General features: G+C 42.8%; 2 protein-coding genes across 5 annotated transcripts; one reads left to right on the forward strand and one right to left on the reverse strand.

The window, feature by feature from the left end:
• Nucleotides 1-30,363: 30,363 nt before the first annotated feature.
• On the reverse strand, nt 30,364-86,985 carry LOC106571455 (protein cornichon homolog 3). 3 transcript variants are annotated; one of them, XM_014144586.2, is made up of 7 exons: nt 86,447-86,985; nt 80,399-80,467; nt 72,320-72,367; nt 43,633-43,745; nt 34,780-34,923; nt 34,182-34,210; nt 30,364-31,815 (listed from the first exon to the last, which is right to left on the reverse strand). In XM_014144586.2, exons 1-7 carry the CDS (start codon nt 86,522-86,524, stop codon nt 31,796-31,798), a joined length of 501 nt encoding a protein of 166 aa, XP_014000061.1. In that variant the 5' UTR covers nt 86,525-86,985; the 3' UTR covers nt 30,364-31,795. The 3 variants fall into 3 exon arrangements, with proteins under 3 accessions (XP_014000061.1, XP_014000062.1, XP_045551703.1); XM_014144587.2 differs by lacking the exon at nt 34,182-34,210; XM_045695747.1 differs by having other exon boundaries at nt 30,364-34,210.
• A 1,724-nt stretch (nt 86,986-88,709) lies between these two features.
• Nucleotides 88,710-93,674, forward strand: spats1 (spermatogenesis associated serine rich 1). Of its 2 annotated transcripts, XR_001320942.2 has the most exons (7): nt 88,710-89,038; nt 89,222-89,307; nt 89,804-89,928; nt 91,932-92,099; nt 92,530-92,635; nt 93,120-93,179; nt 93,378-93,674. XR_001320942.2 is itself a non-coding variant. In XM_014144705.2 (6 exons), the coding sequence occupies exons 1-6, from the start codon at nt 88,920-88,922 to the stop codon at nt 93,493-93,495; spliced, it is 696 nt and encodes a 231-aa protein (XP_014000180.1). In that variant the 5' UTR covers nt 88,710-88,919; the 3' UTR covers nt 93,496-93,674. The 2 variants fall into 2 exon arrangements, 1 of the variants encoding a protein (XP_014000180.1); XM_014144705.2 differs by lacking the exon at nt 89,222-89,307.
• Nucleotides 93,675-144,179: the final 50,505 nt, after the last annotated feature.

Consider the following 144,179-nt stretch of genomic DNA (forward strand, 5'->3'; position numbering starts at 1 on the left):
GTTGTATCATTTGATGTACACAACATGCCTACCACTTTGAAGATGCAAAATATTTTTTCTTGTGAAACAAACAAGAAATAAGACAAAAAAACTGACATCTTGAGAGTGCATAACTATAACTATTCACCTTCCACAGTCAATACTTTGTAGAGCCACATTTTGCAGCAATAAAGGCTGTAAGTCTCTTGGGGTATGTCTCTATAAGCTTGGCACATCTAGCCACTGGGATTTTTGCCCATTCTTCAAGGCAAAACTGCTCTAGCTCCTTCAAGTTGGATGAGTTCCGCTCGTGACCAGCAATCTTTTGGATTGAGATCTGGGCTTTGACTAGGCCATTCCAAGACATTTAAATGTTTCCCCTTAAACCACTCAACTGTTGCTTTAGCAATATGTATGGGTCATTGTCCTGCTGGAAGGTGAACCTCTGTCCCAGTCTCAAATCTCTGGAAGACTGAAACAGGTTTCCCTCAAGAATTTCCCTGTATTTAGCGCCATCCATCATTCCTTAAATTCTGACCAGTTTCCCAGTCCCTGCCGATGAAAAACATCCCGACAGCATGATGCTGCCACCACCATGCTTCACTGTGGGGATGGTGTTCTCAGGGTATTGAGAGGTGTTGGGTTTGTGCCAGACATGTTTTCCTTGATGGCCAAAAAGCTACATTTGAGACTCATCTGACCAGAGTACCTTCTTCCATATGTTTGGGGAGTCTCCCACATGACTTTTGGCGAACACCAAACGTGTTTGCTTATTCTTTTCTTTGAGCAATGGCTTTTTTTTCTGGCCACTCTTCCATAAAGCCCAGTCTTGTGGAGTGTACCACACGGCTTAAAGTGGTCCTATAGACAGATACTCCAATCTTCGCTGTGGAGCGTTGCAGCTCCTTCAGGGTTATCTTTGGTCTCTTTGTTGCCTCTCTGATTAATGCCCTCCCTGCCTGGTCTGTGAGTTTTGGTGGGCGGCCCTCTCTTGGCAGGTTTGTTGTGGTGCCATATTCTTTCCATTTTTTAATAATGGATTTAATGGTGCTCTGTGGGATGTTCAAAGTTTCTGATATTTTTTTATAACCCAACCCTGATCTGTACTTCTCCACAACTTTGTCCCTGACCTGTTTGGTGAGCTCCTTGGTCTTCATGGTGCCACTTGCTTGGTGGTACCCCTTTTTGCAGACTCTGGGGCATTTCAGAACAGGTGTATATATACTGAGATCATGTGACAGATCATGTGACACTTAGATTGCACACATGTGGACTTTATTTAACTAATTATGTGACTTCTGAAGGTAATTGGTTGCACCAGATCTTATTTAGGGGCTCCGTATGCACGCACCACTTTTCCGTTTTTTATTTCACCAATTTGGACTATTTTGTGTATGTCCATTACATGAAATCCAAATAAAAATCAATTTAATTTACAGGCTGTAATGCAACAAAATAGGAAAAACGCCAAGGGGGATGAATACTTTTGCAAGGCACTGTACATATACATTGAGTGTACTAAACATTAAGAACACCTTCCTAATATTGAGTTGCACCCCACCTCCTCTCCTTTTTTTCCCTCAGAACAGCCTCATTTTGTCGGGGCATGGACTCTACAAAGTGTCGAAAGCATTACACAGCGATTCTGGCCCATGTTGACGCAACGCTTCCCACAGTTGTGTTAAGTTGGTTGGATGTGCTTTGGGTGGTGGACCATTCTTGACACAAAGGAAACTGTTGAGCATGAAAAACCCAGCAGCGTTGCAGTTCTTGACACAACCGGTGTATCTGGCACATACTACCATACCCCATTCAAAGGCACTTACATTTTTTGTCTTGCCCATTCACCCTCAGGTACGCAGACTCATGATGAGTTCAGATTTGTGGCCCCTTCCCCCATCAAAGTTGACCATCCCTGTCTTAGACCCTCTCACACATTCCTATACACAGCCCTCCCAAAAAAGTATTGAATAAGCATCATTCCACATGCAGTACGTACGTGTTTACTTTCAGTGTAGAAGGAAAATGATCAAATAATTCAGATAATTTTACAGACTGTTTTTAAAGGTATCTGTATTCATGAAGTAGTCAGTCACAACCTTGTGCGGAGTGCTGAGTCACTGGCAATGCCTGATCATTAATATTGAATGGTTGGCTCCTGAAGTTTTGGCTTCAAGGCAATGATAAGGTCATGAACCCTACATGAAGTACACCCCTCTGAGAGCTCTGATGGTGGGGACTCTCCAGGAGACATACATACACGCACATATACAAACACTGATTCATGCACACGCACACACGCGCACGTGAACATGCACACACAGGAAGCAGGGAGAGGGCGTAGATGTGTTCCGTGTGGTGTTATTTGTATGGCAGACCTTCCATTTACAGTAAATCACTTTGATATGTGAATTTTCTAAACTCCAAACTGATAACACTTGTAACACAGCCATTCAAAACCTTTCATTTTGCTTGTAGACATCATTCACCATACAAGCATTGGTCCAAAATATATGTTTACTGTGAAATACAATGAGTAATGTATAAGCAGGGAGTCAGGAAGCAGGTGCAGAAGGTGAGTTTAATAATGAAACGATACAAAAGAACAAACATGAGAAGCGTACTGAACGTGAGAGAAAACAATACTGCCTGATTACTGAGGCTACTGAGGGCTATATGAAGGGAGCGTAATTAGGGTGGTGATGAAGTTCAGGTGTGCTTAACGATGGGAAGCAGGTGTGTGCAATGAGTTTTGCCAGGTGTGTACATTGTGGGTTGACAGGACCGGTGGTTAATAGACCGCCGGCATCGAGGGAACAGGAATAGGTGTGACATGAGTAATCTTTTATCCTGAAAAACTCCCCAGTCCTTAACGAATACAAGCATACCCATAACATGATCCAGCCACCACTATGCTTGAAAATATGGAGAGTGGTACACATTGGAGAGTGTGCTGTATTGGATTTTCCCCGAACGTAACACTTTTATTCAGGACAAAAAGTTAATTGCTTTGTCACATTACTTTAGTGCCTTGTTGCAAACAGGATGTATGTTTTGGAACATTTGTATTCTGTACAGGGTTCTCTCTTTTCACTCTGCCAATTAGGTTAGTATTGTGGAGTAACTAAAGTCAGCAAAAAAAAGAAACTTCCCTTTTTCAGGACCCTGTCTTTCAAAGATAATTCGTAAAAATCAAAATAACTTCCAGATCTTCATTGTAAAGGGTTTAAATACTGTTTCTCATGATTGTTCAATGAACCATAAACAACTAATGAACAAGCACCTGTGGAACGGTCGTTAAGACACTAACAGCTTACAGGCGGTAGGCAACTAAGGTCACAGTTATGAAAATTTGGACGCTAAAGAGGGCTTTCTACTGACTCTGAAAAACACAGAAAGAAAGATGCCCAGGGTCCCTGCTCATCTGGTTGAACGTGCCTTAGGCAAGCTGCAAGGAGGCATGAGGACTGCAGATGTGGCCAGGGAAATAAATTGCAATGTCCGTACTGTAAGACGCCTAAGACAGCGCTACAGGGAGACAGGATGGACAGCTGATGGTCCTCGCAGTGGCAGACCATGTGTAACAACACCTGCACAGGATCGGTAAATCCGAACATCACACCTGCGGGACAGGTACAGGATGGCAACAACAACTGCCCGAGTTACACCAGATGGAGGGTCAGTCATGGTCTGGGGCGGTGTGTCACAGCATCATCGGACTGAGCTTGTTGTCATTGCATGCAATCTCAACGCTGTGCGTTACAGGGAAGGCATCCTCCTCCCTCATGTGCTACCCTTCCTGCAGGCTTATCCTGACATGACCCTCCTGCATGACAATGCCACCAGCCATACTGCTCGTTCTGTGCATGATTTACTGCAAGACAGGAATGTCAGTGTTCTGCCATGGCCAGCGAATAACCCGGATCTCAATCCCATTGAGCACATCTGGGACTTGTTGGATTGGAGAGTGAGGGCTAAGGCCATTCCCCCCAGAAATGTTGGGATCTTGCAGGTGCCTTGGTGGAAGAGTGGGGTAACATTTCACAGCAAGAACTGGAAAATGTGGTGCAGTCCATGAGGAGGAGATGCACTGCAGTACTTAATGCAGCTGGTGGTCACACCAGATACTGACAGAAACTTTAGATTTTGACCCCCTCTTTGTTCAGGGACACATTATTCAATTTCTGCTAGTCACATGTCTGTGGAACTTGTTCAGTTTATTTTTCAGTTGTTGAATCTTGTCATGTTCATACAAATATTTACACATGTTAAGTTTGCTGAAAATAAACGCAGTTGACAGCGAGAGGACGTTTCTTTTTTTGCTGAGTTTACAATGTTGGTTATCCGTCCTCAGTTTTCTCCTATCAAAGCCATTAATCGCTGTAACTGTTTGAAAGTCACCATTGGCCTCATGGTGAAATCCCTGAGCGGTTTCCTTTCTCTGCGGCAACTGAGTTAGGGAGGACGCATGTATCTTTGTAGTTACATGTAGTTACTTGGTGTATTGATACACCATCCAAAGTTTAATAACTTTAATTAATAACTTCACCATGCTCAAATGTCTGCTTTAAAAAAAATATCTACCAATAGATGCCCTTCTTTGCGAGGCCTTGGAAAACCTCCCTGGTCTTTGTGGTTGAATCCGTGTTTAAAATTAACTGCTCGACTGAGGGACCTTATAGATCATTTTATGTGTGGGGTACAGAGATGAGGTAGTCATTAAAAATCATGTTAAACGCTATTATTGCACACAGAGTGAGTCCATGCAACGTATTAGAAGGGCATATATTTATTAATCACAGTTGTTATTATGTATATAAAGGAAAGGGAAGGGAAAGGGGCATACCTAGTCAGTTGTACAACTGAATGCATTCAACTAAAATGTGTCTTCCGCATTTAACACCATTTCTATTTCTGTTGTTGTCTTTATAACGTTTTCTTATTTTTTTTTCACTTAGTCCTGCGTGTTGGAGCTCGAAGCCTAAGATGTCCACTGTACCCTGCAATCACACCTGCAACCCTGTACTTGTGAGTGTTAAACAGTAACAGTAGTAAAGCATACCCCAGCAACTTTATTTTGGATACATGTTTACTGTATAGGGGATGCATTTCATTCTTGTTTTGGACTTTCTCGAAAATTTGCATATTGGTATTGTATTGATATTGTATTACTGCACTGTATGAGTTAGAAACACAAGCATTTCATTGCACCTGCTGTAACATTTTCTAATCTGTGTATGCAACCAGTAAACATTGATTTGATTTGTTACATACAGTACATCCCTGATCTTGTCAATATCATCATCACCGTAGTACATTTGACGATATATATCATACTTTTTATGTTTCTAATTTACAGACATACATTTTTGTTATGTAGTTCTCAGAATCTGTAATAGACAAGCCAGTTTACATGTAAAATCTTTAGGTTCACCAAACGTTTCAGCGACAATCAATGAAGATCATTCGGATTATGTAATAGTAAAATCTCTTATAAAATAAATAAATAAGAGCATCGTATCAAAAGTAATGTGAGAATTGCATTGTGAATGGCAATTACTTCATATGAACATGTATTGCAATATGAAACATGTATTTCTAGATGAAACACTCCGTGGTGTTGTGGTGCCTGCAGAAGTGGAGGTATAAGGCACCCTGTCTGACAAATTATATGAGAAACAGTGACATACTGTTGGCCTAAATGGCCTAAAATTATGAATCCCACATTGGTCTTTCAACGTCAGGCCAACCCAAGCTGTACTGTGCAAGTAGGCTAATAGTAGGCTTACTATTGAAACAGACAAATGAGGATGTCAACTGAAAATGGTAAGGAGCCCCATGATAGTCACACAGCTGAAACGCAGCATGACAATCTTACCATAACGATTCCCATAGCTGACTGTACAGTATGTGTTATCTCCTGATGGCACACAAAGATAGGTATTATTATTCAATATTCAAATATTGAGTACTTGTATAAATGTTCCCACAAATGATGGTGTTGGCAAGATATTCTTGCTAAAGGTACAAAAATACACGGCAACACTTTATTTGGATGATCCATCTGTAGATGCTCTACAGACTATTGTGAGGGGAAAATGATGGATTCACCTCATTTGTTTGAGATTATTAGTTAGTTATTATTGACTTAACTAATACTGTAGAAAGACATGTCTTTCCTTCATTCTGAGTGAACTAAGAGGAGTTTTTTTAAGCTGGGGCTCGCAACTGATTAAGTGATGGCTAGGTAAAAACCTACAGCTGGCATTCCATAGATAAGATGTTGTAGGTGTCACCGAGATAAAGATAGCCTGGAGGAACAGAACAAAGGCCTCAGTATTCCTAATCTTCCTGGCATCTGGGAGACAGCACCCGAGGCAGATGACCAGAGGATGAACCCAAAGTGATTTATGGTGCCCCTAATCTATATGGGGGGAGGGGGAATGACCAAGTCTCTCTCAGTACTGAATTTCCACGACACTGTCTACAAACTATCAGTAACATTTCAACGAACTTTCTACTAACCCTAACCCTAACCCTAACCTTAAGTCTTATCCTCTAAGGGATATTGTACCAGTGGACGCAAATGCAAATAGGCATTTCAACACAAAAAACATATTGCTACAACAATTTCTACCTACGAACGAGCGATAATAAATTGTTTGGTTAAAGTTCCTCTCACTTTATGTGTGTCAGCATTACATTCTATTAGCAGGATATCAGCCAGAGAAGGGGGCTACAATAGCTTAATCTCCATCTCTTAACTGGATTATATCTCTCCTAGTCATCCCCACAGCTCATAACGCAGATCATGCAAAAAAAAATTTAATAACAGGGATACGACAGAAATAAGTCTACCATTGCATAAGTTGTTTGTCTGTTTCTAAATCTATTCGTTTTTATCACAGTTCATTTCAATTATGTAATAGTGGATATTTCTTCCATAAGATCATTTTTACTTTAATAGCCACTGGAGTGCATGCAATTATTAAGCTGAAATGCCTGCAATAATATTGTATTGGAAACCCTCATTTCATTGTACAGACACAGACTGTGTGCGTAGACTCTCGGTTGGTCAAACTAAATCTTCCACAAACGCAACAACATTTTAATGATAACATGGAAGATGGCTTAATAATGATGATTTGGGGTGAGTGATGAATAATACATTTCTCATGCAGTGTCTCTCAATTGTGTCTCAAATTACACCCTGTTCCCATTATAGTGCACTACTTTGACCAGACCCACATTGGGAATAGGGTGTAATTTGTGTTTTGTCCATTTCTACCATTAATTGGCAAACTCCTTGCAACCCAGACTCTAAGCACATTAGCCCATCTGAGGGACTAGTCAGCAACATCCCAGGGACCAGTGCCAGTTCTCGAACCGGGAGTTGAAAAACACTCAAGCTGGTGAATCTAAGTTCTATTTTCTTTTACTAGCAATATGGATCTTTGTACTCATTCTCATTGTGTGCATAGTGCTTCTACAGTATATGAAGTCACTGAATCTGCCTGCAACCAACTCTCCTGTAGGACGCACAGCATGTGACACACGACAAGAGGATCAATAGAGCCACCACAGCGCTATACATATTTAACTTCTGTATGATGGATGAATGTGACAAAATAGGTCTATGTTTGAACTGCATGACAGCCCAGTATTCTCCATTCCGCAATCAGCAACTGCAGTGCAGAAAAACAGACGGACATCATGACCAGTATGAGCAGGAATGGAGTTATTGACACTGTTAGACTGTCTCAGCTCAGAAAACCCAACGCTGGGTGTTTCAACCGGATACATAGGTCTTCTGTGAGTCATTAACAGTCTGAAGTGAGCTATGAGTAATTTATTAAACGAGTTAGAGAGATTTTTTCATGTGTAGAGTTGAAAACAGATTTTCCAGCAAGCAGCTCTGAGGAGAGTTGAAGCCTGTTTTCAGCTCGAGAAGGGCCTTAGAAACTCCTCCATATCATCTGACAAGCTACGTGTGTGAACCCCTTTGAAGCTCGCTGGGAGCTCTGGAACAGAAGGAGCACACTTATGTTACTGAATCATTGTGTTGTTAGTGTTATCTTTACTCAGCTGACTGCAATTTCTCTGATGCATTTCTGCTACTTCGTAAATGCAAATTTGATTCACAGATCCTATCCACTTGTGATATTTGGCTTTGTAAACAAAGAACCTTCATGATTGTGTCCATACTGAAAGACTAATGAAATGACACATTTTGTGAATAACAGAATAACACATTAGGGTGGATAAGAGTACTTCCATTTAAACAGCTTCACAGTCCAAGAGTCAGCTTAATCTGAGTGTGTGCAAGACCCCCATTATTATTGTGATGTATAAAATGTGAACATCCCATATGAAAATATACTACAGTTTACTATAGAATATTAGAGAACTTCTTATCAAATTCTGTAGTAAACTATAGTATACAGTGGAATACTATAATGCACACTGTCGTATCCCTTGATTGTGTAGTGCTTACTATATACAGTGCATTTGGAAAGTATTCAGACCCCTTCCCTTTTTCACATTTTGTTACGTTACAGCCTTATTCTAAAATGTATTAAATAAAAAATGTTCTTCATCCATTTACACATAATACCCCACAATGGCAAAGCGAAAAAAGGGAAAAGCAAAAAAAGGCACACACCTGTCTATATAAGGTCCCACAGGTGACAGTGCATGTCAGACCAAAAACCAAGCCATGAGGTTGAAGGAATTGTCCGTAGGGCTCTGAGACAGGATTGTGTCGAGGCACAGATCTGAAGGTCACGAAGAACAAAGTGGCCTCCATCATTCTTAAATAGAAGAAGTTTGGAACCACCAAGACTCTTTCTAGAGCTGGCCATCGGGGGGAAATGGCTTTGGTCAGGGAGGTGACCAAGAACCCGATGGTAACTCTGACAGAGCTCCACAGTTACTCTGTGGAGTTGGGAGAACCTTCCAGAAGAACAACCATCTCTGCAGGACTCCACCAATTAGGTCTTTATGGTAGTGGCTAGACGGAAGCCACTCCTCAGTAAAAGGCACATGACAGTTCGCTTGGAGTATGCCAAAAGGCACCAAAAAGACTCTCAGACCATGAGAAACAAGATTCTCTGGTCTGATGAAACCAATATAGAACTCTTTGGCCTGAATGCCAAGCGTCACGTCTGGAGGAAACCTGGTACCATCCCTACGGTGAAGCATGGTGGTGGCAGCATCATGCTTTAGGGTTGTTTTTCAGCTGCAGGGACTGGGAGACTAGTCAGGATTGAGGGAAAGATGAACAGAGCAAAGTACAGAGAGATCCTTGATGAAAACCTGCTCCAGAGCGCTCAGGACCTCAGACTGGGGTGAATGTTCACCTTCCAACAGGACAAGGACCCTAAGCACACAGCCAAGACAATGCAGGAGTGGCTTCGGGACAAGTCTCTGAATGTCCTTGAGAGGCCAAGCCAGAGCCCGGACTTGCACCCGATCGAATATCTCTGGACAGACCTGAAAATAGCTGTGCAGCAACGCTCCCCATCCAACCTGACAGAGCTTGAGAGGATGTGCAGATAACAATGGGAGAAACTGCCCAAATATCGGTGTGCCAAGCTTGTAGCACATGCCCAAGAAGACTCAAGGCTGTAATCACTGCCAAAGGTGCTTCAACAAAGTACTGAGTAAAGGGTCTGAATACTTTTGTAAATGTGATATTTTCAGATATTTCAATTAAAACCTGTTTTTGCTTTGTCATTACGGGGTATTGTGTGTAGATTGACGAGGGGGGAAAAACTATTTAATCAATTTTAGAATAAAGCTGTAACATAACAAAATGTGGAAAAGGTCAAGGGGTCTTTTACTACAGTATTTATACTATAGTTAACTGTAAATACTACAGTGAATACATATCATAGTATACTGTAGTATTTTTTCATGTGTAATGTCTGTAGTGTTAGGTCGAAAGAGGATGCTAAAGATTGCTGTTGACATGATACCCTTTCAACCCTGACTGGGAGAAGATGGCTCCCTCACAGTGAGGCATTAGTCTAACACAAAGACACCATTCAATTACACATGCCCGAATTTCATCCAGAACATTCTTTGACGTGACATTGTTACTGGCTCCCTTGTATTAGCAGCCCAAGAAAACAAGAGGGGAGAAGAGCGGGAGAAGTGAAGGAGAAAAAAACTCTGTTGCCACATGCTCCATTCTCCCTGCTGCTGCCTGATAATTGAAGTGAAGCAGCAGACAGTGAGCATATGTGAGACAGCCAGGCAGAGAGAGAGATGGAGAAAAAGAGAGAAAACGAGAGAGAGAACCTTTGCACAAGTGTGCGTGCTCTGCCAGTTTCAGCATGCAAAGGTCCCATGCTGCACAATAGAGCTGAAGGAATGTGGTGACTCTGGTTTAGGCACCATTTGAAATAGGTATACTTTAGTAGCAGCTGCTTTAGCTCTACAATACCCAGTTTGAGGGCATGTAGATATAAGCCTTGTGGATACAAGCAGACATGCAAAGTTTGAGGAAGGAAAGAGTTTTAGGAAAACCAACCAACTCCATATCCACTGCTTCCAAAAATCACCTGTGGTGAGTCCGTTATCTGAAGTGCTCGCTGTACATCCTCTTCCAAACTAACTTTGGATTTGGTGTGTGTGTGTGTACTCTCTGTGGATTAACAGTGTACACTGTGCTTCAGGAAACAGGTGTTGTTAGGTCAGTGGTACAGTACAGTAGTTTGTCTCTGGGCACAGTAGCAGGTTGGCCCAGTGTGTGTGTCTCAGTGACCATGGTTGGTAAACTGCCCACTAGGCCAGGGTGTACTTCAGACAGCCACTCACCTGTAAAATCTGGGGAATGGATGTTCACAACACAAAAAAGCAACTCTGGGAAGTCAAATAGACAGTGTAAACTGTAAAGGAAGCTCTGAGGACAAGTCCTCTGGATATTGGCAGATTCAAACAGATTATCATATTTAGCAGAAAACACTTCTTGAGGGCTTGAACAAAAAAAGCTGTTTGCAATTTTGTTCATACTAGTGAAACAGCATTTGATTTGTGTGGCTGCAATATCATTAGACCCTTATCTCTGGTATATCTTGGAATGAATCATTCAAGGCTACGTTTAAATTGTGTGCAGTGCGATGGACATACAGTATAATTCGCAATGTCTGGGTTGGCAATACTCAGTATAGAAAACAGTTGGACCCGAAACTTGGACCTACATGCAGTGATGAAAACATTTGCACACAAAAAAGCAGGACTTCAAGACACCAGGGGAGTCTCTCAAGTTGGGCTTAATTTTATTTTATTTAATTTACCTTGAATATTGCAGCCCATTTGTGTAGGCTATTAACCAGACAAAACCCGTTGAGTTCAACAATAAATAGCTATTTGATGTGTAATTTTTATAGAATGTTTATAAATAGCAGCTAAATATGTTATATAGCTATAGATAGTACACTGCATAATGAAACAATCCTTAGTAATCTAATATTTTGAGGGTGGACTGACTGTATTACTTGGCATTAATAGACTGGTTTTAAGCACAACTTTCTACCCAAGCTGGGAGAGAGCACAAGGACGGCTCATGTCATGCAGGTTCAGGTAGCATACACAGGATAGTTGTACTGTATATACAGTACCAGTTAAAAGTTTGGACACACCTACTCATTCCAGGGATTTTCTTTATTTTTACAATTTTCTACATTGTAGTGAAGACATCAAAACTATGAAATAACACATATGGAATAATGTAGTAACCAAAAAAAGAGTTAAACAAATCCAAATAGATTTTACATTTGAGATTCTTCAAAGTAGCCACCCTTCGCCTTGATGACAGCTTTGCACACTCTTGGCATTCGCTCAACCAGCTTCATGAGGTAGTCACCTGGAATGCATATCAATTAACAGGTGTCCCTTGTTAAAAGTTAATTTGTGGAATTTCTTTCCTTCTTAATGCGTTTGAGCCAATCAGTTGCGTTGTGACAAGGTAGGGTTGTTATACAGAAGATAGCCCTATTTGGTAAAATACCAAGTCCATAACATGGTAATACAATGCACCTACTGCTGTAATAGAGATCGCCAGCTTGTAGTCCTAAAAAATTGAAATTAGTTGTCATTTTCTACCTCTGGTTTGTTGGGCATTCCTATGGAGGCCGGGCAAGAAGGGAGTTTAGGGATATGCTGAAAATAAGGTCTGAGGTTAACACAGGTTTAGGAGATTTTATACGTTTTGTTCTGTGAGATAATATCAGTCAGTTAACATAACCTTTATGAATTATGAAGCCTTTATGTGTTCAAAATATGTCAGTTGCTAACCAGTCGCTAACTGTCAGAGAAATGGAACGACAACATCAGTTGCAAAAATGTTTGTCACTATGCCAACTACGCAAACTAGTCTAGGCTACAGTCCGCCAAAAAGCTAGTTATTATAGTTAGCTTTCTGCATACCAGCTCGAACGAAAAGGCTGCAACCATATCTCTCCTGCTGGTAGGTGCTTGTTTTGTCGGTTCCCGAACTAAGCTAAGCATGTTAGATGACGTAAAGGTATGCAAACTGAGCTGTAGTTGTATTTTTTTTTTAAGTTAGCACATAGTAAACTTTTTACTTGATTTGATCACATAAATGCTTCAAAATTCACAAAAACTGATGTTAGCTGATGAGATTATATTTTATTATACAACAAAATGTATAATATCTCCTAAGCCTGTATTTACCACAGACCCCTTAAAAAAACATTCATTTCCCCATAGGCTTTGGCAAACGAGCCATTAGTGCCTACGAAAAGACGCCATTACTGTTGCTCTCTATGGTAATCCTAACCATTACTCTGATCTTGGCATAACCCTAGCTTCCTGTCCACACCCCGGCTCAACCTAACCATAGCCATAACCCTAACCCTAATCTTGGCATAACTCTCACCTTAGCCCTAGTTCAACCCTGGCTTAACTCTCACCTTAACCCATCCAAATAGGGCTCAGCCACCTCTGAATTCCCAATTTAACCCCTAATGACACCTAAAGAACCCAACATATTTAAAGCATTTGGAAGTTTTACCATAAAGATTTCACATAATTCAGAGAGTAAAACCAGATTATGAGAACGGACACCGTCCATACAGACAGATATGTTAAAACTTTCTATTTGATATCTAATGAGACAGAACCTGTGGTGGGAATCAAAAGGTTCTGTGTGCTTTGACATCTGGATTCTCTTTCTACTGAGCCCTGACAGCTTTATACTTTCACTACAGTGGGTGTCACAGGTAATAACAGGACTACAGAGCACTCTCATTATACGCTCAACAGGAGAGTCAAACATCACATCAGCAATGCTGTTTGGTGCATACATGAATGAGAAAGCACGGTGAGCGAGGATGAAGGGAAGATGGAGGGAAGAAGGATGGAGGGAGGATAGAAGGAAGGAGGAGAGAGGGAGGAATGGAGGGAGGATAAACACTCCCATGCATAAGCAGTAAGCATCAGTGCTGAGCTGGCTGCAGAGCCTGTGTTCTCTTCTCACCCAGGCTATTTTAGCCTCCCCAGAGGCAGCATTTTACACTCCAGTCCCGCTGGAGCTCTGTCAGGCGTGAAGTCCAGGACAACACACACACACACACACACACACACACACACACACACACACACACACACACACACACACACACACACACACACACACACACACACACACACACACACACACACACACACACACACACACACACACACACATACACATGCAAGCCCACGACTGCATTAAGACCTTCACAGGTTATTTGAGGAATCTAGGAAAAAGTTTCTCTAGTCGATGGAGTAACACGTAAAACAAAATTGATAAAAAAATCTGAATGTAAACCTACAAAAAACTGACAGTGAGGTGTTCCCCGTAGACTTTGGCCAGCGAGCCATAGCGGAGTTAGCCTCTGTTAGTGCCTACGAAAAGACACCATTACTATTGCTCTCTATGGTAACCTTGGCATAACCCTAACCCTAGCTTCATTTCCACAACCCGACTCAACCCTAATCGTAGCCATAACCCTAACCCTAACCTTACTCTATGTTCAACTCTGGCTTAACCCTAGCCCCTCCAAATAGGGCTCAGCCACATCTGAATTCCCAATTAACCCCTAATGACACCTAAAAACGCCAACATATTAAAAAGCATTTAGAAGTTGCTTCGCTGGAGAGTTGGGAACCTGTCGGGCATTTCTCGCTCAGTGTTTTCTCATCATCGAGCTGCAGCCCTTCTCCTTCCCCCCGGACCGCTTAAAAATGATGTCCGGGAGGGCTCTTGGCTGAGCTACGGCCGTGTCAGAACAATAGTCAGCGAGAGGCTGCCCGGAAGTTACTCCAGCTTCGGCAAGACTCAGTGTGACCGCAGTGTGGCAGACTATGCGGTGAATTTCCGCACGTTGGCAGCTGAGAGTGCCTGGAACCTGGAATCGCTGTTCAACATGTTCCTGCATGGAGTATCGGAGGAGGTAAAGGATGAACTAGCAGCCCGGGAACTACCGACCGATCTCGACTCGCTCATTGCCTTGACCATCCAGATAGATGGGCGGCTAAGGGAATGCAGGAAGGAGAGGGGGTACAATTCCACTTGCCTGCCCAAGGATTCCTACTTGCCTCCGAGGCTTCACCGAGAGTCTCCGAAGTCTGCTGAATGCCCTCTTCCTCAGCCGATGAAATAGGGAGAGCTAGGCTGTCCCCAGCTGAACGTCTACACCGGCTTCACACGAAGAGCTGCCTGTATTGTGGGACTACTGGTCATTTCGTGTCATCCTGTCCACTAAAAGACCAGGCTCAACAGTAGGGGCGGGAACTCTGGTGGTCATACACAGAACTTTTCCTCTCCCCTTACTCGCACCCCTTTCCATGCCATTCTGCTGTGGGGGAACCTGTTGAAATCTCTCCGGGTACTCATCGACTCTGGAGCCGATGAGAGTTTTATCGACACTACCCTGGCGTCTGAGCTGGGCATCCCCACTCAGCCCCTATCCATTCCCATGGACGTTAGAGAGCTGGATGGGCACTCTATAGGCCCGGTCACCCATACTACCACTCCCAACAACCTACCAGTGTCAGGGAACCACAACGAGGCTATCCAATTCATGCTAATTAAGTCTCCTCAGGTTCCCATAGTATTGTGATTCTCTAGGCTCCAGGACTTATTGACTGGACTGCCCTTATTGACTGGACTGCTGGTGCCATCATAGGCTGGAGCCTGTTCTACCAAGCCCATTGCCTGAAGTCAGAGCAGCCTGCCCCGGGATGTCTTCCGGTGGGCTCAGAAGTTGCCCTGGACCTATCCTCCATTCCCGCGGGGTACCAGGACCTCCGGGACATTTTCAGTAAGGCCTGGGCAACTTCACTTCCTACGCACCGACCCAATGACTGCGGGATCGACGTTTTCTCAGGCACCACACCACCCCTGGGACGACTGTACTCTCTGTCGGTCCGGAGCCCAAGGCTATGGAGACCTACATCGAGGACTCCCTAGCTGCAGGGTGAATCAGTCCTTCTGCCTCCCCCGCCGGCACAGGGTTTGTCCTTGTGGAGAAGAAGCACAAAACCCTGCTACCGTGCATCGACTACCGGGGCCTCAATAACATCATGGTGAAGAACCGCTACCCACTACCACTCATCGCCTCAGCCTTCGAGCCGCTCCAGGGGGCCACCGTTTCTCCAAGTTGGACCTGTCAATGACGTTCTCTGTGACATGTTGAACTGGTTCGTCTTCGTCTACCTCGACGACATCCTCGTTTTCTCCCACTCAGCCCAAGAACACGTGCTCCACATCTGACAGGTCCTCCAGCTCCTCCTGAAGAACCAGCTTTTTGTTAAATCGGAGAAATGCGAATTCCATCGCTCCACCATCCCCTTCCTTGGTTACAGCATCGCTGCAGGGAATGTACAGATGGATCCCAGGAAGGTGAGAGTGGTGGTGGATTGGCCCCAGTCTACGTCCAGAGTGCAGCTGCAACGTTTCCTGGGATTTGCCAACTTTTATCTCCGCTTTATCTCGAGATAGAGCACCCTGGCTTCCCCCCGTCTGGACTCACCTCTCCCATGGTTCCGGTCACGTCATCCCCAGCTGCTGACCGGGCTTTCGGAACCTCAAGCATCGCTTCACCACAGCTCCCATATTGGTTCAACCTGACCCGTCCCGTCAGTTCGGGGTGGAGGCTGATGCTTCGGATGTCGGAGTGGGAGCTGTCCTGTCCCAGCGTTCTGCCCTGGACCTCAAGTTACGTCCCTGCACCTTCTTCTCCCAATGCCTCAATGCCACGGAGAGAAATTATGATGTGGGAAATTGTGAGCTTTTCATTGTGAAGATTGCGTGGAGACACTGGTTAGAGGGGGTGGAACATACGTTCATTGTGTGGACGGATCACAATAACCTGGAATATCTCCACACCGCCAAGCGTCTCAATTCCAGGCAAGCTAAGTGGGCCCTGCTTTTCACCCAGTTCAACTTCTCCCTCTCCTGCTGACCGGGGTCCAAGAATGTGCTGTCACACCGCTATAGCCCCACGGCTACACCCTCGGACCCCGAGACCATCCTTCCCACCTCGTAGCTGGTGACGGCACTCAGCTGGGGAATAGGGAAGCAAGTCCGTGAGGCGCAGCATTCCCAGCCAAACCCCGGGGGGGCCGAGATAACCGGATGTTTGTTTCTAACGCTGTCTGCTCCTCGGTCCTGAAGTGGGCCCAAACCTCCAGGCTTGCCTGCTACCCGGGCTCCCATCGGACCGTGGCCTTTGTGTGGCAGCGCTTTTGGTGTCCGGCCATGGTACCGGACGTCTCCACGTTCGTTGCCACCTGCACGGTCTGTGCGCAAAACAAGATGCCTTGGCAAGCTCCGGCTGGTCTCCTTCAACCACTGCCTGTCCCTCACCGTTCCTGGTTTCACATATCCCTGGACTTCGTCACGGGTCTTCCCCCGTCTGATGGCAACACTGCCATCCTGACAGCAGTGGACCAGTTTTCCAAAGCCGCCCACATCATTCACCTCCCCACGCTACCCTCTGCCAAAGAGACGGCCCAGCTCATGGTGCAGCATGTCTTCCAGATCCATGGACTCCCGGTGGGCATGGTCTCCCGACCTGCGTCCTCAGTTCTTGTCCTGGTTCTGGAAGGCATTCTGCCCACTCATTGGGTTGTCGGCCATCCTGTCCTCTGGGTTCCACCCTCAGTCCAACAGCCAGTCAGAACGAGCAAATCAAGACCTGGAGAGGACTCTTCACTGCCTTGTCTCTGCCAACCCCACCACCTGGAGCCAGCAACTCGTGTGGGTTGAATACGCCCGCAACACCCTCCCCTGCTCTGCCACTGGGCTCTCGCCTTTCGAGTGTTCCCTAGGTTATTAGCGCCCGCTCTTCCTGGAGCAAGAGGAAGAGGTCGGCATACCCTCGGCCCAGATGTTTGTCCGCCGCTGTCTCCGTACCTGGAAGAGAGCCCCGGATGGCTCTTCTCAAGACTACCTGCAGGTATTGACGACAAGCGGACCGTCACCGGACCCCGGCTCCCCGGTATCGCCTCGGGCAGAGGGTATGGCTGTCCACTTGAGACCTGCCCCTCTGGGTGGAGTCCCGCAAACTTTCCCCCCGTTTTTATCGACCCTTTCCCTATCCCCAAGATTATTAGCCCCCCTGCTCTTCGCCTTCTGTTGCACCGTACCCTCTGTATACATCCCACTTTCGTGTGTCTAGGATTAAACCTGTCTCACAGCTCTTTGTCTCCTGTTTCTAGGCCCACACCCCTCTTCTCCGTCTCGTCGATGGTCAACCAGCGTACACGGTGAAGCGCCTCCTGAAGGTTCAACCGCAGGGCAGTGTACCTGGTTGACTGGGAGGGTTATAGAGAGGTGCTGGGTCCCCGCTAGAGACATCCTAGACCCAGGCCTCATTGCTGAGTTCCAACGCCAGCACCCCGGTAAACCAGGTATGCGCCCATGTAGGACACCAGGTAGCACCCCTAGAGGGGATACTGTCACACCCTGATCTGTTTCACCTGTCTTTGTGCTTGTCTCCACCCCCCTCCAGGTGTCGCCCATCTTCCTCATTATCCCCAGTGTATTTATACCTGTGTTCTCTGTTTGTCTGTTGCCAGTTCATTTTGTTTCATCAAGCCTACCAGCGTTTTTTTCCATGCTCCTTTGTCTCTAATTCCTGTTTTATAGCTTTCCCGTTTCTTACCATTATGTCTGCCCTGACCCTGAACCTGCCTGTCGTTTTGTACTTTGTCAGACCACCCTGGATTACTGCTCTGGACTACTGACCTCTGCCTGCCCTTGACCTGTCGTTTGCCTTCCCCCTGTTTTTGTAATAAACTTTTGTTACTTCAAAACTATCTGCATCTGCATCTGGGTCTTCTCCTGGGCCTTGACAGAGAGTAAAATCAGACTGTGAGAATGGACACATTCCATACAGACAGATATGCTAACATTTTTGGGATGATATCTAATGAGACAGGAACTGTGATGGGAATCAGAAGGTTCTGTGAGCGTTGACATCTGGATTCTCTTTCTACTGAGCCCTGACAGCTTTTTATTTCCACTACAGTGGGTGTCACAGGTAATAACAGGACTACAGAGCACTCTCATTATACGCTCAACAGGAGAGTCAAACATCACATCAGCAATGCTGTTTGGTGCATACATGAATGAGAAAGCACGGTGAAAATACAGGCTTTGGCTCTCAGAGTGCCGTGGTTCAGAACAATAGGCCATGCAAGGTCAGCAGCTATCATCTGTAAAAACTCCACGCTCAAACCGCCTCTCCCTTTAGGGGACCAAGCAAAGAAAATGGCTCCAGGGTGATCAATTGAGATACTTTTCAAGAACTAGAATCACTACAGTAATGCCTCTCCGCCCTGTCATAACATTTGTGACTCGTTTCAGGAAACTTGCGTATGTCATGTGTCACTACATCACAGGAGAGGCATTTGAACGTACATTTAAAAAAAAAATCTAAATGCTTTTTTTGGCAGAAATGTTTTCTGGAACATTTGCACTTTCATGTACCTCAATAACAAATTTGTATGCCATCTGTAAATATGAATAAAATTGTTAAATTACAAGCCTAGTTGGTTTAAAAAGACAGGAACATTCCCGCTAACCATGATTGGCTGAGATAATGGATGGGTTGGACATGCCAAGAGATGAGTTTGGATTGGTCTGCATGCTTCTGTCTACAACATGAGCTGTTCAGTATGTGTAGGTAATCCTTTCTAACGCGGCTTTTTTGAAAGATATCACTTAGTAGAACTGAAAAAGTGTTGCTCTCCACTTTCTGGAGGACCGAGTTTTGAAATCAGTGTAATGCACCGTGAATTAGATTATGATAGCTAAGGAGATGGAGAAAACTCTGGCGTTTTATTGCAAACATGCAGAGTTGAAAAGAGAACACTGTTGTATAAAACACCTGTCTCCAGATTACATCTTCAAACTAAGGGCAACCATGGCATCGGTGACAGAGAGGGGGAAATGTCCATCCATTTATACGGGTAAGATAGTCCAGCTAGCTACATTTTCAGATATTATAAGTTTCTAATTTTGTCACAAAGTCATTTTCATTTCAAGTTAAAGTGTACTGTTAGCTAGCTAGCTAACGTTAGCTGTCTGTCTCGCTAGCTAACATTACGTGTAGTAATTGCTAGTTGTAGCCTAATGTTAGCAAGCTAGCTAACATTGATCCTGGTTGGTTAGCTACCTGCAGATTCATGCAGGGTAGTAACGTTATGAGTTGGGATTATGGTTCATTGATTATCTAGCTACATGTAAAAAAAAAAAAGACTCCACTATGCAAGTAACCATTTCGCTACACCTTCTGTATCCTGTGCATGTGACAAATAAACTTTGATTTTATTTGATATAGCATGTGTTTACCAGATACGGTAATATGAAGAACGTGACCTGTACCAAAGTCAAATTAGGATATAATGTTAGGCCAACAAGACAGTATCCGAGTTCTAAAATTCTCTGGTAGAATGCACTGCTTTTATTTTGTCACACTCACAACCGTAAGCTATTTTCTGTAATTGGCTCACCATTAACTTGTAAATAATGATCTTGTTGTGAGTCTATTTTCATGTAATAATGAAGACAAATGAGCTAAAGTGAAGATGTTGTCAGCTATATGATATGGTCATTATTTGATCTGGCTAGCCAGCTAACTTAACATTAGCTAGCTAGCTAACAAGCTAGAAACTAACCAAACATTATTTAGAAAGTTGATTTTAGTTGCCTGTTTTGCTAGATTGACATATACTAAATTAATTTTTAAACGGGTGGGTTTATTGGTGATAAAATACACTAGTTATGCTATTTTGGACCACAAGGCTGTAATGCAGCCTGTAGTTTTTTGTGTTTATACTTTTTCATAACGACAATGACAAGTTTGATTTGGACGACAATAGAATGTTGTCACTGATGTCACTGTGACAACCAGCCTTTAGTCTTTAAATCTTTGGCTGTTTAGTACATGGCCTCACATGTGAATCCTTAAAGAGATGGATGGGACTAAGGCTTAAGAGGGTGTGAACGATGCTGAATGAGGGTGGACAAAGAAGAGCTCTCTGGTAGGTGTACAAAAACATTCAAAGCCCATTTTCTCAAAAGTGAGGTTACAAGTTTATCAACATTCAAAGCAGAATTACTTTTCCATTGTTCCTCAACTGTAGTGTATGATAGACTATTTTCGAGCTCTGAGTCTCTACTTTTATCCAATGGAAAAAACAAAATGTCAAATTTTGCTACAGAAAACCGAATCGAGCCGGTAGGTCACATTTGGTCTAAGAAGTCATTTATAGTTCCTGATGTGGGGGTTTGGGAAGTCCTTTTTCCTCCACCGTAGACAGATCTGCTGAGGAAGATGGAACAGACTGAGAAGGATAGAGGATGGAGGGAGGGAGGATGGAGGATAAAGGGAGGATGGAGGAAAGAGGGAAGTTTGGAGGGAGGGAGGATGGAGGGAGGATGAAAGGAGGGCTAGGATGGAGAGAGGATGAAGCGAGGGAGGACAGAGGGAGGATGGGGGAGGGAGGAAGGGGAGAATAAAGAATAAATGAGAATAAACAACCCCATGCATAAGCAGTAAGCATCAGTGGTGAGCTGGCTACAGAGCCTGTGTTCTCTTCTCACCCAGGCTATTTTAGCCTCCCCAGAGGCAGCATTTTACACTCCAGTCCCGCTGGAGCTCTGTCAGGCGTGAAGTCCAGGACAACACACACACACACACACACACACACACACACACACACACACACACACACACACACACACACACACACACACACACACACACACACACACACGCATGCAAGCACACAACTGCATTAAGACCTTCACATATTGAGGCTATTTGAGGAATCTAGGAAAAAGTGACTCTAGTCAATGGAGTAACACGTAAAACAGAATTTATGAAAAATTCTGAATGTAAAAAAGCGACAGTGAAGTGAACATCTTGGTGCATAAGTCTTCCATTGTTTGCATGAAGACCATTTGACCTAATTGAAAGCTAAGCCCTTCCTTCCTGCTGGATGTTGTGCAGCAAACACGCTGGAGAATAAGGAGTGCTTGTGGAAATGTTGTGGTCTGGCAAAGGCTTTAATCCCTTCAGACATAGAAACACCGAAAGGAAAGAGGCAGGAGCCAGTCTCTGACTGCCATTGACTCATTACACACACACAGGCACACACACAGGCACACACACAGGCACACACACACACACACACACACACACACACACACACACACACACACACACACACACACACACACACACACACACACACACACACACACAGACGCACGGACACATTTATTTTGTGTACTGCAGATTGAACACAATTAAGTCCGAAAAGATGACATGCCTTGATTACATCACACGATAACATACAGTGCATTCGGAAAGTTTGGCCGGGAGGCCAGTTCTAGGATCACTCTTGGTGGTTCCAAACTTCTTCCATGTAAGAATGATAGAGGCCACTTTGTTCTTGGGGACCTTCAATGCTGCAGATCTGTGCCTCGACACAATCCTGTCTCGGAGCTCTACGGACAATTCCTTCGACCTCATGGCTTGGTTTCTGCTCTGACATGCACTGTCAACTGTGGGACGTTATATAGACAGGTGTGTGCCTTTCCAAATCATGTCCAATCAATTGAATTTACCACAGATGTACTCCAGTCAAGTTGCAGAAACATCTCAAGGATGATCAATGGAAACAGGATGCACCGAGTCTCATAGCAAAGGGTCTGAATACTACTAAATTATGTATTTCTGTTAGACATTTTGCAAATGTATAACATTTTTCAAAAAACCTGTTTCCACTTTGTCATTATGGGGTATTGTGTGTAGATTGATGAGGGGAAAAAAATATTTAATACATTTTAGAATAAGGCTGTAATGTAACAAACTGGGGAAAAAGTCAAGGGGTCTGAATACTTTCCGAATGCACTGTATGTCTCTTTTCTTATTTGTGGGAATATAATATTTTTTTTGCTGATTCCCGGTTTTGGCCCGTGGGTTGCCTGTTGCCGACTGCTGCTGTAGGGTTTTACAGGCTCCATCCGCTCCATCTCTCTTTGTTTTAGTGGCTTTATCCCTCAGTAAACAGACATGTCCTGCAGAGGTTAACATGGTACGAAACAGCCAATGGGGGGATAATGAGAGAGGAGAATGGGGTGTCATTGTATGTGTTTGAGAGCAATATTAGCACTGTCATAAGCCAAATCATGTTTTTGGGTTCAAACCTAGGGAATGCCCTATTATACCTGCATGACTGCCCTTATGCTTGCATTGAACGACCTGTCGCTGCCTATACCCTTATGTTTACATTATATACCCTGTCACTGCCTACATTAGATACCCTGTCACTGCATATACCCTTATGTTTACATTATATACCCTGTCACCGCCTACATTAGATACCCTGTCACTGCATATACCCTTATGTTTACATTAGATACCCTGTCGCTGCCTATACCCTTATGTTTACATTAGATGCCCTACAGAACTACTGTATATAAATAGCAACAACATTTAAGCAGCTCCTATCTGTAGACATGTAAAAATAAGTCAAACTGCTGCCAGAATGTTAAACCAACAGCCTGTGAGAGAATACCATTCTCCTCTCCTCTCCTCTCCTCTCCTCTCCTCTCCTCTCCTCTCCTCTCCTCTCCTCTCCTCTCCTCTCCTCTCCTCTCCTCTCCTCTCCTCTCCTCTCCTCTCCTCTCCTCTCCTCTCCTCTCCTCTCTCAGGACCACGGCAGGACTCCTGTGAGTATTTGAACACACTCCACTTGCAGACAGTGGGCCGGATGTAGCTAGCTAGCTGTAGCATGCAGAAGGCAGGCAGAAGCTGGAGTCATCCCAGTAGTCACACAGGAGCTCGGCTATTTTAGGAGGTCCTCCGTCTGAAGCAGCCCGCGGCTTCTTTGTTAATAGATTTGTTTATGAGTAAACACAGCCGCCTCGCATTGGCTCCCCCAGTGCACAGTGTGTGGTGTGTTTGAGTTTGTGGCGTGCACAAAGTGTTTGTTAGTTTCTCTGTATGGTGAGTGTATTTGTGTGTGTGTGTGTACATGAGAGACTGAGTATGTGTATACGGTGTCTGAGTGTGTTTGTGTGTGTTTAACAGATAAATGTGTGTGTGTGTGTGTGAGGTTATTATATGGTGAACATCAGGGGGGCCGAGTATGTGTGCAGTATGTGGGTGTGTATGTGGGTGTGTGCCTCTCTACTCTATGTGTGTGTAGCTCCATGGCTGTGCTGGAGCCCTGTGTTGGCCAGCCTTCAGTGGCAGTGGTAGGGTCCAGGCTGTGGGCATGCTGACATACCTGATGTAGAGGGACAGCCATGGGCTACCAGACACAGGCTAGCCCCGTTCCCCAGAAATGCAGCCTGATACACGACAGCTATCACATTCATCATCACTGTGGGAACCCCACCAATAGACCACGTAAAGATACTGAAGGGGAATGCATGTTATGACATAACACAGGAGAGCAGGGGTGCGTGTGGAAAGACCACTAACATACATTTCTGTGTCCATGGACTTGTAGGGCTGAGTAGTACATTGTGTGTGTGAGATAGAGAGCGAGAGATAGAAAGAGAGAGAGGGGGGAGCATGCGTTAGAGCAGGTGGGCGATAAGGACATAGAAAAGCAAGCGAACACAGACATGGTGGGCCATGCCGCAGACAGTGAACAAGTGGTATGATGCTGTAGTTAATCTGAATACAAGCCGAGAACAACAGAGGTCCACAGTTATGAGCCAGTGTCTTATTTTAGAGCTGCTGCTTTTCTTAGAAGTTTTAGTATTTTATTAGGATCCTCAGCAGAACTGGTTATCAGAAAGGTCAGGAACAATGAGAATTGGCATCTTCTGGGAAAGGAGTGGCGTATGACCCACTGTGCTCATGCTGAGAGATGCTCTGCGTGTGTGTGTGTGTGTGTGTGTGTGTGTGTGTGTGTGTGTGTGTGTGTGTGTGTGTGTGTGTGCAAACTCCAGTGTATACAGTAGCACTGATTGAGGGAACAGTGATGAAGGTCATTTCAGTGCCGAGGAGAAACAGATCGGTGCTAATTAGCACTCTGACTGAGAGCCCAGCATCTGTGTCTCAGCAAGCCGCAGGACACACACACACACACTGGCATGCACACACACACACACACACACACACACACACACACACACACACACACACACACACACACACACACACACACTTAATCCGCCTACGTGTCACCGAGATATGCCTCTGCTCTGATGGATGCTAATCTAGACTTCTGCTGGCCATTCAAACATCTCAGTTACCATCACTAATTTCCATTGAAGTCAATAGGCGTAAGGAGCAAGAAAGTGCCTTTCCCACAACTTCTTTCTCAGCATATCCACTCTCAGATCTATATCAAACCTCAGAAGCAATATCACATAGCGTTGATCATCCACGGCCCAAAGCTTGCTATGATAAGGATCAATAGAGGATATCTGCTCTGGTGAAGAGCAGACCATTTAAAAGTAGTTCTGTTAAATGAGTATATCCACTGCCTATGACCGCAATGATTATAGATAGTTCAATACAGCAATCATCAGACAGTCACGAATCTAGTCTTTCCTAAAAACAACCCACCTCTGCGTGTGTGTGTGTGTGTATGTGTGTGGCATAGCTCGCCTGTCTTCTGACCTTTTGTCTAGATCAGGGAAGGGCAACTTTGATGGGAGCCACAAACAATCTGAAATCATCATGAGGGGCCGCAGTGACTGCGTACCCACATCCATGCCCATTCACACAGAGAGAGAGAGAGAGAGCATGCGTTAGGACAGGTGGGAGATAAGGACATAGAAAAGCAAGCAAACACAGACATGGTGGGCAATGCCGCAGACAGTGAACAAGTGGTATGATGCTGTAGTCAATCTGAATACAAGCCGAGAACAACAGAGGTCCACAGTTATGAGCCAGTGTCTTATTTTAGAGCTGCTGCTTTTCTTAGAAGTTTTAGTATTTTATTAGGATCCTCAGCAGAAGTGGTTATCAGGAAAGGTCAGGAACAATGAGAATTGGCATCTTCTGGGAAAGGAGTGGCGTATGACCCACTGTGCTTATGCTGAGAGACGCAGTGAATATGTGTGTGTGAGTGTGAGTGAGTGAGAGAGAGAGAGAGTGAGAGAGAGAGAGAGAGAGAGAGAGAGAGAGAGAGAGAGAGAGAGAGAGAGAGAGAGAGAGAGAGAGAGAGAGAGAGAGAGAGAGAGAGAGAGAGAGAGAGAGAGAGAGAGAGAGAGAGAGATACACCAGTGGTGTGCTTTTTGCGAGCAACATATTTGAACGGGCCCTCTCTCGACAGCGGAGAGCCATATGGGCATAGAGAAAATGTTGCAGTTTTAAAGCAAGTTTTCTGCCATTCTACACATTTGCCACGGGGCAGAGAGATGACTTTGCAATTATATAACTCATTTCATGCAATTTTACAAATTTTGCCATGGGGTGGAGAGAAAAATGTTCTGTTTTTAATATAAATATCTGAGTGAGGCCCCCCGGTCGGTAATTCAACCATGATTACTATAAGTTTACATAGACTAACTTACCCCAAAAACTATATGTTAACTGACATGGGCTAATTGAGTGACTGTCAGGGACTGACATAACAAGAGAAAAACTGCTGATGCACTATGAAATTTAGAAATTGCACCTTCTGTATTCTACTAGTCTAACTCTCAACAATAAATTGAGACTACGATTTTCTTTTTTGGGGGGGATTGATCTGCGGGCCTACAAAAGGGAGTGGGTCACCTATTCTAGTTAGGTTAGAGTAGCATCCAATAACTGAGCACACTGAGCACAATGGGAAAGGCAGTGGGATATTCTAGACAGCAGTTTGCTCTATGTAGGTGGTGGGAAGTAAATGGGGAGATATTTGGTGCAGACAGAGTCATAGGCTGTGTTTTTAATCTGATGCCATCGTGTTTGTCTCTCAGCGACATAGAATTACATATTCATTTAATAGGATCTCTGCTCTCAGCACTGTGCGTTTACTGGGCCTAGTGGGCTGTGGACTGGATTTTATTCACACCAGCCGATCCACAGTGGAAGGAAACAAAACTCACTGCCCTCTTATCCTGGTTTCAGATTTGTCTGGATGGGCTTTAGCGAACTGTCTAACTGTCTGACTATGACTCTGATACAGGTCTAGTCTAGCGCATGAGAACAATCATTATTCTAGAGGTGTCTCCTTTTTGGGTTCATGAAATGCTCAACCTACATACATTAAAGGCACTAATGTGGTTCAACATACAGTATATTAATGACCTCTGTGTTTGTATCTCAGACAAACCAAAAGTGAAAGGCTGGAGCAGTCAGGTACCTTCAAGTAGTATTTTTCAGTCTGCTTGCTTCACCACTGACTAATGAGCCGTACATCACTGTGTGTTTGAGGAAACCCCTTAGCGACAGGCCTGGAGGGTGTCACGGGCAGACACTCACTGTGCTAATTACTGAAGAGAAAGACTGTACTTTAACTTGACCCAGTTGACTTCATCATTATTGCTGGCAGAAACGACTGTATAAAGAGAGATCTCAGTCAAGGAGCGAAAAACATCTTGGCCATTTATCTAATCCTGAACACTGAGCCAGATAGTGTTGTAAAGTGATTAATGATAAGTCTCTCATTATTTCTTAATTAATCCAGCTTTTTTGTCTCCGCATCCCAACTCTGTAGGCTATTTTACCAGAAGGCAATAAGATGTTACTAGAACGCTAACTCTCAGAACATTCAGAGGTTGATTTGAAGCATCAGGAGTCTTAGCTGGATATTAATATAATCTTTGGTGTGATGATGATAATTTAAACAGGCAACGAAACAATTACTTGTTATTATGGGATGATTCTGTAATCTGACAGGTTTTATTTGTGATTTTTACAGCCTTCCCTAAAACTAAATGACTATTACTGTATAACCTCTGACAAGACGATTTCTGAAACTTTCTTGAATATGTCAAGTTTATCCAAATAGCAAATACTGTACACTGTATGTCTGGTTACTGCTGATTTACAGTGCATTAGGAAAGTATTCAGACCCCTTCACTTTTTCCACATTTTGTTACTTTACAGCCATATTCTGAAATGGATTAAATTATTGTTTTTCCTCATCAATCTACACTCAATACCCCATAACGACAAGGCAAAAACAGGTTTTTATACATTTTAGAAAATGTATAAAACATAAAACATAAATACCTTATTTACATAAGTATTCAGCCCCTTTGCTATGAGACTCGAAATTGAGCTCAGGTGCATCCTGTTTCCATTGATCATCCTCGAGATGTTTCTACAACTTGATTATAGTCAACCTGTGGTAAATTCAATTGATTGGACATTGACTTGGAAAGGCACACACCTGTCTATACAAGGTCCCACAGTTGACAGTGCATGTCAGAGCAAAAACCAAGCCATGAGGTCGAAGGAATTGTCCGTAGATCTCCGAGACAGGATTGAGTTGAGGCACAGATCTGGGGAAGGGTTCCAAAAAATGTCTGCAGCATTGAAGGTCCCCAAGAACACATTGACTTTGATCAATCTTGGCCTCAATCATTCTTAAAAATTTGGAACCACCAAGACTCTTCCTAGAGCTGGCCTCCCAGCCAAACTGAGCATACAGGAGAGATGGGCCTCTGACAGAGCTCCTCTGTGGAGATGGAAGAATCTTCCAGAAGGACAACCATCTCTGCAGCACTCCACCAATCAGGCCTTTATGGTAGAGTGGCCAGACGGAAGCCACTCCTCAGTGAAAGGCACATGACAGCCTGCTTGGAGTATGCCAAAAGGCACCTAAAGGACTCTCAGACCATGAAAAACAAGATTCTCTGGTCTGATGAAACCAAGATTGAACTCTTTAGCCTAAATACCAAGCGACACCTCTGGAAGAAACCTGGCACCATCCCTAGGGTGAATCATGGTGGTGGCAGCGTCATGCTGTGGGGATGTTTTTCAGAGGCAGGGACTGGGAGACTAGTCAGGATCGAGGGAAAGATGAACGGAGCAAAGTACAGAGAGATCCTTGATGAAAGTCCTGCTCCAGAGCTCTCAGGACCTCAGACTGGGGCGAAGGTTCACCTTCCAACAGGACAACGACCCTAAGCAAACAACCAACACAACGCAGGAGACCTGAAAATAGCTGTGCAGCGACGCTCCCCATCCAACCTGACAGAGCTTGAGGTGTGCCAAGCTTGTAGTGTCATACCCAAGAAGACTCAAGGCTGTAATAGCTGCCATAGGTGCTTCAAGAAAGTACTGAGTAAAGGGTCTGAATATTTATGTAAATGAAATATTTCTGTTTTTTATTTGTAATAAACCTGGAACATTTAAAAAAATCTGTTTTTGCTTCATCATTATGGGTTATTGTGTGTATATTGATGAGGAAAAAAGGGTCTGTAATGAGGCTGTAATCTAACAAAATGGAAAAAGTCAAGGGTCTGAATACTTTCCGAATGCACTCTATATGCCCTTTTAAATGTCACATTCAGATTTGCGTTTTGATCTACAGCTGAGGCCAAGAGTTATTTTAGCATTTCAATTATTTAATTATTTAAAATCTTTCTGAAAAATACATGGTGTTAGAACTTATAACACTGTTTCAGACTCCCATCTACTATGTCTGGTATCCCATGTAAACCAAAGCCAGTGGAGTGGACAGTACGAGACAGACTCTGATCTGGACCGGGGATGAGTTATGACGGGAGATACAGCACCAGATCCAGGGTTAGAGGGAGTGGAAGGAACAGGCAGGAACAGGCAGGTGGCTTTAGACGTAGGGGGTATTTTCAGGTCAGACTTCAGGTCAGACTAGGTAGAAAACAGAAATTCAGACGTCATAAGGCTTTAGAGAAAAGCTGGGATCTGGAATCTGTCACTCACTACTGAGGGAAGAGGTGAGACGTTACACCGTAGCAAGACATGACATATGAACATCTCAGTCACCTGATCACACTCTAAAATGAAAAGATCAAAAAGAGATGTCCTGTACAGAGCCTCTTAGCACATACAGTACAGCACATCTACTGTACAACACAGGCATCTGTAGTTGGGCAAGGGGCGTCTTTGGAGTGGGAGCACAGAATCAGTCAAGTGAGTTTGAGATTGAGTGCCAGAGGCGTTCGACATGAGCTGAATGCCATTTCACGGCTATAAGTGAGGAGCGTCAGATGCTGCCAAGGGGAGCAGAAAGGGAGTGAGGGGGGAATGCGGGGGGAGGGAGAGGAAAGGAACGTCGAGGATAACGGCAGTCTGAGTGCAGTTTAATTATGAGGCATGTGGTAGTGATCTGGAGAGTGCCCAGGTGCCCAGGTGCATTGTGGGAGGACAGGCTGTCACCGATCTGTCGCCGCCCTCACATCGCATTGGCGACATGGGCACAGCTCTGAAAGCATGCATGAAAGCACACACACACACACACACACACACACACACACACACACAGGGTTGTATAATCACACAGGTAAGGACTGCAAATGACAACAGCAGGAATCACAGCTTCCTTTGCTCTTCACACAAATCAGAAGAACAAAGGATCCTACCTCTCCGTAACCACATTAAGGAAGTGATACAGATGCCAGACAGGTGGACAGGATACAGCAGGAGACAAGAGCTGTGGTAGTAGGGCAAAGTGAGGTAAGAACACATACTGTAGGACTCTGACAGTGTCACTGCATCAAAAATTGTTATCAGGAAACAACTTGTCTCTGGTGATATATTTAGTTCTAGGTGGAGAGATTAGGAAACAACAAATGCATGTGTGCATAAATAGGTTATAGTCCTTTATCCATTTCAAAAACCTACACCATGACAGGAAAAGATAAATAAAAAAATAAACACATTAAATGTCAAAAAGAGAAAGCCTCTGATGTCACATTTTAAAATAGTCATACTTTATTTCATAAACAATTATCTAAATTCATCTTAGGTTGACACATACACAGTAAACATACAAAATGCTCTTAAATCAGAAAACAACAATATGGGCATTCCCGTCTTGTCCTTGAGTAAAGGTTAATGCAAAACTTCTGCGTAAAGATGCATGATTACGAACTATGCAGCAAACCGACAGCATTGGTATAATGAATTCTCTGAAAGACAATAAAATGAAACAGCATTGCCAAAAGCTCTGTAGTCCATAGCTGTTTTCAGACACTGTTTCATTATTGGCAGCATCTGCTAGCTAATGGTAATGACAGAGGGGGTAGTTAGAACATTAACAGTGTCGTTCATTTCATATATTAGTCATCTTACAGTGGAGGCTGATATGCCATTCACTTATATTTGCTGAAAAGTATCTTGGACAAAGTGTGAAGGGAAACAATTCATTTTAAATGACTATGAATAATTTAAGTGAATGAATAAGTACCACATTCGGTCCATTATGGAAAGACTATAGAGTATTGAAACACAACCAAACATCGCAAATATTTGGCAACAAAAATGATATAGGCGTACACTACTGTGCAAAGAATTACTGCTTTTCTAGTTCTAAAAAACAAGCTTTAATTTCTCTACCAAATAACAACACTATAACCACACAATATTCCATTTGTATATGATTCTTCGTAGATCATATTTCCATTAGAAATGATTTTGTTAAGAATACACAAAATGCACACATCACAAAAGCCATTCACATATGTAATGTATATAAACACACAGGCCATGTATTGTATTGCAGCAGGTAAAAATGCAACATTCGCTGACCCGGTTTCCTTGTCCCTGAACAGAAGGTTCACCATGTCTCTGTACAGGATGTGTCATCTCCCCTTCCCACCAGTGAAGAAGAAGCTACTATCGGTGAGACTCTAAGGGCAGATGGGTGTCGAAGAAGACCTGTTTGTCCCGATGACAAACACGACTGTGCTGTGCTGTGTTTCTATGTGCTGTGCCTGAGACAAACTGTGCAAACACTACTGTGTACCCTACTACGGTAGTGGTGATGCTACTGTACTTCTCCAGGACAGGACAGGCTGTAAGTACAGACATTAGCCGGGCAGTGACGGACAAAAGTAGATATGGTGGTCACTGTGACTCATAAAGGACTTTTGACCTGTAGAGAACTGTAAACAGTAATGTCCCTTTACATACATTGAGGCAATGGGGACTGGAGCTGAAATTCTTCCCTTCCCCCCAGACCAGACCCACCGACTGTCCTTCTGATGAAACAGAAAAATTGTGACCCAAAGTGCTATTTTTTGCTGCAAAGTTGGTTTTTGTGCTAGCTAGTTGGAATTCCAGAAAACAGTCTCTGATATCCGGAAGATGGCTCAAATACTGAGAGTTTTACTGTTATGAGGTTACCAAGGAGTAGACCATACTGGAAGACAAGAGAGGAGGAAAAACACAAGATAACAAATCAATGACTGAGACTACAGTACATGATTGGACCAAACAGTAAAAACAACAACAATAACTATCAACAGTGCCAAAAATGATCCCATTATAAACTGATCCACTGGAATGAATAAGCATACAAGAAAGGAGCATTCAAGTGTGTGTTAAAAGTGTTTCAGAAACAACTGATTAATCCATGTGTGGTATAGTAGTGTGTAGTGTCTTTTTTAGGACCCATGCCTGGGTGCCTGCCAGATTCACTGATATTTGTTTGTGTTTCTTTATTTTAAGTTTCAATTAAAAGAGCCCTTTAATGTTGTGCATATAGCCTTCTCAACTACAAAGGATAAACATTTTGCCTATTCAAAACACGAGCAAATAAATAAGCAAGAAATTGATGTGAGGCCGCTGCAGTTATGCTTGATTAAGCTTGTCGATAAACCAAATGTAAATATTTAATATTAATTTGAAGAACTGGGCTCGAACTAAGAGGTATGCCTATGTCTTAGCGTGGACAACACTGTTCATGAAATATACGATTTGATGGTTTAATAAAGTAAGGACAGCCCTAGAGTTTCGTTCTTTACAAACTATTAGTCATGTTAGCCTAATAACATTTTGTGAGCTGCTCAGACAAGCCTAGATCTCCCAGATGCCAATACTTAACATTTGTTCTTAGCCTTAGGGAAATAAACATCTTCTAAAATAATTCAGCTTCCTAGCTAACTGTACCATAATAGCTTATTTACTGCTTTAACTAATCATGACCACTTAGCTACTCCCAAATTCAGAAATGTGGTGTCCTCTGGCCAGTGAGACACTAATCCCTGCTGCTGTGGTGAAGCCTGAGCTCACCTGTCTGTCTGGGTTATCAATATCCATGTTTCCTAATGTAATGGACGCACAATACGTATGGTGGCCTGGAGGTGTCATACGCAGGGGAACCAGAGGCAGCTTAGACAGACCATGCCCTCCATCATGCCCAGGCTCCATCACCCCTCAGAGCTGTAGCTAGATTAATAAGTAGCCTGTATCTACAAATTGTAGCTCATCACATGATCACTGGGCCTATTCTACCGTACAAACATCTTCATTATTACTCAGCTGTTAGCTGAAAAAACACTGGTTTAATCACCTGGTCACTTGATGAAGACTAAGCCTGGTCTTCAACACTGCACCAAACAGTAAGACAACAAGCTGAACAACAGCTGAGGAGATGTGTGGAACAGACACTCTCTAGCTACTGGATCTCCCACTTACTGGTACTGTAAAAAAAACTTCAAGCCCTGTACTTGGAATCTACATTCAGTTTGACAAGAGGTTACTGTTACTGCATTAACATAAAAAAAATCATTACATCACATTACGTCTTTAGACTGCTATTCATGGTAGACAGAGATGCTACATATGTCCTTGCTGTCAGCTTGTCATCTCTCTGTCATTGAGGTTGTTTCAATTCACCCAGTAGCTTGGCTTCCACAGGCGAATATAGCATATTCCTCACTGAGGGCTTGTCATAAACATTTATATGGAGCTCTGCTTCCTTATCACAGCCACGTAATAATTTCTTGTTCCATTACATTTAAACGGCTGTTGGGCTAATGAACCGAAGCAAACCTGGCCATTGTAATTGGGAGGATTAGGCCTCCAGAGTCAATCTTTGATTTCCCATCAATCTGTGAGTGGGAGAGCATTATTCAGCTGATGCTCAATAGCTTCAGACTGTGTGTGTGCGCGTGTGTACAGTAAATGTGCGTGTGTGTGTGTGTGTGTGTGTGCATGCGAGCGAGCGTGAGTCTGTGTGTAAGTGTGTGTGTGCAAGGAAGGGTTAGAGATCATGCCAAAGACAAGTGGAGAAGTGGGTGAGAACAGTTTAGGAGTGGTACTTATTAGACAAAGAGGGAAGCATTCATATACAGTAACGTTACATAACATCCATAGCAGTGGTTAAACATCAGGGGAAAATGCACATCTCATCAAGGTTAAACAATGGAGGTCAGTTGTTATATTGGATTCCATATTATACTCCACCAGAGTGACCACCTCCACTGTGACAAACACCAGTAGGTCAGGGGGGACTGAAGTAATGGAGGTCAGAGGTTAGGGGTTAAAGGTTATCTCTCTGAGGAGGCCCATTCTCCAGAAAAGGCTGTGTCCGTTAGTGTTACAGTATCGCTGAGTAAGGAGAAACAGAGAATGAGAGGGAGAAAGGAGGGGAGAGAGAGAGAAACAAAGAGAGAGAGGGAAAGATTCACAGGTGTGGTATGGTGGTGTGTGCAGGGGGCAGGGCACCGTGGGGCAGTGAGGGGTTCAGTATCACGAGGTGACAAACCCACTGAAGAGACTCACTACTAGAGGATGGTCCGGTCCAGTACACGCTACAGGCGAGAGGAGGAGAGTCACATTCAACACTTCTGATTGGTCAATTGAAAAACCCCCTGTGCCTCTGGTGAGAGGTCACTAGTACTCCAGGGACTGTGGGGTCCATTCCATTTCAACTTAATCAATGAAATTAATGGGTTTATGAAAACGTTTTATTAATGCGTTTTAGTTCGGGAATTGAAAATTACCCAATCACTGCCTGAATTGGCTAAACCGAAATGGAATTGACCCCATCCCTGGTCAAATCAAATCAAATAAATGTTTATTGGTTGCGTACACAGATTTGCAGATGTTATCGCAAGTGCAGCGAAATGCTTGTGCTTCTAGCTCCAACAGTGCAGTAATAATACCTAGCAATACAAAACAATATGCACATAACATGCTTCTAAAAGCATGTAAAAGCCTGTACTAAACATCTGGAAAATGTACAAGAGTAATAACTATACTCTACTTAGGCTAGATGTACTGTATATAGTTGATAGTCACTTTGAGGTGAATGATGATCATTGTCTGTATCCTTAACACATTACCAAACAACACAGTGGAAAGCGCATTTGTCACTCACCAGTAGAGATAGTAGAAGAAGGACAGGACGAAGAAGGACATCTTGCACCAGGCCTCTTTTTGGCAGAACTTGAGTGTGTCCCCGTTCATGACCGAGGCTGGGTCATAGAGGAGCTCCTTAGTGTCTGTGGGGCTGTGGAAGTACCTACCGAATAGGGACACGACACACGAGGGGTAGTTGACCCGTAGAGACGGAGGGACGGAGGGGAAGATGAAAGGAAGAATGGAGAGATGGAGGATGAGTAGGGGGACACATGAAACATCTGACTGTTCATGATTAGTATGATTAAGTTGTACATGATTAAAGGTTGTAGGAATTGTAATGCATGGTTTATGCATATACGTAGGTACAGTGGCTTGCGAAAGTATTCACCCCGCTTGGAATTTTTTCTATTTTGTTGCCTTACACCCTGGAATTAAAATGTATTTTTGGGGGGTTTGTATCATTTGATTTATACAACATGCCTACCACTTTGAAGATGCAAAATATTTTCTATTGTGAAACAAACAACAAATAAGACAAAAAAACTGAAAACTTGAGCGTAACTATTCACATAACTACAGCGTAACTATTCACCCCCCCAAAGTCAATACTTTGTAAAGCCACCTTTTGTAGCAATTACAGCTGCAAGTCTCTTGGGGTATGGCTCTATAAGCTTGGTGTTAAGGCTGTGGGTAACTGGTGAAAGGAGTCAGGCGCAGGAGAGCTGAGATGTGTGGACAAGGTATTTAATACAAGATAACACCAGTATAAACACAATACTATGGTGCGGGAAAAATACCGGTACCACGAAATAAACGGGCATAATAACAAAACCCGGCAACAATAATACCAGCCGTCAGATATAGCTTTCACAATAAAACAAACACGCACACAAACATGGGGGAAACAGAGGGTTAAATAATGAACATGTAATTGGGGAATAGAAACCAGGTGTATAGAAAACAAAGACAAAACAAATGGAAAATGAAAAGTGGATCGGCGATGGCTAGAAAGCCGTTGACGTCGACCGCCGAACACCACCCGAACAAGGAGAGGGACCGACTTCGGCGGAAGTCGTGACACTTGGCACATGTAGCCACTGGGATTTTGGCCCATTCTCCAAGGCAAAACTGCTCCAGCTCCTTCAAGTTGGATGGGTTCCGCTGGTGTACAGCAAACTTTAAGTCATACCACAGATTCTCAATTGGATTGAGGTCTAGGCTTTGACTAGGCCATTTCAATACATTTAAATGTTTCCCTTAAACCACTCGAGTGTTGATTTAGCAGTATGCTTAGGGTCATTGACCTGCTGGAAGGTGATTATCCATCCCAGTCTCAAATCTCTGGAAGACTGAAACAGGTTTCCCTCAAGAATTTCCCTGTATTTAGCGCCATCCAGCATTCCTTTAATTCTGACCAGTTTCTCAGTCCCTGCTGATGAAAAACATCCCCACAGCATGATGCTGGCATCACCATGCTTCACTGTGGGGATGGTATTCTCGGGGTGATGAGAGGTGTTGGGTTTGTGCCAGACATTACGTTTTCCTTGATGGCCAAAAAGCTACATTTTTGTCTCATCTGACCAGAGTACCTACTTCCATATGTTTGGGGAGTCTCCCACATGCCTTTGGGCAAACACCAAATATGTTTGCTTATTTTGTTCTGGCCACTCGTCCGTAAAGCCCAGCTCTGTGGAGTGTATGGCTTAAAGTGGTCCTATAGACAGATACTCCAATCTCCGCTGTGGAGCTTTGCAGCTCCTTCAGGGTTATCTTTGGTCTCTTTGTTGCCTCTCTGATTAATGCCCTCCTTGCCTGGTTCGTGAGTTTTGGTGGGCGGCCCTCCCTTGGCAGGTTTGTTGTGGTGCCATATTCTTTCCATTTTTTAATAATGGATTTAATGGTTCTCCGTGGGATGTTCACAGTTTCTGATATTTTTTTTATAACCCAACCCTGATCTGTACTTCTCCACAACTTTGTCCCTGACCTGCTTGGAGAGCGCATTGGTCTTCATAGTGCCGCTTGCTTGGTGGTGCCCCTTGCTTAGTGGTGTTGCAGACTCTGGGGCCTTTCAGAACAGGTGTATATATACTGAGATCATGTGACAGATCATGTGACACTTAAATGAAGTCCACCGGTGTGCAATCTAACTAATTATGTGACTTCTGAAGGTAATTGGTTGCACCAGATCTTATTTAGGGACTTCATAGCAAAGGGGTGAATACATACGCACGCACCACCTTTCCTATTTAAAAAATAAAATAATTAAACAAGTCATTTTATTTTTTTCACTTCACCAATTTGGACTATTATGTGTATGTCCATTGCATGAAATCCAAATAAAAATCTATTTCAATTACAGGTTGTAATGCAACAAAATAGGAAAAACACCAAGGGGCTGAATACTTTTGCAAGGCACTGTACATGCATTTAATTATGTTAATAGATACATGAACACATGGTTTATAATGATTTACCAATAGTTTGCTAATGACTAACAAACTATTCAGTAATGGTTTATAAGTCGTTTGTCCTAGACAGACTATTAAATAAATTGTGACAGGGCTTTTTAAATTCATGTAGAACAAGATTGCTGTAAATGAGAATGTGTGAGAGAATGCCTTGCCAGACAGTTTAATGTACCTGATAAAATAAAGGTTAGTCAAAAATAAATAATACAAAATCAGAACCATTCTGCCCATTCCATTTCTACTCATGCACCTTGTAACACCTGAAAAACCCAGCTGAACCTGAATCTCAACCCACTACCACTACTATTACTACTACCACCTGGTAAGTCACTCCACTAACACATCTGCATCATTTGGTACCTCTACTGTTAGGACAAGCACCACCTGAGACAGTAGTGCCCTATTTCACAGCAGACCGTAACTCATTGCTGTGGGGTGGCCTATATTTCTACAACACACTGATTGACTCCACCTGATAGGTTGTGGGGCTCCACAGCACCTGAGGTAGCGTGAGCTACAGGCACAGAGAGAGGGACCCACATGGAGGTTTGTAGAGAAAGACATCCCTCTCTGTGACAGCGAGGGGGTCATGGTGGGGGATAGGGAGCAGCTGTCTGTACAGTATGTGTGCTAAAGGATGAGTTCACCTCAAAACACAGAGAGAGCGGAATCCCTTCTACTATACACACACAAAAAAAGGAGATTCCTCAAGTTTCTTTTGGAAGGGTGATGGTTCTATGGGGATCCATAATGACCCAAAGAAACCTTTGAGCTCTTCAATGGTTCTTTACAGTTCACAAAATGTTTATTTGCTCTTTTAAAATGTAGGGGAGGCAGCTCATTACAATATTTTGGGGTGTGGTTTGCTTACAGCTCTTTTTGCGCAACGGTGATGTCACGTCCTGACCAGTAATAGGGGTTATTTGTTGTTGTAGTTTGGTCAGGACGTGACAGGGGGTATTTGTTTTATGTGGTTCGGGCTGGTTGTGTTAGTAGTTGGATGTTTGATTTATTATTCCGGGTTTTGGGCACTGTTCTATGTTAATGTATTTCTATGTTTAGTCTAGTCATTTGTATTTCTATGTTTAGTTAATTGGGGGTTGGACTCTCAATTGGAGGCAGGTGTTTTCTAGTTGCCTCTGATTGAGGGTCCTATAAATAGGTATGTGTTTGTGTTGGTATTTTGTGGGAGATTGTTCTTGTTTAGCTATGTGTGCATGACAAGACTGTCAAGTTCGTTTTGTATACGTTTTTGGTGTTTTTCCTTCTTCACATAAATAAAAGAAGATGAGTAAATATTTTCCCGCTGTGTCTTGGTCTCAACCCTACGACAACCGTGACAAGTGAGTGAATGTGTCATTCCACTAATGTGTTGTGTTATCCTGTTACATATTATACTGTATATTACACTTGAGGCTCCTCAGAGGAGAAAGGGGAGGACTATCCTACTCAGTGAATTTAATAAAATAAAAATTGTGAAACATTAGAAAGTTATCCTTCTTAGATAGAACTATAGTAAATATATTTGCATCACCAAATAACTGATTTAAACACTGTTTTGCACTAAAGATCTACAGTAGTCTCAAAAGCACTCTGTAGGGTAGCACCATGGTGTAGCCGGAGGACAGCTAGCTTCTGTCCTCATCTGGGTACATTGACTTCAATACAAAACCGTGGTTCTCACCCCCTTCCTTAGACTTACACAGTAATTATGACGACTTCTGGAGGACGTCTGCCTTGCAGCATGAACTGACATGTTGTCCATCCAATCAAAGGATTAGACAATTAATTTCGTACTGAAATCATAAACTACAGGTAGCTAGCACTGCCGTGAATAAAATATGGTGAGTAGCTGACTCAAAAAGTTTTGTCAAAAATGTATTTTTTTTTACTTTCACTTACACTAGATAATTTTGCCTGCTCAACATCCTGACTCAAAAAGAGAGGAATGATATGTATGTTAGCTAGCTGGCTAAGGCTATCCAACACTTCCAATTCAAGGTAAGCTTTCGGTTTTATAAATGTATTGCCACCGGGGGCCGCCGGTGTAACTGCTAAACTGCTTGCTGTACACTACTGTGTGATTGTACACATGGATTGGATTGTGGGTTTACTAACGCGTTAGTTCTTGTAGCTATGTTGACTATGACGTTAGCTAATATGGTGACAACGATGTAGGTTGTGTGTTGCGGTTAAGGTATGAATTTTTTTTTTTCTTCGCCTGGTCACAGACAGCTGTTGTGTTGTGCACCGAAGTCTACAAGTGATAATGATATACGACTATGGCCAGTGACGGTGTCTTGTGAAAGACTCATGTATAGCCTTGTGTCAACTGAGAACAGTTGACTAAATCAGTCAGTGGTTCTCTCCTCAGGGACCCCCAGCTGTTCCAGAGATAGCTCACTTGATTCAACTTGTCAATGAAGACAATAATAAGAATTAAATGTTAACAATATAATATGGCTGACCAGAATAGAAAACCCTGTGTGGTTCTTCAAAATAATCTACAAAGAACCTTTAAGATTGAGAGAGGTTATTTATTGAACCCTTCTCCATTAAGGTTATATAAAGAACCATAAATAATTGTTCTATATAGCCCCAAATAGGGTTGTAACCATAGCGGAACCATTTTTGGTGCTATATAGAAAGAAAATGGTATGGTTCTTTATAGAACCTTAGGAAAGGGTTCTTTATAGCAACATACAGGTTCCATTTAGAACCTTATGAGCATGGTTCTTTATTGAACCTTCAATAGCACCAAAAAGGGTTCCGCTATGGTTACAAGCTTAATAACCCCTATCTGGTACCATTTAGAACAGTGGCGGTCAGTGCCATTTCAGATTAGGGATGACAATCTTTTTTTCATGATCATGGCCTTATTTCTATTACATCATATTGGATGACTGTCATTAATATTCCAATCACCCAGCTCAATGTAACAGCGATAGGTTTAGGCTACTACATGATACTCACATTTTGCCTGTACCCATCATGCCTATGAATGAAAGTTTACAACGTAGGTGCACACAGGTCGAAAGACAAATTTGATGTGACAGACAGTGACACATGGACAGACAGTGAAATCAATACCGCCTTGCACATTGTTGCCTACATCTAGCTGATAGTGGGTGTAATCATTAGTCCAACAGTTGCAAACGAGAGTTTCTATTGGATAAATTCAGGTATGTTTATCCCCGTTTTGTTTCGTTTGCTTCTGTTTGTGAAACATTTTTCAACAGAATCGGAAAGATTGAATACACCCCGTTGTATTCCTTCACAGCCATGTTGTATTCCTTCTTGCATCTACGTTAGGCGCTCTCCTCCTTTCACCTCTTCCCTTCACTTGTGGACTTCAATGCACAACACATCAGCTGTTTGTGACCAGGTGATAAAACCTTTCCAAGCCAAACCGCTACACATAGCCTACATCGTTGTCACCATATTAGCTAAAGTAATGTCATAGTCAGCATAGCTAAGAGAACTAACGCGTTAGTAAACCCACTACAATCATGCAGTAATGTTACAGTGTACAGTAAGCAGTTACACCGGCGGGCCCTGGTGGCAATAAATTAGTCAAACCAAAAGCTTGCCTTGACTTGGAAGAGTTCCAGTGTTGTGTTGCATAGTCATAGCTGTTTGAGCAGGATGTTTCAGTAGGCTAAACTAGCTAGCTGCATTTGCTAGCTAAGTAAGTGAAACTGAAGAAAAAAAATTACGAAATCTCTCTCTATTTCTCTCTTGCTTCTCCTTCATTTAGGAATAAATTAATTTGTACAAAACTGTTTAACAATTTTTTTTCTCTCTCGTTTAGTTAGCTACTCACCACATTTTATGCACTGCAGCGCTAGCTAGCTGTAGGTTATGCTTTCAGTAATAGATACATTCTCTGATCCTTTGATTGGGTGGACAACATGTCAGTTCATGCTGCAAGAGCTCTGATAAGTTGGAGTACGTCCTCCGGACGGAAGTCTATGGAAGTGGGTGAGAACCATGAGCCTCCTCTTTTGATGAAGCTATGGAATTGGCCTTAAACTGAGACGTCTTTCTCAGAAATGTAGCCACTGCTTTACATCGGCATATACAGTATGTACATTATCTCCGCTACACAGGTAGTGGTGCTCCATTCCACTGTGTTGCTGCTGCTAAACCTACATCTAAACCTGTCTACTATCCTGTGTGTCACTGAGCCCCTGCTGCATGTGGAGGTGGGGAGGAGAGGCTGGCAGAGAGGCAGAGCCAGTGGGGGCTGATGGAGAGGAGAGGAGGGGGACGAGCTGAAGACATCAGGCATCAGCTGTGCTCACTGGGAAGGAAAACAGAAATGGACAGATCTATCTGCTGTGGGTCACCCTCCCCCATATCTCTGTATCTCTCTCTCTATTTCTTCATCACTCTATCTTTGTCTCTGTGCCTCTATTTCTCTCTCTCCCCCCTCTCCCCGTCTCCCCTCAGATGTGTAGAGAAAACAGCATCTGTTGCCACTGGGCATCTGGCAGAGTCTGCAATTAATGAAACAGTGAGTGCTGCTGCGTAACTTCAACCGGCTGAGCAAAACAATCACAGAGTTCTGCAAGTGATGCACATCAAATAACGAAACAACAACAAGCCCAAAGAAGGGAGAAAACAACATATTAATGGGAGGAAGCCTTGACAGGTGACCAATTTTCAAGGTGAGATTTCAGTGCATCATAACCAAAGTCACTCACAGCCTGTCTGTCAAATTACAAATGCTCAAGTCGTTAAATACAGTGAGGGAAAATGTATTTGATCCCCTGCTGATTTTGTACGTTTGCCCACTTACAAAGAAATGATCAGTCTATAATTTTAATGGTAGGTTTATTTGAACAGTGAGAGACAGAATAACAACAAAAAAATCCAGAAAAACGCATGTCAAAAATGTTATAAATTGATTTGCATTTTCATGAGGGAAATTAGTATTTGACCCCTCTGCAAAACATGACTTAGTACTTGGTGGCAAAACCCTTGTTGGCAATCACAGAGGTCAGACGTTTCTTGTAGTTGGCCACCAGGTTTGTACACATCTCAGGAGGGATTTTGTCCCACTCCTCTTTGCAGATCTTCTCCAAGTCATTAAGATTTCGAGGCTGACGTTTGGCAACTCGAACCTTCAGCTCCCTCCACAGATTTATGGGATTAAGGTCTGGAGACTGGCTAGGCCACTCCAGGACCTTAATGTGCTTCTTCTTGAGCTACTCCTTTGTTGCCTTGACCGTGTGTTTTGGGTCATTGTCATGCTGGAATACCCATCCACGACCCATTTTCAATGCCCTGGTGAAGTTGTCCTGTCCCCTTAGCAGAAAAACACCCCCAAAGCATAATGTTTCCACCTCCATGTTTGACGGTGGAGATGGTGTTCTTGGGGTCATAGGCCGCATTCCTTCTCCTCCAAACACGGCGAGTTGAGTTGATGTCAAAGAGCTCCATTTTGGTCTCATCTGACCACAACACTTTCACCAGTTGTCCTCTGAGTCATTCAGATGTTCATATGTATTCTTGAGCAGGGGGACCTTGCGGGCGCTGCAGGATTTCAGTCCTTCTTGGTGACTATGGTCCCAGCTGCCTTGAGATCATTGACAAGATCCTCCCGTGTAGTTCTGGGCTGATTCCTCACCGTTCTCATGATCATTGCAACTCCACGATGTGAGATCTTGCATGGAGCCCCAGGCTGAGGGAGATTGACAGTTCTTTTGTGTTTCTTCCATTTGCGAATAATTGCACCAAATGTTGTCACCTTCTCACCAAGCTGCTTGGCGATGGTCTTGTAGCCCATTCCAGCCTTGTGTAGGTCTACAATCTTGTCCCTGACATCCTTGGAGAGCTCTTTGGTCTTGGCCATGGTGGAGAGTTTGGAATCTGATTGATTGATTGCTTCTGTGGACAGGTGTCTTTTTTTATAGGTAACAAGCTGCGGTTAGGAGCACTCCCTTTAAGAGTGTGCTCCTAATCTCAGCTCGTTACCTGTATAAAAGACACCTGGGAGCTAGAAATCTTTTTGATTGAGAGGGGGTCAAATACTTATTTCCCTCATTAAAATGCAAATCAATTTATAACATTTTTGACATGTGCTTTTCTGGATTATTTTTGTTGTTATTCTGTCTCTCACTGTTCAAATAAACCTACCATTAAAATGATAGACTGATCCTTTCTTTGTCAGTGGGCAAACGTACAAAATCAGCAGGGGATCAAATACTTTTTCCCCCCACTGTATATACATCATATAATATAATACATACATAATATAATTCATACATAATATAATGTAATACATACATAATATAATACATACATAAATAAGTGCTTATCTTCTGGGCACCATACTGAATTAATGCCATCTTACAAAATGAAAGACAAGAAAAGACTAGTCCAGCTTCGATAGTTACCTCCATGTGTTGTAGAAGAACAGAGGGATGTTGAGGCCTACTGTCAGCCACTCCTGGGCACACAGGAACATGATACAGAACAGCCCATGGATAGAATACTCTGGAAGCACCAACTGGCAGGGAGAGAAGGAGGGAGGGAAGGAGAGAGAACGGAAGAGAGGGGGGGAGTGAAGGGGGGGTAAGAGGGAAAGTGAAACGCTCTTGAGAGAGGTCATTTCACATCAAATCTTCTCATTCACAGATTATTCATCACAATTTGACATGGCGTTAAGGCGGCGCTTGTGTCTAACACAGTTCGTCATGCAAAAACTGGCGCACTTGCATTTTCCAGCCCTAACGCCAGGTTCGGCTATTTACCTGTCTTAAAAACATGATCCGAAGTGCTAATTTCAGGCAGCGCTGATGGATAATTAAGACCAACCAAAAGCTGGTTTTAGCGGTAACGCAGTTGGTTATGGCATGAATTTGGACAGCAGAAACGCAGCCTATCCAGCCATGGCACACACTGCCCATACGTGCATGGAACAAGAGTAGCCTAATGTCCCCATGTACTTTTTGTAATGATTTGTTGTTAATAAAATAAATAAATAATGAAAATAGAAATAAAAAGACAAACAAATAACACAATAAAACATTAACAAAAAGAGCAGCCAAATGTGATTTGAAGCCTGCATACTTCGTATTTAGAAACATACAACCAAGCATAGCCTCTCCTCATCTCAATGAGGGCTTTTCTTGTTGACCCAATGCAATCTGGAAGTAATCAAAAAGACTGTCAATAAAGAGTTTGGCTTCTGAGGCTTCTTGGAAATAAATCTTAATCCCGAAAACTTTATTAAAATATCAAGTTTGATAGGAGTGAAACAGTGAGCTGACATTCCCTTTTTATCTATGAATTGTAGGCAGGCCCACATTATTTTAGCCATGCAGGTACCATTTTGGATGTCCATTAAATTCTCCATAGTCTGAGTTGTTTTAATATTATATGCCCATGGGGAGAAATGAATATGCCTGTAAGTGTGACATAGCTTATTTAAAACAAGTTGTTGTTTAGTTTTTTTAGAATTTGATTAGAATTATTCATTCTCTTTTTAGGCCTTATCAATAATGAATTTAATCTTGCTTATTGACAATGTTTGGCATGTCCATGCTCAACCATAATGCAATATACAGTAGGCCTAGCCCCTGTATCAGTGTGAATGCTACTGAAGTCATGCAATTACTTAGAACAATGTGGACTGCAAATTTAGGAAAGATTGGATAGGTCTATATTTGATTATTTCGTTTCTGAAAGCCATTTGATAAACTAATACGGACAAACATTGAAATTGGTGTTGATTGAAAGGCAATACATTAAAGAGAGTAAATATACAAATGAAAGCAACTGTCACATCCTGACCCTAGTAAGATGTCATTTTCTATAGTAGAGTAGGTCAGGGTGTGGCAGGGGGTGTTTTGGGTTGTTCTGTTTTCTATTTCTTTGTTTAATTTCTAGTTTTTCTATTTCTATGTTGGGATTGTTTGGGTTGATCTCTAATTGGAGGCAGCTGATCCTCGTTGCCTCTGATTAGAGATCATATTTAAGTAGGGGTTTTTCTTCCTGGGTTTTGTGGGTAGTTGTTTTCTGTTTAGTGTATGTCACCTGATGGAACTGTTGTCGGTCGTTTTGTTTAAATATAGTCATTAAAAGTAAATATGAGCACATCACACGCCGCACCTTGGTCTCCTTTAGACGACCCACGTTACAGAACTACCCACCATGATTGGATCAAGCGGCGTGCCCGGGCAGAAATGGACACCTGGTCACATCAGGAGTGGATTGAGAGGAGAGACTGGACTTGGGGCCAGGTAATCGAGCGATATCGGAGCCTACCTGGGAAGAACGAGAGGCAGCCCCAAATTGTTTTTTTTGGGGGGGGGGGGCACACAGATAGTTTGGCTGGGCCAGGACTGGGACCTGAGCCAATTCCCTGTGCTTTTTGTGGTGAGCATGTGCCTGCCTCTCTCACTCTCTCTCCAGTGCGCCTCCATAGCAAAGTACGTCCTGTGCCTGCTCCTCGCGCTCTCCCTCCAGTGCGCCTCCAGAATCCAGTATGTCCCGTGCCTGTTCTTCGCACTCTCCCTCCAGTGAGCATCCATAACCCAGTACGGCCGGTGCCTGCTTTGAGCACTCGGTCCTCAGTGCGTCTCCCCAGTCCGGTGAGACCAGTTCCTGCTCCACGTACAAAGCCTCCAGTGATAGTCGATGGTCCGACGCCTGTAGAGATGATCCATGGCACTAAGCCTCTAGTGATGATCCATGGCCCGGAGCCTGTAGGGATATTCCATGGCACGAAGCCTGAAGAGGTAATCCATGGCCCGGAACCTGAAGAAATAATCCTTGTCAAGAAGCCTGGAGGGATTATAAATGGTCTGGAGCCTGTAGGGATAAACCATGGCACGAAGCCTGTAGAAATAATCCATGGCCCGGCACCTGTAGAGATAATCCATGGTAAGAAGCCTCCAGTGATGATCCTTGGCACGGAACCTGTAGAGATGATCCATGGCATGGAGCCAGCAGCAACGGTCACTAGTCCGGAACCTATTATGACGCCTCCCAGTCCGGAGCCTCCGGCGACGCTTTTCCGTCCGGAGCCTCCAGCGACACTCCTCAGTCCAGAATCTTCAACGGCGGCCTGCAGCCCGGAGTCTCCAGCGGCGGCCTGCAGCCCGGAGCCTCCAGCGGCGGCCTGCAGCCCGGAGCCTCCAGCAATGATCTACAGTCCGGTTCCTTCAACGACGATCCACAGTCAGGTGGTAATAAAGCAGAAGGATCAGCGGGTGGAGCGGGGAGTACGCCCAGAATCGGAGCCGCCTCCTATGCTGGAGGTTATGTGGACTGCATTTGAGCCACCATAGACTTGTCACCCTCCCTTTGTGTTTTGTGGTTGTTTTGTTTATGTTGCATTCGGGGGCTGCAGCTTTTGGGGGGGGGGTACTGTCACGTCCTGACCCTAGTAAGATGTCATTTTCTATAGTAGAGTAGGTTAGGGCGTGACAGGGGGTGTTTTGGGTTGTTCTGTTTAAGTTATAGTTTTTCTATTTCTATGTTGAGATTGTTTGGGTTAATTTCTAATTGGAGGCAGCTGATCTTCGTTGCCTCTGATTAGAGATCATATTTACAGTGCCTTGCGAAAGTATTCGGCCCCCTTGAACTTTTCGACCTTTTGCCACATTTCAGGCTTCAAACATAAAGATATAAAACTGTAATTTTTTGTGAAGAATCAACAACAAGTGGGACACAATTATGAAGTGGAACGAAATTTATTGGATATTTCAAACTTTTTTAACAAATAAAAAACTGAAATTGGCCGTGCAAAATTATTCAGCCCCCTTAAGTTAATACTTTGTAGCGCCACCTTTTGCTGCGATTACAGCTGGAAGTCGCTTGGTATGTCTCTATCAGTTTTGCACATCGAGAGACTGAAATTTTTGCCCATTCCTCCTTGCAAAACAGCTCGAGCTCAGTGAGGTTGGATGGAGAGCGTTTGTGAACAGCAGTTTTCAGTTTTTTCCACAGATTCTCAATTGGATTCAGGTCTGGACTTTGACTTGGCCATTCTAACACCTGGATATGTTTATTTGTGAACCATTGTAGATTGTAGATTTTGCTTTATGTTTTGGATCATTGTCTTGTTGGAAGACAAATCTCCGTCCCAGTCTCAGGTCTTTTGCAGACTCCATCAGGTTTTCTTCCAGAATGGTCCTGTATTTGGCTCCATCCATCTTCCCATCAGTTTCAACCATCTTCCCTGCCCCTGCTGAAGAAAAGCAGGCCCAAACCATGATGCTGCCACCACCATGTTTGACAGTGGGGATGGTGTGTTCAGGGTGATGAGCTGTGTTGCTTTTACGCCAAACATAACGTTTTGCATTGTTGCCAAAAAGTTCGATTTTGGTTTCATCTGACCAGAGCACCTTCTTCCACATGTTTGGTGTGTCTCCCAGGTGGCTAGTGGCAAACTTTAAACGACACTTTTTATGGATATCTTTAAGAAATGGCTTTCTTCTTGCCACTCTTCCATAAAGGCCAGATTTGTGCAGTATACGACTGATTGTTGTCCTATGGACAGAGTCTCCCACCTCAGCTGTAGATCTCTGCAGTTCATCCAGAGTGATCATGGGCCTCTTGGCTGCATCTCTGATCAGTCTTCTCCTTGTATGAGCTGAAAGTTTAGAGGGACGGCCGGGTCTTTGTAGATTTGCAGTGGTCTGATACTCCTTCCATTTCAATATTATCGCTTGCACAGTGCTCCTTGGGATGTTTAAAGCTTGGGAAATCTTTTTGTATCCAAATCCGGCTTTAAACTTCTCCACAACAGTATCTCGGACCTGCCTGGTGTGTTCTTTGTTCTTCATGATGCTCTCTGCGCTTTAAACGGACCTCTGAGACTATCACAGAGCAGGTGCATTTATACGGAGACTTGATTACACACAGGTGGATTCTATTTATCATCATTAGTCATTTAGGTCAACATTGGATCATTCAGAGATCCTCGCTGAACTTCTGGAGAGAGTTTGCTGCACTGAAAGTAAAGGGGCTGAATAATTTTGCACGCCCAATTTTTCAGTTTTTTATTTGTTAAAAAAGTTTGAAATATCCAATAAATTTCGTTCCACTTCATGATTGTGTCCCACTTGTTGTTGATTCTTCACAAAAAATGGGTTTTATATCTTTATGTTTGAAGCCTGAAATGTGGCAAAAGGTCAAAGTTCAAGGGGGCCGAATACTTTCGCAAGGCACTGTAAGTAGGGGTTTTTCTTCCTGGGTTTTGTGGGTAGTTTTCTGTTCAGTGTATGTCACCTGACGGAACTGTTGTCGGTTGTTTTGTTTAAATATATTCATTAAAAGTAGATATGAGCACTTCACACGCCGCACCTTGGTCTCCTTTAGACGACCCACGTTACAGCAACCGTATATTTCGCCATGGACCAAGCCTCGACACACTCACAACTTGTTAATTCATCAAAACCCAGCACTTTCGAGCCAACACCAGCAAGTGTGCGGATAATTCTAATAGTGAAAATAGAAAAAATATTTCTGACACACCCCTGAACCTATAGTGCTACCGCCTGCGCTTAGATTTACCATTGTGTTAGGTTTGTTAAAATAGAGCTCTAAATATACACTTAACAAAAATATAAACGCAACATGTAAAGTGTTGGTTTCATGACCTATACACACAAAAAGCTTATTTTTCGCAAATGTTGTGCATACATTTATTTACATCTCTGTTTGTCAGCATTTCTCCTTTGCCAAGATAATCCATCCACCTGAAAGGTGTGGCATATCAAGAAGCTGATTAAACATGATCATTACACAGGTGCACCTTGTGCTGGGTACAATAAAAGGCCATACTGAAATGTGCAGTTTTGTCACACAACACAATGGCAAAGATGTCTCAAGTTGAGGGAGCATGCAATTGGCATGCTGACTGCAGGAATGTCCACCAGAGCTGTTGCCCGATAATTGAACGTTAATTTCTCTACCATAAGCCACCTCCAATGTCATTTTTGACCACGTGTAACCACTCCAGTCCAGAACCTCCACATCCGGTTTCTTCACCTGCAGAATCGTCTGAGACCAGCCACCCGGACAGCTGATGAAACTGTGGGTTTGCACAAGCAAACAGTTTCTGCACAAACTGTCAGAAACCGTTTCAGGGAAGCTCATCTGCATGCTCGTCTTCCTCACTAGGGTCAAGACCTGACTGCAGTTTGGTATCATAACCGATTTCAATGGGCAAATGCTCCCTTTTGATGGCCACTGGCACTCTGGAGAAGTGTGCTCTTCACGGATGAATCCTGGCTTCAACTGTACCGGGCAGATGGCAGACAGCGTGTATGGCTTCGTGTGGGCGAGCGGTTTGCTGATGTCAATGTTGTGAACAGAGTGCCCCATGGTGGGGTTATGGTATGGGCAGGCATAAGCTACGGAAAACGAACACAATTGCATTTTATCAATGGCAATTTGAATGCACAGAAATACTGTGATGAATGCAACTAAATGCATGCTATTCAATTGATCACTGCCCGCACCTGCCCGCCGTCCAGCATCACTACTCTGGACGGCTTTGACTTAGAATACGTGGACAACTACAAATACCTAGGTGTCTGGTTAGACTGTAAACTCTCCTTCCAGACTCACATTAAGCATCTCCAATCCAAAATTAAATCTAGAATTGGCTTCCTATATCGCAACAAAGCATCTTTCACTCATGCTGCCAAACATACCCTCGTAAAACTGACCATCCTACTGATCCTCGACTTCGGCGACGTCCTCTATAAAATAGCCTCCAACACTCTACTCAACAAATTGGATGCAGTCTATCACAGTGCCATCCATTTTGTCACCAAAGCCCCATACACTACCCACCACTGAGACCTGTACGCTCTCGTTGGTTGGCCCTCGCTTCATACTCGTCGCCAAACCCACTGGCTACAGGTTATCTGGTCTCTGTTAGGTAAAGCCCCGCCTTATCTCAGCTCACTGGTCACCATAGCAGCACCCATTTGTAGCACGCGCTCCAGCAGGTATATCTCACTGGTCACCCCCAAAGCCAATTCCTCCTTTGGTCGCCTTTCCTTCCAGTTCTCTGCTGCCAATGACTGGAACGAACTGCAAAAATCACTGAAGCTGGAAACTCAGATCTCCCTCACTAGCTTTAAGCACCAGCTGTCAGAGGAGCTCACAGATCACTGCACCTGTACATAGCCCATCTATCTACCTCATCCCCTTACTGTATGTATTTTATTTATCTTGCTCCTGTGCACCCCAGTATCTCTACTTGCACATTTATCTTCTGCACATATACCATTCCAGTGTTTAATTGCTATATTGTAATTACTTCGCCACCATAGCCTATTTATTGCCTTATCTCCCTTATCCTACCTCATTTGCACTCACTATATAGACTTTTTTTTCTTTTTTTCTACTGTATTATTGACTGTATGTTTTGTTTATTCCATGTGTAACTCTGTGTTGTTGTATGTGTCGAATTGCTATGCTTTATCTTAGCCAGGTCGCAGTTGCAAATGAGAACTTATTTTCAACTAGCCTACCTGGTTAAATAAAGGTGAAATAAATCAAATTAAATAAAAAATGAGATCCTGAGGCCTATTGTCGTGCCATTCATCCGCCACCATTACCTCATGTTTCAGCATGATAATGCAAGGCCCCATATCGCAAGGATCTGTACACAATTCCTGGAAGCTGAAAATATCCCAGTTCTTCCATGGCCTGCATACTCACCAGACATGTCACCCATTGAGCAAGTTTGGGATGCTCTGGATCACCGTGTACCACAGTGTGTTCCAGTTCCTACCAATATCCAACTACTTCGCACAGTCATTAAAGATGAGTGGGACAACATTCCACAGGCCACAACCAACAGCCTGATCATCTGAAGAAATGTGTCGCGCTTCTTGAGGCAAATGGTGTTCACATCAGATACTGACTGGTTTTCCACACCCCTACTTTTATTTTTATAGGTGTCTGTGACCAACATATGCATATCTGTATTCACAGTCATATGATTTCCTTATATGAGCTGTAACTCAGTAAAATATGGCAATCATAGACAGCTCCAAACAATTACCCACAGGGCTTCACAATGTCATTGAACAACTGGCTAGCCTGTAAATGTGTTTTTTATCTTTATTTAACTAGCAACAAATTCTTATTTACAATGACGGCCTACCCCGGCCAAACCCTTACCCGCTGGGCCAATTGTGCGCTGCCCTATGGGACTCCCAATCACGTCCGGTTGTGATACAGTCTGGAATCAAACCAGGGTCTGTAGTGATGCCTCTAGCCCTGAGATGCAATGCCTTAGACCGCAGCGCCACTAGGGAGCAAATATACATGGGCAATTATCATAAATGTTACTCACTGATCTTGTGCCATGTCATGTGTTTGATAGCATTCCTGTACATAAGCTTTTCAAATTGAGTGAGTGGGGTCAAACACATGGTGGCAAACTGCCATCAGTCACTATAATGAATCCAGCATCAGCAGCTATTAGTCATCAGAGTGGAGCTCCAAACATGGTTAGAGTCTGACAAAGAGTGAGTACCGAGATTACAGAGTAGTCATTATCACTAGCTGGGCCACATACAGTGTCTCTCTCACCAAAATGTCAGCGGCATCTTTCCTTGTGGTGAAATGAACGCTGTGTGAAATAAAACATTTGGAAGACGCTAGGAGCCTACCCAATAAACGTCAATGCGTCAAGTCAAAAATGAAAGCCTTAGTTTAAATTGTGTCTGCTCTGAAAAGTTTTTATAGAACTTTGTGGATATGATTATGGTACGAATCAGGTGTGTTAGTCATAAGCGTATCCCATTGATTATATTGGCACATAGTGGTGGAAGACTTAGGATATACATACGGTAATACAACAGGATTAGTAGTTGTATTCATGTGCGTAGTCAACCTGAAATTCAATGCGATTGCCACCACAGTGCTGATAAATACAATGTCTTGAGTCCTAAATGCTCACGGTGTAAGCCCTGTTTCCAGCTCTGTGTTTGTGTAAACACACGGAAAGGGGTTTTAGGTTATTATGTTTGACTCATACAGAAGGTTTTATCCTAGGCAATACCAACAATACCAGGATTTGTGCTCCTTAGCGCCACAGATGTACCCTGTTGAAAACTCTAAAATATGTAACGATTTAAAAAGAAAAAAAGCTTTCAGAGAAGCAGAAGGAGAGATGCACCGGCCGAGTTAAACTACTGTATGTAGGCTTAATGCTATTCCCTAATGCTATTTTACTGCTGCTCTTTAATAATTTGTTACTTTTATTTCTCATTCTTATGTCGTTTTTAGGTATTCTTTTATTTTGGAAAATGTTTCAGCTGCATTGTTGGTTAGGGCTTGTAAGTAAGCATTTCACTGTAAAGGTCTACACCTGTTGTATTCGGCGTATGTGACAAATAAAATGTGATTTGATTTGATGTGAAGCCCTCCACACGTTCATGTATATTTAACAAGCTAAAGGCACAACTGGAGCCTTGTCTGAAACACCTGGACTTGTACACGATGTGCATTGGCTCTATTATACATTATTCACAGTGCTGCATACTCCCTAATAACATAAAAACACATTGGAGCACAGTGGAGAAGCTCCATAACAGCAGGTGATGGAGAAACCGCTGCTCAAACAGATCTATATATAAACGCGACACTTCGCCATGCTTCATTAAAATACAAATAGTCACGCTAAACTTTTTATTACCCCCGCTTATTCTCAGCCCCCATCCATCAAGTCCCAATCCTACCCTCGCTGTCGCTGGCTAAACTCCTGCTGAATGCAGACAAACATTATGAACCACTCCCATGCTAATGTACCAGGCTTCTGTATAACTAAATTCAACCTACAACCTAAAATACATTGTGAGCACATACATCAGTAGCAGTCATCACACCAACCATGACTAAAACAGTGACATGATGGAAGACAAAGGGTTTGGTTGCGAGGCACACGGAGCAACACAGCTACATGATACTGTAGGTCTAATGACGAGGGGATCAGTCTCTGGGCTCTGAGCCCTGAAGGGTTCCTCCCTCTCTGTCTTCCACATCTGAACACCCCAGGGCACACATACACACACACTAGCCGGTGGCGAGGCAGGGTTCAACCTGTCGGCCAATTAGAGTGGACTCCTGCGAGGGCCCAACTCAGCCACAGTTCAAGAGGCTGGAGTGTCAAAGTGCTTTTCAAGTGTGATTTGAGGCAGCTCCCTGGGAGGGAGAGCAGAGCAACACTTGGAGGCAGGCTCTCTACAGCACACAGAGCTAATGACAGAGGGCCGCTGCTGCAGAGCGACTCACACTACTCTGCTCCATTCTGGTGATATACAGATCTATAGCCCACTCTCCTCTACTCCACTCTGGTGATATACAGATCTATAGCCCACTCTCCTCTACTCCACTCTGGTGATATACAGATCTATAGCCCATTCTCCTCTACTCCACTCTGGTGATATACAGAACTATAGCCCACTCTCCTCTACTCCACTCTGGTGATATACAGAGCTATAGCCCACTCTCCTCTACTCCACTCTGGTGATATACAGATCTATAGCCCACTCTCCTCTACTCCACTCTGGTGATATACAGATCTATAGCCCACTCTCCTCTACTCCACTCTGGTGATATACAGATCTATAGCCCACTCTCCTCTACTCCACTCTGGTGATATACAGATCTATAGCCCAGTCTCCTCTACTCCACTCTGGTGATATACAGATCTATAGCCCACTCTCTACTCCACTCTGGTGATATACAGAGCTATAGCCCACTCTCCTCTACTCCACTCTGGTGATATACAGATCTATAGCCCACTCTCCTCTACTCCACTCTGGTGATATACAGATCTATAGCCCACTCTCCTCTACTCCACTCTGGTGATATACAGATCTATAGCCCACTCTCCTCTACTCCACTCTGGTGATATACAGAGCTATAGCCCACTCTCCTCTACTCCACTCTGGTGATATACAGATCTATAGCCCACTCTCCTCTACTCCACTCTGGTGATATACAGATCTATAGCCCATTCTCCTCTACTCCACTCTGGTGATATACAGATCTATAGCCCACTCTCCTCTACTCCACTCTGGTGATATACAGATCTATAGCCCACTCTCCTCTACTCCACTCTGGTGATATACAGATCTATAGCCCACTCTCCTCTACTCCACTCTGGTGATATACAGAGCTATAGCCCACTCTCCTCTACTCCACTCTGGTGATATACAGATCTATAGCCCACTCTCCTCTACTCCACTCTGGTGATATACAGATCTATAGCCCACTCTCCTCTACTCTGGTGATATACAGATCTATAGCCCACTCTCCTCTACTCCACTCTGGTGATATACAGATCTATAGCCCACTCTCCTCTACTCTGGTGATATACAGATCTATAGCCAATTTGTAAGTCGCTCTGGATAAGAGCGTCTGCTAAATGACTTAAATGTAAATGTAAATGTAGCCCACTCTCCTCTACTCCACTCTGGTGATATACAGATATATAGCCCACTCTCCTCTACTCTGGTGATATACAGATCTATAGCCCACTCTCCTCTACTCCACTCTGGTGATATACAGAGCTATAGCCCATTCTCCTCTACTCCACTCTCGTGATATACAGAGCTATAGCTCACTCTCCTCTACTCCACTCCCTCCATTCTTCCTCTCTCTCTCTGATCAACAGTGATTTGTCTTAATCATGGCATAATCAGGATTCATTTAGACGTGTTCAGAAACATCACCAAAACAAACTGTAAATGCATTCAATGAGTTTGTAGAGTCACAAGCTTGATGTAAATCATTGCATGCTATGAATATGGGACCAAATACAACACTTTTTGAATACTTTAATGAACTATAAGTGCATTTGTCCAAATATCTATTGACTTCTTCAAATGGGGGGACTAGATACATAAAGTGCCTTCATTTCTAAATGGTAAAACAGATATGTATGTGAAAATACCCTAAAATAAAAGGTGACATTCTGTACTGTCGGCTCATATGACACATTTTATTTCAAATCCAAATTGTTGGAGTACAGAGCCAAATGTAAAATAATTGCTTCACTGTCCAAATACATGGAGGGGAGTGCATGTAGCCTTCAGTACACTCACAATACAATGGAACCAGAGGATCAAATGTTCTAAAAAGTTAACAAGGTTTACTAACTGTCTGAAACCATAGCACCAACCCAGAAAGTCCATCTTTCTACAAGTGCCATGACAGTGCCAAGTGTTGCTGCCATTAATGGCTATGGTACAGGAAGTTCATAATTATACAGTAGCAGTTTGTCCATTATAAAAAGGAATCAATTCAATTACTTGAATTAACTTGAAGCAGAAAAGGGGTTGAAACTAGCTGAAGTTTATCTGGTTGAGCAAACCCAGTGGCCTATCCAGGCATCCATCATATGAAACGCCTGTAACACATATGCAATCACGTATGCAATATTGTTCTCCGCCTCGCTCATTTGTGTTTGTGACTAATCTGGATATCACTCTCATTTGAGCAGCAGTAAAATGTCCTCTGCTGCCGCCAGAGATCAAAAGAGCTCCTTCTCTCCATTTACTCTCTCTCGTTACAACAGCAACGATAATTAAAAGTAGCAAATAATTATACATATTTTCTCTTTAAAATAGACGTATTCCTCTGAGACCCAATAGCACATAAGTCCACAGTACATTTAGTTTGTAAAACTTTGTGGATAGATGAAAAGTTGGCCCCAAAGGCTGAACTGGAAGGCATCTGTAGAATATTAGGCGACACGTGTGCATGGGCACATTTTCTTTACATTTATTTCCAACTGACTTCACAGAAAGGTATAATTGCATTACAAGCATACAGAGTTGCTACTGCTTTGATAGTCATACGGTAGCTCCAAAACATTTCTACCGACAATTTTCAACTCAGCACCTCTGATATTTGACATGCTTGAAGATAGAGTTAATCAGGAAAACCTGTTACTAATCAGGTTAAACATTGTTCATGTTCTGAACACAAAAGTCTGCGGACCATTCTTGTTTTTAAACATGAAAGGAACAAATGGTTTGAATTCCACTCCAATCCATTCCAGTGAAAGCCATGGTCACTACCCCATGGTTAAAGGAATAAAACAATCCACAAGTCCCCATATAAACAGAAGCTAGAGTGACTTCAGATGACACTTGACAATAAAGTAGGTGACTGGTATCTCTGCAGTATTTTGCTACTAGACCTTTGATCCTGAGTATCCAAGGACACATCAACACCCTTGTTAATGAAGTGCAGGTATCTAGGCAGTATGCTGCTGCAGAATGCTGCTGCTAGCCCCCTTTGATCTAGTGCCCAGTGACATAGCAGAAATCTGCTGGGAGCTGCTCTGCTCCACACACCCCGTCTGGAAGAGTCATGGCATCATGAACACAGAGCTCAGACATGCCTTACTCACTCTTATAGCCCACTAAGAGAGGTAGAACAACATACAATGACAGAGAAATGAGGGGCAAAGTGAGGAGATAATGGGTAGACTACTGTATACTAGAGGATCGTATTGATCAAGACACAGGCTAGATGTAGAACAGTGGGTTTCAGTGTGTTTCACCTAATGATAACATGCAATAGTTCTGCGAGGCGATCTCACACCTCCACATTGACTCGACGCGTGACACACTAATGGCTCCGTCCAGCCCCCAGCCCCCGCCCCCAGCCCCCGCCACGCACCCAACACTAACTCAGCCGCATCAGGCCTTGGCAAGACACATCAGCTGATTACATCCTGCATACAGTACTATTCGATTTTTAAAATCGTAGAGATTTGAGAATGTATTTTTCTATGAAAGAGAGCTAGAAGGGGACTTTGAACACCAAGGCATAAGAGTTGAGTTATTTTTTCTGTCTCATATTTGGGTAAGGCCAGTTTAGCATTTACATGTACAGCTTAAAAGCCACTAATGTTGGACTACCATGCTGTTTCTTGTTGTTTTCCCAGCTGTACATTGTGGCTGCTCATGTCTATTCACAGTAGTCCAACTCAGCAGTGGCCTGCCAAACTGCCTGATGTCTATCAGGGATTCATCCCAGCGTCTGTGAGAGAGAGAGAGAGAGAGAGAGAGAGAGACACAGACAGACAGACAGACAGACAGACAGACAGACAGACAGACAGACAGACAGACAGACAGACAGACAGACAGACAGACAGACAGACAGACAGACAGACAGACAGACAGACAGACAGACAGACAGACAGACAGACAGACAGACAGATAGAGAGATAGAGAGATTGACAGAGATACAGTGCCTTGCAAAAGTATTCAGCCCCCTTGGCGTTTTTCCTATTTTTGTTGCATTACATCCTGTAATTTAAATTGATTTTTATTTGGATTTCATGTAATGGATATACACAAAATAGTCCAAATTGGTGAAGTGAAATGAAAACAATAACCCCTAAATAAGATCTGGTGCAACCAATTACCTTCAGAAGTCACATAATTAGTTAAATAAAGTCCACCTGTGTGCAGTTTAAGTGTCACATGATCTGTCACATGATTTCAGTATATATACACCTGTTCTGAAAGGCCTCTGTCACGTCCTGACCAATATTTAGGTATTATTTCTATTATATTTGGTCAGGACGTGGCAGAGGTATATTTGTTTTGTATTATGGGGTTTTGTGTGTGGTGTAGTGGGGTGTATTAGTTTGGTATAGGTTCTAGGTTTGTTTTTCTATGTGTAGTTTTGGGTGCTGGACTCTCAATTGGAGGCAGGTGTTTCTAGTTGCCTCTGATTGGGAGTCCCATAAGTAGGTGTGTGTTTGTTTGGTTTTCGTGGGTAGTTGTTTTTGCACTGCGTGTTGTGTGTCTGCAAAACTGTTCCTGTCGTGTATATTGTTTTCCAGTGGATGCGTTACTCCTTTTTTGAATTAAAACATGAGCATCCATATTCCCGCTGCAGTTTGGTCTATTCAACACGGCTCTTTTTGTGACAGAACTACCCACCACCAAAGGACCAAGCAGCGGAGAAGAGGACAGAGGCAAGTGAGGGAGGAATGTTGGAGGCAGCCCCAAGAATTTTTTAGGGGGGCACAAGGGCTATTTGGCGGGGCGAGATTACAGCCCCAGGCCAGCTCCCCGTACCCTTGTAGGGCAGACTGGACAGGTCCCGTGCTTTGGGGTTGGGGCTGTGGTGAGGCCTGGGATTTTCAGGCCGGTAGGCAAGGTACCAGCGCCCCGCATGTGCCAGGGGCGAAGTAGGCATCGAGCCGGAAGGGGTGATGCCAACCCTGCGCTCAAGACCGCCAGTGCGCCCTTTCGGTCCGGTGTTTCCCGCCAGACGCACTAGCATGGAGGTGCGTGTCTCCAGGCTGGCACGTCCTATACCAGCCCCACGCATCAGGAGTCTAGTGTGTCAACCCAGCCTCGCCAGTCAACAGTCACCAGAGCTGCCCGCCAGTCAACAGTCGTCAGTGCTGCCCGCCAGTCAACAGTCGTCAGAGCTGCCCGCCAGTCAACAGTCGTCAGAGCTGCCCGCCAGTCAACAGTCGTCAGAGCTGCCCGCCAGTCAACAGTCGTCAGAGCTGCCCGCCAGTCAACAGTCGTCAGAGCTGCCCGCCAGTCAACAGTCGTCAGAGCTGCCCGCCAGTCAACAGTCGTCAGAGAGGTCAGACTGCCCTGAACTGCCGGAGAGGCCAGACTGCCCTGAACTGCCGGAGTGGCCAGACTGCCCTGAACTGCCGGAGTGGCCAGACTGCCCTGAACTGCCGGAGTGGCCAGACTGCCCTGAACTGCCGGAGTGGCCAGACTGCCCTGAACTGCCAGAGTGGCCAGACTGCCCTGAACTGCCAGAGTGGCCAGACTGCCCTGAACTGCCAGAGTGGCCAGACTGCCCTGAACTGCCAGAGTGGCCAGACTGCCCTGAACTGCCAGAGTGGCCAGACTGCCCTGAACTGCCAGAGAGGCCAGACTGCCCTGAACTGCCAGAGTGGCCAGACTGCCCTGAACCGCCAGAGTGGCCAGACTGCCCTGAACCTCCAGGGTGGCCAGACTGCCCTGAACCTCCAGGGTGGCCAGACTGCCCTGAACTGCCAGGGTGGCCAGACTGCCCTGAACTGCCAGGGTGGCCAGACTGCCCTGAACTGCCAGGGTGGCCAGACTGCCCTGAACTGCCAGGGTGGCCAGACTGCCCTGAACTGCCAGGGTGGCCAGACTGCCCTGAACTGCCAGGGTGGCCAGACTGCCCGGTTCTGCCAGGGTGGCCAGACTGCCCGGTTCTGCCAGAGTGGCCAGACTGCCCGGTTCTGCCAGAGTGGCCAGACTGCCCGGTTCTGCCAGAGTGGCCAGACTGCCCGGTTCTGCCAGAGTGGCCAGACTGCCCGGTTCTGCCAGAGTGGCCAGACTGCCCGGTTCTGCCAGAGGTGCCCGCCTGCCCGGATCTGCCAGGGTGCCCTGCCTGTCAGGATCGGCCAGAGTGGCCCTCCTGTCCTCCGGCCCAGCCCGAGTGGCCCTCCTGTCCTCCGGCCCAGCCCGAGGGGCCCTCCTGCCCTCCGGCCCAGCCCGAGGGGCCCTCCTGCCCTCCGGCTCTCCGGCCCAGCCCGAGGGGCCCTCCTGCTCTCCGGCCCAGCCCGAGGGGCCCTCCTGCTCTCCGGCCCAGCCCGAGGGGCCCTCCTGCTCTCCGGCCCAGCCCGAGGGGCCCTCCTGCTCTCCGGCCCAGCCCGAGGGGCCCTCCTGCTCTCCGGCCCAGCCCGAGGGGCCCTCCTGTCCCCCGGCCCAGCCCGAGGGGCCCTCCTGTCCCCCGGCCCAGCCCGAGGGGCCCTCCTGTCCCCCGGCCCAGCCCGAGGGGCCCTCCTGTCCCCCGGCCCAGCCCGAGGGGCCCTCCTGTCCCCCGGCCCAGCCCGAGGGGCCCTCCTGTCCCCCGGCCCAGCCCGAGGGGCCCTCCTGTCCCCCGGCCCAGCCCGAGGGGCCCTCCTGTCCCCCGGCCCAGCCCGAGGGGCCCTCCTGTCCTCCGGCCCGGCCCGAGGGGTCCGTCTGCCTGGCGCAGCTATCGGCTCCACCGAAGTGGGCGACGCCGAGGGTGGAGCAGGGTCCACGTCCTGCACCGGAGCCACCTCCAGGATAGGTGGGTTGGGGAGGGAGGGTGTAGCACAGTGCCGTCGTTGACGGCAGCCACCCTCCCTTCCCTCCCTTATTGTTTAGGGGGTATTGCTTTTTGGTTTTATTGGGGTAATGGGGATTTTTTGTGTTTTCTTTTAAGGTGCATTCCGGGGTCTGCACCTTTAGGGGAGTAATGTCACGTCCTGACCAATATTTAGGTATTATTTCTATTATATTTGGTCAGGACGTGGCAGAGGTATATTTGTTTTGTATTATGGGGTTTTGTGTGTGGTGTAGTGGGGTGTATTAGTTTGGTATAGGTTCTAGGTTTGTTTTTCTATGTGTAGTTTTGGGTGCTGGACTCTCAATTGGAGGCAGGTGTTTCTAGTTGCTTCTGATTGGGAGTCCCATAAGTAGGCGTGTGTTTGTTTGGTTTTCGTGGGTAGTTGTTTTTGCACTGCGTGTTGTGTGCCTGCAAAACTGTTCCTGTCGTGTATATTGTTTTCCAGTGGATGCGTTACTCCTTTTTTGAATTAAAACATGAGCATCCATATTCCCGCTGCAGTTTGGTCTATTCAACACGGCTCTTTTTGTGACAGCCTCAGAGTCTGCAACACCACTAAGCAAGGGGTACCACCAAGTAAGTGGCACTATGAAGACCAAGGAGCTCTCCAAACAGGTCAGGGACAAAGTTGTGGAGAAGTACAGATCAGGGTTGGGTTATAACAAATATCAGAAACTGTGAACATCCCACGGAGCACCATTAAATCCATTATTAAAAAATGGAAAGGATATGGCACCACAACAAACCTGCCAAGAGAGGGCCGCCCACCAAAACTCACAGACCAGGCAAGGAGGGCATTAATCAGAGAGGCAACAAAGAGACCAAAGATAACCCTGAAGGAGCTGCAAAGCTCCACAGCGGAGATTGGAGTATCTGTTCGTAGGACCACTTTAAGCCATACACTCCACAGAGCTGGGCTTTACGGACGAGTGGCCAGAAAAAAATAAGCAAACATGTTTGGTGTTCACCAAAAGGCATGTGGGAGACTCCCCAAACATATGAAAGAAGGTACTCTGGTCAGATAAGACTAAAATTGAGCTTTTGGCCATCAAGGAAAACATCATGTCTGGCACAAACCCAACACCTCTCATCACCCCGAGAACACCATCCCCACAGTGAAGCATGGTGGTGGCAGCATCATGCTGTGGGGATGTTTTTCATTGGCAGGGACTGGGAAACTGGTCAGAATTGAAGGAATGATGGATGGTGCTAAATACAGGGAAATTCTTGAGGGAAACCTGTTTCAGTCTTCCAGAGATTTGAGACTGGGACAGAGGTTCACCTTCCAGCAGGACAATGACCCTAAGCATACTGCTAAATCAACACTTGAGTGGTTTAAGGGGAAACATTTCAATGTCTTGGAATGACCTAGTCAAAGCCCAGACCTCAATCCAATTGAGAATCTGTGGTATGACTTAACGATTGCTGTACACCAGAGGAACCCAACCAACTTGAAGGAGCTGGAGCAGTTTTGCCTTGAAGAATGGGCAAAAATCCCAGTGGCTAGATGTGCCAAGCTTATAGAGACATACCCCAAGAGACTTGCAGCTGTAATTGCTGCAAAAGGTGTCTCTACAAAGTATTGTTTTTTTGTCTTATTTGTTTGTTTCACAATATAAAATATTTTACATCTTCAAAGTGGTAGGCATGTTGTGTAAATCAAAAGATACAAACCCCCCCAAAATCTATTTTAATTCCAGGGTGTAAGGCAACAAAATAGGAAAAATGCCAAGGGGGTGAATACTTTCGCAAGCCATTGTAGACAGAGAGAGAGACAGACATAGAGAAACAGACATAGAGAGAGCGAGAGAGAGAGACTGTTTCCCCTGTGGATCCTCTCCTCTCCTCCACTTTTCCCTGGCCACAGCACATTAAAGGCAAAAGGCTCCAGGCAGTACTGGTTGTTTCTTCAGAGTGAATTACAGCACAGAGGGTGTAGATCAGGTTTGTCTGAGACAACACAAGCAGCTCACTGCTGCTGTGACACAGTGCCTGAGGAAAGTAAAGGTCCTCTCTGTGGCCTTGTAGTACGGTAGTAAGGCAATACAGATACTTTGTATTGTATGCGGTCACTGTGCAAACAAACTCAACTTGATTCACTAGTCTCCCTACAGTACATCAGTGCCTGCACAGCACCATTACAACTGGACTGAATTGCAACATATTCCTCAACGTCAGCAAGACTAAGGAGCTGATCATGGACTACAGGAAACAGGGAGCGGGGGAGGACTTTTACAGCTGCACCTTTGAGAACATCCTGAGTGATTGTATCACTGTCTGGTATAGCAACTGCACCGCCCTCGACCGGAAGGCCCTACAGAGGCTGGTACAGACGGCCCAGCGCATCAAAGGGGATGAGTACCGTCCGGCAGGCGGTCCCGGTGCGTCAAGGCTCAGACCAACAGATGCCTAAACAGCTTCTATCCCCTGGTCATAAGACTGTTAAATGGCTAACAACTACTGCTCTCCCTCTCTCACAGACTATCTAGCCACAATGACTCGATGCCCATCCATAGGTCTCTACCCACTCAGACATACACACCTTCACTGTCACTCTTACTCACACGCACACACGCACACACTCACACCCACCCACCCACCCACCCACTCACTCACTCACTCACACAGTCATTACTGAAGCCACACACTTAGACCCACAGGCACAGACTCCCTCACACCTACACTGCTACTAAAATGATTATTGACTAGATTTATTACTATCATTAAGCTGCTGTTCATTAATTATTGATTGCATTTACCATTAGTATCCATTTATTTATCCTGCTACTGGTCAATATTACTTGTTTGCATGTATATATTATCATTTATATTACCATAAATATTTTCATATTCCTGCTACCAGTCACTTTTCAGTCTTGTTTACACAGTTATATTGTTTACTATTACTATTATTATTATTATTATTATTATTATTATTATTTATCCTGCTACCAGTCTCTTTCTCCTAATCCCTTCGTATATGTACAGATCTACTATCTAGCTAACTCAACTACTCCAATATTCCTGCACACTGTACATTTGGTACTGGCACTGACCCTGCTTACACTCTCCTGTTGTTTTTAATTCTTTCATTATTATTTCCGATTTATTGTGTTTTTTGTTATACTATTTTGATTTTGAATACCGCATTGTTGGGTAGGGCTTGCAAGTTAAGCATTTCACTGTACTTGTGCGTGTGACAAATAAAATTGGAAACTTTAATGAATTACTGCAGGATTTCAGACTAACAAATCTCGTTCCTGTCTTGAAGGGAAATCCTTCGTTATACTGTATTGATGTTGAGAGAGAGATGAACATTGATTTTATGCTGAGTTCACAATATCCACCAAAGTAAGTTAATGGGCTCAACAGTCTGAACCAATGATTTGGGGGATTTCCTGAAAGATTATCTCGCTCTGTCTAACGATGTCTATGTGCCTGTCTCTATCAGTACATTGTAAATGAAGTAGCCTAATGTAGTTATATATATACAGCTTCAGGTCCTCTACAAAATATGTATTTTCTCTATCAGAGCAGTGAAAAGAAAGTATGTATTTTTTTAATTTTTTTATATAGTAACTCAATCGGGCAAATATCATAATGTATATGCGTTACCGTGAGAGTGAAAGTGTATCTCACTATCCAACCATAACATCAAAGCAGCAACAGTTCGGACATCATACACTTGAAATAACCCACACATCAACATAACGACAAGCAAACCCATAACCACAGTATAGTATAGCCCCAGATCTTCAGTGCAGTGTACCTTGCCATGTCGTACTTCCTGGTTCACATCAACAGTCCTTACAGGAGCTTCCTCAAACCACCAAGTTATCCATGGCCTACATCAGACACTGTAGCTACATCATCTGACTACATCACCAGTCGCTTGTGTCTATACCCTGGTAACCTCTACTTTCTCCACATGAAGCACTCATCTTATCTGTCAAGCCCAACCCGACCTACCTCCCTCCCCGCTTCTCTGCAAACTGACAATCCTATGCAAATGCTTTTTGGAGAGATGAATGCGGCGTGAGACGGTGTGACGGAGTGGACGGAAACCTCTGTACTGAAACATCAAAAGTAGCTCCTCGTTTGAAGAATAAACATGAGGCGCTACGGAAACCACCGGGGATTGTTCTGTACTCAACCACTCGCTGAGCACTGATTGGATGTGAGGGAGATTCACCTTGACACTCACATTGGAGAAGAAAAAAAAACCAAGGCTTCTTCATCCAGGAGGTTTTCTGCAACCGGGACATTAACCCTTCTCCATTAGGGAGGAAAGGAGGAATGAACAAGGGATGAAAAGTAGATGCAGATGGATGTGTTAAGCGCTGGGGAGGTCAAGGCAGGTATCCAAGTCTTCCTGTTGGGGACGTTTTATTATTCGACAGCCCAAGCATCAAAGCAGAGGAGTAGAGTAGCACTAAAGCAGCGCTCCAATCAAAATACTGGAGGCTACAGGAGCAACTCCAGCATGAGTTACCCAAATCAATGGATGACTTGGAGAAATAACAAATGCAAACATGAATGAATTGATCCGAGATTAAACGTACAACATGAGTCTTTAAATTAATTATTAGATGAATGGAATTCTACTGTTATAATGTACAATCCCTTCATTGCAAGCATACAACACAAACAACAGTCAAATAACACTATGTTCCCCACTACTCATATCCCAGTTCCATTTCCAATGCCAAACACACTGCACTGGCATGATTAATATTAATTCCATTTGCTTAGCGGTGGCTGTCAATCACCAGTTGGGTGTTATTTTCCTCTCTCTCACTGCCTGGGATCAGAGCTCCAGTTCTTTTGCATAAATTCAAAATATTCTGGAGAGAGAAGTTGGCAATTTCACGCACCCGGGCGAGGGAGGGTGCTGAGGAAACACTCAGTCCTATTCCTTATCACTGCTGAGCTCACAAGGATTTGTTGTTTTTTCTGTCAGGATGATGCAAAGCCACATGCAGGATTTGAGGAAGATTTTTTTTTTTATTGACTTCTTTTTTAATCTCCTTCTGTAGTGTAATAATGTGGGGCTGGGAACTGGGATGAGCTGTTAGAAAGACAAGAGGATAGTACAGTCAAGTATGAGAGATCTAAGAATATCAGGTAAAAATTTATTTTCAATATCCTGTGAAGACAGATCCACACACGCATCTACTAAGACTCTCTAATGTTAATAATCCATGGTAATCCTCTATTCCTTGGTTGTGTCATAATTTACATTCATATTTCATCATCATTACTATGTCGCGGCAGGTAGCCTAGTGGTTAGAGTGTTGGACTAGTAACTGGAAGGTTGCGAGATCAAATCCCCTGAGCTGACAAGGTAAAAATCTGTTGTTCTGCCCCTGAACAAGGCAGTTAACCCACTGTTCCTAGGCCGTCATTGAAAATAAGATGTAGTTCTTAACTGACTTGCCTAGTTAAATAAAGGTCAATAAAACACTGTGCTCCCTTAATAGTACACACAGAAAGAGGATGCATGCTTTGACTTTGTTCAAAACATTAAGAACACCTTCCTAATATTGAGTTGCACCCCTTTTTCCCTCAGAACAGTCTCAATTTGTCAGGGAATGGACTCCACAAGGTGTCGAAAGCTTTCCACAGGGATGCTAGCCCATGTTGACTCCAATGCTTCCCACAGTTGTGTCAAGTTGGTTGGATGTCCTTTGAGCGGTGGACCATTTTTGATACCATGGGAAACTGTTGAGCGTGAAAAACACTGTGTTGTAGTTATTGACACAAACAGGTGCGCCTGACACCTACTACCATACCCTGTTCAAAGGCACAAATATTTTGTCTTGCCTATTCACCCTCTGAATGGCACACAAGTCTCAAGCCATGTCTCCTCCCCCTCATCTACAGTGATTCACTTTAACAGGTGACATCAATACGGGATCATAGCGTGCACCTGGATTCACCTGGTCCGTCTATGTCATGGAAAGAGCAGGTGTTCCTAATGTTTTGTATACTCAGTGTATAGCTTGATGAGCTAAACTGTGCCTGAGTGTAATACAGTAGGTCAGGATGACACTCCCCATCCATTGCCAAACAACATGTTGAAGTGTTGTGAGAAGTCTAGTTTGCTGAGCTAAAAACGATGCGTGGTAGTACAGCCTGAATGACTGGAGGCTGTCTGTTCAGTCTGTGGTAGTACAGCCTGAATGACTGGAGGTTGTCTGTAAAGCCAGACATGGTGGCATGGCGTGGGTCCAGCCAGGCACCATGTGGGGGGGAGTGGAATCCTCCATGACTCAACAGTATACAGAAATGCTCTGATTGGCTCGGAATCAGCAGCCCTCCCTCATCTCTTTCTCTCTCCATCTCTTCCTATCTTTCCCCCTCTCTATCTTTCTCTCATCTACTGTACCGCCATTTCATCTCCTGTCAAATGATAGGGGAGGGAGAAAATGGAACTCCTATGTATTTTAGGAGCAGGAATCGAGCAGGGTTGCAGGCTCCACCGCCTTGCAAATGAACACGCTGGCCTAACCGCCTCTGTGCTTCTGCTTCTGTACTCACAGAGGTGTGTGGGGAATGGGGAGGGAGAATGAGACCAAAAAATAAAGAAAGATAGATGAGCAGCACTCTATGGTTGGTTCTGTTGCTGTGACAACACCGCTGTTTTACACTCCCAAAGCGAACGGGAGAAATAAAACCACCAGCCAGTGACTGGCTTGCAAAGCACAGCACCTGCTGCCATAAGACAAACCCCACAATCTATCCAAGATCAATTTCTATGTAATATTGTGTGGGGTGACTCATATCCGCAAATGCTGAGAGAATGCATTTGTAACAGACGAGGAACAAACAATAACCATTTCTACAGTAACATACACGTAGTCCATGTAGTGCTGAAGATCCTCTAGGAACGATGAAATCTAATGAATAAGCTTTATGACTCCAGGCAGGGTAGGACATTAACTTCTGATGTGGTGTTGATGGTGCAGCTCAACACTCTCATTGGGTCAGTACTGCAACAGTCCCCAGGAGTGACAGATGAGCCTAAGGCAGTGTTGACAACACAGATAAAGAACAAAAACGGCCTCCATTCCAGCAGCCCCAGTATGAAGGAAGTTAGAGGTAGTTTTGCGAGCCAATGCTAACTAGCGTTAGCGCAATGACTGGAAGTCTACCGGAACAGCTAGCATTCGAAACTACCTCAAACTTCCTTCATACTGGGGCTGCTGGAATGGAGGCCGTTTTTGTTCTTTATCTGTGTTGTCAACACTGCCTTAGGCTCATCTGTCACTCCTGGGGACTGTTGCAGTACTGACCCAATGAGAGTGTTAATGTTTTGAGATACAGTGACTGAAGTACTGTACTCACCCCTGTGCAAAGTCTTGATCAGGGATGGGCAACTTTGATGGGGGTGGGGGCCACAAAAAATCTGAACTCATCATTTATTTATTTAACCTTTATTTAACTAGGCAAGTCAGTTAAGAACAAATTCTTATTTACAATGACGGCCTACCAAAAGGCAAAAGACCTCCTGTGGGGACAGGGGCTGGGATATATATATATATATATCTCATGAGGGGCCATAGTGGCTCGTGGGTCTGCGTACACACATCTATACCCACATATGCAGTCAGAGCCCTAGCCCTAAGTGAAATTTTGCAGTCAGAGCCCCCCCCACTACATCGGATGTAGTGATCATAATATAATAGCCATATCTAGAAAAAACTCAATTGTGTATAAGCGAATATACAAGAGGTTTTGCAATGATTCCGATGTCAAAGATGTGAAAAAGATTTGTTGGTCTGATGTATGTAATGAGGAACAGCAGCACTTGCAGCACTTATGAAATTGCTTCTTCTGTTTACTGATAGGCATGCGCCCATCAAGAAACTGACTGTTAGAACTGCCAAATCCCCATGGATAGATGATGAATTGAAAAACTGTATGCCTGAGAAGGATGAGGCAAAGGGAATCGCAAATAAGTCTGACAACACAGCAGATTGGCAAACAAAATCACGTAACTAAACTAAACAAAAAGAAGAAGAAACTATACTATGGAACAAAGATAAATTATATAATGAATGATAGTAAAAAGCTCTGGAGTACCTTAAAAGAAATTCTAGGCAAAAAAGCGAACTCAGCTCCCTCTTCATTGAGGCAGATGGCTTGTTCTTAACAAAACCCTTTGGTATTGCCAACCACTTTAATAACTTTTTTGTTGATAAGATTTGCAAACTTAAGCATTACATGCAAACAACAAATGCTGAGCCTTCGTATTCATGCATGCCGTCTTTCGGATGGGACGTTAAACGGGTGTCCTGACTCTCTGAGGTCATTAAAGATCCCATTGCACGTATCATAAGAGTAGGGGTGTTAACCCCGGTGTCCTGGCTAAATTCCCAATCTGGCCCTCATACCATCACAGCCATCTAATCATCCCCAGCTTACAATTGGCTCATCCATTCCCCTCCTCTTCCCTGAAACTATTCCCCAGGTTGTTGCTGTAAATGAGAATGTGTTCTCAGTCAACTTACCTGGTAAAATAACGGTAAAATAAAAAAATTCTAATATCGAACCAAATAATGAAAAACAAGCGCTGTATTTTTGAGTTTGGCAAAAATGGTGTGAAAGTGTTGATTTTTTTTAATAAGGACAAGCCACCTGATACCGACAGTCTGGGTGGTAAATTGCTGAGGTTGGAAGCAGAATACACTGCGACTCCTGTTTGCCACAGCTTCAATTTAATCCTAGAAGATGGTGTGTGCCCTCAGGCCAGGAGGGAGACAAAGGTCATTCCGCTGCCCAAGAATAGCAAAGCATCCTTTAATGGTATAAACAGGCGACCAATCAGCCTGTTACCTGCGCTTAGCAAACTTTTGGAAAAAACAGTGTTTGACCAAATATCATTTAATTTTACAGAAAACAAATTGACAATGGACTTTCAACATACTTATAGGGAAGAACACGCAACACGCTCAGCACTGACACAAATGACTGATGATTGGCTGAAAGACATTGGTAATAATAAAGAGCTGTTTTGTTAGACTTCGGTGCAGCTTTTGATATCACTGATTATAACCTATTGCTGAAAAAACATGTTGTTATGGATTTACATCCTCTTCCTTATCATGGATTGAAAGTTACCTATCTAATAGAACTGGGGTGACCACATTTAAAATCCTCCTGGGACAACAGGAGGATTTTGCTGGACATTTTGCTGGACATTCGCGGGACAGTGTACACACACACACACACACACACACACACACACACACAACTCTCGCTCATGGTGCAGTGCACATTTTTTAAGTGCCGGAGAGCAATCAAAATGTAAATGATGTCATCATTTCTCAAAGTATGTACCGACAGAAGTACACTATTGAATATCATTATAGAATATGCATAAAATGCATCTTCCAATTGCAACATCTGCCTATGCCCACACATATTGTCTCAAAATAAAAATATATTTTTAATACCCTCAAACACCATTTGAAAATAGGCCATGGCATCATCACTGTAAATTATGAATGATAATTCTTCACGTTTTACCAGTGAAAATGTCCAAACTGCGTCTGCCTGCCAATCATTTGATCTCAATCAGTTTCATGGGAATATGTATTTAGATCTTCTTGAAGTGTTTTGCGAGCAAATTAGAGCAGTTGGTGTTAAACTACAGAGCCTTCCTGTGTTTTGTTTCAATCGGAGCACATTCAACCTAGTGGTGCACTGTTTTGAGTTTTGGTGGTGTGAGATTTTTTTGGGACTAATCAGCTAACCATCCTAAAATCTCATGAAATGAGGTGGTGTTTTTGATGTAACAGCAACATTATACTATGCTATTATACTTGGTTATGTTATGCAGAATACTAATGAATCATTATGTGATCTTCCAAGACACTGATTGAGCTTTGATGTAAATTTACTGAACGAGCACCATTGTGAGAAGTGCAGCACTACACCCGGACTACACAGCACTCGGCGCAACTAGCCAACTAATTGTTGCCTACCGCAAAATTTGGTGATGCAGAAACGAGAGACCACATGTGGCCGTTTTATGAAAATCTGGGAATATTTGGCCAATATTTGGTCTTAGGGAATGTAAAACAGCTAGGAAGGGAGGCTTTTCAAGTGGGATTGAGACTGAGTGAAGCAGCAGCAAATTATGTTGAATGAGAAACTAATGAGCGTGGAGAGCCTCACAAGTTTGACGAAATTACCTCATCCAAAAGTATGTGGACACCTGCTTGTCGAACATCTCATTCCAAAATCAGGGCAGTCGGCTTGGGCCATTATTGTTTTCTGTTTTTACCAATGACCTTCCACTGACCTTGAATAAAGCCTGTGTGTCTATGTATGCGGACGAGTCAACAGTATACACGTCGGCTACGACAGTAAAATAAATAACTGGCACCCTTAACATAGAGCTCCAGTCAGTTTTAGAATGGCTAACTAGCAATAGGCTGGTGCTAAATATTGTAAAAACTAAAAGCATCGTTTTTGGGACAAATCACTCGCTCAACCCTAAACTTCAGATCTATTATTGAATAATGTGGCGTTTAAGCAAGTTGAGGAGACTGAACTGCTAGATGTAACCCTAGATAGCAAGCTGTGATGGTATAAACATTTAGACTTAATGGTTGCTAACATGGGAAGAGGTCAGTCCAAGATAAGGCGTTGTTCTTCTTTCTTGACATCAACCAGACAGGTCCTAGAGGCCCTAGTTTTGTCGCACCTGGACTACTGCCCAGTTGTGTGGTCATGTGCAAATAAGGACATAGGCATAGTTGCAGTTGGTCCAAAACAGGGTAGCACATATTGCAACCATATATATATGGAGGGCTGAATGTCAATGGCATTCATGTCAATCTCTCCTGGCTCAAAGTTGAGGAGAGATTGACTGCATCAATATTGGTCTTTGTGCGAGGTGTTGATGTGTCGAAGGTACCGAACTGTCTGTTCAAGCAGTTGGAACACAGTTCAGACACTCATCGGTACCACACAAGACATGCAACCAGAGGTCTCTTCGCAGTCCCCAGTTCCAGAACAGAGGCTGGGAAATGCACAGTAGTAAATAGAGCCATGACTACATGGAACTCCGAGCCACCCCAGGTAACTCAAGCTAGCAATAAAATCTGATTTTCATATATTATGTATTGTATTTTGCATTGTATTATGCATTGTATCATGTATTGTATATTTCATTGTATTATATATTGTATTATGTATTGTATTTTGCACTGTATTATGTATTGTATTATGCATTGTATTTTGCATTTCATTATGCATTGTATATGTATATTATGTATTCTATTTGTTGTGTTTTGTTTCCTGTTTGCACCCCATTAAGAGTAGCTGCTGCCTTGGCGGATCCTAATAAAATACTAATATTAAATATACCTTGCTAGCAAAACATTTTAGCGGCCCCCCTCTTTTGTCATGGGGCATAGATCAAATATTGCAGTTTTAAAGCTTATTTGCGGCAATTTTACACATTTTGGCATGGGCAGAGAAAAGATGTTGCAATGTACAACAAATGCAATTCATTCTACTAATTTTGCCATGGGGCGGAGAGAAAATGTTGCAGTTGTACAGCTAATTTCCTGCAATTCTACACATTTTGCCATGGGGTGGAGAGACATGTTTTTTTATATGATATCTGAGTTAGAGTGACTACAAAATCAATGGGGGGCCCCCTGGTCGGTAATTCAGCCATGATAACTACAGGTTTAAATAGCTAGCTAGACTAATGTTAACTGACATGGGCTAATTGAGTGACTGTCAGTGACTGACATAAGAGGAAAAAACTGCTGATGCACAACCACATTTACAAATTGCTCCTTGTGTATTCTACTATTTTAACTCTCACAAACTAGCGGGCCACCAGTCTAGATATAGAAGACCGTGATCATTTGCTGGCTTTAAAATGTAGGCTAAATGACACATGCACATGAAGTAATAAAGGAAATGTTTTAAATAGGACAGTGTTCAGTGGCTATTTACCTTTCTCAGCAGGCAGCAAATCCTCTCAATGTTCCGGAGTCGTTCTCTCTGTTGGAGCCAAACAGGAAACAGTTACATCACCTGCATTAAATATACATATGGAAACACAACAGTTGTTCTGATGAGGTTCAGCAGTCCAAAAATATGGGTATTTTACAGACCTTAGTGACTAGATAGTGTAGTAAGTCCAACTGTCTAGTCACTAAGGCCTGTAGCATACTTGTTACAAGCTGGGGAGAATCAGGAATGTTTCAGGAGTGTGTTAGGTACACAGGAGTGTTTTGGGTAGCATGATGCTGCTGGCCTGTGAAGCTGGATTTGCACTGTGTAGGCCCACAGTGAGACATGGATGATGCTGGTTCCTTCCTTCCCACCTCTGCTTAGCTATAAGCAGACTCTGCATCTTCCTCTGCCTGTGTCTGTCTGTGTGTGGTGCTGGGGCTTTGTGGAGTCAACCCAGCACTGCCTAAAGCACTTGTCTACCCCCCACTTCTTGGCCCAGCGCTCCTCTCTCTGCAGAACTACAGTGCAACCAGAAACTGGCGAGGACATCAAGGGCCATATTTAGAAAAACCAATGCCAGGCGACACCATTTCTTGAATGGCGCATGTGAGCAGCATGGCATATGGCGATTACATAGAAACGTTCCCTATTTTGGGCAGTGCTTGTTTCTATGCCTGTTTTGGATGGATACCTCACCCTGACAGTCCCAGTCTGTACATGTGTCTCTATCAGACCAAATTGACTTGGTTGATGTGCTAAATTGTCATACTTGGGATGATGTGCTATCTTGAGGATAAATGATATATGAATGACACCCAAACAGGCTTATCTTCCTCTGCAGAGTACTGGTGAAAAGGCCCCTGAAACAGGGGGGGGCTGCATTAATCAAGACTAAACATACATATTTGATTAGTATTTTGGAGAAAAAAAAAACACTACAGAAGAACTTCCTCTGATGGGATGTATAATTCATCATGGAGTCGCCTGTACGCCTCTAAATAATGTAATCGGAGGTAACACTACTGTAGAAAGCCAGTCTAGTGTACGTTGGAACTAAGACCGTTGGAACGGTTCTACAGGCTCTGTGGGGAAAATGTGCAGTCTGGTGGCTAATCTCCATTTGAGCATCAGCCGTTTTTTATCTCTCATCTCAAAATCTGATACGACACATAATCTACACGTCAGTCCGCTTGGAATTGTTCTGGGTAAAGACGGCGGAAAATGTCTTCAATTGCCTCCTTTTACTGTACTGTTTTTCTATTTTAAAAGTGCCAAGTGTATTGAGATGTTTTAAATGCACTTTAAAGTTTCACTTTAAGGAAGTCCCATTCCACTGAGAGAAATGTGCTATTATATTATTAAGAGTAGAGGTAGGAAAGAGGTTGGGGTTGAGGAAACGTCAAATTGAGCTGCGGGTAGTCTCATATACATACGTGAAGTCAAATCTGCAGAATACTTTGATGTTCTCCAAGCACATTTTGCATTGCTTCCTCCTCCCCATGTCCTCTCACGACCCACTGCAGTAGTTCAGCATAAGAAACCACAACATCTATGAGAAGTTACCGTAAATTAGCCCTATTTTGGGACTGCAGCACCTCATTTGGGCGAACCTGAATTTGCCTCTACACATGTTTTCCTCTCCTCTCCCATCTTGAGGAGTATGAACGAGGCCATGCTAATATATTCCAGTGGTAGCCATGGAGACGCCAGATAACTGCCGACGTATCAACACTTCTCATTAGCAAGCAATTAGACAGGGCTCGCTTTGAAATGTTACTCAGCGAGAATTTGCTTGACAAGCAAGTGTGCTGGGGTACTGTAAATAAGACACACAAAAGTAAACTGAGGCTCAGGGTGAGAATAGAGAGGAGAGCTAGAGAGGTCAAGGAACTGTTGAGAGAAGATGAGGAGTGTTTGACAGGTGAGAAATCCTTCTCTGGAGTGTGTACCTTCACTGTCTAGAGTACACAGTACACACAGTGCTCTGTCGGAGGAGTGAATGAAAAAAGGCTAATTACTGGTTCACTTTCTGGAGATGAGCATTTAATATTTTATTAGGATCCCCATTAGCTACAGCCAAAGCTGCAGCTACTCTTCCTGGAGGTCCACACAAAACATGACACAATACAAAACATGAATAGACAAACATTTCCTCAAGCTCTGTCAAGTTGGTTGCTGATCATTGCTAAACAGACATTTTCAAGTCTTGCTATAGATTTCCAAGCCGATTTAAGTCAAAACTGTAACTAGGCCACTCAGGAACATTCAATGCCAATATAATGTCTCAATATAATACATTTTAAATGATGGCTTTAACACAACAAAATGTGGGAAAAGTCAAGGGGTGTGAATACTTTCTGAAGGCACTGTACACTGACATTCCAACACACACATAGACTACATACGCTCACGCTCACACACACACACACACACACACACAAATCACACATACAGTGAGGGAAAAAAGTATTTGATCCCCTGCTGATTTTGTATGTTTGCCCACTGACAAAGAAATGATCAGTCTATAATTTTAATGGTAGGGTTATTTGAACATGGTGGGCAGAATAAAAAAAAATAATAATAATAAAAACGCATGTCAAGAATTTTATAAATTGATTTGCATTTTAGTGAGGGAAATAAGTATTTGACCCCTCTGCAAAACATGACTTAGTACTTGGTGGCAAAACCCTTGTTGGCAATCACAGAGGTCAGACGTTTCTTGTAGTTGGCCACCAGGTTTGCACACATCTCAGGAGGGATTTTGTCCAACTCCTCTTTGCAGATCTTCTCCAAGTCATTAAGCTCCCTCCACAGATTTTCTATGGGATTAAGGTCTGGAGACTGGCTAGGCCACTCCAGGACCTTAATGTGCTTCTTCTTGAGCCACTCCTTTGTTGCCTTGGCCGTGTGTTTTGGGTCATTGTCATGCTGGAATACCCATCCACGACCCATTTTCAATGCTCTGGCTGAGGGAAGGAGGTTCTCACCCAAGATTTGACGGTACATGACCCTGTCCATCGTCCCTTTGATGCAGTGAAGTTGTCCTGTCCCCTTAGCACATTCCTTCTCCTTCAAACACGGCGAGTTGAGTTGATGCCAAAGAGCTCCATTTTGGTCTCATCTGACCACAACACTTTCACCCAGTTGTCCTCTGAATCATTCAGATGTTCTTTGGCAAACTTCAGACGGGCATGTATATGTGCTTTCTTGAGCAGGGGGACCTTGCGGGCGCTGCAGGATTTCAGTCCTTCACGGCGTAGTGTGTTACCAATTGTTTTCTTGGTGACTATGGTCCCAGCTGCCTTGAGATCATTGACAAGATCCTCCCGTGTAGTTCTGGGCTGATTCCTCACCGTTCTCATGATCATTGCAACTCCATGAGGTGAGATCTTGCATGGAGCCCCAGGCCGAGGGAGATTGAGTTCTTTTGTGTTTCTTCCATTTGCGAATAATCGCACCAACTGTTGTCACCTTCTCACCAAGCTGCTTGGCGATGGTCTTGTAGCCCATTCCAGCCTTGTGTAGGTCTACAATCGTGTCCCTGACATCCTTGGAGAGCTCTTTGGTCTTGGCCATGGTGGAGAGTTTGGAATCTGATTGATTGATTGCTTCTGTGGACAGGTGTCTTTTATACAGGTAACAAACTGAGATTAGGAGCACTCCCTTTAAGAGTGTGCTCCTAATCTCAGCTCGTTACCTGTATAAAAGACACCTGGGAGCCAGAAATCTTTCTGATTGAGAGGGGGTCAAATACTTATTTCCCTCATTAAAATGCAAATCAATTTATAACATTTTTGACATGCGTTTTTCTGGATTTTTTGTTGTTGTTATTCTGTCTCTCACTGTTCAAATAAACCTACCATTAAAATTATAGACTGATCATTTCTTTGTCAGTGGGCAAACGTACAAAATCAGCAGGGGATCAAATACTTTTTTCCCTCACTGTACATGCATAGACGCCAAACCCACACACACACACACATGCACACACAGACACACTTTCACACTCTTCACGTACGCTGTTGAATACTCTGTTTATTATCTGTCCCGATTGCCTAGTCACAGTTACCCCTACCTACATGTACATAATTACCTCAACTACCTCGTACCCCTGCACATTGATTCGGTTCCGGTACTCCTTGTATATAGTCTTGTTATTGTTATTTTAATGTGTTACTAATTCCTTCTTTTTATTGCACATTTTTCTTACTTTGTAACTGTATTGTTGGGAAAGAGCCTGTAAGTAAGCATTTTATGGTAAAGTTTACGCCTGTTGAATTCGATGCATGTGACAAAAGATTTGGAACATGTACTCATAATAACGGCTACATTGCAGTCATCCATTTTGTTAAAGCTGCTTACTGTTACTATTGCAAGTCCGGATCCTAATCTCTCAGAACCAGTTGTTCTGTAAACACTAACCAGAATCTTACAACATTAGGAACTACCCGTGTCCTTGGTTCTCCCGTTTGACGTCAATAATATTCATAATGAGAGGAGAAATGTGACGATACAGTAGTGGAGGCTGATGTACTGTCAGTATAGTGCAGGTGGTTCTCTAAGCTGGCGTTATATTATGACTTACCTTGCCTGAGATCTCAGGACTTGTGTCGACTCCCAGAGCTAATACCTAGAGTTTACCCAGTGAGCCGTCATCCCAGGTTTGATATCTGGCCGATTACACGGGCCTACTGTAACGGTTTCAACATTTTCTTGTAACGACAACAACAACGTTTTTAGACAGGACCCAGTGTTATGCCAATCCTCCATTCACCCTTTGGAGTCACACTGACATATAACTTATAGTACTAATTTACTAGAGATCTGACTAAAATGTAACCTATATGAGCACATGGGTAGTACGCAATTCCATGATCAGTCTAGGGAAATAAAATCATAACACAAGTAATACTCCTCTCTCTGCATGATAATGCAACTATGGCAACTGCTTCCCTTTCCTTGCATTCATTTATTCACTGTTTTATCAGTCTGATTTTTAATGCAAGACTTAGATGATATTATTTGCTTCAGGCTAATCCCTGGCTGATAGAACGTTAGTTCAGAGTCGGAGAAGCAACAGATGCCATCAGCATCACAAAGCAGGGCCCCATCACAAGAAGGGCCCTGAGCGCTGTGGGGAATAAAGTATTAAAGCATAACGTATTCTCATCAGGCTCTGCAGTGGTGTGTCATCTGAGAGTCTCAGAAGAGATAGGCAGATAGGCACTGGCCTCCTCAAAGTAAACAACATTGGCAGTGCTGAAATACATCTGGGCCTGAGTGTACGTCCCCATAGACCCAGAGGACTTATACACTACACACAAGGGCTCGCACACACACACACAGACACACACACGTCCACCCCCTTCTCGAACACAAACTCTCTAGGAATAAACCTAGTTTTTTTCAGCCCACTGTTCTCTGTGTTGGCACTCCTCCCTGTGATAATAGGCCCTGTCTTTATATATGTGCCTGAAACCCCAGAACCAGAGACTCACAGCTGTGTGTGTATGTTTGTGTGTGAGGTTTGATTCTATGTGTGTGTGTGTGTGTGTGTGTGTGTGTGTGTGTGTGTGTGTGTGTGTGTGTGTGTGTGTGTGTCTGTGGATCCCTACTATGGTTGCTCTAGGTCTAGGGTGAGCCCTGACTCCCAGAGAGCCCCCTGGGGGAGGGGCAGATGACAGTCAGCCACTAATTAGCCTGCTGCCTGGGTGTGAGGCTGATGTAGCAGACAGGGGCGTCATGCACCCCAAAAATCTGAGAGGGCACAAAGTATGTGAGGATGGCTGGTGGTGGAGAATTGTGCATTTTTCAAACACCTGAAGCAGCTTGTTCCTGCAATCTAGAGCCATAATCATTATGCTTAATTCTATGTAAAAAATAAATGTATCTAAGCATACCTCTTGAGCTGTCTGTATCCTCCTGACTGGTGGTTCTTTATTAAATAAACTATATATTCTTCTCTGCATCTCTGCTAAAATCTGGGTAAAAGATTGAGAGGAATGGGAGTCTTATTCAGTTCATTTAGTTATTGCTTGCTTTTCTAAACTCTACCAACCTTGGCAGCAGGCATGCCAGCTATGATAGCTACTCTAACTTGATTGATAGCCTGAAATGGCTTCTTGGTGGCTAGTTATGAGGTTGGGAGATTGGGAACCTACAGTATCTGGGCTAGCTAAAGCCAACTTTATAAAATTGCTAGACGACTAGTAGTTTTAAAGAGAAACAATTATCTTTAAAAACAAATCTGAGTGGGCACATGCCCCTGTGCTCCCTATGGGAATGACACTGCTGGTGGCAGAGGTGGCAAGGGTGGAAGGGGAGCAGGGTGGTGCCCAGGGCCATCAATCTCCAATCAGGACTCATGAGGTGGTTGAGGTGGAGAGAGGGAGGGAGGAGAGGGAGGGAGAAATGGTGGGAAGAAGAGAGATGGAGGGAGAGAAAAAGGGAAGGTGGTATCCATGTCACAGTGGAAGGAAAGAGCATGGAGGCCATATGGAGTGAGAGACTATGAAGTAGTGCAATGGATTTTACTAAATACATTTTTATTTCAAAGTATTTAAAGGTTGAGTAAGTCATATCAGAAGCTAGCAGTTTCACTTCTTACCAACAACAGCTGCAAATCCCAATAAAACTATACCACGTTTTGAAGTTCACTTTCATTGCTTGAATAAAAACACGATGAACTAATCTAGCAAATGTGCTTTGTGGTCAGAGTGCAGTACTTATTTAGTTCCATAGCACAAATGTTTGCTAGCAAGTCTTTTAAACTGGCTTGAGCCAGACCCTGCCTGGGCAAGTCCAAGGGGTTGCCTAGCAACGTGTGCCTCGGTGGGAGGCAACTTCTGCATAGCCTGACAAATTTTCATTTGGGAATCTGTTTTGACCGAACAGCTAGTGCGACAGCTAAAATGGCTTTGAAAAAAAATCTGCACAGTGATAACGACACAATTTCTTTAAGTGGCAAAGACTGAACACTCAGGCTCTTTCTTTCTCTCTCTCTCTGAGATCACAAGTATTAGCATCAAGTTTAGTATCCAGGTGCTGTTCATAATTACATGTAAAGCAAATGCTACAAAAAACAAGTGTCGCTGTACTTTGAGATAATTTTCAAAGCGACAATGACTTTGAAAAAAGTAATTCCTACATTTGCATTTGAAACTGCTCAGCAATCCTGTTCCTCGAATATGCTGTCTCTCCATCCACCTTTTCTCTCTAGTTATCCCAAAGGACACACAGCTGTCAACATTCAAGTGCTGCGGCAGTACAGTCAAAGTCACCTCTAAACTGTGTTGTCCCCGGGACATCATACCTAAACTGCTCAAGTCATTCTCCTCTATTAAGGAGCCAGAGGGAATAATAAGCCAGAAACCCCAGAGGGGATTCATGGAGCGGAACCTGTCCTTTAGCAACCTCAGGGTCCCATCTCTTCTCTGATGAAGGGGGTATAATTTATACAGAGCTTGCACCTGAAATGGCACTACATGGTATGTGGGCCCAGGTCAAAAGTAGTGCACGATATTTCAGACACAGCCAGGGTGTTGTGGCCTTTAAACCTGTGATGTGAGGTGCCTGTCAGCCACTCAGTCCCAGTCCAGAGGAGGAGGAATTGAACAGCATGCAGCCATCTGGTCCCTGTAGTATTAATGCAGAGCTGCAGATGACTGAGGGAGATCTTCTGGAGGAGCAGGGTGGCACCACACCTGGCCGCGGCCCCTGGTGCTGATTACACACCTCTTCCAAGGCCCCCCGCCCCCTCCCCCCACACACACACAGATACACACACACGAAGACACACACGCACGCAGACACTAACACACGCACCACATATTTGCCCAAAACAATCAGCACACACACTCACATGCTCTAAACATGCTGGTTACACATGCATATTCCAGATACCACACTCATGACACATCGTACACTAATTCACCACGAGCACATCCTACAGTCACCACACTTTCCACACGCTTTCCATTCGCCAAAATAAACACACTACTGGAGTGAGAGAGGATGTTTGACAGTAGTACATGAGTAACATGTATGTGTACTAGCACAGCAGAGAAACACACGTACCGCATGGAGTGGATTGCCCTGATCGATGGGGACCTTAAAGTCTGCCTGCAGTTCATCAAAGGCTGTTATCTGAGAAAGAGAGAGAGAGAGAGAAAGAGAGAGTGACAAAGTGAGGAAAAAGAACAATGTGTTTTAGTTCTCTGCCTGCATCAGTGTTAATCACTCACAGTGGCTGTGTCAGTGGCTGGAGCTGTGTCAGTGGTTCTATAGGCTGTCTGGGAGCTAGCACAGCGATTACAACACTGCATGACAAACAGGATCAATCAGACAGACAGAGCTGCATTAGGAATAGGACTAGAAGCAGTGCTAGTAATTTCATAGGAGGGTATCGTCTTACAGAGACAGCTGACATTGCATGTCTATTCCCTGTGGTCATACAGCGGCACAGCAGAGGCAGAGAGTGGACGTGTTTGCATGTATGTAAGTCCTTAGGGTCGTGTGTGTGTGTGTGTGTGTGTGTGTGTGTATTTTATGATTTTTTCCCGTGTTACACACACACACACAAACACAGACAGCCAGCCAGCCATATTTCCCTGTGGTGTGATTCTGGCGGGCTCCACTGTGTGTTGATGCTCCCTAAATTCTTCACGGGCCGATGGCAAACAACATGGATGGACTGTTTGTAAACACCTGGGGCAGTGGGGTGTGATGAGGAGATGGAATGTTCAGCAAATACACGCTATATATTCATGCCTGTCATCCTCATCATATGAGGTGACATCTTGTATGCACACAGTTGACATCATGCCACCTTTGGGTGGTTTCAATAGAAGTCTTTGAATTCAATGTTGCCTAAACTGACACAGAGACACCTCCTGCTCACCAGGTGTAAACATACACTACCGTTCAAAAGTGTGGGGTCAAAATGTGGGGTCACTTCGAAATGTCCTTGTTTTTGAAAGAAAAGCAATTTTTTTGTCCATTTAAAATAACATCAAATTGATCAGAAATAAAGTGTAGACATTGTTAATGTTGTAAATGACTATTGTAGCTGGAAACGGCTGATTTTTTATGGAATATCTACATAGGCGTACAGAGGCCCATTATCAGCAACCATCCCTCCTGTGTCCCAATAGCACGTTGTGTTAGCTAATCCAAGTTTATCATTTGAAAAGGCTAATTGATCATTAGAAAACCATTTTGCAATTATGTTAGCACAGCTGAAAACGTTTGTGCTAATTAAAGAAGCAATAAAACTGGCCTTCTTTAGACTAGTTGAGTATCTGGAGCATCAGCATTTGTGGGTTCGATTACAGGCTCAAAATGGCCAGAAACAAAGACCTTTCTTCTGAAACTCATCAGTCTATTCTTGTTCTGAGAAATGAAGGCTATTCCATGCGAGAAATTGCCAAGAAACTGAAGATCTCGTACAACGCTGTGTACTACTGCCTTCACAGAACAGCGCAAACTGTCTCTAACCAGAATAGAAAGAGTGGGAGGCCCAGATGCACAAATGAGCAAGAGGACAAGTACATTAGAGTGTCTTGTTTGAGAAATAGATGCATCACAAGTCCTCAACTGGCAGCTTCATTAAATAGTACCTGCAAAACACCAGTCTCAACGTCAACAGTGAAGAGGTGACTCCGGGATGCTGGTCTTCTAGGCAGAGAAAAAGCCATATCTCAGACTGGTCAATAAAATAAAAGATTAAGATGGGCAAAATAACACAGACACTGTGCTAACATAATTGCAAAAGGCTTTTCTAATGATCAATTAGCCTTTTAAAATGATAAACTTGGATTAGCTAACACAACGTGCCATTGGAACACAGGAGTGATGGTTGCTGATAATGGGCCTCTGTACGCCTATGTAGATATTCCATTAAAAATCAGTCGTTTCCAGCTACAATAGTCAATTACAACATTAACAATGTCTACACTATATTTCTGATCAATTTGATGTTATTTTAAATGGACAAAAAAATGTGTTTTTCTTTCAAAAACAAGGAAATATCTAAGTGACCCCAAACTTTTGAACAGTTGTGTACATCCATACATGAGCATGGCTGGCCGCCCTTGGTCCACAGACTCTGTGGTCGACTTGCAACTCAACTGTTATCTTTCTTTGTGACAGACCCTGACCCTCTTTGAACACATTCCCTACCTTACGTCACTGCCATTCATATACATAAAAATAACACTACAACTGCGATGCGGAGAACATAAATTCTGATGAAAAAGACTTCAAGTTTGATGTTAATAATTGACCAGCTATGGTTAATTATTCAGAAGGATTTTAAAATGCCTGAAATGGGTTAATTTTAACATCATTGGGTGCAGTACTTCTCTATGACTGGAAAGGCAATCATGGACTGACAGGTCTGGTTTGCTCACAGTCACAGTCATTGCAGGATGACGCCCCAAATCAACTCACTAAACTGAATACCAAGAAAATGTCTGATGTGCCCAGTGCAACCGCTTGGAAGCTTCACAAACGTTTCCTTGGTGAGTGGAGACTGCCCATTTGGGGATTGCTGCTCTTTTTGATGTGGCTGCAGGCAGCAGAGCTACATGAAGGGAATGGACTTTATATTATGTGTTTTATTTATTTTATTACATTTCCTGAAGCTTTCTATCAATACTTTTTTTTTAATGGCATTGGTTCCATATCTGGGACTTGACGTTTCTGCTTCTTCATGGTTGACTGGCCTTAAAAACATGCTCACATCTGTATAGGCCTACAGTATATCTCCAAAGACCAGCATGGCAAGTAATATTTTTGTTTTTTTCCCCCTGGCTCAGAATAATAAAATCCCTATCTCCTCTTGCCAGGAAAATACAATTTCATTTATACAAGGCAATATAACATACAGTGAGAAACAATGTAACTTAATGTAATTGATGTCATATTGATGGATGAACAACCTATGAGGAATTAATGAATGTGTGGGACTACGTGCAAAACCAACCACAAAGGCTGTGTTTACACAGGCAGCCCCAAATCGGATCTTTTTTTCACTAATTGGTCTTTTGACCAATCACATCAGATCTTTTTCAGAGCTCACCTGATTAGTCAAGACTAGTTTGTGAAAGAAATATCAAAATTGGGCTGTCTTTATAAGCGCAGCCCTACTGAACTAAACCCAAGCTGACTCTTATAGAGCCACTTAGGCTACTCACAGCCTCAAAGATGAAGAGAAATGTTCTTATACTGCACATAGATTGAAATTTGAAGCAAGATGTCCTTTCCAAATAATACCATGCTCTGAGGACAGTAGCATTGAGTGGAGGAGCATGGGAGTCAGTTGGAAGGATAATTAGACCTGTGAATGTCCTGTACTTGCCTAAGGAACCAGCATGAGGCACACATTAAAGCAGCAGGACAGAAACCATGCATACATATGACTCCTTCATAGTTTCCTACTACGCTTATGGTAATCTAACCGGCATCCACTAAAAGCGTCAGAAAAACTAAAACAACAATATACTGTATGGCCACAATGAAAGTGAATGACGTTAACTTAACATATGCCCTCTTAGCCAATGGACTCTCTCTACACATCATATGGGCACGGGGGTTTTCCCAGAAGTCACTGGATCCACAGGAGCCGTTCACATGGTGATAATGACACTCATAATACATTAGGGGCTTTGCTACATGGAGGGAAATCACTCAAGCATTTTCTGTCGGTGAGTGTGGAGCTGAGCGGAGTGCAAGAGAACACAGTTCATTGGGTATGTTAATTAAAATTCCCCCTAATCTGCTACAAGCTGTCCCAGGAGTGATGGTGTAACCGGGATTACATGATTGATTACTGATCATTCAATCTGGACAGAAGCTCGATAGCTAACCAGTGAGGTGTGATTTTCCTTCCACAGACGGAGTGACTTTTAAGCGTATCGAATGAGATTATCTTGTTATTGATCAACCTTGAACATGTGTTAAGCTAGATAGAGTCGAGGGCTTCAGCTTAGTCAATGAACTTGACGACTGAACGTCAGCTTGTCTTTGTCACTACTATAAAAATCTATTTCACTGCTATAGATACAACATTTCAGAGTCCCCCAAAGCCCAGAATGGGGAGTGCTGTGCGGCCTGGACATGTAAAGAAGCATCATCACTGAGACTGAAATGATGATTTCTTGGACATGGAAGCTCAACAAATCCTATCCATCAGTCAACGTAGCGTCTGATAGGGTTCTCCTCAGTCAGCCTTAGTGCAGTACAGTACATGCCCTGTGAGAGATGAGACCGCCTGTTAACAGGCAGTGATTAATGACAAGACATGTCCTGATATTCCAAACGTGTCAGGAGAGTAAAGAGGAGGTCATGGTACACATGACAGGTCCACTGAAAAACAGGCAGAACTGTAATAAACCTGTCAAGTAGAGGGATGCCATATTTGGCAGGACAAGTATAGATGAAAGAGAATGAATAAAGTCCCACTGGGCACAGACATCAGTTCAACGTCTAGTTTTGATTTACATTTGGTTGAGTTGTCAACTAACTGTGAATTCAATGGGAAATCAATATCAAATGTCACCAAGTCATTGGATTTAGGTTAAAAGCTGGGTGAAGAAAATACGTTGATTACTGATTACTTTTTGCAAATCCAATGAGCTTTTCTATGTTGATTCAACATCATCAGATTTATATTTTTGGTTGAAATGACTTGGATTTTTTGTTGTTGATTTAACCAGTTTTTGCCCAGTGGGACGGATATTTACTGTACTTGTATGGGTACATTTCACTGTCAGAGTGTATGGGATCATGTATTACAATTACCCAGATGATGTCTGGATGACAGGCATGCTGTAATGTGAAAAGGGCTGGTAATTAAAACCCATTTATTTGACTATGCATGTGACATCACGCCATGAAGCCTGCATAACAGGCTATTCGTAGCTTATGCCTGTGTTTGTGAATTGAAATCGCCACCCTGCCATCAGAAGCATTGTGTTTCCCATAAGTCTCAGTTGGTTGGAACATGGTGCTTTACAAGACCACAGATACATTGAATGTACTGTATGTATGAGCTGTTAGTTGTTTTGGATAACAGAGTGTGTGTGTGTGTGTGTGTGTGTGTGTGTGTGTGTGTGTGTGTGTGTGTGTGTGTGTGTGTGTGTGTGTGTGTGTGTGTGTGTGTGTGTAATTACCACTTTACAGTATATTACAGTAATATAGACAGAATGAAAACATCCATGGTGATAATTCTGCTCTTGGCATAAGCTGTATGTTCTTCTATTCCTGAGTAGCAGGCAGACTAGATGAGATCTGTCCACCGCTTTGTACCCCATATGGGCCTGACACATGCCATGCCTCCTGTAATTGCCTGGGATCAGAAGTAAACCTGAAGCTCTCCAGTCTCGGGTCTATTGCTATGCAAAGGTACGTCGGACTGTGTGACCAGACCGAAATCTGCCTTTACATAAAGTTCCGCAGGAGGGCGCAAGGGCTTTCAGAGTAAATAATTATATTATCCAAATATTGTAATGCGTTCTTATTGGCATTTCTGTGTTGCAGGGTCTCCCGGCTGGTTTGAACAAAGACAATAACACACAGATAAAACTGTGTGCGGGGGAGAATTCGTCTCAGTGTGTCCAACGTCTCTAACATATTTCCCAATCGATTGCAGAGGTGCATGATGACTGAGTCAAGTGAATTGTAAAACCATTTGATGAAACCATAGCTAAAAAATCTGCAAAAACAAAATAAAACCGATATGACCATTTAGTCAATTAAGTGGAAATTAGTGGTGTTAAAGGCTAAACGTCCGAGATAGAGGTGCGCTCGTGTCAATTTGGGGATGTATTATATTTTCCTACCCATTAGAGCGGGTGGCATCAGCAAATGGGGATCTTAATAAAATTATAATTCAAGTGAAAGGTTGGGCATTGAAACAGCACCTTTGCATACATCGAATAATGTATTAATTATCTTGCGCAAAAGGCAAAGGGGTTGTGAGCAGGTATAAATACACTAGGCTATTACGCACCATTATGGAATATTGCCCATAGCCAAAATCATTCATAATCATATAAAAATTCATTTTCACATCTTAAAAAACGTATAACAACAACAAAAACAAGTAATAAAACACCCACTTACATGCCATATCGCAAAGAAGATCAGGGAAGCACAGAGGACCAGTGACAGCATATAGCAAAAGGCAGCGAAAGTGAACATAATTGAATAACACGAAAAGAGGACTCAGATGAATCACATTAAAAAAACTAAATGATTAAGGTGCCATGGCAAACCGAGGTGATAACGACTCCATCCATCACTTTGCTCTGAATGTTTGCAACAAATTGTTGCAGAACGTCTCCAACGAAACGCGCATCCACGGTCTCACTTTGAAGTCGAAACGTTTTGCGGCGCAATTTCTTAATTGGAAATTAGACCAGTGGCCTAGACTTGATGAAAACGACAGACATTTCAATGCAGAGATTACACAATAAGAATATAAATAATATAAATCCAAGCGATGTCTTGAAATGGATATCAAGAGATCCAAATTATGCTCAAAAACATCCCAGGTTAGGAAGAATGCTTTGGACAGGCAAATTACTAAAGAGAATCTGGTTGGCTACAATGTAACGGTATTAAAATTGGAGCTCCGCAACACTCCTGGCACTCGTACTAAACGGTGTCTTCAAACCACAGTTAACCTATAGCTCCACGATTCCGAAGGCGCAGTCTTGCGCCCCAACAGGTGGATTTAAAGGGCCAGTGTTCAGGCAGTAGTGTTGATCTAATTTATCTTCCCGATTCCCATTCAAAAGCATATGCTTTTTAGAATTTTGAAGTTTTAGCAAATATAAATTACTGTAATCTATTGTTTTCAAGCAAGTGAAGAGTCGACAGATTATCTCAAATAATAAGACACACCCCACATTTAGGCTACAGAGATAGGGTTTAAAAATCTAAGTACAACTTGTGGCTCAGTTGGTAGTGCATGGTGTTTGCCACGCCAGGGTTGTCGGTTCAATTCCCACCGGGGACCAGTACGGAAGAAGAAGAAAAAATGTATGCATTCACTACTGTAAGTGCTCTGGATAAGAGCGTCTGCTAAATGACTAAAATGCAAAAAGATGCCACAGATTATTTATTTTGAGTGTGGCTCCGATACATTTATTGGGAAAGCATTACGAATTGCAATTTACTCTGCCAAAGCCTTTGACATATGTATCTAGACTAGGGCACATCAGGGCACCATTATGAGACAGTCAAGTTTAGGTCTTGACTAGGTAGTAGACAGGCAAATGCTTAGTAAATTATCTGTTGGCGCCATCTAGTGACTATGGTTACATAGTATCGCCTACTTGTCTGAACATAAAAAAAAATTTACACTGATAAATTGGTGTGACAGATAATGACACCATAATCAGAGGCGCCTCTGGCCGTTTTAAAAAAAAAACTAAATTTACTGTTGCGAGTTAGTAAATTAGAATACACAAGGTGCAATTTCTACATTTGGTAGTGCATCAGCGGTTTCCCAGTTGTTATTTCAGTTACTGAGAAGTCACTCAATTAACCCATGTCACCTAACATTTGTAGCCTATGTCAGCAAACAACCAAATCTCGTTTCTGACCATAATGATGAGAAAAAAGCAAATTATGCCGTTTTTAAATAGTAGCCTACAAAATAGGTCTACATTTGTAAACGGCACTTGGTCAACAGTACTATTGGATGGCTGGCTAGACTACCTTACTTTGCAATATACATGTTTTTAGCTGACATGGGCTAACTGAATGACTGTCAGTGACTGACATAATAAGTGGAAAACTGCTGATGCACTACCAAATTTAGAAATTTGCCTTCATAAAACCTTTACAATGCCTATATAGATTCTTCACAAATAATCTATATGCAAATTCATACTAAAATAGGTTATTATAACAGGTCATACAACTGACACTTTGTCAATGTAGTATAGGTCTGACCCTTCCATGCTTTGCACAAGTAATCTTCCCATCACCTCTCATTTTCATACCTGGGTCGTTCCATGAAATTAGTGCCTTTGATATTTTAAGTAGAAATTGTGCACAAATATCACATATTAAAATCCTATTAAATTAAATTAAGTGCCATTTAACACCTAAAAGTCTAAGCCTTTGTGGGGGGGGGGTTAGAGCTCTGCTACCGGACCCTAGCCAGACAGACTAAAATGTAAATGTAATGGTAGATATTTTATTTGACCTCTTGAGATGGGGAAACAGGTATTTTATTAAGTCTAACATTTGCTCTTTATGACAGAATGTTACAATTAGGAGAAATAACACGTATTCTTCTCTCACGAAGTTACACTCCTCAAAAGGCACCTAATTGGTGGAACGACCCACCCCTCAGAGAAGTTTGTCATTTTCTCCTAGCAACAGCTTGGGTCGTTCTATAGGCTACAAACGTGTCATACAGGCCTATTGTTTCCAACAACTTTTTTTGGGCGAGACGCATTAAACTTAATCTAGATAACATGAATGACCGCTGCAAAACACGGTCAAAGTAAAATAGCTATCAGGATACGCTTCCTTGTAATATAAAGTAATAAACTCGTGCAAAAGGTGGTTCCCATTCAGTATGTGTTCTTTTGGCGCGTTGGACAAGCTCGGACCCCAGGACAAGCTCGGACACTATTCACATGGAGGAGAGATACAATACAGACCGCACATTCGGCACATAGAGCCCAACCTAACAGAGTATGTGATCGTCTTTAGACTATTGTATGAACATCAACAAAGTTGATAAAAGGGTTTTCAATGTACAGGGATAAAGGGTTACTTTACGAACAACTGAATGTATAGTCTAGACGTTAAAGTTTTGTAACCTACCAATCACTTTATTTTGTGTGCTTTCTCTTTTTCTACACTGTTTGTTTGTAGGGTAGCTAAGATACAGAGCAGGCACAGTGACCTTTGCAAGCTAAATCCAAGTCCAGCGCGTTGAGAGGATCTAAGAACACCAGACTGTAGGCAATAGCATTCCTTTATAATTTCACTTCATTCATTGACATACCAAGATATGTCATTGACATTAATGTAAGATGAACACAAAAGACTAACTGAGAAAGTGTTTACTCACACCACTCCCATGTCTGGAACTGGCTTGACACAATGGCATTCTGACAGGGCTGTCTGTCTCATCATTAGCTATGTCACAATGTCAGAGCAGAGGAAGCTGCAGCAAGCCAGCAACCAGTAAATCCTGCAGTGCTTCTAGACGGAAGCTCAGCCTACCTTTCGCCTTGTCTGCAATATATATATATATATATTCCGAAGTTCATGATGCCTCATGTTTATGGCACCTTACCCTTAACATAAGACAGCTAATCAAGCTATTGATTGTTAGTTGATGATTAACAGATGAGCTCTGTCAGGTGTGTAAGTGCTGGGCTGGAATAAAAGCCTGCACACCAAGTAGCTGTCCAGCACACGGATTGGTGACTGGGTACTGTACTTCTCCAGGTGTGACCTTGACTGGAGCTCTGGTCTGCGGTGGCTGCCAGCGCCTCGCTACAGTGATGCTCCACTCCCTCACATCAAACTGATCAAGTTCCCTGAAGAGACCAGACTGCTCAGGTCCTTCCCACGTGAGTCACTGGGCTTAGATCATGTCTACAAATGATTGATTGATTGTTTGTTTGAAAATGCCCCCCATTTAATTTACCAATATATAAGAGGCCATGATTTCACAATGTACAAAACATTAAGAAATCTTTCTCTTTCCATGACATAGACTGACCAGGTGAAAGCTAAGATCCCTTATTGATGTCACTTGTTAAATCCACTTCAATCAGTGTAAATGAAGGGGAGGAGACAGGTTAAAGAAGGATTTTAAAGCCTTGAGACAATTGAGACATGGATTGTGTATGAGTGCCATTCAGAGGGTGATTGGGCAAGACAAAACATGTAAGTGCCTTTGAACGGGGTATGGTAGTAGGTGCCAGGGGCACTGGTATTTCGCTGTTGGGTATTTCACGCTCAACAGTTTCCCGTGTGTATCAAGAATGGTCCACCACCCAAAGGACATCCAGCCAACTTGACACAACTGTGGGAAGCATTGGAGTCAACATGGGCCAGCATCCATGTGGAATGCTCCCTGTGGAATTCTGTAAAGTGAGTGTGGAAGAGGTGAGAGAACTTTTGTCTATCAACAATGACAAGCCATCAGGGTCTGACAACTTGGATGGAAAATTACTGAGGATAATAGTGGACAATATTGCCACTCCCATTTGCCATATCTTTAATCTCAGCCTACTAGAAAGTGTGTGCCCTCATTCCTGGAGGAAAGCAAAAGTTATTCCGCTACCTAAGAATATTAAACACATGTTGATACAACAGTAGCTAAGATGGGGAGAAGTCTGTCCATAATAAAGCTCTGCTCTGCCTTTTTAACAGCACTATCAACAAGGCAGGTCCTACAGGCTCTAGTTTTGTCATGACTGGACTACAGTTGTGTGGTCAGGTGCCACAAAGGGACCTTGGAAAATTACAATTGGCTCAGAACAGGGCAGCACAGCTGGCCCTTAAATGTACACAGAAAGCTAACGTTAATAATATGCAGTAAATCTCTCATGGTTCAAAGTGGAGGAGAGATTGACTTCATCCCTGCTTGTTTTTGTAAGAAGCGTTGACATGCAGAATGCACCGAGTTGTCTGTTTAAACTACTACCACACAGCTCGGACACCCATGCATACCCCACAAGACATGAGGTGCTCCCCGAGTGCCGCAGCGGTCTAAGGCACTACATCTTAGTGCTAGAGGCATCACTACAGACCCTGGTTCGATTCCAGGCTGTATCCAGCCGTGATTGGGAGTCCCATAGGGCGGCTCACAATTGGCCTGGGTTTGGCCGAGGTAGGCCGTCATTGTAAATAAGAATTTGTTCTTTACTGACTTGCCTAGTTAAATAAAATGTCAACAAAGGTCTCTTCACAACCCCCGAGTAAAGAACAGACTATGGGAGGCGCATAGTACAACATAGAGCCAATGGCTACATGGAACTCTTCCACATCAGGTAACTGATGCAAGCAGTAGAATCAGATTTAAAAAAACAGATACAAATACACCTTCTAGAACAGCGGGGACTGTGAAGAGACACACACACAGGCACAGACACACATGATAAGACACCCACTCTACACAGATGTACACATGGAGTTTGCATTGTAGATATGTAGTAGTAGAGTAGTGGCCTGAGGGAACACATTTAATGTGTTGTGATAAGAAATGTAATATTTAAAATTGTATATAACTGCCTTAATTTTGCTGGACCCCAGGAAGAGGCAGCAGCTAATGGGGATCCTTCATAAATACAACATACAAACACCTTGTAGAGTCCATGCCCTGACGAATTGAGTCTGTTCTGAGGGCAAAAAGGGGTTCTTAATGTTTTGTACACTCGGTGTATAAAGTGCCAATAATCTGACATAAACAGTGCCACGACAGTAACCCCTATTGAATGTACAGTACTACATCATAAATAGAACTGTGTGACGTCATTCTTTATTAGATCACTAACTCGGATGTTTTGCATACTATTAATCAAACCTCTGTATTTACGTTTATTACTCTCTTTATTTATTTTTGTAGAGGCCAACATGGTGTCCCAGACTGAGTGGACGTTTTATCCCAACTTTGGTCAGCCCAGAACCTTCCATGTTGGCAAACGCTGTTTGCTGGAGGGAGGTCACCATTATAGGACCATACGGTGTTCTTCAGAGAGAACTCTGGAGGCCACCATTGGGAGGAAAAAACAAGGTATGTACAGCAAATATTCAGTAGCTGTGAAAACGCATACGTTTTGCAGAATGTTCAAAGTATTATTGAAACAAGATTATCCGATGAAGGCTATTGTGTTAAAGTTGATAAGTAGTTTATGATTATCTACGTTTATGGTTAGGCTTTCTGATGGTAAATTGGAATGCATGATTTAGGCTAATAGAAGAATACATTCTAGATTGGCTATGCTCTGTGTAATTTCTCCTGGACAGACTAAGTAAACATAAAATTACACACAATGTTATTTCTGGGTTAAACAAGGTTATGCTCAGTGTTAAATGTATTATAATCTCAGTTAACCCAGAACTAAAATCTTGCATCATTTGGTCAGACACTCGATTATGTTTACGCAGTCTGTCGACGAGAGAATACATGTATCATAATGTAACCGCTTGTTCCTCCATTCCAGCCAGGTTTACCTGCCATTCTGCACCTGGTTCTAGACCCTATCTAACACCTGAGTACAGTCCTGACTTTCACAAGTTTGGATCAACATTAGCAACAACACATTTTGGGTAAGGTTTTTGTTGTCCTTCAGTTGTGTTGATGGTACATTTGATTGAAATAGGATACAGTAGGCTACGGTGCTGTAGATATACTGTAGCTCTGTCTTGTTTTCATACATGAAGTACTACAGATGGCTGAAAGATGGTGCTATTGGTCTTTATATTGCCCAGTTTCAAGGGACAAACAGCAAGTGTACAACAATTTCGCACACAGGGAGCATCCCAATAATCTCTCCTCTCACCTGAAGTGTACACTTGTTCACTACTTTCAACCAATCTAAACGCAGTAGATTGGTGGAGTCATGGGGCAGTGGGAGCTTCCACCATATTTCCTTTCAAGTCAGTGAAGGGGAGTGGACAAATGCACACTTTGGAAGGAAAGAGAGATAATTGAGACATACCCATCTTTTCACAAATGTGAAACTGTGGTTATCAGCATGCTCAGTGATGTGTGATGGTGGTTTCATACTCACAGTGGAATTGTCCTCTGTAGGTCACTGACCTTCAGTGCAGATACATTCGTTCCTCTTCAGCCACCTCCAAAAAAGACATGGTGAGACATATAACCAATTAAGATAACTCTTAAACTAGTGCACTTCTGGAGACCTGGGGAAGAAGAATTGTATTTAACAAGTGATATTATTTATGCAAATGTACATGATTGATGCAAGGTTTAGATGAAGAGGCATTCCAGATGTATAGTATGTTTTGCCATTTATTTGTGGCTGGTGTGTGTGATGTCTTTCTGCAGTATTCCATATGTAGCGAGGAAGAGGATGGAGGACAGAGAGGCAGACATCCTGGAAGTGAAGAAGCTGAGTAAATGGAGGCCTGCACCAGTCATATTCAAAACTGTGCTTGACAACTGACAGACATGTCAAAATGTTTTTTTAGATGAATGAGGAGAAATGGATTACAATTACAAACGGAATATTATGATCATTCGGCATGATTACAGTCACGTGGTTTTGATTCTACTGTAGTTTGATAAGGAAGTTTGGTGGGGGGGGATCAAAGATGTAATAAAGTGTGATTAATTGTCATGACATAATTTTGAGCTTTGCCATCACTGTTCACATTTCAACAATTGGGTTATGCAATTTGCTGAGGGGAGATAAACAACAATAAGCCAAGCAGGGAAAAAAAGCTCCCAGGTGGCCTGACTTTGCTGAGTTCCAAAAGCTGTTAGGTCAGCAACAGTTAATAACCTGACCTCTGTTTTGCCTTATAGTCTGGCAGAGGTGCATCACATAGATTTCCTTAATTCCCAGGGGAAGATAAGTGGTGGGCTCAATCCCTCATTCAGCAAAACAACACTGCTGATCCCGTTCAGGATATACAGGGACAACTAGGGCGGCCACTTTTAGCTGCTTAATCACTTCAGCATGCCTCAAGGTTAGGGAGGGGGTGTGTACAGGTTTTTAATAATGGTCCCATGTGTCTCTGCATTCATGACATGTCGAATCAAGGAAACTCTGAATTGTTACGACTTGGAAACTCATTGTAGAAAGATGATAGGCAGTAGGCCGTTCAAAGTTTTCCAATTGGAAAGTATCAGAATCAACCAATGGGAAGCTACACGCAAATAACTTAACTTTAATTTGGAGGTTCTGACTTGTGATGAATGCAGCATCTGTGTTAAGGTACGTTTTCATTTGCGGAGGCTTTCCAGACCAACAAGCAATGGGTAGAGCAGGAATCGTATAGCTCAGTGGGTTTGCCTGGCCATATTCAGTAGAAAAACGTTTTTGAATGTTTCCTTTGTGTACTTTTTTGAGATTACTAATGTTACTGTCCCACTACAAAAAAACATTGATTCTAAAAACTGTATAATTCCATTCATTCCTATGGAGGGCTGCTCCTACTGGGGAGTGCCAATACGGCCGAACGGTGCCTTCAAAGCCTCTCAATGGCCAATAAATAGCATCAGCAATCCAGAGTTTATATACATCGTTGGTACCCACTTCTCTCTACGTATGTGACACTAGCCACAATAAGGATTAGCCTAAATTGTGGAATTTGCGTTTCGTCTGCAAAATCTAAGTCCCTCATTGAAAGTGATGCAAATGGATACAAATAGTGGATTCATGCCATATTTGGACTAGATAATAATTAACAAGGTTGGAATGTTATTACATATTTGTTGACACGATGGGTTCACAATCCATAGGTAAGGCTGTACAGTGCATATAAGTATTCCCCAATGCAATTATGCAGTCTAATAGATCCACAATGAGATTTCAACAGTTTCTTTCTCTCTGTTGTCAAACTAATGAATTATTGGTATTTCATTTAAAATTAGGCAACAACATTCCAACCTTCTTTAGCATTATCTAGTCCAAATATGTCATGATTCCACTATTGGTAACCATTTGCATCCTTTTCAGTGAGGGACTTTTATTTTGAAAGCAACCTGCAAATTCCACACATTATAGCCCTGCACGGGCATTCATTTTAAGTCCGAGCCCTACCCATGCCGTTCAGGCCCTAGCCTACCCCAGGCCCGATTTGCTTCTGCCAAATGTAAGGACCGAGCTTGGGCTCTATTAGTTGCTGCTCTCTGTCTGTCACTCACTCCTTGCACGCGTTTACGTTTGTCATTTAGCAGACGCTCTTATCCAGAGCGACTTACAGTAAGTAGCGAGTTCATACATTTTCATACTGGTCCCCTGTGGGAATCAAAGCCCCAACCCTGGCATTGCAAGTGCCATGCTCTACCAATGTAGCCACACAGGACTAGCAAAACTGTTGCCTCATAGTGATACCCGAGCCCTGCCTGTACCCTAGTTATTGATGAAAAAACAGGCCCTACCTGGCCCTAACCAGATGTACAGAATAATGTCGGGGCCGTCCGGCTCGGGTCAGGTAGCAGAGCTCTAAATCAAATCAAATTTATTGGTCACATACACATATTTAGCAGATGTTATTGCGGGTGTAGCGAAATGCTTGTGTTCCTTGCTCCAACAGTGCAGTAGCATCTAACAATTCACAACACTACACAAATCTAAAAGTAAAAGAATGGAATTAAGAAATATATAAATATTAGGACAAGCAATGTCGGAGTGGCATTGACTAAATACAGTAGAATGGAATACAGTATATACATTTGAGATGAGTAAAGCAGAATGTAAACATTATTAAAGTGACTAGTGTTCAATTATTAAAGTGTCCAGTGATTCTACGTCTATGTATATAGGGCTCTAAGGTGCAGGGTTGAGTAGCCGGGTGGTAGCTGGCTGGTGATGGCTATTTAACAGTCTGATGGCCTTGAGATAGAAGCTGTTTTTTAGATCGGTCCCAGCTTTGATGTACATGTACTGACTTTGCGGGGTGAACAGGCCATGGCTCGGTTGGTTGATGTCCTTGATGATCTTGTAGGCCTTCCTGTGACATTGGGTGCTGTAGGTATCCTGGAGGGCAGGCAGTGTGCCCCTGGTGATGCGTTGGGCAGAACATATCACCCTCTGGAGTGCCCTGCGGTTGCGGGGAGTGCAGTTGCCGTATCAGGCGGTGATACAGCCCGACACGATGCTCTCAATTGTGCATCTGTAAATGTTTCTGAGGGTCTTAGGGGTCAAGCCAAATATCTTCAGCCTCTTGTGGTTGAAGAGACGCTGTTTTGCCGCCTTCACCACACTGTATGTGTGGGTGGACCAATTCAGATTGTCAGTAATGTGTACGCCGAGGAAGTTAAAGCTTTCCACCTTCTCCACTGCAGTCCCGTCGATGTGGATAGGGGTGTGCTCCCTCTGCTGTTTCCTGAAGTGCACGATCAGCTCCTTCATTTTGTTGACGTTGAGGGAGAGGTTATTTTCCTGGCACCACTCCGCCAGGGCCATTACCTCCTCCCTGTAGCCTGTCTTGTCATTGTTGGTAATCAGGCCCACTACTGTTTTGTCATCTGCAAACTTGATGATTGAGTTGGAGGTGTGCGTGGCCACACAGTCATGGGTGAACAGGGAGTACAGGAGGGGGCTGAGCACACACCCTTGTGGGGCCCCAGGGTTGAGGATCAGTGAAGTGGAGGTGTTGTTTCCTACCTTCACCACCTGGGGGCGGCCCATCAGGAAGTCCAGGATCCAGTTGCACAGGGTAGGGTTCAGACCCAGGGCCCCAAGCTTAATGATGAGCTTGGAGGGTACTATGGTATTGAAAGCTGAGCTATAGGCAATGAACAGCATTCTGACGTACTGTAGGTATTCCACTTGTCCAGATGGGATAGGGCAGTGTGCCGTGTGATGGCGAATTCATCGCCTGTGGATCTATTGGGGTGGTAGGCAAATTGAAGTGGGTCTAGGATGTAAGGTAGAGGTGATATGGTCCTTAACTTTTTGGGATAGGGGGCAGCATTCGGAATTTTGGATGAAAAGCGTGCCCAAAGTAAACTGCCTGCTACTCAGGCCCAGAAGCTAGGATATGCATATCATTGGTAGATTTGGATAGAAAACTGTTAAAATTATGTCTGTGAGTATAACAGAACTTATTTGGCAGGCGAAACCCTGAGGACAAACCATTCAGGATTTTTGTTGTTGTTGAGGTGACAGTGTTTTCAATGGGTTTTTTCAATGGGTTTGGATCTAGATTTCTAAGGCACTTGCTTGCAGTTCCTATCGCTTCCACTGGATGTCAACAGTCTAGAAATTGGTTGATGTTTTTCTTTTGAGTAATGAAGAAGTATGGCTGTTCAGAACGAGGGTCGAGTCTAGTGTACTGTTGTGGTTGGTGCGCGCGACCTGAAAGCTCACTCCACTTTGTTTTCGTCCGGTATTGAACACAGTTTATCCCGTCTTAAATTGTATTGATTATTTACGTAAAAAAATACCTAAAGTTGTATTAGGAAAGTTGTTTGAAATGTTTGGATCTAGATTACAGGTAATTTATTAGATATTTTGTAGTCATGTTGCGCGAGTTGGAACTGGTGTTTTTCTGAACCAAACGCGCCAAATAAATGGACATTTTGGAGATATAACGACAGAATTTATCGAACAAAAAGACCATTTATGATGTTTATGGGACATATTGGAGTGCCAACAGAAGATCTTCAAAGGTAAGGCATGAATTATATTGTTATTTCTGAGTTTTGTGTCGTGCCTGGCGGGTTGAATTATGATTGTCATGTGTTTGTTTGATGGGGTGCTGTCCTCAGATAATAGCATGGTTTGCTTTCGCCGTAAAGCCTTTTTGAAATCTGACACGGTGGCTAGATTAACAAGAAGTTAAGCTTTAATTTGGTGTATTGCCGTTGTGAATGTATGAAATGTATGAAAGTGAATGTATGAAAGTTAAATATTATTTCGCGTTCTGCCATTTCACCGGATGTTGTCGAAACTTTCCGCTAGCGGAACCCCTAGCCATAAAAGGTTATTTAACCACATAAGGATAATGTCCTTAAGAGCTTACAGAACGCTGGCAAAGCTAGGTACCAATACTTTGAGCCACTACCTGGGCAAAACCATTGCCTCAACAAGCAGGGGTGCACACACCCCTCCTTTAGGCCTTGGGGACCTCCAGCTGTTCCATGTATTTTAACTATTCCAGAGCTAGCACACCCGATTGAATTTGTCAATCTATCATCAAGCCCTTAGATGAATCAGGTGAACTAGTTCAGGGCTACAATAAAATGTAAACATTTGTGGTTCCACGAGGACAGATTTGACAACAACTGCTTTAAACTACAAACTGAAGGCTAGGCCTATACTACAACCGTCTAGAAGTAGACCACCAAAACATCACATAATATTCACAGGCATTTCTAAAGCAAACCATTATTTAATCATACAAATCTGAATAAAAATGATAAAAATGTAAAAGTTAAACGCAAGAGCACCAGACATTTCCATTTGAACACATTGATACACCGTGATCCATTGGTGGCTAAAGAAATTAGCAAATGGAACCATAGCCCCGGGAAGTAGGGGTCCTGAGGGTGCTGCAGCACCCCCTGGAAAATCTGAAGAAAAAAAAAAAATGATAAAAATATTCAATTTGTGAAAAATATTTTTTTCTCACATGTAGCGCATGCACACAAAAAACATGTTGAAATTGTAAGAGCTGTTGCCCTGTCCCGTTCTCTGCGATTGTCATTCTAAAGAACAAAATCCTGTCCTCAAAAATGTATATTAAAAGGTGCATAGCTATGGGCAAAGACAAAATATCTACAATAAATACAATATTTTTCTTGATCAAATAACATGGAAAACAACCACTTTTTATGCAGTATTCATTTACCATCCTTACAAACCACTTAAAACCTGTTGGGGCTAGGGGGCAGTATTTGCACGGCCGGATAAAAAACATACCCGATTTAATCTGGTTACTACTCCTGCCCAGTAACTAGAATATGCATATAATAGATAGTAGATTTGGATAGAAAACACTCTAAAGTTTCTAAAACTGTTTGAATGGTGTCTGTGAGTATTACAGAACTCATATGGCAGGCCAAAACCTGAGAAGATTCCATGCAGGAAGTGGAAATCTGATTTGTGGAATCACCTTCAACACTTTGCCTATGAAACACACCGTGAGTTAGGATTCATTTAGCACTTCCTAAGGCTTCCACTAGATGTCAACAGTCTTTACAAAGTGGTTTGAGTCTTCTCCGGTAGAAACTGACCGAAAGAGAGGCTTGGGAAGTTGGTCATAGGGGGAGGGCCATTACTACTATGACGCGGGCGCCCATAGGTACCCTTTTGTTCCGAAACGTTTAGTAAGACAATGCAATCGTCCGCCTTGAATATTATTGAAGCTCTGATTGAAAAAGGCCCTAAAGATTTATGTTATACAACGTTTGACATGTTTGAACGAACGTAAATATATATTTTCTGCACATTCGTGACGACAAGTCCAGCGCGCCTCGTACATTATGAGTAGCCTTCGGAACGCGCTAACAAGAAGGAGCTATTGGGACATAAATGATTAACTTTTTCGAACAAAACTACATTTGTTGTGGACCTGGGATTCCTGGAAGTGCCTTCTGATGAAGATAATCAAAGGTAAGGGAATATTTACAATAGTATATTTGATGTTAGATGGTTCCAAGATGGCGCTAACCTGTATCGCCTAGCCTATTTTTCTGAGCATAGCACCTCGTTTATTAAAAAGTGTGATTTCCCAGTAAAGTTATTTTTAAATCTGGCAATGCGGTTGCATTCACGAGATGTTAATCTATAATTCTTTGAATGACAATATTACATGTTAACAATGTTTTTGAATAGTAATTTTGTAAATTGTAGCGCTGATTCACCGGAAGCATTTGAGGGAAAATATTTTCTGAACGTCACGCGCTGATGTAAAATGCTGTTTTTATATATAAATATGAACTTTATCGAACAAAAAATGCATGTATTGTGTAACATGATGTCCTAGGAGTGTCATCTGATGAAGATTGTCAAAGGTTAGTGCTGCATTTAGCTGTGTTTTGGGTATTTGTGATGCATGCTAGTTGCTTTGAAAATGGCAGTGTGATTATTTTTGGCTGGGTACTCTCCTAACATAATCTAATGTTTTGCTTTTGCTGTAAAGCCTTTTTGAAATCGGACAACGTGGTTCGATTCAGGAGAGGTGTATCTATAAAACGGTGTAAAATAGTCATATGTTTGAGAAATTGAAGTTATAGCATTTATGAGGTATTTGTATTTCGCGCGACGCGATTCCACTGGCTGTTGACTAGGGTGGGACGCAAGCGTCCCAGGTTCCCAGACAGGTTAATGTATATGTACATTACTGTATTGTACATAGGCTGGTCATCTAGGTTTGTTTCCTGTAGACTTTCCATCACCACGAAGAAGAACAATACAGCAATTGAGTACATTGAGATGTCACAGGGTTTGTGATGATGTGGCTCAGTTTTAGAGCATGGCACTTGTAATTCTATGGTTGGGGGTTCGATTCCCACGGGGGACCAGTACAAAAAAGTTTGAAAATGTACAACTGTAGGTTTCTCTGGATAAGAGCATCAACTAAAATAGCAACGGAATAAACAGACAATTTCAGTTTTCACATAGAAATAAGTTTCATTTGCAAAGTATTAAAAAAACAGGAAAATGTACAGTACCAGTCAAAAGTTTGGACACCTACTCATTCCAGGGGTTTTCTTTATTTGTACAATTTTGTACATTGTAGGATAATAGTGATGACATCAAAACTATGAAATAACACATATGGAATCATGTAGTAAGCAAAAAAGTGTTAAACAAATCAAAATATACACTGCTCAAAAAAATAAAGGGAACACTTAAACAACACAATGTAACTCCAAGTCAATCACACTTCTGTGAAATCAAACTGTCCACTTAGGAAGCAACACTGATTGACAATACATTTCACATGCTGTTGTGCAAATGGAATAGACAACAGGTGGAAATTATAGGCAATTAGCAAGACACCACCAATAAAGGAGTGATTCTGCAGGTGGTGACCACAGACCACTTCTCAGTTCCTATGCTTCCTGGCTGATGTTTTGGTCACTTTTGAATGCTGGCGGTGCTTTCACTCTAGTGGTAGCATGAGACGGAGTCTACAACCCACACAAGTGGCTCAGGTAGTGCAGCTCATCCAGGATCGCACATCAATGCGAGCTGTGTCAAGAAGGTTTGCTGTGTCTGTCAGCGTAGTGTCCAGAGCATGGAGGCGCTACCAGGAGACAGGCCAGTACATCAGGAGACGTGGAGGAGGCCGTAGGAGGGCAACAACCCAGCAGCAGGACCGCTACCTCCGCCTTTGTGCAAGGAGGAGCAGGAGGAGCACTGCCAGAGCCCTGCAAAATGATTGCCACAAATGTGCATGTGTCTGCTCAAACGGTCAGAAACAGACTCCATGAGGGTGGTATGAGGGCCTGACGTCCACAGGTGGGGGTTGTGCTTACAGCCCAACACCGTGCAGGACGTTTGGCATTTGCCAGAGAACACCAAGATTGGCAAATTTGCCACTGGCGCCCTGTGCTCTTCACAGATGAAAGCAGGTTCACACTGAGCACATGTGACAGACGTGACAGAGTCTGGAGACGCCGTGGAGAACGTTCTGCTGCCTGCAACATCCTCCAGCATGACCGGTTTGGCGGTGGGTCAGTCATGGTGTGGGGTGGCATTTCTTTGGGGGGCCGCACAGCCCTCCATGTGCTCGCCAGAGGTAGCCTGACTGCCATTAGGTATCGAGATGAGATCCTCAGACCCCTTGTGAGACCATATGCTGGTGCGGTTGGCCCTGGGTTCCTCCTAATGCAAGACAATGCTAGACCTCATGTGGCTGGAGTGTGTCAGCAGTTCCTGCAAGAGGAAGGCATTGATGCTATGGACTGGCCCGCCCGTTCCCCAGACCTGAATCCAATTGAGCACATCTGGGACATCATGTCTCGCTCCATCCACCAACGCCACGTTGCACCACAGACTGTCCAGGAGTTGGCGGATGCTTTAGTCCAGGTCTGGGAGGAAATCCCTCAGGAGACCATCCGCCACCTCATCAGGAGCATGCCCAGGCAATGTAGGGAGATCATACAGGCACGTGGAGGCCACACACACTACTGAGCCTCATTTTGACTTGTTTTAAGGACATTACATCAAAGTTGGATCAGCCTGTAGTGTGGTTTTCCACTTTAATTTTGAGTGTGACTCCAAATCCAGACCTCCATGGGTTAATAAATTGGATTTCCATTGATTATTTTTGTGTGATTTTGTTGTCAGCACATTCAACTATGTAAAGAAAAAAGTATTTAATAAGATAATTTCTTTCATTCAGATCTAGGATGTGTTGTTTAAGTGTTCCCTTTATTTTTTTGAGTAGTATATTTTAATTTGAGATTCTTCAAAGTAGCCACCCTTTGCCTTGATGACAGCTTGGCACACTCTTGGCATTCGCTCAGCCAGCTTCATCAGGTAGTCACCTGGAATGCATTTCAATTAAATGGTGTGCCTTGTTAAAAGTTAATTTGTGAAATTTCTTTCCTTCCTAATTCGTTTGAGCCAATCAGTTGTGTTGTGACAAGGTAGGGGTGGTATACAGAAGATAGCTTTATTTGGAAAAGACCAAGTCCATATTATGGCAAAAACAGTTCAAATAAGCAAAGAGAAACAACAGTCCATCATTACTTTAAGACATGAAGGTCAGTCAAAACGGAACATTTCAAGAACTTTGAAAGTTTCTTCAAGTGCAGTCACAAAACCATCAAGTGCTATGATGAAACTGGATCTCATGAGAACCGCCACAGGAAAGGAAGACCAAGGGTTACCTCTGCTGCAGAGGATAAGTTCATTAGAGTTACCAGCCCAAATAAATGCTTCACAGAGTTCAAGTAACAGACACATCTCAACATCAACTATTCAGATGAGACTATGTGAATCAGGGCTTCATCTTCGAATTGCTGCAAAGAAACCACTACTAAAGTATACCAATAAAAAACTAGCAATGGACATTAAACTGGTGGAAATCTGTCCTTTGGTCTGATGAGTCCAAATTTGAGATTTTGGTTCCAACCGCCGTGTCTTTGTGAGACGCAGAGTAGGTGAACGGATGATCTACGCATGTTTGGTTCCCACTGTGAAGCATGGAGGAGGAGGTGTGATGGTGTGGGGGTGCTTTGCTGGTGACACTGTCAGTGATTTAGTTAGAATTCAAGGCACACTTAACCAGCATGGCTACCACAGTATTCTGCTGCGATACGCCATCCTATCTAGTTTGCGTTTAGTGGGACTATCATTTGTTTTTCAACAGGACAATGACTCAACACACCTCCAGGCTGTGTAAGGGCTATTTCATCAAAAAGGAGAGTGATGGAGTGCTGCATCAGCTGACCTGGCCTCCACGATCACTGGACCTCAACCCAATTGAGATGGTTTGGGATGAGTTGGACTGCAGAGTGAAGGACAAGCAGCTAACAAGTGCTCAGCATATGTGGGAACTCCTTCAAGACTGTTGGAAAAGCATTCCAGGTGAAGCTGGTTGAGAGAATGCCAAGAGTGTGCAAAGCTGTCATCAAGGCAAAGGGTGGCTACTTTGAAAAATCTTAAATATAAAATATATTTTGATTTCTTTATCACTTTTTTGGTTACTACAATGTAAAAAAAAAAAAATGTAAACCCTTGAATGAGTAGGTGTGTCCAAACTTTTGACTGGTACTGTATATCAAGCAAGTATTTTTATATTCCACGAGTATTATCAGATTAGCTGTTTTGTACAGATAATTATCCGACTCAAATTACAAATGCTGGTAAACACTCAAATACAGCACATTTAGTTTACATTTTTTCACAAAAGTAGTGCACTGGGCCTTTACTAGTCCTGTATTAACAGACTAATATACAACCCATATTTATGTTTAGTTATTTTCCCTTTTGTACTTGAACTATTTGCACATCAGTACAACACTGTATATAGACATAATATGACATTTGAAATGTCTTTATTCTTTTGGAGCAGTAAAAGTTAACTTTTGTTTATCTATTTCACTTGCTTTGGCAGTGTAAACATATGTTTCATATGCCAATAAAGCCCCTTGAATTGAAATGAATATAGATGTCTTCAGTGCAGGCAAAGTTGTTTTCTTCTGCAGCACCCCCACCTCCAAACTTCTTCCTGCGGCTATGTATGGTACTCAGAGGTGGCCAAAAGGCCAATGCAGCAGTAGGCCTATAACTTCCATTGTCAACTAAGTAAAATACATAGGCCTAAAGCCGACAAATAAAATCAATCGAAAATATGCTGATGAAAATGCAGGTTCTTTCAATCATGTATTTAAGGAAAGTTAATGTAACCAAATTATGGGGATTAACAGTACATTTACTAGGCCTACTGGTTACATATGTAATGGGGAACTAATAAATTAAACAATCAGAGGGCAAACAATTCACACAATGATACAATGAATGTGCAAGAATTGGTGGGAGACAGCGGAGCACATTCTGGAGAGCTGAGTGCATGCGTTCTGAAGAGAGACGCCCATATATTCTCCACATACCCCTCACTTCACCATGTCTCAGTATTTTACATTTTACTCGAGACACATTATCTTCACACATTTTAGACGGTTTTCACTGACAGCCACAACTCAATAATCAGCTAGGCCAATTGCCACGTGCGCTGCCCAAATTGTTGGCTTCTCAAATATGCATAGGCCTACGCACATGTGATTAGAAACAATCCACTGCTACTGTATTTACATTCTTTTTTAAATAACCTGATGATCCTCTGTAGCTAAGCCAAGCTCTCTGGTAAAATATTTTGAATGATTTTATTTAGACAGGAGTAATTATATAATTTTGGCAAAACATCAATTTACTTTAGCAGGAAGCAAGCATCCAAACTGTGCACCCGCCAATGTTCCTTTTAATTTGCAAGTGGCTGAAATGAGAGATTTGTATATAATGACAAAATGTTCATGTCTCCACCCTAACAATGCGAGTCATTGTTCCAAAGGCGGGAATGCAGGAGACAAGCTTAGGTCAGCATATTATGCCCATAGAAACACATTGGGCTTATTCAGGACAGATTTTGGCAAGAGTGAGCCCTCGCGCATCGCCACTTCCTCTCTTCTTAAACTAGCGAGCGAAACAGCACCCCTCTCTGACTGACTTACTATATGTAGCCCATGTTTCTGATGCCATCTCGCCAGAAAAAGTATGACATGCCATACTCTTTTTGTCCAGACTGTTTGGCTCGCTCGGATGCTTTATCTGAGATTGATGCATCTTTATGTCGGCGCGCGTCGACATAATTATTTATCAATAATTCAATATTTTTGGGGGGACAGGCAAGGAGTTAAGGTAGGGCAAGCTCCCTAGGGCCCGCCCATAACGCTAGCCCTGCTACCCTACAGTTATTTTTTTATAAAACCAAAAATGCCTACTGCTGCCTGCCCATAAGACCAAGACAGTAGTGCACGTTTACCTTTTCACAAACACCAACATGCTCTGGAAATTGGTTTGCCAGAGAGTTTCTTTTAGAGAATGTGCTAATAAGTACCCTACACAACTACTGTATATAAAAGAAGGTAAGAACGTCATGTAACAACAACGTAGGCCTAATTCCCAAGGTTTCTCATTAGAGTTTGTTGTTGTATTGACTAGGATTTAATCACAGAAAGAAAGGCTGCCTTTCATGGCTCCTAAAAACAGATCCATCTTTGACTGTTTTCAATGGGCTGAATGCAAAAGCCTCCCATTTCGAGTTACTGACTGAAACTCGGTGTTGTCAGCACATCATTTGTAACGTGGATACAAATGGCTGCTTTACAACTGCATTGTTATGCAAACTGCAGATCATTTTCTGATAGTTGCTCTGTTGTGGTAGTGTAGATATGACGAGGTAGATACAATTTTTATTTGTGGTAATGACTTTGGGTTGAACAATGGCCCTGGACATGTTGGATAAATTGCCATTTGAAAACCCCTGCAGCATACACAATAACCCTTTTTGCATTTATTATTTAGGCAGTAACGCAACAAAATGTGGAATAAGTCAAGGGGTATGAATACTTTCTGAAGGCACTGTACAAGGAGTACCAGTACAGAGTCAATGTGCAGGTGTACGAGGAAATTGAGGTAATACAGTATGTACAATTAATCTTCTCCTTTCCCCCTTCTGATAACCAGTTGGCGAATCGCATCTCTGCATGTCTGGCAGACATATCAGTGTGGATGACGGATCACCACCTCAAGCTGAACCTCGGCAAGACGGAGCTGCTCTTCCTCCCGGGGAAGGACTACCCGTTCCATGATCTCGCCATCACGGTTGACAACTCCATTGTGTCCTCCTCCCAGAGTGCTAAGAGCCTTGGCGTGACCCTGGACAACACCCTGTCGTTCTCCGCTAACATCAAGGCAGTGACCCGATCCTGTAGGTTCATGCTCTACAACATTCGCAGAGTACGACCCTGCCTCACACAGGAAGCGGCGCAGGTCCTAATCCGTCTGGATTACTGCAACTCGCTGTTGGCGGGGCTCCCTGCCTGTGCCATCAAACCCCTACAACTCATCCAGAACGCCGCAGCCTGTCTGGTGTTCAACCTTCCCAAGTTCTCTCACGTCACCCCGCTCCTCCGCACAATCCACTGGCTTCCAGTTGAAGCTTGCATCTGCTACAAGACCATGTTGCTTGCCTACGGAGCTGTGAGGGGAACGGCACCTCTGTACCTTCTGGCTCTGATCAGTCCCTACACCCAAAGAAGGGCACTGCGTTCATCCACCTCTGGCCTGCTCGCCTCCCTACCACTGCGGAAGCACAGTTCCCGCTCAGCCCAGTCAAAACTCTTCGCTGCTCTGGCACCCCAATGGTGGAACAAGCTCCCTCACGACGCCAGGACAGCGGAGTCAATCACCACCTTCCGGAGACACCTGAAACCCCGCCTCTTTAAGGAATACCTGGGATAGGATTAAGTAATCCTTCTAACCCACCCCCCCACAAAAAAGATATAGATGTACTATTGTAAAGTGATTGTTCGACTGGATATCATAAGGTGAATGCACCAATTTGTAAGTCTATAAGAGCGTCTGCTAAATGACGTAAATGTAAATGTACATGTAGGGAAGGGTAGAAGTGACTAGGCAATCAGGATAGATAATAAACAGAGTAGCAGCAGCATGTGAAAACTGTGAAAGAGTGTGAAAGAATGTGAAGAGTGTGACAGAGAGTGAAGGTCTGTCTGTGTGAGTGTGTGTATGTTAGCTTATTTAGCTAAGCTTGGCAGTTTTATTATTTTTTACTGTATTTGACATATAAACTTACATACAGATGCCTCCCTATGCAGTAGACTGTATCATTATTGTTATGATTATTTGTTACTTTCTTTGCACTGACTCTCTTGTACTTGTTCTATGCATACTCACTAGACTCTACCCACACACACACGCACACATACTAAACTGACACTCCAACACACACACACACAAACACACGCTCACACACACAAAACACACAACATGCATATTGACGACACACACACTCACATATAGACACACTCTTCAGACTCTTTCACAGTCTTCACAAGCGAATGTTACTGTTTATTATCTATCCTGATTGCCTAGTCACTTTTACCCTTATCTACGAGTACATACTGTATTACCGCATTTACCTCAACTACCTCTTACACCTGCACATTGACTCAGTACTGGTACTCCTTGTACAGTGCCTTCAGAAAGTATTCATACCCCTTGACTTATTCCACATTTTGTTGTGTTACAGCTGAAATAAAAATTGATGAAATATATTTTTGTGTCACCCATCTACACACAACGACTGAGCGAAAACATGTTTTTAGAATTGTTTGCTAATTTATTGAAAGTGAAATACAGAAATATCTCATTTACATAAGTATTCACACCCCTGAATCAATACATGTTGGAATCCCCTTTGCCAGTGATTACAGCTGTGAGTCTTTTTTTCCCTAGGTGCTTTGCACACCTGGATTATACAATATTTACACATTATTCGTAAAAAAATTCTTCAAGCTCCGTCAAGTTGTTTGGTTGATCATTGCTAAACAGCCCTTTTTAAGTCGTGCCATAGATTTTCAAGACGATTTGTCAAAACTGTAACTAGGCCACCCAGAAACATTCAATATGTCACGAACGTCGTTGTAATAATGATGGTCGGACCAAGGCGCAGCATGAGTAGTGTTCCACATCTTTATTATAAAGTGAAACTTAGCAAAATACAAAACAAACAATAAATAAATGAACCGTGACTACAGAGATGCTACGTGCACTAACTCAAAACATACAATATCCCATAACCCACAGGTGGGAAAAATGCTACTTAAGTATGATCCCCAATTAGAGACAACGATAACCAGCTGCCTCTAATTGGGAATCATACAAATCACCAACATAGAAAATCAAACCTAGAACGCCACATAGAAATAAATAAACTAGATAACCCCCCCAGTCATGCCCTGACCTACTCCACCATAGAAAATAAGGACTCTCTATGGTCAGGACGTGACACAATGTTGTCTTGGTCTTTGCCTTGTGTTTTAGGGTATTGTCCTGCTAAAAGATGAATTTGTCTTCCAGTGTCTGTTGGAAAGCAGACTGAATCAGGTCTTCCTCTAGGATTTTGCCTGCGCTTAGCTCTATTCCATTTATTTTTATCCTAAAAAAACTCACTAGTCCTTGCCGATGACATACATGCAGCCACCACCATGCTTGAAAATATGAAGAGTGGCACTCAGTGATGTTGTGTTGGATTTCCCCCAAACACAACACTTTTCTTTCAGGACATAAAGTCAATATCATTGCCACATTTTTTGAAGTTTTACTTTAGTGCCTTATTCCAAACAGGATGCATCTTTTCACTCTGTCGTTTAGGTTAGTATTGTAGAGTAACTACAATGTTGTTGATCCATCCTAAATTGTCTCCTATCACAGCCAATAAACGCTTTAACTGCTTTAATGTCACCATTGGCCTAATGGTGAAATCTCTGAGCAGTTTCCTTCTTCTCCGGCAACTGAGTTACAGTAAGAAAGACGCCTGTATTTTTGAAGTGACTGGGTGTATTGATAACTTCACCATGCTCAAAGAGAAATTGAATGTCTACTTTTTTTAAATGTTTAACCATCTACCAATAGGTGCCCTTCATTGCGAGGCATTGGAAAACTTCCCTGGTTTTTGTGGTTGAATCTGTGTTTGAAATTCACTGCTTGACTGAGGGACCTTAGGGTACAGAGATGAGGTAGTCATACAAAAATTATGTTAAACACTATTATTGCACATAGAGTAAGTCCATGCAATTTATTATGTGATTTGTTTACTCCTGAAGTTATTTAGTCTTGCCATGACAGAGGGGTTGAATACTTATTGAATCAAGACATTTCAGATTTTCATTTTTTGGTAATTTGTAAAATAAAATCTAAAAACATAATTTCCCTTTGAAATGATGGGGTCTGTGTGTAGGCCAGTAACACAACCATCTAAATTTAATACATTTTAAATTCAGGCTGTAAAAAAAAAAGAAGTGGAATAAGTCAAGGGGTGTGTACCTTCTGAAGGTACTGTATACATTTTTTGCAAATATCTTTCTTACTTTTTAACTCCGCGTTGTTGGGAATGGTCTCGTAAGTAAACATTTCACGGTAAAGTCTACACCTGTTATATTTGGTGCATGTGACCATTAACATTTGAAATGTAAACTTACAGTACATGTAGAAACATACACCTGCCATTGCTTCCTGTGTGTGACTCAGTGTATTAGGAACTGACTGTCCGGTCCTCCCTCCTTCCAGGAGAGTAGAAGAGAGTCACTTACAGTTCGATCGACTCTCCCCAGCTTGTATTTTGTCATTGTCATGCACCTGCAGCCTTGCTTGACCACCCACAGCTCACAGAGCATGCCTGTTGTCCCTGATGTGGGGGAGATTAGAAGCACAGGCTGGCAGGCTCTCCCTGCTGTTCAATAGGCTGAGCATCTGTTTATAAAATTAACCACTGTTTTTGTAACTCGTGGTTCCCCCATGCTTAATATTACCTTATCTGGGTGGAACAGACCCTGCTCTTGACTGCTGCCCTTTCACACTGACTCTAAATACATGGAAATCTGCAGTTGTTTTGGGTGAACTGAACACAAGGATATTTCTTGTGTTGCATTTTTATTTTATAATTGGAGAACAATAGCTATATTGTCGTGTTTCGTTTAAAAATAGCTTTACTCAGTAAATCAGGGCTTGAAAGAGTCTGAAGCATTAAATTCTGAAGCTTTTATTTCCTACTGTATGATATTCTGGCTAATGGCAAATATTGTAATATGAATAACCAGCATGGTCTCACAGACTAGACGTAACATAGTAAATGTAAATCCGTTACACTTAAATTTGTATGATATGTTATGTTTGGTATGGTTACATGGTTGGTCAGGGTGGGCATATAATGCGAAGGTCTAGCAACCCAAAAGTTGCGAGTTCAAATCGCATCATGAACAACTTTAGCATTTTAGCAAAATTAGCAACTCTTTAACTAACCTTAACCCTTTTAGCTAACCCTTCCCCTAACCCTAACCCTCTTAGCTAACCCTACACCTTCCCCTAACTCTAAACTTAACCCTTTAACCTAACTCCTAAACTTAACCTGAACTTTAACCATAACCCCTAAGCCTAACCCTTAGCCTAGCTAACGTTAACCAGCTAGCTAATGTTAGCCACCTAGCAACCTAGCTAGAATTCGTAGCATATAATAGTTATGCGAATTATTGACATATTGTACATTTTGTAAATTTGTAACATATAATATGAAAACATAACTTAATGTTGCATATCTAACTGCTTTCTTCCATGCGCTGTTCTCCTGATGCCAAATAATGAACACTTCTCAATATTAATTCAATGGATTGTGGTCAGTAAACCCATAGAATATTGTGTCAATAATATATTTTTTAAATCTATTAGCAAGTACTAACTACAAGTGCATAACTATATCGTAATTTTCCATGAAATATTTTTTTGGGGGGAAATAGTATTTATCATTTTGTTGCAATGTTTCCATAAACCATGTCGAATATTTGATTGGCAATAAAAAAGCCTCCTGTTGATGTTAGTCACATTACTATAACTAATGTGAGCTAGTCATACTGCGTGCACTGTGCAATTCCAAAATATTCCAAATGGTGGCAGCCTAAACCACAAATTAATTAATGTTTTGCATGAAAAAAAAATCTAGTTACATGCAATATAGCTGGATTGAGATTTTAGGCTGCCATCCTTTTGGAATATGTTCGAACAGCATAAATGTATTAGCAGCTTGTATTATAACTGTAGAGTGGGGGGCAGTGGGGACAACACATCTTTTACATATCATATGTACAAACGCAGGCACCAAACACGCTTGAAAATCATGATTTTATAATATTTGGGGTAATAAATCACAGATGTCAAGGTCAATTAGCTACAGGATAATATTTCTACCTTATTAATTACACAAAAACAAATACATCCCCTACAACATCCCTGTAGTAACAGCATTTCACAATTTTACACACATTTTACACACACACAGCATACAATCCTTTCTCCAAATAAATATTCACAATGTTTGCGAGTTATATTACACAGTACTAGGATTTTAGTCCATCCATAAAGATTAGAAATTAAACAAAATTAAACTGTAGGTGAAAACCTGTCTATGACTTCACTTTTTCCCAAGTGCGTTAGTATGTATATCTTTGTCAATTGTCACGATGCATTCTATCTTTGGTCATTGGGCTCCTAAACCATGTATATAGACGTCTTAATGCACTAAAGGATCTCTCACAGCTGCTAACTGGAATGGTCAACGCAGCCTGTATGATTGCCCTCAGTGATGGGAACATATCAGGGTCTAGCAATTTATACATACCGGATTTGTCAGAAATGTCATGTTTCTTTTTTGAGAGGTAATGTTTAGCAAGGTCTACTTCCTCTGTCTTGAGAGGAATATGCCATGTTTGAGTTGTGTGGGCCTCCCCTCTCTCTTTGTTCTCCTGTGTTCTCGCTCTGACCTGTCTGCTCCCCTCTCTTCCTTGCTGTCGGAAGTTCTGCTTTCCTGGATCTCTTATATTATTACAGAGACGGCATAGTATCAGTGCCATAGCAATATGGAGTATTCTGAACAGACGAACACACACAGAAGCAATACACACACACACACACACACACACACACACACACACACACACACACACACACACACACACACACACACACACACACACACACACACACACACACACACACACACACACACACACACACACACACACACACACACACACACACACACAATATGAACAACAGGCAAATAATGTTTACCTGAATTGAGCTAAAAGTAAAATCTTGGATCATTTCTGTTCCTTATTGATATTAGCAGTTCACTCAATCTTAAACCTGATTAACATTCAGCTGTCTTACCCTTCACACTAACCACAATACCTGTGTTCTGTCGCTTTAGCTACAAAATCAAAATATGTGCAACCATGGGCAAAACAGATGAGGTTGGCTTAGAATGTTAGCATGTAAGCTATATTTCGTCTCCAATATTTATTGAAATCAAATACATTTGCAGAATGACCACTTGTTTCAAATACATCATTACAGTTGTTGGTTAGCTACAGTAGCTAGTAAATTATCTGCCATATTTGCATTGACATGAAATCAGTCAAAACACCTCAAAACAAGACATGGTATCAATAACATGATGAAACATGCTGAAATAAGCCACTTATTCCCCACATGGCAGTGCCATCCAGAATCACAACAGGCTGATTTAGGCCCCATGGAAGCACGCACGTTGTTTTCGTGACGTTGTCAGCCAACCCATCTATGTAGCTACAGTTGAAGTCGGAAGTTTACATACACTTAGGTTGGAGTCATTAAAACTTGTTTTTTTAACATCTCCACAAGTTTCTTGTTAACAAACTATAGTTTTGGCACGTCGGTTAGGACATCTACTTTGTGCATGACACAAGTAATTTTTCCAACAATTGTTTACAGACAGATTATTTCACTTATAATTCACTGTATCACAATTCCAGTGGGTCAGAAGTTTACATACACTAAATTGACTGTGCCTTTTAAACAGCTTGGAAAACTCCAGAAAATATGTGTCATAGCTTTAGAAGCTTCTGATAGGCTAATTGACATCATTTGAGTCAATTGGAGGTGTAACTGTGGATGTATTTCAAGGCCTACCTTCAAACTCAGTGCCTCTTTGCTTGACATCATGGGAAAATCAAAATAAATCAGCCAAGACTTCAGAAAACAAATTGTAGACCTCCACAAGTCTGGTTCATCCTTGGGAGCAATTTCCAAATGCCTGAAGGTACCACGTTCATCTGTACAAACAATAGTACGCAAGTATAAACACCATGGGACCACGCAGCCGTCCCAACCGTGAAGCACAGGGGTGGCAGCATCATGTTGTGCGGGTGCTTTGCTGCAGGAGGGACTGGTGCACTTCACAAAAGAAAAAAATTATGTGGATATATTGAAGCAACATCTCAAGACATCAGTCAGAAAGTTAAAGCTTGGTCGTAAATGGGTCTTCCAAAAGGACAATGACCCCAAGCATACTTCCAAAGTTGTGGCAAAATGGCTTAAGGACACAAAGTCAAGGTATTGGAGTGGCCATCACAAAGCCCTGACCTGAATCCTATAGAAAATTTGTGGGCAGAACGGAAAAAGCGTGTGCGAGCAAGGAGGCCAACAAACCTGACTCAGTTACACCAGCTCTGTCAGGAGGAATGGGCCCAAATTCACCCAACTTATTGTGGGAAGCTTGTGGAAGGCTACCCGAAACATTTGACCCAAGTTAAACTATTTAAATGCAATGCTACCAAATGCTAATTGAGTGTATGTAAACTTCTGACCCAATGGAAGTGTGATGAAAGAAATAAAAGCTGAACTAAATCATTCTCTCTACTATTATTCTGACATTTCACATTCTTAAAATAAAGTGGTGATCGTAAGTGACCTAACACAGAGAATTTTTACTAGGATTAAATGTCAGGAATTGTGAAAAACTGAGTTTAAATGTATTTGGCTAAGGTGTATGTAAACTTCCGACTTCAACTGTAGATACTAAATACCTGTATTGTAAACACAGACACACAATATATTCACTTACTCCTGCAAATGCAACAACCATCTCTATGTTTGCTGAGCTGCATCTTCAATTCTGTATGTCCATCTTCTCTACATTAGATTTTTTTAACTCAGCTATCCAGCTTAGTTATTTCAATAGATAGCTAGCTAATTGAGCTGACGTTACCAAAAGTAGCTTACATCATGTTAGCCATTTACATTTTAGTCATTTAGCAGACGCTCTTATCCAGAGCGACTTACAGTAGTGAATGCATACATTTCATAATTTTTTTTTAAACAATTTATTATTATTCTTTTCTTTTTTTGTACTGGCCCCCCGTGGGAATCAAACCCACAACCCTGGCATTGCACACACCATGCTGGCGTTGCAAACATCATGCTCTACCTACTGAGCCACAGGGAAGGCCATTAGCTAGCTATCTTTATTAGTAACTTTTAGCATAATTTGGACAGTACTTAGTTAGACAGTAATTGGTTGGTTAGTGATACTTTGTCTGGTGGTGAACAGAGCTCCAGAAGTTGGATTCAGTGTCCAGATAGCTAATCAATAACTGTACTGTCAAAACCCTGTTCATTTAGCTAGGTTGTTAATGAAGCAGCACTACTAGAGAGACTGGGTAGTCCCTCATGTTAGTTAGTTAGCTTAATACTAACGTTATCTGTCAGTGCAGCTTTTGAGTCAACATGTTGAAATGTATGTCACTGGAATCTAGATTACTCTGAGGTCAATACTCTGAATAATCTCATCATGGTCTAACAAAATGTTCTATAGCAATAGCAAGCTAACAAAGTTTTCCTCCTGTTCTCCTTCTCACCTTTGCACTCTCTCCCTCAGAGAATGAACAGTCATACAAGAGCGCCAAAATATAATTGTTTTGGATGAATCAAAAATGACTTTGGGAAACCACTTTGACTCTGCCTCCTAAAGTGCCACTGTACACAGAAATGCTGTTTTTAGGCAGCACTAAAAAGGCAGGGCAGGACAGGGCTCATGTTTGTAGTATCCATTGCAGTGTGTAATGCAGTGTAGCCTAGCTTGTTTACACCATCCCAGCAGGGCAAAAGACTCGGGGCTGAAGCCCCAAAAGCCTGGGTCTGGTGACGTCAATGACCACAACAATGAAGTGTAAGGGGCCTCAAATGTTTTAAATGGACTGGATCTTTATATTTACAACTTGGGTCCAGTTTCAGTAATAATGAAATCAGACCTTGTTGAGTATCTGATAATCTACCATTTATATAGGAGTGGTTAAAACATTATTATAACGATCCTCTGAGTACATCAAACAAGGTTTGGTATACCTCAACTGGTATGCCAGCCAGCCCTGGAGATTTTCATAAAAGCTTTAATTGCATCAAGAAGTTTCTCTTTCATTTATTCTTCACATTAGTCTTTCTGTACAGCTGTTAAGTTCACATTATTAATAGGAAAAACATCTTTACAATTAACTTTGTTTAGTGGAGATGGAGGAGACTGAAATGAAAACATATGCTTAAAGCACTTTGCTTCCTTTCAAAATAAGGTTTGGTGACTGATGGGAGACTCCATCATTTATATCAAGTTTCAATGAATATATTTGGTAGCATTTCTACAGTGGCAAGAAATGGATTTCTGCATAAATTGGTAATACAATTTTATATGATCTTCATCTAGGTCACAACAATAGACAAACACAGCATGCACTCAAGGCGTATTTTCTTCTGTTGAAGGCGTATTTTCTTCTGTTGAAGCCATTCTGTTGTTGATTTACTTCTGTGTTTTGGGTCGTCGTCCTGTTGCATCACCCAACTTCTGTTGAGCTTCAATTGGCAGACAGATAGCTTTACATTCTCCTACAAAATGTCTTGATAAACTTGGGAATTCATTTTTCCGTCGATGATAGCAAGCGGTCCAGGCCCTGATGCAGCAAAGCAGCCCCAAACCATGATGCTCCCTCCACCATACTTTACAGTTGGGATGATGTTTTGATGTTGGTGTGCTGTGCCTTTTCTTCTCCACACATAGTGTTGTGTGTTCCTTCCAAACAACTCAACTCAATCTGTCCACAGAATATTTTGCTAGTACCACTGTGGAACATCCAGGTGCACTTTTGCAAACTTCAGACTGCAATGGTTTTTTTTGGACAGCAGTGGCTTCTTCCGTGGTGTCCTCCCATGAACACCATTCTTGTTTAGTGTTTTACGTATCGTAGACTCATCAACAGAGACGTTAGCATGTTCCAGAGATTTCTGTAAGTCTTTAGCTGACACTCTAGGATTCTTCTTAACCTCATTGAGCATTCTGAGCTGTGCTCTTTCAGTCATCTTTGCAGGATGGCCACTCCTAGGGAGAGTAGCAACAGTGCTGAACTTTCTCCATTTATAGACAATTTGTCTTACCATGGACTGATGAACATCAAGGCTTTTAGAGATACTTTTGTAACCCTTTCCAGCTTTATGCAAGTCAACAATTCTTAATCTTAGGTCTTCTGAGATCTCTTTTTTTCGAGGCATGGTTCACATCAGGCAATGCTTCTTGTGAATAGCAAACTCAAACTTTGTCAGTGTTTTTTATAGGGCAAGGCAGCTCTAACTAACATCTCCAATTTCATCTCATTGATTGGACACCAGGTTAGCTGACTCCTGACTCCAATTAGCTTTTGGAGAAGTCATTAGCCTAGACGTTCACATACTTTTTCCAACCTACACAGTGAATGTTTAAATAATGTATTCAATATAGACAAGACAAATACAATAATTTGTGTGTTATTAGTTTAAGCACACTATGTTTGTCTATTGTTGTGACTTAGATGAAGAGCAGATCAAATTTGATGATCAATTTATGCAGAAATCCAGATAATTCCAAAGGGTTTACATACTTTTTCTTCCCACTGTATGTTTAAGATGAAAAAATAATTTGGTGCATTTCTCCCAGTGTTCCATCCAGTTTGCTTAATTTTTTTAATAATATATTATACTGATCTTTCTTGAATAAGTTCCTCCATTTCTTTTCGTTTTTCCTCTAACGCATTCTATGCCTCTATGGTACATTTTTTGTGCTATCTATCTGTACTGTTAGTCTCTCTATTTCCTTTGTTAATATTCATTATTTTGACCTGTATTGCATGTTGCCTGTGTATTCTCTGTATGGAGGTGTATCGTACAACTGAAGAAACACTGGGTATTCTTTGATAGGGAAAGTGCCTGTTGAAATGTAAAGCAGCGGCCTTGTTCATGATGGAACATTTAACACCCCTGACATTCATTAAGAAGAATGCCATGCTCAGTCAAGAATTACAAAGCTTTGAGGATTACCTTTAAAACATTTGTGTCACTGCTGCAATGACGAATCCTTGCACACAATAGGCTGGAGAAAAGCAGATCACCAAAGGTATCTTTCCATTGTCCTCTCATGGCAAGAATTGGCAAGTGGGCAATTGGCTGATATACTGTAGGACACAGCTTTGTTCTTAACAGAAGATAAAATGTACAGCTTCCCTTTCAAAGGGTGGGTTATTATAATACATTAATGCACCCCAAATTTAGTGTACAGTACATCTGATTTTACTAGGCAAGTCAGTTAAGAACAAATTCTTATTACAATTTTACAACCCTCCCCTAACCCAGACGACACTGGGCCAATTGTGCACCGCCCTATGGTACTCCCAATCACAGCCAATTATGATACAGTCAGGGATTGAACCATGGTCTGTAGGGACACCTCTAGCACTGAGATGCAATGCCTTAGACCGCTGCGCCACTCGGGAGGCCGAGTGAAGTTGTTGTTTTTTGCTCTCATTAACATTCCTTGAGATACAGAATGTCCCTTATAGTATGCACATTTTAGCAAGGCCTGATTTCTACTGACACAGTGATGTGACTGGTACAGTACAATTCCAGTTCTCAGGCTTGGTTTTACTTTTCTTGCACTGGTACGTTTGGCCTCAGGGCGTATTGATTAACACATTATCACAAATTGATCAGAGAAACACCCTACACAGCACTCTGTATGGATCTGGATCAGACTGCATGGGGGACGGCTGTACCCCCACATTATTAACTGGACTGCTTTTTTCTTCAACTGGCCTTTAGTCTTGCGGTATACACCCCATCACAGACAAATAGAAGGGGACCTTCTGTACCGTATGTATCCACTGACACTGACATGCAGGGCTCATGTACAAGGTAAGTGCAGAGAGTTAAAATAAATCTTCTTCGGGATTGGTGCCCCTTCCACGGGACGGTTGAGCTAACGTAGGCTAATGCGAATAGCATGAGGTTGTAAGTAACAAGAACATTTCCCAGGACATAGACATATCTGATATTGGCAAAAAGCTTAAACTCTTGTTAATCTAACTGCACTGTCCAATTTACAGTAGCTATTACAGTGAAAGAATACCATGCTATTGTTTGAGGAGAGTGCACAATTTTGAATATGAAAGGTTATTAATAAACAAATCAGGCACATTTGGGCAGTCTTGATAGAACATTTTGAACAGAAATGCAATGGTTCATTGGATCAGAATAACACTTTGCACATACTCTGCTGCCATCTAGGGGTCAAAATCTAATTTGCACCTGGGCTGGTATAATACATTATGGCCTTTCTCTTACATTTCAAAGATGATGGTACACAAAAAAAACAAAAGAACGGTTGTTTTTTTCTTTGTATTATCTTTTAACAGATCTATTGTGTTATTTATTTTCTTCTACATTCCTTTCACATTTGCACAAACTTCAAAGTGTTTCCTTTCAAATGGTACCAAGAATATGCATATCCTTGGTTCAGGGCCTGAGCTACAGGCAGTTAGATTTGGGTATGTCATTTTAGGTGAAAATTGAAAAAAAAGGCTGGATCCTTAAGAGGCATGCTTTTACCAGATGACTTCTTGACCGTATCCATTATGTCCCCTCTCAGCCCTCAACTCCAGTTTTGTTTGCAATCCATTTTACGGCCCATGTCAATATGCCACAAAGATAAACTAGGCCTTAAAGGTCCAACACAGCCATTTTTTTTCTCAATATCAAAACATTTATGGGTAACAATTAGGTACCTTACTATGATTGTTTTCAATTAAAATGGTCAAAAATAAACAAAAATGGCTTATTAGCAATTTCTCAAGCAAGAATTTTGCTAGGACTGTCTGGGAGTGATCTGAGCGGGAAGGGGAAAACTAGCTGTTATTGGGTGAGAGGTTTTGAACTCTCTTTCTTATTGGTCTATTAGATAATTACTTTTAATCCCAACACATTTTCATCCCACCAAAACAGGCTGAAATTTCAGGGGGTGTCTTCAAACAGCTCTTACACTAAAAGGGCAATATCATAATTTTCACAATTTCACAGTATTATTCCAATTTCATAGTGTAGAAATGCATATAAAACACAGGAAAATCACATTTTTGAGTTTATTTTTTATTTTTGTACCTCATTCAACGTTTCAGTGAAAGTAATTTTTAACCACAGTCCCTGGGCAGGTTATTAAAAACAATTACAATAACAATACAGATAAACAATGAGCATTGGGCACATGCAGAGAAACTTAGAACAAGCAACACATAGCATGCAGAAAGAGCAACATAGAACAAGCAACACGTAGCACGCAGACAGAGCAATACCACAAAAAGCAACAAAACAAAATACATAAAAGAAACAGTGTTTCCACACCTCACAAGCTACAGACAACATTAAAAGCGGCAATACACAGCTAGGGATTATGTTCACAAGTCTGATTGGCCTTTAGCCATGTCTTTATGTTTTTTGTGAAAGTGTGATAGGTGGTGCAGTTATGTGTTTCTGATGGCAGTTTGTTCCAGACATGGTAATCTCTCTCAGAGAAAGCAGATTGACTAAAGGTGTTTTTTCTTAAGGGAACTATACAGTCACCTCTCATGGCAGACCTTGTGGATCTGCTGCCATGGGTTTGGGTTTTCTGTTTAACAAAAGTACTTGGTGGGGAGCCAGGCCATTTAGGATCTTGAATACAAGACGTGGGTCGGTGTATTGCACAAGATTTTCCCAACTCAGGAGCTCATACTTTCTGACAATGTAACAGTGATGATGGCTATTGGGCTTTCTATCAAGCACTTTGACAGCCTGTTTGTAGACACACTGCATGGGTTTTAATGTTGTACAGCAAGCTTGGGCCCAACTAGTCAAGCAGTATGTTATGTGGGAGAGTATCATAGATTTGAATTACAGTTTTGCTACCTCTGTAGTCAAACAATTGCGTATGAATCGGAAATTAGCGAGGTTGAATTTGGTTATTTGAGTTACCTTTTTCACCTACTTTTTAAAAGAGAGGTTGGAATCAAGTATGATGCCAAGGTACTTCAAATCAGATACCACCTGGAGCTTCTCCCCTGACACGTACTGTAGACATCTGGCTCAGTAGCATCAGCTGCCCTCTTTGTGAAGAACATGTAGACTGTTTTTTTCACATTGAGATGTAAGCATGAGTCACTGAGACACTTTGTAACCTGGGCCATTACAGTAGTGAGTTCTTGTGCAGCTCGTTGTTTGCTCTTTCCATGCACATATATCACTGTATCATCTGCGTACATTTGAACTTCAGTCCCAGTACAGACAAAAGGCAGATCATTAATGTACAGGCTGAACAGAAGGGGGTCCAGTATTGACCCTTGGGGCATGCCCACATCATAGCTGAGAGTGGGCAACAGCTCATTGCTTTCTTTGACACACTGGGTTCTGCCTTCATGGTATGATTTCTTCCATCTCAAAGCATCGGGGAAAATTTTTACTTGGACAGTTTTGTGAACAGTATTAAAAGTGTTACAATGATGCTTGTATGAATGCGAACTCAGTCGCAGAGAAACACAGCAAGCAGAGGTAAAGGTAAATTCAGCTCTTTACTTAAAACCTCTTGAGCATCTGATCCCGTTAGCGGGATCAAAATCCAGCGAAAAATCATATCGCCAATTAGCATTAAAAAAAATATCATAATTTTTTACAAAAATAATTTTTTTTTTTTTTTTTTTATAGATACACCTCTCCTGAATCGACCCACGTCGTCCGATTTCAAAAAGGTTTTACAGGAAAAGCAAATCATTAGATTATATTAGATGAGTCCATCGTAAAAAGCAGCTTCATAGCCATTTTCCGACCAACCACTTCCATCACATATAATCAATAAACAGCTAAATGTAGCACTAACCTTTTACAAACTTCATCAGATGGCACCCCTAGGACATCATGTTATACAATGCATGCATTCTTTTGTTCAATAAAGGTCATATTTATATATAAAAACAGCATTTTACATCTCTGTCTGACGTTGACTACCTAATTTCCCCTCAAAAGCGTCCCGGTAAACAATGCTACGTTTCAATAAATTGCTATACTATAACGATTTTTTAAATGTATATTGTCAATCTAACATTTATAGATGAATATCTCTTGAGAACACCCGTCATACCAGATTTTAAATTAACTTTACTGGGTAATCACACTTTGCGATAAAAGGAGATGCGATACTCAGAAAATGAGCAAATATACAGTGCTCGGCGCCATCTTGGACGCAACAGTATGAACCATCTCATCTTCTATAATATTGTCAATAATCGCCTACCTTTAGTTGTCTTCATCAGAAAGCATCCCAGGTCCACAACAGATGTATTTTCGGTCAAAAAGTCCATACTTCACGTTCCATTAGCCTGATGTTGGTAGCGCGTCCTATGGCTCTCTCCAAGCGCAGCTCTGAAGTTCATAATGAAAGCAATCCTCGCGCATGTAGGTTCGTTCAAACATGTCAAACGTTGTATAAAATAAATCTTCACGGCCTCTAACACCAAGAGAGCCAATAAGATTCGAGGGGGATGATGTCATGGCCTTTAAAACCGTTTCCAAAGGTGGGGGCAGACATGGAAGTCGAACATAATAACAGCCATCTTTAAATCAGGTGACCCTGCTGACGCCGGCGTCATAATGGTGATGGCCCATCCCCTGTGACCAATTTCAAACTCCTGTCATTCACTGAGTTTTGACTCTATAAGGCTCAAACCACTGTGAAAGGACTGGCGACATCTAGTGGAAGCAATAGGAAGTGCCAAAATATTCCTAAACCCCTGTGTTTTTCAATGGGATAGGTTTAAAGTCAATACAACACATCAGGTATCCACTTCCTGTCAGAAAATGTCTCAGGGTTTTGCCTGCCAAATGAGTTCTGTTATACTCACAGACACCATTCAAACAGTTTTAGAAACTTTAGAGTGTTTTCTATCCATATATAATAAGTATATGCATGCCCTATCTTCTGAGTTTGATTAGTAGGCCGTTGAAAATGGGAATGATTTTTTTTCAAAATGCGCTGTGGCGCCCCCTATCCTAGGGTATCCTCAAGAGGTTAAAGTCTTGACAAAAACAACGCAACAGCACAAGAGTGCACTAAAACAAAACATAAGACCTAAGCACAGATACAAGCAACAGAGGAACCTAATTAGCAAGGCAACCAGGTGAACAGTGACGGTAATCAAAACCAGGTGAAACCAATAAGTAATTATTAGGGTAACCTGGAAACTAGAACACAAAGCCAGGGTTCCCTCCAGCGGTAACCTAAGGGAACAACAATCAAATAAACGGAACCTGTGACAAAAAGCTTTCATTAGGTCTAGAAATACAGCCCCAACAATGCCCACTTTGTCAATCTTGGACTTCACATTTTCCAGAAGAAAGCAGTTGGCCGTTTCTGTGGAGTGTTTTGCTCTGAAGCCAAACTGCATGGAGTGTAATGTAAAGGGGCTGTTGTTGAGGTAGACAATCAGTTGCTCTGCTACACACTTTTCAGCAACCTTCGACACCACAGGTAGTATATACTGATGGGCCTGTAGTTACTCACGTCAGCAGGGTCACCTGATTTAAAGATGGCTGTTATTATGTTCGACTTCCAGAACGTTGGAAAGACCCCCTGACTAATAGATGTGTTGGTGTCCTTAGTAATGGGGCCAATGAGTGACTCTTTGTAGTTTTTAAGAAAGGTAGATTCCAGCCCAAACACATATTTGACTTTAGAGTTCTTTAGTGAGCTAATTAACTTTTTCATCCCTGACTCAGAAACCTCCCTTATGATGAAGACAGGTTGAGTGTCATTCACTAGCACTGAGCCCAAGAAACCAGTGGAGGGGTTCTGTGTCAGTATCTTGACAGAGTCAACAAAGTAGGAATTGAATGCTGTTCCTATTTTGACTGCATCCTCTGTTAGACTGTCATTCACATTGATTTCTAGTCTTTTTACAGTGTTACTATGGTCTTTCCCTGTTAACTTTTTTAGAATCTCCAAGATCGATTTAGAATATCCCTTTGCTTCACCAATTATGTTGATAAAAAAGTTATCCATGGCCTGTCTGATTTCTTTCATCACATTATTTCTCACCATGGTAAACCTACGTCTGTCATGCTCTAATTTGGACTTCGGGGCTGTTTTTAGAGCATGATCTCATTCTTTCATCAGTTTCCAGATTTCTCAATTTAGCTAAGGAAGAGTATTCTTTTGGCCAGGTTTGGATTAGATTTTCTTTAAGAAGCCATTTATTGTAGTCTGGATTGTGGATAGAAACACCTGACTATCAGCTACCCTATCTGTATAGGACAAAAGATCATTCCAGTTAATTCCCTCAATTGCATTTTCAGAATAATTTAATTCACTGTTAGGTATTCTGAGCAGAACAGGCTTTCTATCAGTAGAAAGGTTAAACCTGTTCGTGGAAAGATTTCTGGCTATAAGTGTCAGATTATGATCAGACAGCCCAGTAACCATAAGGAAAGATTTAGTCACTCTCTCAGGTTTTTTGCTGAACACCAGATCAATCTGTGTTTTAGAACAACAAGTCACCCTGGTTGGCCGTCTAACTAGCTGTGTAAGGTCAAAGGTATTAGTGATCCATTTGAGGGTTTTTCTACAAGACTTGTCTTCATAATTAATGTTAAAATCTCCCATTAAGATGACCTCTTTCCCAAAATCACATTCCCTAAGCATGTTATTAAACTGATCAAAAAACACCCTTTTGGTGGAAGGTGGTTTATGCATTCCAATAAGAGTAAAATACATTTGGGGGACAGTGTAACTGAACTGGGCCTTTAAGTATTTTTATTTCATTTAGGGTTCTTGAGCAAAGAGAGTCTCCATACACAACCATCCTTTTAAGATGCTTCTTTACTCACGACTGTGTTCTCAAGCAATATCTAAGGGCAGTTTTGTACACAACCAGGGAGGCTAGGTTTAAAGATTAGATCTATTCTGCACACTCACTATCCATGGTAATCTCTTGTCATTTTCCATTTCAGAGGAGAGTCTGCCTTGTGGTGAGGCCTTATCTCTAGGTGTTATCTCCATGACCCAACACACTCTGATGTATTATGTATGGACGGGTTTGATGCATTCCAGACATTTACCCACAGGTACTGTAATTGCTACTGCTTATTATCTGTCACTTTATTTCTAGCTACACGGACATATCTACCTTACCCGTGCACATCAACTCGGTAATAGTACCCTGTTTTTAATGCCAAGTTATTGTTACTCATTGTGTATTTATTATGACTTTTATTATTACATGTTATTACTTTTCTATTATTTCTCTATTTTCTTTCTCTCTGCATTGTTGGGAAGGGCCCTAAGTAAGCATCGCACTGTTACTCCACACCTGTTGTATACAAAGCATGTGATGAATAACATTTGATTGAAAGTGAGATATCACCCCAATACGATATGATGTATGATTCAATAGGTTATCATTCTCTGAGCTTATTCAAGTCTTGTGAATACGCATTACTGAGCATTTTGCAGGTAACTACGCATAGGAACCAGAGGAGATTATGTACAGGAAGTTTTACTGCAAAACGAGTCAATGTGTGGGCACCATTTTATATGTGCTATTGCACACAACATATTTCAGTCTAGCCAGTTGGGTGACAGAGAGTTACTGTAAAACGACAGCGACCTTGGGACGTGAACGTCCCTGACAAGTTGCTGATTAGTCATCCCTGTTGCACCAAGTTGTGCTTTGTCCCTCCATCCACACACAAACAGAATAGATTTTTACAGTCTTTCAAGAATGAATAAACCACCGTACAAACCTGTGTGAAAATGTACTGTAGCCTTCTGGTAATGTACAGTACGTTATTGGCACTGTGTTATAGAGACAAACAACTAGAGGACAGTGTTTCATTGCTTTCCTCTTTCCTCTCCATCTGCCTTTATGGAATGTTATCTTATCATGCCTCAAGTCCAGTATAAATTATAGGTTGTTTGAAACTTGAAGAAATGTCATTATTTTACACAAACAATTGACCACTTTCAAAGTAATATACAGTGCATGAGTTCTTGCTGCAGCGGACATAGTGTACAGCTGAAAGACATACAGTAGCCAACAGTATGGATGATTCTCAATGTTCCTCAGTAAAGGTTCAACTTCATCTCTTTTTCTCTGTGATGTTGATTGTGAATAGCCACCGTGTGTCAATCTAGGGAACTCTATCAGGCCTAACTGATGAAGAGATGAAAGAGAGAGAGAGAGAGAGAGCTGCCTATCGTGCTGCACTGGCTCAATGAGAGAATGCTGCAAAGTCAAAGCGGTCTGACTGAGAGTGATTCTGCACACTGAGGACTGAGTAACAATGCCTGCCTGCATGCCTTTCTAAATTTGCCAGCGAGCATCAGCCTATCTGTGTAGGACATGGTGTGCTGGATCAGCGCTTTGTTCTAACCCAGTCTATTCTCTGTGCCTAGCGCCTCCTCTTTTCTCCTCTCCTCTCTTATTTTCTCTTCCACTGTCTAGCTCTTTTATCATTTCAGTAAGAGTTTTGCCTGCCATTCAATCAGAAGGGCCCTGCTTTTTAATTGAACTTTAGTAGGCAGTGAAGTCAGCATCCTTAAATCAGCGTGGAAAAAATCTCCAGGAAGAATGTGATTGTTAGCCAGCCAGACAAACTAAACTGGTGTCCACATAGCAACGTCCCTAGAGTTCACCTTGTAAATGTAAATGCACAGCTAATCAATACTGTACATTATACACACAACAATAGGATCCAAAAGATTGCCGCTTTAGATGCAGGCCAGGGATTGAGTTTATTAAGGGTCCCATTGTTGCCAGTTCCTCAACCCCGTTCTCATTACTGAGTGTGCTCTGGCGCTATTGGATTGATTTTTTGGGGCCTTGGCTTTCTTCACCGCCGCAGAGGTTGTGTTATAGGCTGGTTTTAAAAGACATTGAGTTACCTTTTTTATTCTGTTTCACTCTTAAACTGGACTCAAAGGAGTGTTTCATTTTAGAGACTGTGTAGTCTTATTAGTGAAGTAGAATTGAGGTTGTCAGTGTTCAAGACCTCTATTTCTGAATACACACTCTTAGGCAATATCTTGAACAAAACACAAAACATGTGAAAATGTTTCAAATAATTTGTTTGATCATATTGACAAGATCAACATGCCCTGCAGTGGCTCCCAGATCCCTCCCTCTTTTCTCCAGGACCCAGATTGAGCTGGGTCATCAACTCTGACCTTCATGTGTGACTCACTGAATGCTCCGGGTACCTCTGGGCCACTCAATAAACACTGCAGTTAAATCCACTGCCGTTACACCCTGCCAGGTGTGTGGCGAGTCTGTGGTCACTGACGGGGACACAATCAGACTGCTATGGGGACGTGGTCAGATACACAGTACCTGGTGGGCTATTGTAAGGGCATGAGTTCCTTTGATCAGATCACACAGTCAGGATCAGGAAGAACTTAGGGCCCCTAGCTATGTCATCCAGGTTAACCCCAATCATGGGTACCAGACACTAATGCCCTGCAGGTATCTTCCTCTACACCACTAACTGTAGTTTTACCACACAACAAATATCATTATATCTGCTCAGGTTTAGGATTGCAAAATTCCGGTAACTTTGCCCAAATTCCAGAATTCCCAGTTGAAACCTTACTCAGGTTTGAATCAATGTGCTTGAATCAGAGGTGTTTCTCCTGGATGATTAACTATTAACCTCTATGATGTCATAAGTGATGCCAACGCTGTCCAGATGGCCAGCCCTCACTGGTGGCTAATCTTTATGGGTCACTATCAAACCTCAGCTCTCCTGTACAAGTTCAAATAGTAAGAGGCACTTTATGAAATGACTACCAACCAAACCTTAACCTGAAAAATGACTCAGTGACACAGTTTCTGTGATTCTAATTCCCTAAATAATTCTGCCTTGTTGGAAATGCGAGATAATGAAAGAGTACCCCAAAGTTGAGTGTCTTTTATCACAGTGTTGTTGCGGCATTATACAAACCAGATCCCTCTCTTCCATTCCCTTTCTTTGCCTGACCTCATTATCAGGCAACCATCTAATGCTATGAAACATGTGTTAATCCAAAAAATAGAGTTCTTTCTAACCAGGTTATACAGAAACATCCAGGGATGCTAGATAGCAGCAGAACCAGGAAATGAGAGCTGGATTTAAATGAAGAGAGCCATGCACATTTCTATTGCTTTGTTGTAACATACACTACCAGTCAAATGTTTTAGAACACCTACCCATTCAAGGGTTTTTCTTTATTTTTACTATTTTCTACATTGTAGAATACTAGTAAAGACATCAAAACTATGAAAATACACATATGGAGTCATGTAGTAACCAAAAAAAGTGTTAAACAAATAAAAATGATTTGATTCTTCAAATAGCCACCCTTTGCCTTGATGACAGCTTTGCACACTCTTGACATTCTTTGAACCATATTCACCTGGAATGCTTTTCCAACAATCTTGATGTAGTTTCCACATACGTTGAGTACTTGTTGCCTACTTTTCCTTCACTCTGTGGTCCGACTCATCCCAAACCATCTCAATTTGGTTGAGGTCGGGTGATTCTGGAGGCCATGTCATCTGATGCACCACTCCTTCACTCTCCTTCTTGGTAAAATAGCCCTTACACAGCCTGGAGGTGTGTTGGGTCATTGTCCTGTTGAAAAACAAATGATAGTCCCACTAAACGCAAACCAGATGGGATGGCGTATCGTTGCACAATGCTGTGGTAGCCATGCTGATTAAGTGTGCCTTTAATTCTAAATAAATCACTGACAGTGTCACCAGCAAAGCACCCCTACACCATAAAACCTCCTCCTCCATGCTTTACGGTAGGAAATACACATGCGGAGATCATCCATTCACCCACACCGCGTCTCACAAAGATACGGCGGTTGGAACCAAAAATGTCAAATTTGGATTCCAGACCAAAGGACACATTTCCACTGGTCTAATGTCCATTGGTCTTGTTTCTTGGCGCCAGCAAGTCTCTTCTTATTATTGGTGTCCTTTAGTAGTGGTTTCTTTGCAGGATTTGACCATGACGGCCTGATTCACACAGTCTCCTTTGAACACTGTTGATGTTGAGGTGTGTCTGTTACTTGAACTCTGTGAAGCATTTATTTGAGCTGCTATTTCTGAGGCTGGTAACTCTAATGAACTTATCCTCTGCAGCAGAGTTAACTCTGGGACTTCCATTCCTGTGGCGGTCCTCATGAGAGCAAGTTTCATCATAAAGCTTGATAGTTTTTGCGACTGCACTTGAAGAAACGTTCAGTTCTTGACATTTTCAGCATTGCCTGACCTTCATGCCTTAAAGTAATGGTGGACTGTCATTTTTCTTTGATTATTTGAGCTGTTCTTGCCATAATATGGACTTGGTCTTTTACCAAATAGGGCTATCTTCTGTATAACAACCCTACCTTGTCACAACACAACTGATTGGCTCAAACACATTAAGAAGGAAAGAAATTCCACAAATTAACTTTTAAGAAGGCACACCTGTTAATTGAAATGCATTCCAGGTGACTACCTCATGAAGCTGGTTGAGAGAATGCCAAGAGTGTGCAAAGCTGTTATCAAGGCAAATGGTGGCTATTTGAAGAATCTCAAGTATAAAATATATTTTGATTTGTTTAACACTTTTTTGCTTACTAGATGATTCCATATGTGTTATTTCATAGTTTTGATGTCTTCACTATTATTCTACAAGGTAGAACATTTTAAAAATAAAGAAAAACCATTGAATGAGTAGGTGTTCTAAAACTTTTGGCTGGTAGTTTCAAACAAAACAAGCATAAACAGACTCTTTCTTTCAACTCTATATCTTATAGCATAAACATCATCATGTACTGTACAGTAGCTATGTGCAGAGAGATGGCTACAGTTACAATACGAAATGAATCCCTGAAGCACAGCTTACCGCAGTTTCTTCACTACTGTATATCTCAGCTGTCACCTGTTCAACTGAGAGGAAAGGCACAGATCTTGTAGAGGTGTAAACAGGTCGTGACACAGGGCGCCCAGGGACCCAACTTTGTCAACATAGCATGACACCCATGCCTCGTTGAACACTGGCCGCTCTGCCATACTGCACACTGCACACCTTTCATTTAGGATTCACAACACATCCACCACTAAACCCACCACAGTTGACCATCTATTCTACTCTACACAATGTTATTCTCACCACCATCAACATTGAATCTCACTTTTTTCCCTGTCTTTGGTTCATTCACACTGCCAGGCAGGCAGGACCCTCCAGCAATGCAGGTAGCAGACGGAGCAGATGGATCCATGGTGATGTGATGTATATGACTAGATTTGACTGGAGGAGAATGGGCTGGGATGGAGGAATGGAGGAATACTATTACCACCAGGGAATTACTCATTCCTGATAGCAACACTGGCTGTCTGCTGCAGTCTGTATAGACTTTCACTGGGCCGGGAGAGAGACTCTCCTATCCGGAAACCCAATCCATACATGCTAAGCGTAATTTATTATGTATGACATGCTTGGCTGACAGAAATGGATGCAGACGAGTCATTTTTAGTAACTCTGTCCTCTCCTTATGGAACATTATGCTGAAATGTCTAGGCAGCTAGGAGACAGAGAAAATGAGAGCAACAGCTCTGGTAGGACAGACAAGTAAGAAAGAAAAAAAGAGGTAGAGTATTTGGAATTGATTGTATTGGCAATATTAATTAATGGAAGTTGCCAATACACCGTACCATTGGGAAAATAGAACAGAACCAATAGGCCCTCTGGTGTTGTCACTGGTGGGTAGAATTTGGGCTGCACTGTATATCCGTACTTAAAGTTTACCCATATCATTCTGCTCCCTCATTAGTGCTCCTAATTAAAACATCTTTGAGACTTAACCTTTCTGTAGGTCCCTGCTCTCTGGCGGCAGCAGAAACATTCCCTAAGATTTAATGTGTAATTCCTCTCTGGGGACCCATGGCAACAAAATCGATATCATGTTTATCATTAAACACAAAAAAACTGAGCAAAGTTGTGTCTTCATGATGGACCTTACAAATGGCTATGCAGCAAATGTTAATGATGTTTTGATAGAAAAAAAAGCTGTGCTTCAAGGTACCCAAACCACTTCGCATCTCACTGCTCGCTATTGTAAATAATGACAACATTCCCCCCTTTTATATCCACAAAGTCCCATTCCCTTCGATATATTCAGAACACCAGTGCGGGTTGGAGCTTGGATATCCTCCTTTAACCATATTTCCCAAAGTTAATATATTAACTTAATCCTCACAATTTCTCTAAATGGTCTCTCTTCAGATTGTGTGATGAAATGAGCCATAAGGAAGTTAGAAACGGCTCCAGAACTGATGGGAGTCTCCCAGAGGATTGTTCTGTCCGGCAGTTGCTATGGGCTACTTCTGCTTGACCACAACGTGACCTGAGTAAAGATCACAGGATGTGAATTGGCTGAAAAAACATATCAATGTAATTAAACCAAGAAAAATAAAATGGGCTCATTTTGGCTTGGATCATAATATTAAATCCAGTATATGCTCTGGTTTGTTTATGATACAGTCTAATATGAAGTAGGAACAACCTACAGTTGTTGTGTAGGTGTTACTAGGGTCCTTAACCATCCGTCACCACAGACAGCAAAGTCTCTGGTATTCTCTTATGTAAGAAGTTACCAGAATAACAAATTATTCTTCAGGGGAGATTTATTATATCTTGTGTTTTTTAAACAACAACGTCCATTACTTTCTGCCCCCTGTACCTCCTCATTTCCCTTTCCTCACACCTCATTTAATCCTCTTTATTCATTTTATATTTTATTTACTATAATAGTGTATCCCCTCCCTCAGCAGTCCTTATTGGTTTGTTAACCTGCAGCTGTCCAAGATTGCTCTACCGTTAATATCCTTTCAATTTCAGGATATTATTTTGTCAAATTCTATTGGCTGAATAGATCAGGGTATCTGCATGCTCATCTTGATGATGTTCTGCTTCTTCATGTTGTAAGTTGGCTCAAGCACTCATGAAGCTGGCAACAGCTTTTCAGTTCAATATAGCTGTTGTTTGCAGCACAAGGAAACATTTACATTTGACATTTTTGTCAATTAACAGACACTCTTATCTACAACATTTTCTCTCAATAAAGTCTGTGTGTGTGGGGAGGGGGGAGGGGGGGTAGGGTTTCAGATGTTTTTGGAAGATCGGCAGGGACTCTGCTGTCCTAGCTTTAGGGGGAAGCTGATTCCACCATTGGGGTGCCAGGACAGCGAAGAGCTTGGACTGGGCTGAGCAGGAGCTGCCCTCCCGTAAGGGTGGAGGGCCAAGAGACCAGAGGTGGCAGAACGGAGTACTCAGGTTGGGTTACAGGGTTTGAGCATAACCTGAATATAGGAAGGGGCAGTTCCTCTTACTGCTCTGTAGGCAAGTACCATGGTCTTGTAGTGAATGTGAGTTTCAACTCGAAGCCAGTGGAGTGTATGGAGGAGCGGGATGACATGGGAGAACTTGGGAAGGTTAAACACCAGGTTTGCTGCAGCGTTCTGGATAAGTTTCAGGGATTTGGGAAACCCAGCCAACAGCGAATTGTAGTAGTCCAGATGGGAGATGACAAGTGCCTGGACTGGGACCTGCACTGCTTCCTGGGTGAGGTAGGGTCATAGACAGGGTGTTGTCCAGGGTCACGCAAATGTTCTTTGCACTCTGGGAGGGGGACACCATGGAGTTGTCAACCGTGATGGAGAGGTCTTGGAGCGGGCAGGCCTTCCCCGGGAGGAAAAGCAGCTCCATCTTGTTGCGGTTGTGCTTGAAGTGGTGGGCCGACATCCAAGCTGAGATACCTGCTAGGCACGCAGAGATGTGTCAGAAGGGGAGAAGGAAAAAAGTAGTTGTGTCAACCGCGAAGCAGTGATAGGAGAGACCGAGCGGAGTGACTTGCTGTATAGAGAGAATAGGTTTAGAACTGAGCCCTGGGGGACACCAGTAGTGAGAGTACATGGTGCAGACACAGATCCTCTCCACGTCACCTGGTAGGCACAGGTGCAATCCAAGAATGTGCTGAGTCTGAGACGCCCAGCCCTGAGAGGGTAGAGAGGAGGATCTGATGGTTCACGGTGTCAAAGGCAACGGATAGATCAAGGAGGATGAGAACAGAGGAGAGAGACAGCTTTGGCAGTGCGGAGAGCCTCCGTGACACAGAGGAGAGCAGCCTTGGTTGAGTGACCCGTCTGACGGTTAGGATCAAGAAGATTGTTCTGAGAGAGATAGCGAGAGAGTTGGTCAGAGACAGCACGCTCAAGTGTTTTGTAAAGAAAAGAAAGAAGGTACACCGGTCTGTAGTTTTTGACATCAGAGGGGTCGAGTATTGGTTTCTTGTGGAGAAGAGAGTCTCTGGCCATTTTGAAGTCAGAGGGGATGCCGCCAGTGGTCAGGATGAGTTGATGAGGGAAGTGAGGAATGGGAGAAGGGCTCCTGAGATTATCTGGAGAAGGGAGGAGGGGATGGGGTTGAGCGAGCAGGTTGTCCTGGCAGCTGGACCTCAATAGTCGCAGGGAGAGAGGGCAGAAGGGGGGAGAGTTCTGTGTGAGTGGACCAGCGGACTCAATAAGCTGAGTGAATGAGGAGCGGATGTCATCAACCTTCTATTCAAAGTGGTTGACAAAGTCTACTGGAGAAGATTGTTAAATTAAACATCATTATTTCATGTTCAATATTATGGTCATGCCACCGTAGCGTCACTATATGTCAGCTCTTCTGCTTTTGAGCCATTGTAGGGTCCTTAGATATGCACTTCGAGAATTGTGACCATGCATGGTTTAAAACGTGAGTGTAAAAATGTTGATAAATAGTATATAATCCCCAACATTTTTGTGACAACTAACCAGAGCTATTGTTGCAGTAGCTCTTGCAGGAAAGGTAATTTAGGTAATATACTGTTATCTACAGACAGCCTGTAAACAGGCAATCAACAGGCCCAGAATAACTTCCATCCTACAAAGAAACCTTATATAGTGCCCTTGGGACATTTTCCTAACAGAATGCTGTAGTTACTGTCTTCCTGGTGTGTTTGGAATGGCTGATAATTCAATATCCAGATGGGGGAGGTAGGGTCTGATAGTATGATAGGAACAGACTTAAGATGTTTATCACACTAACACGTCTGTAAAGCAGCCTTGCAGTGGGTCTAAGCTGCAGATTCATATTCACGATAGGTGTTTGCTAGTTCAGGAGCTCTCTGTGTGTACTACTGTGTGGCCTGCTGTGGAATGACACTATTAGCATTGCAGATACATCACTCTCCACGCGGAAAACGCACGCACGCACGGACGCAAACAAACAAACCCAAGAATACATGACATATCCTGAGGCCAAATTCAAGGAAGAGGTTTAGCAAGTAATAAGATTACTATACTGTAGGAGGGAGTAGGCTGATTCTTGAACCTCTACTGTGGAGATATCCATCCCACCATACACAATATACGCTATATTGGGATCGGCCTCTGTCAAATATCAATTCCACTGACTGGATGTAAATGGTCTTTCCAGGGCCTGAAATATGAAATCACAATAACACAGGACGTGATGCACAGGCACAGCACATCCCACAGTCGTTTCCTACCCCTTACCATTTTGGAGCAGAGCACTGTCATACAATCTATCATGAGATTGCTTCAGATGGAAGAGATGACATGCCATTGCTCATAAAGGCCCACCACGGTGGTGCTGCATCGCTGGGTTGTAAACAACCCTTTCATTTGACCTTGTTGCAGGTTGATGCTTTGCCACACTTCCCCTCGCTGAATGTTGCCCTTCACCATCAAGTCAACCTTTAACCTGACTGGTTCGCTTTCATTTGGCGTAGAATGGGAGAAAGCATTTTGAAACCTCTAACAAAAGTTATTTGTCCATAGAATCCAGAGTGCTGTAATCAAGACCTTCATTGTATTTAAGGGATACTTCAGGATTTTGGCAATGAGGCCCTTTATCTACTTACCCAGAGTCAGATGAACTCATGGATACCATTTTTATGCCTTTGTGTCCAGTATGAAGGACGTTTGAGGTAGTGCTAGCTAGAGTTAGCGCAATGAATGGAAGTCTATGGCTATCTAATAGAATGCTAAAATCCTCTAGTATCCCTTTAAATACATTCAGAACTGGCACATTTTGGCTGGTACATTCAGGATTGAGCCCCAATCAAATATTGAAGTTCCAAGCACGATGATGCTGAATTCAGTCAGTGACTGAGTCGCCATGAAGATATTTGCATCCATAAAATAATTACTTTTAACAGAGTGAGTGGTGCTCTAATGCTCTTTGTATTCTGACTAGATTGAGTCTTACAGTGCCTTGCAAAAGTATTCACCCCCTTGGCGTTTTTCCTATTTTGTTGCATTACAACCTGTAATTTAAATAGATTTTTATTTGGATTTCATGTAATGGACATACACAAAATAGTCTAAATTGGTGAAGCGAAATGGAAAAAATATTCAAACGGAAAAGTGGTGCATGCATATGTATTCACCCCTTTGCTATGAAGCCCCTAAATAAGATCTGGTGCAACCAATTACCTTCAGGAGTCGATAATTAGTTAAATAAAGTCCACCTGTGTGCAATCTAAGTGTCACATGATCTGTCACATGATCTCAGTATATATACACCTGTTCTGAAAGGCCTCAGAGTCTGCAACAACACTAAGCAAGGGGCACCACCAATCAAGCGGCACTATGAAGACCAAGGATCTAACCAAACAGGTCAGGGAAAAAGTTGTGGAGGAGTACAGATCAGGGTTGGGTTATAAAAAATATCAGAAACTGTGAACATCCCACGGAGCACCATGAAATACATTATTCAAAAATGGAAAGAAAATGGCACCACAACAAACCTGCCATGAGAGGGCCGACCACCAAAACTCACGGACCAGGCAAGAAGGGCATTAATCAGAGAGGCAACAACGAGACCAAAGATAACCCTGAAGGAGCTGCAAAGCTCCACAGCGGAGATTGGAGTATCTGTTCGAAGGACCACTTTAAGCCGGACACTCCACAGAGCTGGGCTTTACGGAAGAGTGTCCAGAAAAAATAAGCAAACATGTTTGGTGTTCGCCAAAAGGCTTGTGGGAGACTCCCCAAACTTATGGAAGAAGGTACTCTGGTCAGATGAGACAAAAATTTAGCTTTTTGGCCATCAAGGAAAACATCATGTCTGGCACAAACCCAACACCTCTCAGCACCATGAGAACACCAAAAACGATGTTTTTCATCGGCAGGGACTGGGAAACTGGTCAGAATTGAAGGAATGATGGATGGCGCTAAATACAGGGAAATTCTTGAGGGAAACCTGTTTCAGTCTTCCAGAGATTTGAGACTGGGATGGAGGTTCACCTTCCAGCAGAACAATGACCCTAAGCATACTGCTAAAGCAACACGAGTGGTTTAAGGGGAAACATTTAAATGTATTGGAATGGCCTAGTCAAAGCCCAGACCTCAATCCAATTGAGAATCTGTGGTATGACTTAAAGATTGCTGTACACCAGCGGAACCCATCCAACTTGAAGGAGCTGGAGCGGTGTTGCCTTGAAGAATGGGCAAAAATCACAGTGGCTAGATGTGCCAAGCTTATAGAGACATACCCCAAGAGACTTGCAGATGTAATTGCTGCAAAAGGTGGCTCTACAAAGTATTGACTTTGGGGGGGGTGAATAGTTATGCATGCTCAAGTTTTCAGTTTTTTTTGTCTTATTTCTTGTTTGTTTCACTAAATAAAATATTTTGCATCTTCAAAGTGGTAGGCTTGTTGTGTAAATCAAATGATACAACCCCCCAAAAATCAATTTTATTTCCAGTGTGTAAGGCAACACAATAGTAAAAATGCCAAGGAGGGTGAAAACTTTCGCAAGGCACTGTATCCTACTTGTACATATCTACCTACTTGTACATAATACCTTGTACCCCTGCACATCGACTCGGTACTGGTACCCTGTGTATGTAGCCAAGTTATCATTACTCATTGTGTATTTATTCCTTGTGTCATTATTTTTATATTTGTATTATTTTTTTGTCTCTGCATAGTTGGGAAGGGCCCTAAGTAAGCATTTCACTGTTACTCTACACTTGTTGTTTATGAAGCATGTGACAAATAAAATGTGATTTGATTTGGGAAGGAGACCGACTTTTGCCAAATCCAATGTCAAACACGTTAAGTACTCAATACACCCACCCACACAAAGCCTGGGGCAGGAGGAAGAAAATCTGCGGGGGAGTTTTGGGACTAGTAGACATGGTCATCATGAGCTGAATGCAGTGTAGTGGTACTACTGGTGCTGCTGCTGCTGTAAAGTTCTACAGTAGGCATTAGGCTGATTTACCAGCCCTGTGCATTGTGACTAATGAGGGGGTGTGCTCCCTGTTTTACCCATGGGACCTCTTGTGGTTAAACCTCTCACAAGCCACCCTTCTTCCTGCTTGCCTGACACAAACCAACTAGCCCTAATGGCCGTAATATATGGCAGAGATTTGTTTTATGTTTACACTCAATCGATGAGTGTAGTTTTATGTGACATTTCCTTTATCACACACAAATGGAAGCTTTCAAGGAAATTAAACTCAGATTGTTTGGCTCTGCTACGATGGTGGTCTGAAAAGACTGATTCTGAAAACAACATTCATGCGCTGCCATTTAGTTAAACTGGCTGGCAAGCTTTATGGTATAAACCATTCAGATTTACTCTGGGGTTTGTATTTTGTATTTGTGCAATATGATACAATAGCATGGTGTTGTTTCTATAAGATTTCTCATTTGAGATGATAAATTACCCCTGACGTTATCTGCTTGTGTGGCTATACCCTGGCACGGAAAACATACAAAATACATAACAAATAGTCCTCAGAGGAATTGTTGAAATATTTATTTCCACAAATGCGCTCAGGTAAATGTGCAGACACACAAACACGACCTCCCCCATCCCATCCCATCCTTAGACACAAAAACAAATGAGGTAAAATGTTTGTCTCCATCCTGTTCTCTGTGTGTAATGGCCTCCCAGTCTCCACTGGATTCATCTGAATCTCACTGCATCCAGATCCCAATTTGAGAAAACATATTTCATAATTTATGTAGAATGCAATGCCGAGGGTGTCTGCACAATCTGTGGCGCATTAACAAAGTCCCTCGAGAAATCTGATGGATCTCACATGAAACTATTCTGCCACAGCCAATACATTTTTTTAACATTCACAATTATTGCCGACTGACAGTTTTATAAAAAGATCAGGAAGCCTCCGTCACTCTTGGACTCATTTTCTATATTTGGAAAAAAACAGCAAGTGAATCCAGGAGTCATGGTACAGCGGAGATAATTGTGGGTTTATTTAGGGTGGGGCCTCTGCCTCCTTCCCAGCCTCTCTCCCCCTCCAATGCTTTATGTACATTATCAATTATTTACCATGCATTTTTCACAAGCTGTACCTCCTGCCATACAGACGCAAGGGGTTGTCCTACTCAGGGATGTACAGTAGCCCACTGTCACTACCCACCACCCTACCCTGCTGGGGACCCGATGGAAAATTCCACTCTGACTCCATGGTTTTCAAACATTCCACAGTGTTCCATCTGGGTCATCTTGGAATCACTAGGAAGGAATAACCTTCATGGAATTTTCTCAGGCTGTGAAGACAATATGCTGCCTCCCCCATACAGTACAGTATACCCAGGGATTCTGCCCAGATTACATAATGTCAGAGGGTTCTGATTGAGAACACAACTGACATTGATGTAGGAGGGAATGGAATAGGAAAACACAGGAATTTATAAACCCCGTGGACGAATGGAACTATATTTCAATATATAATACTGGCCTGTCAAAGAGCCTTACTGTATTAGGCAAGCATCTATCTGGTTCACTTAGATGTGCATTGATCAAGGCTCTCCTTGATCAATGAGCCTTGATCATATTTGCTATAGGCTATACAGCCAGAATGGATTTTCAAAGATTCAAAGATTCAGAAAAAGAACAGTGTTTCACCTTTACCCATGACAATGTAATGACACTGTCACTAACATACAATATCATACAAACTAATCCCACCAATGTACTGTATGTCATTACCAAATAGGGATTAAGATCCTCTCTGTCAGTGTTCCATCCTACCCTCCTGTTATGTTTGCAGCGGCCCATAATTCCCCGCCGTTGTTAGGAGCTGGTTAGGAGGGGATGTAAAAATAGCAGCATGAAGATGAGAGGAGCGGATGTCAGGACAAAATGAAGAGCAAGAATCCTGCAGCTCCTGGAATAGAAGAAAGGGAATAATGATCAGAGGCTTATTATGACATGTTACTCACTCAGCCAGTCATCTGCTGTGGTGGCTCAGTGGCTGCTAACATCAACTGCCCCGCACAGCATTCTAAAATTAGGGCTTATCGCTTTGAGGAACAACTGGGGCCTCTTGTATGAGGTTTTAAAATAGAAGGGTTCTGAGCTTTAGCTAAATTTAGTGTGCTGTCAATCCACAATGATAATAAAAATACAACGTTGCATAACCGTAAGTAATTTCAGTAGGCCTAAACACTCTAATTCATGTTTGTTATGATGTTGCTCATGACTTTTCTTCTAAAAGGCATTGTAGCCAAAATATCGACAGTAAATAGTATCCATCCTATCTGTTTGCATCTGTACTTTATAGCCTACACAAACACGGCATAGAGTTACTCAGACTCTAAGACATATATAGCTAAGCATTCCACAGGAGGCAGCTCTCCACTAATAACTATTTGTTTTAGTATCTTATGAAGTCTGTTTGCTATCAGCCATGTACTAGAACTATAGTACAACATCCAACGCATTACAATGCAGTAATGAGAAAGTACTCCATATGAAGCAATAGCTAATAAGGACGTGTCCATAATCTTACAGAATTGCATTCTTCGCTCACTGAAATCTTCCAACAAAAGAATATACATTTAATTGAAAAGAAACACTATATACTACGAAATCTCCCTCTGTAAAAGGGTTTTTCCCAGTGAAGGCAACCCCCCTTATCAGTCTCTGTCTCTCTCTCGTCCGAGTGGAGGTGAGATCACAGGGATTAAGTGTTTAGCCAATCCAAGATGGCCGCCACTGCCCCACTGTCATTCCATCAGCGTGAAACCTCTAAAAAATACATGACCCTGGAGATCTGCCCGGCGACACCTCAGTCAGCGATTTCAGCCACATGCTTCAGAGATTTCCTGCCTCCCCACATGACACTGGAACATGCTAACGTGGGTAGTGGAGATTCACTGCCACTCATTAAATAGTCTTTTTTACAGCTCTTCTTGCTGATAAGAACATATTGCATATGTGTTTTGACATGTGGGCATGAAGTGCGCTGGTGTTGGAGGTAGAACGTTACCAATGCTTTTCATGCATCTTTTTTTTGATGGAAGGACCAACAGATGTAGAGCACAAGCCATGATAATTAGCTACAGCTAACTGGAGAAATTTTGAAATCCAGTAATGACCAAAAAAGTAACAGGCCATAATGGGCTATAACTGAACGCTCCATTCCTCCTAATTATCAGGAAGAGTAATGACATTTAAAGTGACCTTATATTCCCAGCTGTCTCCACAGACACTGCCAGACTCATGCTGGAGGCATCTGTCAAACAATGTCACAAGTGTGTTTTTTTCCCTCTGCTTTCCCCCCTCTTCTGTTATTAATGTTGTTCTCCCCTCCATGCCCAAGAGGCCCGTACTGTAGCAGCCTTCTTCAGCATAATCACAGACTTGCACCATGTGTTTTGAGGAAGTTTCTGTTTCTGCTGCTATCAGACATCACTTACTCAACATCACTTACTCAATGTCTATGCGTTTTCATTATGCATTTTTTGTTGTAGCTATGCATTTCACTGATGATGCGTCACCGATGACCGGGAAAAGAGGAAATGCATCCCTAAGTTGCAGACAGTTTGTGTTTGTCAAGGCTGATCAAAGTGTGTGAGAGAGGCTAACTAACTGATTTATGGTATTAAGGAGAGTAGCAGGCTTTCTGCTGACGAGTCTGAAACACACTCAACTTAATTCTCCCAATACTCATACATGAGCCGATCCTGTTCTCACAGACCATAGTGGAGATCCACTTCAAGCCATCACCATCCACTGAGAGGTGTTGCAGTTTCTACTTAATGAGAGTATAACTTCCAAAGCAACGTATATATATCTGTAAAAGTAGCAATGTTATTGCTGTAATAACAGTGTTACTACACAGCTATGAGAGTAGTTTTCTTTCGGTCAAAGCCACTTTTGTGTCATTAGGCCCTTTCAATTAGCAGTACGCTTAATTGTGAACCGGTACTTATAAAGTGTTAATAAAAAGCCAGAATCATGCCAAATAGCAAACCGAACGCTGGACATACAGCACATTTGTGAATTACAAATGTCTACACTACTTAATGTAGCCTATTTAGAACAATATGTTAACGTGCTGCTATAGTGCCTAAGTGCATCAATGGAGTTCTCTTTGTCATAAAACAAAGTTTTGGCTGCATTTAGGGAAACAAAGGTTTGAACAAGAGTAGCAATATCCATTTATTAGAAATTCTAATCTTAATGGGTTTAGTTTATTTATTTATCTATACAATATAATAACTACAGTCAGGCGTCTGTGATGAATTACTTACATTTAAGTGTAGAGCTGAAATCCATTAACAGATCGACCCGTCCTGCAACTCTTTTCTCTCCACATGATTTTTCTTAGCTCAGTCTCTTCTTGGTTTAGTGCAGTATAACTCAGATCCCTATTGCTTACGGGTCAACAGTGTAGATAGGAAAAAGAACACACAAAGAATCAGAAATATCAATAATGGATAGACAGACTGAAAGGAAGGTAAGACAAATACTAGCCCTTGAACTGACGTTTCTCATCGAGGTGGCAGGTTTAGTAGCAATTTGAAAATGTCATGTCCTCCCCACCTTTCACTGGCAGCTGCCTTCGTGAATGCTATACCACGCACACAATGGAAATTACAGAGAGTTTCTGGAATGTACTATTTTAGATCCTTCAGTTTGAAAGCTTCTTTTCAGACATACTCTATATGAGCTTTTATGCAGAATGGTGTTAACATTTATATTTTACTCATTCAGCTTACAGAGTGTGTCACGTCCTGACTAGAAAAGGGGTCATTTTGTTATTGTAGTTTGTCAGGACGTGGCAGGGGTGTGTTTGTTTTGTGCGTTTCGCATTTTTTGGGGTTATGTTCAATGTTAATATATTTCTATGTTCGTTCTAGTTCTTATATTTCTATGTTTAGTTTATTGGGCTGACCTTCAATTGAAGGCAGCTGTTCCTCGTTGCCTCTAATTGAAGGTCCTATTTAGTAAGGGTGTTTTTCCATGGGTTTTGTGGGTAGTTGTTCCATGTATAGCTGTGTAGCCTTACAGGACTGTTTTTTCATCGTTGTTTTTGTATAAGTGTTTTGTTTTGGTTTCCTTCTAATAAAAGAAGATGAGTATTCATATACCCGCTGCGTTTTGGTCCACTTTTTACGACGCACATGACAGAACTACCCACCAAACGAGGACCAAGCAGCGGAGAAAGGAGCAGCAAAGGAGCTATAGGGAGTCAAGGACCTGGGAGGAGATACTGGCTGGAGAAGGACCATGGAGGAAGGCTTGAGAGGACCGGGAGTGTTATGTGGGAACACGGCTGGCAAGGAAGCCCGAGAGGCAGCCCACCCAAACATTTTTGGGGGGGCACACTGGTAGTATGGCTAAGTCAGGTCGTAGACCTGAGCCAACTCCCCGTGCTTATTATGGGGAGCAACGGATCATAAAGGCACCGAGCTATGCGGAAATACGCACGGCAGCCATCATGCCTCAGCACAGCCTAGTTCGCCCTGTGCCAGCACTCCGCCCGTGCCGAGCTATGGTAACAATCCAGCCAGAACGGGTTGTGCAGGTTGTGCGCTCTAGACCTCCAGTGCGTCAGCCCAGTCCAGTACGTCCTGTTCCTGCTCCTCGCACTAGCCCTGTGGTGTGCATTACTAGTCTGGCTCCTTCAAAGCCAGTCCCACGCACCAGGCCTCCAGTGCCTCAGCCCAGTCCAGGACGTCCTGATCCTGCTCCTTGCACTAGCCTTGAGGTGCGTGTCCCTAGTCTGGCGCCTCCAAAGTCCGGCGGCAGTTCCCCGTCCAGAGCTTCCGGCGACACTTCCCTGTCCAGAGTTTCCGGCGACAGTTGCCCATCCAGAGTTTCCGGCGACAGTTGCCCGTCCAGAGTTTCCGGCGACAGTTGCCCGTCCAGAGCTTCCGGTGACAGTTCCCCGTCCAGTGCTTCCGGCGACGTCCTACAGTCCAGAACCGACAGAGATGGCCTACAGTCCAGAACCGACAGACGGCCTACAGTTCGGAACCGACAGCGACGGCCTACAGTCCAGGAACCGGCGCAGCCAGAGTCGCCCTACAGTCCGGAACCGGCGCAGCCAGAGTCGCCCTACAGTCCGGAACCGGCGCAGCCAGAGTCACCCTACAGTTCGGAGCTCCCAGAGTCGCCCTGCAGTCCGAGGTCTCCAGAAACGCGCCTCAGCCCGAGGTCTCCAGCGACGCGCCTCAGCCCGAGGTCTCCAGCAACGCGCCTCAGCCCGAGGTCTCCAGCGACGCGCCTTAGCCCTGAGCCTTCAGCGGGGGTGGACAGGTTAGGTTGGGGACTAGGGCCAGAACCAGAGCCACCTCCGTAGGGGGGAGTATTGGGGAAGGGGGGGGTGTTTGCACAGGAACCGTCGGTGATGGTGGCCACCCTCCCTTCCCTCCCTGTAGTTTTGGGGGTTTTGTTGTGGGGTTTTTGTTTGTGTCATATGGTTAAGGTGCATTCGGTGTCTGCACCTTTGGGGGGGGTACTGTCACGTCCTGACCAGAAAAGGGGTCATTTTGTTATTGTAGTTGGTCAGGACGTGGCAGGGGTGTGTTTGTTTTGTGTGTTTCGTTTTTTTGGGGGTTATGTTCTATGTTAATATATTTCTATGTTCATTGTAGTTCTTATATTTCTATGTTTAGTTTATTGGGCTGACCTTCAATTGGAGGCAGCTGTTCCTCGTTTCCTCTAATTGAAGGTCCTATTTATTAGGGGTGTTTTCACATGGGTTTTGTGGGTAGTTGTTCCTTGTATAGTCAGAGCACCTTACAGGACTGTTTTTTCATCGTTGTTTATTATTTTTTAAGTGTTCACATTTATAAAAATAAAAGAAGAAGATGAGCACTGCACCCGCTGCACCTTGGTCCACTTTTTACGACAAACCTGACAGAGTGCATTCATCTTAAGATAGCTAGGTGGGACAACCACATATCACAATCATAGTAAGTACATTTTTCCTCAATAAGGTAGCTATCAGTAAAGTCAGGTGCAAGTGTTAGTTCACAAAAGGCTTTTTGGGGGAGATGTTTTTGGAAGATGGGAAGGGACTCCGCTGTCCTAGCTTCAGGGGAAAGCTGTCCTAGCTTCAGAGGAAGCTGGTTCCACTATTGGGATGCCAGGACAGAGAAATGCTTGAAATGGGCTGAATGGGAGTTGCCCTCCTGTAGGCGTGGCAGGGCCAAGAGACCAGAGTTTCAGAACGGAGTACTTGGGTTGGGGTGTAGGGTTTGAGCATAGCCTGAAGGTAAAAAGGGGCAAGTCCTCTTGCTGCTCCGTAGGCAAGTACCATGATCTTGTAGTGGATGCGAGCTTCAACGCGAGGCCAGTGGAGTGTGCAGAGGAGCGGGGT

Source organism: Salmo salar, chromosome ssa15 (genome assembly GCF_905237065.1).
Source record: "Salmo salar chromosome ssa15, Ssal_v3.1, whole genome shotgun sequence".
Classification (NCBI taxonomy): Eukaryota; Metazoa; Chordata; class Actinopteri; order Salmoniformes; family Salmonidae; genus Salmo; species Salmo salar.

Bases quoted from the DNA above. Each gene is read 5' to 3' on its own strand.
- spats1 (XM_014144705.2), top strand. From the start codon at position 88,920: ATGTGTTCTTTTGGCGCGTTGGACAAGCTCGGACCCCAGGACAAGCTC. The intron at 92,636-93,119 runs GTAAGGTTTTTG...TGTCCTCTGTAG, and splicing joins TTAGCAACAACACATTTTGG to GTCACTGACCTTCAGTGCAG. The intron at 93,180-93,377 runs GTGAGACATATA...GTCTTTCTGCAG, and splicing joins CCACCTCCAAAAAAGACATG to TATTCCATATGTAGCGAGGA.
- LOC106571455 (XM_045695747.1), bottom strand. From the start codon at position 86,524: ATGTTCACTTTCGCTGCCTTTTGCTATATGCTGTCACTGGTCCTCTGT. The intron at 80,468-86,446 runs GTAAGTGGGTGT...TCTCTTTCTCAG, and splicing joins TCTTCTTTGCGATATGGCAT to ATAACAGCCTTTGATGAACT. The intron at 34,211-34,779 runs GTGAGTGACAAA...TCTCGCCTGTAG, and splicing joins TTCTTCTACTATCTCTACTG to CGTGTACTGGACCGGACCAT.